Source organism: Chelonoidis abingdonii, chromosome 2 (assembly GCF_003597395.2).
Source record: "Chelonoidis abingdonii isolate Lonesome George chromosome 2, CheloAbing_2.0, whole genome shotgun sequence".
Lineage (NCBI taxonomy): Eukaryota > Metazoa > Chordata > Testudines > Testudinidae > Chelonoidis > Chelonoidis abingdonii.
Genome location: NC_133770.1, coordinates 151,956,459 through 152,084,809, shown reverse-complemented (window position 1 = coordinate 152,084,809; position 128,351 = coordinate 151,956,459). Strand labels below are relative to the sequence as shown.

General features: G+C 50.9%; 4 protein-coding genes across 5 annotated transcripts; 2 read left to right on the top strand and 2 right to left on the bottom strand.

Annotated features, from left to right (window-relative positions):
• Positions 1–2,067: 2,067 nt before the first annotated feature.
• ITPRIPL1 (ITPRIP like 1) lies at positions 2,068–3,678 on the top strand. Its single transcript, XM_032763493.1, has one exon. The coding sequence runs from the start codon at positions 2,068–2,070 to the stop codon at positions 3,676–3,678; it is 1,611 nt and encodes a 536-aa protein (XP_032619384.1).
• A 9,503-nt stretch (positions 3,679–13,181) lies between these two features.
• NCAPH (non-SMC condensin I complex subunit H) lies at positions 13,182–33,646 on the top strand. Of its 2 annotated transcripts, none has more exons than XM_032763393.2 (17): positions 13,182–13,500; positions 13,760–13,853; positions 16,491–16,583; positions 19,864–20,002; positions 21,729–21,850; positions 22,239–22,428; positions 23,017–23,108; positions 23,968–24,173; positions 26,663–26,811; positions 27,400–27,506; positions 28,315–28,437; positions 28,800–28,907; positions 29,721–29,882; positions 30,542–30,658; positions 31,219–31,304; positions 31,997–32,072; positions 33,040–33,646. In XM_032763393.2, the coding sequence occupies exons 1-17, from the start codon at positions 13,265–13,267 to the stop codon at positions 33,097–33,099; spliced, it is 2,160 nt and encodes a 719-aa protein (XP_032619284.1). In that variant the 5' UTR covers positions 13,182–13,264; the 3' UTR covers positions 33,100–33,646. The 2 variants fall into 2 exon arrangements, with proteins under 2 accessions (XP_032619284.1, XP_032619275.1); XM_032763384.2 differs by having other exon boundaries at positions 31,216–31,304; positions 33,040–33,161.
• A 3,039-nt stretch (positions 33,647–36,685) lies between these two features.
• Positions 36,686–84,579, bottom strand: LOC116815243 (uncharacterized). Its single transcript, XM_032763414.2, has 18 exons — positions 84,206–84,579; positions 72,988–73,152; positions 71,474–71,522; positions 68,128–68,277; positions 65,885–65,957; positions 63,561–63,755; positions 62,820–62,901; positions 62,419–62,535; positions 58,990–61,524; positions 53,958–54,088; positions 52,555–52,678; positions 51,006–51,185; positions 49,652–49,781; positions 42,039–42,163; positions 41,284–41,469; positions 39,544–39,669; positions 39,105–39,218; positions 36,686–38,470 (listed from the first exon to the last, which is right to left on the bottom strand). The coding sequence occupies exons 1-18, from the start codon at positions 84,350–84,352 to the stop codon at positions 38,363–38,365; spliced, it is 4,737 nt and encodes a 1,578-aa protein (XP_032619305.1). The 5' UTR covers positions 84,353–84,579; the 3' UTR covers positions 36,686–38,362.
• A 28,873-nt stretch (positions 84,580–113,452) lies between these two features.
• NEURL3 (neuralized E3 ubiquitin protein ligase 3) lies at positions 113,453–127,745 on the bottom strand. Its single transcript, XM_032763506.2, has 4 exons — positions 127,592–127,745; positions 116,076–116,576; positions 115,173–115,247; positions 113,453–114,562 (listed from the first exon to the last, which is right to left on the bottom strand). Exons 1-4 carry the CDS (start codon positions 127,617–127,619, stop codon positions 114,531–114,533), a joined length of 636 nt encoding a protein of 211 aa, XP_032619397.2. The 5' UTR covers positions 127,620–127,745; the 3' UTR covers positions 113,453–114,530.
• Between the last annotated feature and the right edge of the window lie 606 nt (positions 127,746–128,351).

Below are 128,351 nucleotides of genomic sequence, written 5' to 3'. Positions count from 1 at the left end.
CATTCCTGTGTTATTTGCCTATATTCATCCTTTGTAATCTGACCTAGTTTCCATTTCTTATATGACTCCTTTTTATTTTGTAGGTCATGCAAGATCTCGTGGTTAAGCCAAGATGGTCTTTTGCCACATTTTCTATCAGCAATTGCTACGGATGGACCAAAAAATCATGGGCTTCTGCCTGGGTTCCAGCTGGTACTATCATCCGATCCAGACTTGCTCAAAATCCAGCTCCTGCCACGACTCTGGTTGGCTTTGCTCAGAGCTGCTCAGACTGGGGTAAACATTGCACTTCAGGCTGGTCACAAGTCATCCCGCCAGTTTTACCCTGCTCCAGTTCCCATCAGTCACACCTCTCTGCTGGGATCGCCCAAAGCTGGACACGGGCAATGGCAGAGAGGCGGAGGGACAGGGCAGGGTCTGACATTGCAGGGCACACATGGGGCTTCGTGTGCAGCCCCTTTAAAGGGATTCTGGCCGGTGTGATGTCACAGAGAGTGGGTAATAATGGAAAGTGGTTGGTGTCAGCAAGCCGGGGGCTGGGGAAGGCAGGCCAGCCAGCGCAATGCGAGTGGAACATCCAGAAGAGTTGCTCTTGGCGGGGTTGTAGCATGGGCCAGCCCTGGCTTAAGCTGCACCCTCCCTTAGAGAGTGTGACGCCTCCACAGAGTGAGTATGGAGAGGCTGGGTGGAGGCAGATGGAGGGGGAGCCCCAAGGCAAAGCTTGGAGCAGCGAACACGGACTTGGACAAGCATCCTGACTGCTGGAGCACATGTTCCTTAAGAGAGTCTTTAGCATTTAAGAAGCATTGGACCAAATTGCCAAGAGCGGTCATTAATTTGAAGTGCCCAGCTTGAGACAACCAGGCCTGAGTTTCACATGTGCGGAGCGGCTGCAAACTGGAGTAGTGGGTGCTCCGCACTTCTGGACATCAGGCCACGCACTCAGAAATGAAGCCCCCCCAATCAGTGGCCTTAATGGCTAGTTAGTAACTAGCCTTTCCTAAGCTTGGGGGTAGGCAGAATTATTTAACTGCAAGTGACCCAGATGCTGCCTATCAGCAATTTGGATTTCTTTGGCTCCGCTATAAATTCCAGCGCTTCGACTAAGGGACCAATTGTCTTGGAAAGCAGTTGGCTTTGGAGCCTGGGTCACTGACCCACATTCTAAGGGAGAGATGGGACGATCTGAACCGTTTGTACCCAGCTGACGATGGCCCCGTGGTTTCAGAGAGAGGAAACTGACAGAACGCAGCTCCTCAAGGCAATGAGACAGCGCTCAGCTTCCAGCTCCTGTGGGGCTACATGAGACTCAGGGCTGTGGGGGTTGGGGTGGACTCCAAACCTCCCCCACATCAGGGAGTTGTTTAGATAGTGATCCCATTGACTCCAGTGGACTATTCCTACCTCCCTAATTCGCCAGCAATTAGCTTCCAAACGATATAGCACTAAGGTGTGTCTTGGCAGAGACCTGCAGTCAAACTCAGGCTGATATCAAACAAATTTGCAGATTCAGGACCAAACAGAACAGAAAATCCCACCCATGACTCACAGCCAGCATGCCTAATGCACCTGGAATTTGACCCCCACATTCTCCCATGACTGCAGCAGCACAAGCAACCTTCCCCCAAACCCCGGGTCTAGACTCCAGATACCCCACCCGGCCTCCATCCTTCTGACCCATCCGAGGGGCCCAAACCCCACCTACTTCATAGCTTCCTGCCCCCTAGACACCAAATCCCTCTCTCCTTCCTTCAGAGCCCCCAGGCTCACCCACTCCCCAAATCACCCATCGGAGAATGAACTCCCTGCTCCCACCCCCTTGCCTGGAGGGGAGATGACCTCTCCCAGTCCCAGCCTGGGCCAGGGTGTGTGAAACGCTGGCTCCAGGCCTGCAGTGCCTCATGGAGGAGGCTGTGTGCTCTCCCAGTACAGCTCCTGCAGCACCCAGCCAGACACCTGGGGGTGCTGCCCAAAGCTCTGGCAGAAGGGGGAAGGGGGGCAGGATACCCCTTCCCCAACCTTTCCCTCCTATGCCCCTGAGTGGTTTTCTCTCCCCTTCTCCAGGCCATGGCTGTGGGCAGCCTGCTTTTCTTGGCCGTGCTGGTCATTGTGCACCATCCCCTGATGGTCAGCGACAAGCAGGACCCGGCAACAGTGCAGCGGGCACAGCAGCAGGAGCAGCAGCTGGCCCTGGAGATGACGCGCCTGCAGTTGGAGTTTGAGCAGAGGAACCAAGAGGAGAGGCCGGGCCCACACCAGAGCCTGGGGCCAAACCAGAGCCAGGGGGAGGAGGGGACCACGGCGCTGAGGGTGGCAGCCAAGCAGGGGCCCAACGACGTGGTCTGGAATGGATGGTCCTGTGGGTTCCTGGTCATTATCCTGCTCTTTGAGCTCTGCAGGCCAAGCCTGGCGCCCGAGTCTGGCTACGACTCCAGCAGCGAGGATGCCAGCAGCGAGGAGGAGGAGGACGATGCTGAAGCAGCGCCCGGGGGCTCCTGCACCCAGCATCCCGACTTCCCCGACAGAGCGGCCCTGGAACACTTTTATGAACAGCACCTCCAGGGAGTGTCCGAGGACCTGGCCAGCACCTGCAAGTTTGTGGCAGGCCTGGTGAACAGCCTGCTGGAGGTCTGCCAAGTCCTCACCTACCAGACCTTCCTCCCACAGCTGCAGAACTGCTTTGGCGTGGCCAGTGCCTTCGAAGGCTGGTGCCCCCATAGGGACTCTGAGGCCTACCGGGTGCTCGTGCCCCTGCTGCCACCCAAGGGGCACTCCTTCCTCCTGGAGATGGAGAATGTGGAGGGCGCTCTGGAGAAGCACGGCCACATCCTGGTGGAGCTGGAGTGCGTGTGCAAAAGGGAGAGGCTGCTGGGGGACGTGGTCTGCCTCCTGCACCAAGCCGAGGAAGACCTGAGTGACAACATCCAGGGGCCCTTCCGCGTGCACCTCTTGTGCACTAGCTCCCACCTGGATGTGGAAAAAACCATCCTCTGGTTCCACAGCCTGGTAGGCAAGGCCTGGGCCCTCGTGGCTCACAACTACAGCTTCCAGCTCACACCCCAGCCCTCCGCCTCCTCCTGCAAGCTCAGCCTGGTTTGCGAGTCCAGGAGGGACCTCTCCATCGAGATCATACTCGGGGTGCAGCGGGGAGACTCTCTGGTCTTCCTGGCCAGCCACGGGGCTGAGACAGGCCCCCCGAGCAGCACAGTCTGGCTAGAGACCTTCGCTGTCCAGGAAATGCTGTTCTTCCAGTGGGTGAGCAGGTACACCCCAAAGGATAGCTGTCACCTGAAATGCCTCCAGATCCTCATCTACCTCAAGGAATGCAGGCTGCCCACTCTGGAGAACAGGATCCTTACCACCTACCACTTCAAAACCGCCCTGATGCACCTACTGCCCCTCCTGCCGCTGTTGGAATGGCGCCCAGAACAACTAGCTCAGAGGCTGCAGGACATCCTCTCGTACCTGCGCCATAGCCTGGAGGAGAAATGCCTCTACCACTTCCTGATTGGAAACAGCACCCTGGCCAGCCACATTCCTGTCCCCAAGGCCTTCCGGAACGCCGAGCCCCTCAACCTCTTCCAGCATCTGGCACTGGAGCCTGCTGCTCATGCCCAGGCAATGAGTGAGTTCCTGGAAGTGATGGAGCAAGTCAGGGCTCTACAGTCCAGCAAGTAGCAAGACAGTGTGCGTGTCTGCAGCACCAAGCAGCCGATTATGCTGTGAGTCTGATAGCCTAGCCCATCATCTGCAGCACAGAATCACTACTGGGAGTCAGACCATGCCACTGATATCAGAGCGGAGCCAGAACAGCTTCACTGAGGTGGGGCAGGGCCATCAGGGCTTGCCGGAGATGCCACCCTGTGTGCCCCAGGCGTGGAGAGACCTGGGGACAGAGGGCATGCAGAAGGCACTGTACATTTGAAGCCAAGCCAGACCAACTTCCTGGTCCCAAAAATGCTCCAGTATTTTTGCACAAGTGTACGTCTGTTCTCAAGGGCTCTGCTCTACTCGTTCAAATAAAAGCTTTGGCAAATCTCCATTGATAAACACCTGACCCCATCACTTCTCGGCCAAGGGACTGAATCTCTGCTGAAACGACCCCCTCCCTCCAAACGTATTCCACTGACTCCCCAAGCATGCGGAGTCTGTTGTAGGAATTTGGATGGACTATATGGGCCAAAAATGTTAACATAACCCAGTCACTGTCCAAATTCCAAGGTCCAAAAGGTTTTGTTTGCAGAGACCTCAGCCTGCTCCATACCAGACAAACTCACCTGGAAACATTTTAACCATTTACAAAAGATACAGAAAAGATGGAAAAAGCGACAGAGTCCTGTGGCACCTTATAGGCTAACAGATGTTTTGGAGCATGAGCTTTCGTGGGTGAATATTCACTTTGTCAGCGTTCACACCTCAACTGCTAGAAGATGGCCTCATCCTCCCTGATTGAACTGACCTCGTTATCTCTAGACTGATTCTTACCTGCATATTTATACCTGCCTCTGGAAACTTCCACTACATGCATCCTACGAAGTGGGTATTCACCCGTGAAAGCTTATGCACCAATACGTCTGTTAGTCTATAAGGTGCCACAGGACTCTTTGCTGCTTTTACAGATCCAGACTAACACGGCTACCCCTCTGATACTTGACACCAGAAAAGATGGAAAAATCAGTTAAAGCCTTTGAAATGCAAAGTGTTAAGTAAGGCAAGGCCTGGGTGCCCATGTCTCACAACTACAACTTCCAGCTCATGGCCAAGCCCTCTGCCTCCTTCTGCAAGCATCTGTTTGAACTGTATTCCTTGTTCCCTTTCCCTTGGGCTGGAGAGAGGTTTTAGAAGGAAAAAGCTCCATTTGACAGTCTCTTAGGCCTTGGCTACACTTGCCAGTTACAGTGCAATAAAGCCTCCCAGAGCGCTGTACCTCACTCCCCATCCACGCTGGCAAGGCACGTACAGTGCTGTGTCTCCTCGGCTACAGTGCTGCTGGTACTTCACCTCCCCGAGAGGAATAACTGCTGTTGCGTATTGGCTGAGATGCTGCTGCTCCAGTGTAAGCAGGGAGTAACGTTATTACACACTGATTGACCTCCGGAAACTCCCCATAATCCTTTTAACCGAAGCGTCCTCTCTTGTTTTGTTGTGAATTCAGGAGAAAGAAGTGCCCTTTCAAAGCTCTGTTTTGGGGGCTGCTTACCAAAAAAACAAACACAGCTACTATTTGGTTTGAATGAGTGAGAGGGAGGCAGGGGGGCTCTGTTTGGAGTGCCGACAGCTATAGTTTGCTTGAAGAAAGAGGCGGTGGAGCGGTGTCCGTTTCGGCAAGCGGCTGCTTATCTGGTCTATGAGAAAAAAAGAAACAGCTGCTGTTTGCTTTCAATGAGTGAGAGGGGTCTGAACTTACAAGATAGCGGGCTGACATATTCTCAGCACCCCAAAAACCCACTCTCTCTTCCCCCATGCTCCCTGTCACATCCACTCCATCTGTCCTTTTGAAAAGCATGTTGCAGCCACTTGAATGCTGGGATACCTGCCCATAATGCACCGCTCCCAATGCCGCTGCAAATGCTGCAAATGTGGCCACGCCAGTGCGCTGGCAGCTGGCAGTGTGGACAGACTGCAGTGCTTTCCCTGCTCAGCTGTACGAAGGCGGGTTTAACTCAAAGCGCTGTACAACCGCAAGTGTTGCCATGCCCTTAGACAGTAACAACGACAGGCAATCTTAGGTGCTGACTCCAGGGCTGGAGCACTCACAAAAAGAAACAGCAGGTGCTTAGCACCCACTGGCAGCCACCTCTCCCTCTCCCACACAGCTCCTCCCATCTGCCTCACTAATCAACTCTTTCCCCTCTCTCCCAGTGCCTCCCGCCTACCACAGATCAGCTGTTCCCTGGCGTGCAGGAGGCGCTCCGAGAGGCGGGGGGAGTGGGGATGGGGCACACTCAGGGGAGAACTGGGCAGGAAGAGGTTGGGCGGAGGTGGGGCCTTGGAGAAAGATGTGGAGTAAGGGCAGGGTCTGGGGCACAGTAGGAGCAGGAAGAGGTGGGGCAAGGGATGGAGAAGGAGTGGGACCTGGGGCGAAGCAGGAAGAGGTGGGATAAGGGGTGGAGTAGGGGCAGGGCCTGGGGCAGAGCAGGGGCAGGAAGAAGGGGGGCAAGGGGTGGAGTAGGGGCAGGGTCTGGAGCAGAGCAGGAAGAGGCAGGGCAAGGGATGGAGTGGAGGCAAGGCCTGGGGCTGAGAGGGGGTTGAGCTGATGCCTGTGACAGCAATAACTGTCCTTTTGGGGAAAAGAGGAGAAGCTAGTGGAGATGAGCTGGAGCTGTCCTTGCTGCTGTTCTTAAAGTCTGATCCCATTTCCTAAGACGACAAACCCACAAAAGGGGGGAGACAAAAACAGGGAAGGTAGAAAATGCAGCTTCTGTCTCTGATGTGACTCTCACTTGCAACCACTTCAAGCCTGGCAAACTTGTACCATCATCGGGCTGGATAGGCCGTTGCTTTTAGCTGCCTCTTTCTGGTCACAGGTTTACAGCAGTGCTACAAAATATCCTGGCTAAGCCAGACTCTTGTTAGGCAGAAGGGAAAAGGAGAAGACTAGCACAGAGAAAAACAAAGGGAGGGAAAGAAAAGGACACATGGGCTGGAGAGAGAGAGAGATAAAGTTTCACATCCCAGGTGGTGGTTGGGATTCAGCCGGAGCTGGGTCTGGGTCCCTGTCTCTGGCCTCGTCTGGTCAGGACATCACTCAAGATCAGGAAGGATGACGTCCCACTGTCCCAGATGGTGGAGATGGCAACCATGGTGGTGAAGCTCGCTCCAGTAGCCAATTTTTCTCCCCAAAGTCTCTAAAGCCCCACATTAGTTTGTCCACCAATTAGTTTCAACTCACCAGTTCTGGTTCACTGGTTTCCGATTCCACACTTTTCTTGTTACCAGGCATGATCGTAACACAGTCCTTGAGTTGGATCAGGAAGCCTCTTCGTTGGAACTAACTGAGTCTCCCGTTCGGACTTTCACTCAGCGACGTTTGTTCTTATAGGCTGTTGTCACATCTTATAAATTCACTCTCATTTTTTACAGCTGAACTCACACGCAGGGTAAATTTGTTGGCCTAATTATCACAACAGTCTTCATCAAAACCAAATCACCCCCCAGCACCTATGGAAACACTTGGTTCCCTCTTAACATTAGCTGCACACTCCATTTTACCCTTCCACGTATCCAAAGATGGAGCACAGCACATTGAATAGCCTCTGTGATAACCCAACATGTTATGCTTCATTTTGTGCTCTTCCAACGCCGCCCCCTCGCAATATCCCACCATCCCTGCTAGTGAGTCACTTCTCCCCACATATCCCCCTTTCCCACTGCCCTGCTGGCAAAGTCCCTGTCCCCCAAATGTCCCCACTGGCAAACACCCCTCCACGCTATCCCAACACCTCTGCCGATGACCCCCTCCACCTCAATAGTCTGATGTCCCTGCCAGAGAAACCTCCTCCCTCAGGTATCCCAATGCTTTCACTGCCACCAAACATCTCCTGGATGGGCACCTGAGGAAGCCTCACACCCCCCCAAAGGGACCTGCACCCCACCTCCACAGTGACTCTCAGCCAACGTGTAACAAAGGTTTATTAGTCTCCGGGAACACAATGTACAACAGAGCTTGTTAGCACTGAAATCAGGAAGATTTAGCAAAGTCCACTGGGGGCGGGTGGCCAGTATCCAGAGCCCAGGGCCCTCCCCGCTGAGTCCCAGACCAGTAGCCCAGCCTGAGACTCCCCTCTTGCCTCTCCTCCATCCTTTCTCTCTTTCACAGGCAAACAGGTCACCTGGTCTCTTTGTTCTCCAACACCTTGAGCTGGCTCCAGCTCTCAGTTGCCAGGGTACAGCGTGGCTGCCATTCTCTGTGCCCAGGCAGCCGGCAGTCACACCTGCCCACTAGGGGTCTCTGCAATCATCACACACCCTTATCCCACCACCTAGATACTTGAATGCCACACAGGGGAAACTGAGGCACATGCACAGTATTCAGAGAAAACATTATGAACATTCCCACTTTGTCACAGGTGGCACAGCCCCCCACTGGTCTGGGCTGTACCCTGGTACATCACAGAGAGCACCCGATATCTCAATGTCCCTGCTGTGCACCCTAGTGCTATCCCAATACCCCGATGGAACCCCAGCACATCCCAGAAGGTTTCCCACACATCACACTGCAACACGATTGAGTCGTCACACCAGGAAGAGTCTTTCCAGTGCTCTTTTCTCATACCCAAGCATATCCCCCAGCTCAGCAAAGCCCCGTTACACGCTCCCTTTGATAACTGATCAGATTCTCCTGGGCACCTTCACCAAGTCACCGGAGCGAGCAAGGGATGAAAACCAACATCCAGTAGACAGAGGGTCCCTTGTTTCCTGTTTGTTCCTCACTCCCCTTTCTCTGGCTCACCTACAGGAGCCCAGATAGGATGCAGGGGAGTGGTTCTCTGCCCACCTCTAGTGCCACCACATTACCAGCGCGAGGCATGGTCAGTGCCCCGGCAGCACTCCACTCCGAAGCAGACTGTGCAGATCTCCATGGGGTTGGCTCTCTCCTTTCCTACACGCTTTGGTCAGCTGGGAAACAGTTAACATTGACATTCAAATTACCAACTGGTTTATGACCCAGCTGCCTATGCCTGAGGACGGTCCTGGGCGCCCCCAACCACTTGCCGCCCCAGGCGGCTGCCTAGTTTGCCTAGGGGTTGCACCGACCCTGGTAACTGTTGACTTTGTGAGCCTGAAAGACTGGATCTTGGTGTGAAAATTTCTTCCTTTCCACCATTTCAAGTACATATAGAACAGATTGCTGGGAGCACGACAGAATGGGTTAGGGTAAGAGAAAGCTGATTAGCGGAAAGAGGCCTCCAAAATAATCTTGTCTTGAAAATAGCCACAGGATTGGTTTAGTTGTCAAGATTTTTGAGGTCGTGTAAGTGAGATACAGTCCCACTAAAATAATCACACAACATCCAAATTTTATACTACTTATAAGTTTGTTGTTTTTTACACATACTTGGGGCTCAAACTATGGCTTTGATCCTGATATTACTCTCTCGAGATCAGTCGTGGATAATTTTCATCACCCCCTTTCCTTCTGGGGAAGCAATAATTAAAAAGCTATTCAGGAACTGGGGCAGAATTTATGGTGCAAATGTAGGTCATTTGATCAAGAGGTTCTCAATACGTGTCCTCCCTCTGCATTATGAGCTGCTTTTAATTTTCAGTGTACTCTAAAATCCACATGCATAATGAGATTATCTAGGATATTGGTATGCCAGAACAGGGCCAATGGTGCAAGCTTGGAATAATTGGGCTCAGGTGTTCCTCGCATATTGTTCCCCGCAGTGAGAAGAAAATGTTAATATTCCAGTTGCTCTAAAACTGATATGTATCGTGTGATTACCTTGAACAATGGTATTCCACGACAGAGACTATTCATCTCTTTGGAGCATCCTAATTCATCTGAGCACACTCACCTGAATGGGCCATTCCACACATCAACATCACTCCTGTACTGCAGAGGGCTCAGCAGAGCCCCTTCCTTTGCGCTAGCTCCCTGAAGTAGATACAAAGTCTGGGGGTCTCTGTTATTCCTCTTGCTACCTCTAGCTGGTGGATGTGCTCCTCACAGCTCATCAGTTACCATCCTCCTTTCTTCCCATGGCCCTTCTAGCCCTACCAGGGGAATGGTGAGACAGAGGTGGTAGCTAAAGTGGCAGATCATTCCCCTCAAACCCCCATGCCCACCCCTAGAACTCCTGCTGGCTCACTGCTCGCCTCTTTGCCCACCTGCCACTTGCCCACCCGCTCGCCGCCGAAGGCAGCCTGCCTGCCGTGCTTGGGGCATCAAAAAAGCTAGACCCGCCACTGCATACAGAGAACATCAAAAAGGTGGAAGTTGCCATACCAACTCTAGGAGGCTAATTAAGATGAGCTATTATCAGCAGGAGAAAAAAAAACTTTTATGATGATAATCAAGATGGCCCATTTCAGACAGTTGACAAGAGGTGTGAGGATACTTAACATGGAGAAATAGATTCAATTTTTAGAATGACCCAGCCACTCCCAGTCTCTATTCAAGCCCAAGTTAATGGTGTCTAATTTGCATATTAATTCAAATTCAGCAGTTTCTCATTGGAGTCTGTTTTTGAAGCTTTTCTGTTGCAAAATTGCCACCTTTAAATCTGTTACTGAATGGCCAGAGAGGTTGAAGTGTTCTCCCACTGAGTTTTGAATGTTATGATTCCTGATGTCAGATTTGTGTCCATTTGTTCTTTTGCGTAGAGACTGTCCGGTTTGGTCAATGTACATGGCAAAGGGGCATTGCTGGCACGATGGCATATATCACATTGGTAGATGTGCAGGTGAACGAGCCCTGATGGCGTGGCTGATGTGGTTAGGTCCTATGATGGTGTCACTTGAATAGGTATGTGGACAGAGTTGGCATTGGGCTTTGTTGCAAGGATAGGTTCCTGGGTTGGCGTTTTTATTATGTGGTTGCTGGTGAGCATTTGCTTCAGGTTGGGGGGCTGTCTATAAGTGAGGACTGGCCTATCTCCCAAAATCTGTGAGAGTGAGGCATCATCTTTCAGGGTAGGTTGTAGATCTTTGATGATGCACTGGAGAGGTTTTAGTTGGGGGCTGAAGGTGACAGCTAGTGGTGTTCTGTTATTTTCTTTGTTGGGCCTGTCCTGTAGCAGGTGACTCTCACTGCTGCTGATCAGGCTGGGTTTGTGCAGAGCAGAGGGAGCATAGGTGGCCAGTGACCTGGCCAGTGACCCAGCTGCCCAGGGAGACTAACCCCCAGTCCCTCCCCTTCTGTCTCCCTACCCTCTCCATCTACCTCCCCCTCCCTTGCAGGAGCCCAAAGAATCCCCACTGCAGCCCCCAGGGGAGGCAGGGTGAGGCACTAGCCCTGGTGTGCCACAGCACCCCAGCCCCGGGTGTCTGGGCAGCATGGTCCCCGCACCCCAAGCCTTAGGCAGCCCCCAGCCCTGGTGCTCAGGAGGCCAGGCAGCGCAGTCACCGCGCCCCCAGTCCCGGTGCTCAGGTGGCCCCAGAGTGCCGGGCAGCAGCACCAGCCCCCACAGCACCAGCCCTGAGTCCCTGCTGGAGGCACGCTGGCCAGGGGGTAGGGGACGAGGCCTACTATACCCCCTGCCCATGAGAGGGAGCTCTGCGCTCCCCCCTCACCCACCCCTAACCCTGGCTGGAGCAGCTCCCTGAGGCAGCTGGAGCAGGGCCCCCCGCTCCCCAAAGAGGGCTGACACAGGGCTGGTTCAACCTCTACTGCGGCAAGCCCAGAGGCTACAAAAGTTGAACAGCTCATAGGCAATTAATGCAGCCATCTACCAGCTGATCAGTGGGGGGCAGGGCTGCCTAGGAGCTAGGAACTACTGAGCCCTGGCTGGGGCTGCAGCTAATTTTTTCCCCTGGGTGCTCCAGGGCTGTGGACACCTATCCAGCTTCTCTCCTCTCACTCCCACCTCTGGCATTCAGGCCGGCTTTTCAGAGGAGCCCAGAGTTCGCCGTCCATCTCCCAACACCCTGCATCTCCTTGGAAAATCCCACCCTTCCTTACCTCCCACTCAGTATAGGAAACTATAACACAGTGAGAGAGATATGAGAAGACAGCTAGAATAATTGGCTATTTGCCAACACCAAACAGTCCCAAACTGGGGCTGTGTTCCTCCCAGAACAAATGTAAAATTTTTATAAAAGCTAATATTAAAAAAACTCTAATGCATGTGTTGGGAAAAGAACATCTGTACAGCTAGGCATAGCGCTTAGATTATCCACAAATACAAAGTTTGTTTTTAAAGTCATATGCTACATAAAGTACACAGTCAGCAACAGCCCAAATGTAGGTGAATAGATTTAACTGTACAGCTTAGATTATGGGTCAGCAACCTTTCAAAAGCAGTGTGCCAAGTCTTCTTTTGTTCACTTTAACGTAAGGTTTTGCATGCTAGTAATACATTAACGCTTTTAGTCTCTTTCTATAAGGCTACAATATAGAACTAAACTATTGTTGTACGTAAACTAAATAAGGTTTTCAAAATGTTTAAGAAGCTTCATTTAAAATTAAATTAAAATGCAGAGCTCCCAGGACTGGTGGCCAGGACTCAGGCAGCGTGAGTGCCACTGAAAATCAGCCCATGTGCCGCCTTCGACACCTGTGCCATAGGTTGCCTACCCCTGATTTAGCTATTACAATCCAAGTGTTCAGCTACATCATTCATGAAAAGTTCACAGAGATTTGGTCGTGGAAAGCAAAATATATCGCTGAGCGGAGACGGTCCCTCGGTAATCGAGGATTAGGTTGGGTGTCTGTTTAAGAAAACACAATCCGCAAGAAAAGTGGTTGGAGAGTCTGTGTGCAGCCCTGGACAGGGGACCCGACCGGTGACACTGGCCGGCCTGAGCCAGCTGCTGTATAAACCTCCCACACCCAGAGCGCGGCACGTCCCGCAATCCTGACCCGCAGCCCCTGGGATCCCAACCGCCGGCTCCCACCTCAGCCCTGCGGTGCCCCTCGCGCCCGCCCGCCCGCAGCCCCCTGCTACCAGCCCAGCCCTGGGCTCCCCACCCAGCTCTGCCCCTGCCCCTGCTCCCCCGCGCTGCTGGCTGCCGGGGGCAGTGGCCAGGCCCGGGGCCGCCCCGGCTCAGACACTCGGGAGGGGGCCCCAGCCCCACGCCGCCTCTCGGCCCCCGTAGCCGCTCCCCCTCCCTCAGTGGCTTCTACGTCACCCGCCCGCGCCTGCGCAGTGTGCACGCGGGCCGATTCAAACCGGGAAGCGGAGGAAGTGGCCGAGCCGGTGAGTGACGGGCCGAGCGCGCGGCAGCGAACGGGGGGAGGCCCCGCCCCCAGCGAGCGCGGTTCGGAGCAGCGGGGTCCTGCGGGGGCGTGACGGGCCGGGCCGCCGGGGTCACTTCCGCTGGCCTGACGTGGGGGGGCTCCCAGGAGCTGTCCCGGGGTGGTTAGTGGGGCGCTGGCCGGGGGGCACTGGGGGGGGATCCCAGGAGTGGGGAGGGAGTAGCTGTCCTGGGGTGGTTAGTGGGGCCCTGGCTGGGGGGCACTGGGGGGGAATCCCAGGAGTGGGGAGGGAGTAGCTGTCCTGGGGTGGTTAGTGGGGCGCTGGCTGGGGGCTGAGGTTAACATCTCTTTAGCTCATCACCTGCCTTCTCTGTATTTCTCTGCTCTCCCCCTGCAGTGAAGATGAGCACGTCAGCGCCCCAGCCCTCTGGTCGCAGCCAGAGCGCCTTCTCCGACGGCGTGTTCGTGTCCCCCAGCACCAAGCGGCAACATGTCAGCACCTCGAACACCCCAGTGCTAGCCAGCTTCCCGGGGAACGACGACGAACAGGAACGGAAGCAGCGCCGACGCTCCAGGGTCATCGATCTGCAGCTCAGCAGCACTGACTCACCCCTCTCTGTGCAGTCCCCTTCCAGCAGGTCAGAGTGACTTATGAAGCAGCTCTATTCACGTTCGATTATTGCCTGTGGGAAGTGCCCTGGGCTGTGTTAGTACCAGACTCAGTGAGGGTGGGTAAGTATATGGGTGGAGCTGTGCGAAAGGCTAGGGACTCAGGGTGAGGAGGCGTTTCTAAGTTACAGCTGCTTTTTCCTGCATTGTTATCCAGGCAGGAGCTCTCTGCGGGAGCTCTCTACGGGCTGTGCTCTCTAAAGCAAAGGTTCTTGCTTGTTTCTTTAGGCCAGCAGAAACTTCTTTGCCTGTGATCCCGAAACTGACAAACACACAGATTTCAGATCACTATTCCACCTGCATCAAGCTGTCAACAGAGAACGTAAGTGAAAGTAGTTCTGCATGTAGCCCAATAAGCCGACTTTGAAGAAAGTCATTTCTTCAAGTGGGGCAATTCTGCACATGCAGATCACACCCAAACACAATGCAAAAAAGGACATTTGTGCAGCCTGCTGGGGATGATGACGTTTGGGACTCTTAGGCATATGCTCAAGGCTGTCATTTCTGGGCTGTTTAGCAACGGACTCAATAACTCCCAAGTTTAAGCCTGGAAGTACAGAATGCAGCCTTCAGTAGTAAGCCCAAAGCTGTAAGCTTCAAAGCAGGGACTGTCTTTTTGTGCATCTTCGAGCACGATGGAGCCCTGACCCATGGCTAGGACTCCTAGGTGCTATAACAATACAAATAAACTAGTGTAAAGCCCATGTGTTACCCGCACAAAATTCACTGTCACTTGCACATGTAGGGCACCCACATGTACTTAGTTCCTAGGGCTCAGGGCGTAACCCTCTTAATTTAGGCGCTCTAACTCTACTTCGCGGGCTCTGGGCTCTACTCCTCTGCTCTGGGCAAACACCCATTCCCTCTGGATGCAGGGCTTAATCTTTTGCGGGTTTGTGGGGTCTTCTTCCAGTGAAAGAGCCTTACATAGTAATATCCTACTTCTCTTTATTAACAATCGCCAAAACAGAAGGCAAAGGCTACATGTACAATGCTCACCATTCCCAATAAAACAGATGAACTTTTCTTGATGGCCAGTCGGGATCAGGTCATCTGGGGAACTCCAGTTTCTGCGCAGTGTCATTGGCAGAGTGGTGAGGTCTGGCAGCTCTGTTCTTGGGGCTGTGTCCTGGAGCTGATTCCCAAAGAACTTTCTTTTGGACCCCAGTTTATATAGTGAAACTTTAGTTCTGCTTGGCTGTACCGTAACTAATCATTTTTACTAAAATTTTACTAACCAATAACAAAATTCTCTAACCAATCATACCCCACCACCTTAATTAATTTATAACTAGCAAAATTAATTATGTAACAGATAGAAACAATCATAGAACCAGACAGAGACCATACACACAAATAATAGAGAAGTGGGGACCATAAAAAAAAAAACAATAAAGAAATGAGGATTTCACAACCACAACTACTGATGAGTGATAACTCCTCGCCTGAGGAGGTTGTGAAGGCTAGGACTATAACAAGGTTTGAAAGAGAACTAGATAAATTGATGGAGGTTAAGTCCATTAATGGCTATTAGCCAGGATGAGTAAGGAATGGTGTCCCTAGCCTCTGTTTGTCAGAGGGTGGAGATGGATGGCAGGAGAGAGATCACTTGATCATTACCTGTTAGGTTCGCTCCCTCTGGGGCACCTGGCATTGGCCACTGTCAGTAGACAGGATACTGGACTGGTTGGACCTTTGATCTGACCCACTATGGCTGTTCTTATGTGATTTCTTGCCAGACAGAATGCTGTCAAACAAAGTTTTCTATAAACATCTTAAGATCTAGATTATCACAAGCTGTTATGTTTCACCAAGTTCCCCCTATATTGAGGAAAATAACTTGGCTAAAGCATATATGACATTCATTACCTCCACCTCTGGTTGAGAGAGACCGCATGCTTGCTGCAGTTTCTGTGTCTGTCAGAGGGGCATCTCCACTTGCTGCTGATAACCCGCTCAATCCCTCCCATCTTCTCTAGCCAATATTCAATTCCCCTTCTCCACCATCTTCCTAGGTTCAGGTCTGGAAAGAGTAAATATTATCAGGCAATCCTCGGTTAATAGCGCCCCTCACTGTTCCCTTAAGGAGCCTTATCTCTCATTATTTTGTTTCCTCTTTGCTTCATCTCTAACAATCTCCTTTGATTTGATTCTGTGCAGTCAGGCAGGATCATATCAAACAGGTAAACGGAGGTACTTATGGGTGCTGACCTGCGGGGATGCTTGCTTTTATCATACCAAAACCAGCATCGAGTGGGGGTGTTTCTAATGAGGTTCTGCTGGGATTGGTTCTTGACCATACGCTATTTAACATATTTTATTAGTGTCCTAAAAGAAATAAAATCATTACTGATAGTTTGCATATAACCCAAAGATTGGGGGAGTGGTAAATAACGAACAGGACAGGTCACTGCAGAGTGATCTGGATTGCTGGGTAAAAGCAACCAAACACTTCAGTATGGCCAAATGGAAGGTCATATGTGGAAGGTCAACAAAAAATATAGACCATACTTGCAGGCTGGAGGTCAGGATTAGAATTCAAAATGACCTTGATGAACTGGACTGAAGTCAACAAGATGAAATTCAATAAAGACCAGCAAAGTAGGAAGGAACAATCAAATGCACAACTAGAAAATGGAGAATAACTGGCTGCTGGAAAGAATCTGCATTAAGACACAGTTTGTTTGAATAGGCCCAGCCTGCCAATGTATACAGTTCACTGTGACTGCCTTGTCATCCTCATTATTTACCTCTGCCAATCTTTGCCATCTATCGATTTTTATCAGCTGTGATTTTATATTTTTCTTATCATTGATGACAATGTTGAACAGTGTCGAGCCTAGAACGATTTCCAAAGACCCCATGTTGATGAGATTCCCCACCAAGAGTTGCTCGTGTCACTGTGGATTGAAAGACATGATTTTCCAATCATAGAAGCTGCCTATGTGCTGTGTTTCAGAGAATCACCACGAAGAATGCGTTTGGCCTGCATCTCATAGACTACATGGCAGAGATACTCAAACAGAAGGACTCAGAACTGACCAACTTCAAGGTGAGGTGGATGGCTATTGCCCACTTGGTGCAGCGCTCTGTCTCTTGCTCCCTCCGGGAGCAGAGAGGCCTCTTGTTAATTCCGGCCTCACCTCAAATGGACATAATGCAAACAGATGGGAATTAAGTTCCCTCTAAGCTACATGCCCATGCAACAGGCTTTCAAGGGCGGCGCAGGTTGGGAGAGGCACCTCTCCCCCAGCCCAGCCCCGCAGGAGCTGCCACAGCCGGGGAGAGGCGCCTCTCAGCCCGCCCAGAGCTGCTGTGTCAAGAGAGGGCTGGGGGGAGTCCTCTCTCCCTGCCGCAGCCCTGAGGGAGCCTGCACCCCAAACCCCTCATACCCAGCCCCATCCCAGAGCCCTTACCCCCCGGCCCCACCCCAGAGCCTGCATCCCCAGTCTGAACCCACATCCCTCCGCTCCCCAACACTCTGCCCCTCCTGTACCCCAACCCCATCATCCCTGCCCCCCCCAGCACTCCAACCCTCTGCCTGAGCCCCCTTTCAGACTCCAAACCCTTTGGACCCACCCCGCCACACATCACCTCCATATTGGTGCACATAGGAAAATTCATTCCGCACATGGACATAAAAAATTAGAGGGAACACTGGACAGGAACTCCTCCGCTGTTCCTGGTTAGGACAGCTAATGGAAATGACTGGACAGTAACTCCTAATAGAATTTGATGGGGCCAAATTCTCCTCTGTTACACCAGTGAAATCAGTGAGATTTCTGCACTGGTATAATTGACCAGAATTAAGCCTGCAGAAACCAGGGTTCATTTATCAAGGAAAGGCTTGCAAGGTTTCCTGAAGTCCTTATTTTGACATTAGAGGCCAGCAATAGAGCAAGGCCATACCGAAAGGAGTTTGGTCAGAGATTTGAAGGCGGAGTGAATTAGACTGGAGTAGATGGACAGCAGGGGGGGAACCAGCGATATGATGGGCGGAGACAAAAGGAGGAACAGTTTTCTTTAGAGGGAGCCCAGCAGAATATTCACTTGGGCTAAGTGGACAAGGTGTGGGTAGCGGATTCTCAGTCATGATTTAAATAGCAGGGGGTCTGGTGACCCTGAGAATAGTACTTTGTATCTTGAGTGCTTTCCTTCCTCTGATCTCCAAGTGCTTTGTAAAGATGGGCAGATGCGCTTAGCCTCACTCTGCAGGGCGAGCCTGAGGAACGGGGGGAGTGATTTGTCTAGAGGCAAGTCGCTGGCAGAACGGAGTCCAGATCTGGATGTAGGCATTGTGCTTTCCTGTGGGCATTCCTGCTTGCTGGTAACGGTAAGATACTTGCCTGCCAGGGCAGATGTCAGACTCCACAAGCCATGTTGCTGGGAGTCCGCACGAGTGTTCTGGAAGCAAAATGTAGATTACAAAGAAGGCTTCAGTAAAGGCCTCTCTGGTGATTTTCTCTGCACTGCTCTTTTTCTGAGGACTCTGCTAGGCTTGGGTGGTCAAAAAAGCTAACAGTGTTAGGAACTTCTAGGAAAGGGATAGATAGATAAGATAGTAAATATCCTCATGCCACTGTATAAACCCGGGGTACTCCCACACCTGTAATACTGTTTGCAGTTCTGGTTGCCGTATCTCAAAAAAGATATCTTAGAATTGGGAAAGGTACAGACAAGGGCAACAAAAATGATTAAGGGTATGGAACAGCTTCTGTATAAGGAGAGTTTAAAAAGACTGGGACTGCTCAGATTGGAAGGGACATGACTAAAGGGGATATGATAAAGGTCTATAAAATCATGAGTGATATGGAAAGATTGACAAACTTTTACATTAGGCAAGAACCAGGGGTTGCCAGATGAAATTAATAGGCAGCGGCTTTAAAACAAACGAAAGGAAGTATTTCTTCCCACAGCTCACAATCAACCTGTGAAACATGTTGCCAGGAGATGTTGTGAAGGCCAAGAGGATAACAGGGTTCAAAAAAGAACTAGATAAGTTCATAGAGGATAGGTTCATCAATGGCTATTTGCCAAGATGGTCAGAGACGCAACTCCATGCTCTTGGAGTGCCAGAAGCTGGGACTGGATGACAGGAGATGCCTCTGTTTGATACTTGCTATGTTTTGTTCATTTCCTCTGAAGCACCTGGCATTGTCCACTGTCAGAAGACAGGATACTGGGCTAGATGGACATTTGGTCTGACCCAGTATTTCTGCTCTTATGTTGCCAGATGCCGGTGGTGTTGAGGAACTGACTCATAGCAGGTACTGGCAAGGGTTCCTTGTGCCAAGGACGGGCGGCAGAGGTGCCCTGGGTACCCCTGGGAAGCATCAACCCCCCCACACCTCCCCAATCTTTTCAAAGCATCAGGTGGGTTTAGGGAGCTGGGCTTAGGATAAGAGCTGGTATTTGCTGAAGGGCACTACAGGGTAAAAAATCTGGGTAGAATTCAGTACAGCAGTGGAACTGTCTCTGGTAGCAGGGGGTGAAATTATAACAGGGCAGAAGAGGGACAAGGAGAAGCAGTTAATTAATGAAATTTTTGATGACAACATACAATAAAGTTGGACTCAGTTGCAGATAGACACTACGAAGATAGGTCGTCACTGAGAATCCTCAAAGCAAAGCTGAGCCGGACCCGCTGGCACTGGCAGGAGATGGAGCTCTAACTTTCCGTTTTGAAAGGGGGGGAATCAGAGTGATCATTTGGCTTCTGTAACTTTTAGCTAAAATGAGGTGTTCAAGACAGGTGAGCTCTGGGAGGTGGGAGAACAGCACCAAATGCAGAGTTCCAGCATGGCTGAGTCATAGGGTAATGGTGGTCTGACCGTAACTAAGTTTGACCTCCATGTATGAAGCTCATGCTGAAAGAGGTCTGTGGCATTCAGTTCCATAGAATGGGTCACAGCAGTAGCACGTAGGGTGGATGAGAAACAAATTCCATAGGCTCCACAGTGATATTACTGAAGAGCTGTGTTTTGTGGAAGGAAAAAGGATGGAAGAGCCCAGTGTGGCTGAGCAGAAATGCATTGCAGTGATTCATGCTCATAAAATATCCTTTTTACAAAAGGAATCCATCTCCGGTCTGTGCTGATGGAATGGAACATGAACTTTGTCCGGCAACATGGCCACTCTTGTACATTTCAGCTTGGCAAATTCTACTTTAGCTTTTTGCTGGTCTCCAGTCACATTGGGAATATAAAAATAAATATTCTCACTGAGATTTCAGTCCTGCAGCTCACATTTAGTGTCTGCTTCCTCTGAAAGCAACTTATTCCAGTGAGATTAGATCCTTTCTGATTGTGTGTTCTGTTTGGTTTGTTTCACAGATAGTGGCCGGCACCCTGGATGCCAGCACAAAGATCTATGCGGTGAGAGTGGATGCTGTCCATGCAGATGTATACAAGGTTCTTGGAGGGTTGGGCAAAGACTCAGCCACCACAAAGGATGTGGACAGCCAGGGTGCAGGTATGCTGCTTGCTGCTTTTACTTTGATGTACTAATCAAGGGAGTTGGAACAGTCATAACTCCCAATACTAGTGCAGGACCCCCATATAACAACCTTATGCTTACACAGCATCTGTAGATTTCCAGGCCCTTTTTTAGGGATGGGGAAATGGAGGGAAGTGACCGCATAAATTCACACAGTAAATCAATGACAGAGATGGGATTAGAACCCAGATCTCCTAACTCTGAAGTACTGTGCTCAGCCTGCTAGACCTTTCTCCCTTCTCTGAGCTGAGTGTGAGTACTTGGGTTACTTATTTTGGCAGAGTGGCCTGACTGAGAGATTCAAAATTGTAAGAGGAAGCACCCCCTTGTCTTCATCCTGTCTTGTGCTACAAAAACAGAATGTCCTGTTGAAAGACAGATTAGTCAACAAAAGGAAACAGCCTTTAGCTAATTTTATATAACTTCCCTTTGCTGGGAATCCAGACGTACCCAATATGGATAATTTTATGTCCAGTAACTTTTGTAGTCATACAAGCTAAAATCAAAATCTAATCCTTAGGATACATTCACTGCCCCAGATTTCCCACGCACTCTGTGATCATCAGCACCATATCATTGGTCAGGTGCATTGTGGGACAGTTTTGTGTGCAGGTATTGGCCACAGATGGAAGTAGCATATTGAGCCATATGGACTAATGGTCTGATCTATTTATGGTAAACCTATATTCCTAAGCAAACTGGATGAATCCAGATTGCACAAACATGCTAGAGCAATGTCTTTTTCAGCTTCCCATTACACGGGCAGTAAGGGATTGGCCGAATGACATGGGTTTCTCATTCCCTGTTAGTTTAGGCATCTAAATGCAGTTGAATGAGAGATAATTTAAAGGATTTCCCCAAATGTCTAGTGCTGATCCAGTCTGATTTGTGCTCCCTGCTTTCGTTTAGTGTACTGAAGGCTTTGCTATGAGTAGGTACTATATGGCTATTTTGAGGTTAAGTTGATCAGTTGAAGGGACCTTGGTTTCTCACTTGTCTAGGCCTGTGTTCCCTAGTCAGTAATGGCTAGTGAAGTCCAGAACTTGTCTTCTCCTTGTGTTGGTCTGGGTGAGCAAGGAAATCAGGAGCTACGTGTTGTACTATCAGTCCTCTGTTCACTGGCAGACAAAACGCTGGCTCTGTTACGCTGAAGCAGCTTCAGCTGAGCCCAGGGACTCATGTCACTTAGTTCCTACACTGTCAGCTGATGTGGGGCTGCACTGTGTGAAATCAGAGATGATATTCTCACCAGTGTGTGCAAGAAGAGCGTGTTAATTGTCACAAACTAATCTAAATGGGAAGAGATTTTATGGAGGATGGAGCTGGATTCTGTGCATCCAAGGAAATTTTCTTGTCTGCGTCTCTGCAGCGTCTGCCCAGTGGGTTTGACTGTCTTTTGCGATCAGATTTTCAAATAAACCTAGAATTATTTTTGTAATAATTCTGAGGAGATTTTTCAAAACTCTTGAACCTGCTCACTGATTTTTGTGGTAACTCCTGATGAGTGTGTAGGGTAAAAGCCAAACACATGCCCAAGGCTTGAGGGAATAGAAGAGGAGGCAGACATTTAGAAAGGAATGAGTGGGTCGGGTCTATGTTTGATGTACTCTCAACTCATCACTTTTCAAGAAGAGTCAAACCCCCACCATTGGTAGCTACTTGGCTCTAGAGACAGCCTCTGCAGTAATTCTCCTTTTTATAGATGGAGCTGCTGCCGGTACTGAAGCTGCCAAGAAGCTCCAGACAAAGAAGAAGCACTCATACAAAACAATCGAACAGAACCTGAATAACATAAACGTCTCTGAGGCAGATCGCAGAAGTGAGGTGGGGAATACTGCCCTGGAGTCTTCATGTAGCAATTGTTCTACTCAACCCTGTGCCAGATAGACACTTCTCCTTCCTCACCCCCATGTAACTCCTCTTCTCAACATGTCAATCTTGAGTCAGGCTGTAGCATTCATATGCTTTCTTCTTGCCTACCTCTGCACTCTGCTGTCATAGCAAGTCTCTCATCTGTCTCCACCTTGTCTCTCCCGTACTGGTGTGCTTCAAATTCTACAGCAAGACAACTCGGCACTAGTTAACCCAAGTGTGAGTGTGAAGCTCATGTCTCTATTTAGAGCTTCTCTGTGATGGGGTCTTGTGTCCATCCATCATCTGTTTTCTCTCCACCTTTATTCCTTGATTCTTCTCGCTTTGTGTCCATGTGCAGGTCGATCCCATGTTCCAGAAGACGGCAGCCTCCTTTGATGAGTGCAGCACAGTTGGCATCTTTCTCAGCACCCTGCACACCCACAGCTATCGCTGTGAGCTCCTGTTGGATTCCAAGGTCACACCTCTCCCATCTTCTGAGACATTGGAGTCCCCGAGCTCTACTCCTGTGAAGGTGGCAGACCTGCAGTGTAGGTGCAAGTAATAACTGTGAACTCTGGACTCCTACAGACTCCTGTTTCATCCCACCTAACTCCCTAATAAAGTTCTTATGTTCATTATCTCTTAATGAAACAGGCACTGTGTTCCCTTCGCTGGTTGGATCATCTTAACATTTTGGTCTCAGCTGACCTCATTCTTGCTTCAGTTATCTAATTCTGCCCCACCCCTCCCCCAGTTAACTCTTTGGTGCTGTCATGCATGTATTGGTTAGGGGGAGATGTTCCTATGTTTGATGCGTGGCATGTATTTTAGGGTAGGTTTCTTGGTTCCTGCTACTTTTTAGGTTTAAACTATAAAATCATGGCCAGTTTAGGGGGAAAGTAAACAGAGTGTGGCTTCAGGCATTTATTTCCTGGGTTAATCACTCAATGGTGGGGCAATAGCTTTCTTCTCCAACCTTCAGCTCCCGTGTGTGTTCTGAAATGCTCATCCATATTGGAGGTATGGTCATCTCAGCAGTAGTACAAATCCAGGTTGTTTGTTGGTGGTTGTTTAGGTTAACTGCTGTTCAATTAACCCTGTTCATAATATCTCCTTACTGCTTTCGTGGTCTCTAGCTATCCTACTGCAGTGCATTGAACAGCGCCCCATCTGCCCTACGTTGAGTGGCTTCCAGATTTCTCACTGGGACAGTGACTCCCATAATGAGGTAGGTCTGTTAGCAAGCTGCTCATATTAGGTCAGTGCAGCGCATGGTATGGGAGTTGTTCCCAGTGTGCTCAGCTGCCTCTGTCAAAGATCTCTCTGCAGGCTGGAAAGGAAAGGGAGACTTGCTCTGCAGGGTCGGTGCTATTCTGCCAGAACAGGACAGGGAAGTGGTGTGCAGTATTTCCCTGCGGTGCATCTTAGCAACTAGAATTCTGGGACTAACTCAAGCATCTGACCTACTTTTAAACAGAAAATAGGAGTTCAAAACTATTTGAAGGGACATCTCTGGAGAAATACATGCCATTCAGACATCTTATTAAGGCCCAGGCCTTTGCAAAAGGATTCCCTAGGATTATTGTAATCCGCACCCATTGGTGTGGAGCAGAGAGGTTGATTTCTCTTGCATCTTGAGGTACTGAGAAAACACATACTGAGTACAAGATGGGATCAATTCTTGTCCTTCTAGATTGGGAGGAGGGTGATGTACTCTGGGCTCAAATGGCCTGCATGTGCCTGAGGATATGCTCCATTCAGGAGTCATCACTTGACTTTAGTTCTTCAGTTTCTTAACAATTTCTTTTCCCTCTCTGTTCCCTGAGGTTGATGTCCTATAGCATTTAATCTACAGGACTAAGGCTCCAAGGATGAGCAGGTTACCTGGATGTGGGATTCTCTGGATAACCAGTCCCCTTCAGGTTTTTAGTTATTCCCTTCTTTCTGAGTACTAGGGCCAGAGTAGGGTTTATATTTTGGAGTAAATGTGTTAAGACCTGCACAGGTGTCTTATTTTGCCTTGGAGGCCCAGGGTTTGGTATTGAATCCTTTCTGTGAGTGAGTAACCTGCTCTTTCTGTTCTGCAGTCAGTGTCCGCTCTGCTGGATAGATTTAAGAAAAGCGATCAAGTCTTTGATATCAACGCAGAGGCGGATTGTGACCCTGCAGACTGTGCTGATGCCCTAGTGGAGGATGACTTTGATGCAGACATGCCAGATAGGACGGTAGCAGGGGATGTTGGGGAGTTCTCAGACAAGCTGGAGGCCTGCAGGATGGTGCGTGAGAGCATGAGGTACGTGGTAGTGCTTTGGTCTGCAGCTGGGGTTTGCCACCTAGCCACAGCCTCCAGCTCAGGATTGCCATGTCAGACAGCAGTGTTTTGATAGTAGGTTTCCTGAGGCAATGAAGTTTACAAGCAGAGCTTGCTTACTGTGCAGGTGGTATCTGTGAATCAAGCAGACTAATGGTCCAACTTCTTGTTATAGGATTCTAACTCTAATCTTTTCTTTCCCACGCCGAGAGACAGAAATGGGACTTTGGTGACCAGGGATCCTAGAAATCCGTTCTCCACAGAAAAACACGGAATTTGCGCTTTTACAGAGAATCTTTAAAATGAAAAAATAAAAACACAGTAGAACCTCGTTTATCCGCGTGTTCATTGACTGGCTCTCGGTATTAACCGAACCGACAGTAGTGGGGCTCAGGCAGCCAGTGGTTTGGTTAATACAGATAGATGGATAACGGGGTTCTAAAATATTGTGTTCAACTGATACCTCAGGGTAGCTAGGGAAACTAAAGTTCAGTGTTTCATTTTAATTGCAGAAAGACACGGTTTTGTATAGTTTTTGTTTCGGTTTTTTTATTGGAGTTTTTTTTATCATCATGGAAAACTAGGATCCCAGTTAATGATCCAATCAGGCCCGCATCCATCCAATATGTTCTCCAGGTTAAAAGTAAGTGGCGCAGCTATCTAAAGGGTCTCCCAACGCTGTTTAAATGTCAAATGCAATTAAAATGGTTTAAAATTCCTCCCAGTCCCCCACCCTAACCATCCCTGCTGTGAATCACCAGAACCATCAGTGCTGAAGATATTCAGGTGGTTGAGCTTTGTTAATGAAGGTTAGAACTGGGCTGTGTGTCACACCAGAGTATTTGTTACTTCAGTTCAAGCCACTTCAGTCTGTTGGCCACCAGTCCCTGAGCCTGTGCAAAGCACCTCTGAAGGGATGGGCATCCTTACCCTGCATCAACCATTTGACCACCGTGTCCAGAGATGTTTTTGTAGCTGGGAGTTGACAGCCCCAAACATCTGTGGCAGGGACTGCAACGTGCCCAAACCGTTCCCTTGGCTAGAGCCAAAAAATCTGCTCTTACCCCTGCAGACTTCAGAAGGAGGAATGTAAACCCCCCCTTCCACCATCTGTGGTGGGCATCTATTGGGGGGGGATGGAATGAGACAAAAGGGAACGAAGCTAGGGAAATCACCCTTATTCAGCTGCTTATTCTGTACCTCCTTAGGGAGCAACATGGCAAATCGCCATCTGCTCCCCAAATCCCAGACCCCTGTTGGCAAGTCAGCTAACTTGTATTATTTTTGTGTGTGCCTCTTTTCATAGTATACTTTCCTCAATCTGAACCTTAGAGTCCAAACATGAGGTACTAGCATGAAATCCTCTAAGCTTAATTACCAGCTTAGATCTGATATGCTGCCACCAATCAGAGCGTTGAGATGTCTGATAAACTCGGCCAAAACCTTCCTGGGGCCCAAGCCGATTCTCTAGTCTTGCAAACAGGGGAACAAACCATTCTTCCCCTTCCTCTCTTCCCCCCCCCTCCGATCTTCCTGCCCTGGTACTACCGGAGAGTAGAGGCAGATTCAAGCTCCGTGAAACTAAACAAAGGGATTCCTCTTCCCCTCACCCAGAGGCAATACAGATTCAAGCTCCGTGAATCTAACACAAAGAGGAAATTTACCTTTCCCTTCTTCCCTCCAATTCCCTGTTAAGTACAGACTCAATCCCCTTGAGCCTCAACTAGGGAAAAAATCAAACAGGTCTTAAAAAGCAAAACTTTTAATAACTTTTACTTTCTTTCTTTCTTTTTATCTCTGTAATCTAGATGGTAAATATTACAGGGTTTTTTAGCTTATAGACAATAGAGAAAAACTTCCTCCAGCAGAGATACAATTTAAAATACTTTTAGCCAAATACACATTAAAACTTCACCAGCCAGATACACAGTTGCAAATACTGAAAAACAATTAAAAAGACTAAACTGTCTTTCTACCTTTGTACTTACAAAATTGGAACAGAAGATTAGAGAGCCTGTAGGTATGTGTGGTCACTCTCAAAGCCTAGAGAGAACAATCCAAAAACCACAAACAAAGGCTTCCCTCCCTTGAGATTTGAAAGTATCTTGTTTCCTGATTGGTCCTCTGATCAGGTGGTGTTTGTTAACCCTTTCCAGGTGAAAGAGACATTAACCCTTAGCTATCTGTTTACGACACCTCTACAACCAACAGCAAGACAGTGAATAAGAGGTATAGGGATTAGAAGCCACGGCTCCCCACCTGCTTAAGCTCAAGAGTTGTCTGTGTTAAGGGTTTTATACTGTTTGCAGATTAGCCACCGGATGGGGAAAAGACCCACATCTGAACAGGACTGATGCCATCCAACAGTGATGCATGCACATACTGGCTAGCCCCTGGGCTACTGTAGTGTGTGGTGGTGGTGGTGGTTTTTTGCATGGATAATAACTGATTTGGGGGGGGTCCTCTTTCAGTAATGATGTGATTCCCCTTGCGGAGGGAGACATCGGGACCATGTGCCTCCATCTCTCTGTGAAACCTGGAGAGTATTCCTACTTCAGCCCCCGCACCATGTTGATGTGGGCCGGCCCAGAGCACTGGCGCTTTAAGCCTCACCATAAACGTATGTATTTGTAGGATGCAGTTCAGAAAGTGGATCCAATTATCATAAACTTCCGGTGTGCCTAGAGACAGGTGGCTTTCTAGCCACTGAGTAGTGACAATCCGGGCAGAGACGACTGTGCACTGCTCTCCAGTCGCTCCTCTAGCCAGTTTAGGAGGAGCGCTCTGTGCCTAGGGGAGGAGTCTATCTTGGTGTGGGGTGAGGGGTAATATATCGATCTAATAGAATACTAGCTAGGGCCTGTCTTAGTGCAGTCATAGGAGATGACAGTTTAGCCTGCAACCTCCCTCCAACACAACAAAGTTCAACTGGATTTTCTGCTTGTGCTTCTTTAGAAAGACAAACAGTCCTTTAAAATACTAAATCTAGAATGAAAACTCCAGTGCCTCTGGTAGTTCACAGAAAAGCTTCACTGACAAAGCGGAGCATATACCATCTTCCTTTCCTTTAGCTCAAGAATACCTGGGTGTGGGTGATTTGAGGACCTTTCCACGTAGGCTAGGAACAGTGTCTGAGAAGTAAGCCTAGCAGCACTTGATTCTTCTCCCCCAAAGTGCTGAGCATTGACCATATCCTCCCTTTCTGCAGTGGACACGGGTGCTGAGAATGGGGGCAGGAAGAGGAACATAAAGAAAGTCTTTGAACTCAACTTTGATGAGGATATTGACTTCATGACGCGTTTCCGTAAGACTAGGGTATGTACTGGGTTGCCATGGGGGCCTGGCTGTTTTCTGCTGTCTCCTCTGCGACATGGGGAGTGTCTTTAGTACAAGCCATTAACAGATTTTTTTAAAATGGGGTTCTGCGGTGAACTGGACTCTAAAATCAGCCCTGGGGGTTCCATCCGTGGGGGTATTCCTCCCTCCAGATCAAATGACAATAGAGACTTTCTCTGCTAGCCCTGTATTCTGGAAGTCATGCTGGATTCTTCCTGGCTTATGCCGCTTCAGGCAGGGAGCTGCCCAGGGGTCAACGAGGGCAGTATGCAGAGCTGCCAGTGGCACGCAGCTAACAGATCTGTACAGTGGGGGCGCTCACCTAGTTTCTGTCTTGCTATCCCAGAGCTGTTCATTTTTTGAAACTCCCAAGAATAATCTGGATTAGAAGCATATTGTAGTCACTAAAGTGAACAAGTCTGACTGAATAAACGGGGGGCAGATCTGTCGAGTGAAACGGTGCCTTTTCTCATAGTTACTTGTCAGATGAGACCCATAGCTTGAGCCTGTCGAGGCACTGTAGTGCCAGCCCCAGGCTCTCTGCTGCTGTTGATGCACTGAGTGTCCTCTTGAATACCCCCACTCTCTTCTCTGGAACATGGAGCTCTGAGGACCCACTTCCAAACTCTTTGTGTGCTTGCTCCAGTGCTGTGTGGAACTCGGAGCTCCCATGCCCTGGCAAGCAAGGGAGTCCTTTGAAACAGCTCCCTGGTGTATTAGGCTAGGATTGGCCCTCGGGGTGGCAGGAACTCTGGTATAATATGGTGTTGACTTGGACTTTGAATAGGCAGCGACAACTCTGGCCAAATCAACTCTTGACAACCAGAACAAGAAGAGCACCACTCTTCCTGAAGACTTCCACTATGACCCTGACAACATCATCCGGCTCTCCCTCAAACCAGCTATCAAGGTACAGTCCCTTCCTGACCCCGCTGGGTTCTTCCGCCCTGCCCGCTGTGCCGTGGGCTGCAGGATTCCCATGGTGCAGTCACCGAACACTCCTCTGGCAGGAGAGAGTCTGCTAAGGAGGCACTTGGCTCATCTGGTTAAACCTGATGCCTTGTTGATATCAGGCGTGCTGTGCTCCCCAACCTGTGCACGAGGAGGAGGGGGGGAGGGCAGAGGGATAAATGGAGGAGGGCTAGGATGGATCTGGGAAGGAAGAGGAGTGCCATAAGCCGAGGAGAGAGGGAATATGGCTGTCTGGGTGCTAGTCTGGGCAGTGCTCAGGATCTCTGTGTCCTTTTCTCCCCCTTGGCCTTGTCTCGGCAGCTGTGGAGGAAGGCTCTTCAGAGTAGTTCATCTGACCAAGAGGATGAGATTGGAGAGTATGATTATAACAACCCCAATGACACCTCCAACTTCTGTCCTGCACTGAAGGTAGGTGGGGTGGGGGTGTCACTTGGCTGTGTACTGTCTGGTGAAAAATACCATCTCTCTCTCCAGCTGGAAAGATCTGCCTGGGAGACCAGCCTCCAGCACCCCACAGGTCTGCCTGCTCTGACCAACCCAAATGTGGTCCCTGCAGTGCCACGAGTGGAACTGCCTGGGCAGGCTTTGGCAGCTGCTTGCTTGTGAGGGACTGAACCAGGAGCTAACAAAGCCCCGTGTTTACCGGATTTCACTAGTGAAACGGCAGCTGACTCTTGCTGGTGACACAGTTGTAACCTTTCTCTAGGCAGCAGGAGCCGCCTCATCCCTCCATGCTCGCTAACCTTGGAACCATGCTGACTCTGAACTAGCCAGCTCCTATGTCTGCAAATGTGCCTCTCTCCATCTGCTGAAACCCGGGGCCGAGCCCCCGCCGCCCCCGTGTGTGCGGACCCTCAGCTCACAGCACAATTGTCACATCCTCCAAGGCCTCCAGTGGCTTCCCAGCTGTTTCAGGCTCCTGTTCCAAGTGCTCTGCCATGGCTTTTTAAAAATGCCATGGATTTGCTTCAGTGCCCTTGCAGACCCTGTGCCACATATTCAGTCACGCCCCCTGTGGTGGGCGAGCTCAGGCATCCCTTTGCATTTCCCAGCTCTGGAAAACGTGCTGCTTTGGTGTAGATGGTTCACCAGGGGTGTGGGGGATATTTGAGCTGTGGGGTAGGGTGGAGAAACCTGCGTGTTCCTGTTGAGATTTGCAGGGAGGAGACGGACTACGGCATCTGCATGAGGTGTCTCCCTTTTCCCCCAATATCTGCTCAGGCTACTGATAGTGACGACGACCTTGACCCCATTGACTTCGTGGGCCAGGGTGGGCCCTTTGAACTGACCGTGAGGGGGACAGATCAGTTTGAGCTCAGCAGGGCCCTTGGGGTTGACATCACGACGTATGGCGAGTCCAATCTTGTTGCTGAGCCACAGAAGGTAAGAACTGGCCTGCTGCCTGTACGGCCCCGGCTGGTATTTGGCTGAGCATCTTCGGGGTTAGTCCTGAGCTTACAGGGTGGGCTGGAGCCCTGGAGAGCAATGAAGCTCCTTGTGTGCTCTTGTAGCAAGCTGCTGGCCAGGGGAGGAGCTAATCTGAAGCTCCAGCTGCAGGAGGCCCATGGACGGAAAGCTCTCTGTGGGATGGAGCAGGCTTCCTTCAGGCCTCACTGCCTAGGCCTGGGGGCCGTGTTCGGAACGGGCCGGCATGTTGAAGCACAGGGACTAACTGGTTGCTGTGCTCCATCCAGTAGCATCATGCCCTCCAAACCGCCCAGAGAAGGGATCCTGCTGGACTCAGCTCTCTGGTCAGTTTGACACACTTCTGCTTGTCTGGGGATGCTGCTGCTTTTTAATATGGAGGTATACCTATCTATCTCGTAGAGCTGGAAGGGACCTTGAAAGGTCATCGAGTCCAGTCCCCTGCCTTCACTAGCAGGGCCAATTACTGCCCCTGACAGATTTTTTGCCCCAGATCCCTAAATGGCCCCTCAAGGATTGAACTCACAACCCTGGGTTTAGCAGGCCAATGCTCAAACCACTGAGCTATTCCTTCCCCCTTTCTCACCACCCTTCTCACCCTGCATGTCTACCTTCAGGTGAATAAGATAGAAATTCATTATGCAAAAACGGCCAAAAAGATGGACATGAAGAGGCTAAAACGGACCATGTGGGACCTCCTGACTGATGTGCAGAAGGACCAGGTTGAGGCAGAGGTGAGTGCAAGGAGAACCCAAAGCAGCCGTCCCTGGCTGGCCACCCACCTGCGTACCAGCTTGACAGCCCCTTCTCAGGCCTCCCTCTGCACTCTAGTGACCTGGCTGGCTGATTCCACTGCATTCCCAGCCAAAGTGTCTCTGTGGTGCTACTAGCAGGCACCTTACCCAGCCCTGGGGGATCCGGAATGTTGGGTAAAGTAGCCCATTCAGCGCGACCCTGCCTGCACTGCCAGGATTGTCGTGTTCAGTGTAGGAGCTCCACAGCCAGGCTCTCAGCTTTGGTCCCTTTCTCTCATGCTGATGTGGCCCAGGGAGGGCTTCAGATCAATGCACGTGGCTCCTCAAGGGGCCAGACTGTCCCTGGCAGCCTTAGGAGAGAAGATGGCACCTTTCAGAAGAAGCTGTGTGAGACTCCTTTATGATGCATCTTTGGGTTGCTCATGTCTGGAAAAGCAAAGACCTGGACTCCTGGGGTGAGGCTTTCCTGGCGTAGTCCTGGTGAGCACCCTGACCTGCCTGTGTCTGACTACCTGCTTTTCCTCCCTTTGCTGAAGCAGAATGAAGTCGCAGAGAAGGAGACTGACTCTGTAACGCTAGTAGGCAAGAAGGTCTTCAGTGGCATCACAAAAGATCTGCTTCACAGGTACGTGGGGATAGAGGCCCCTCCTAGAGAGGGCCTGCTGCGCCATGGCTGCAAGCCACTGAATCAGATGTGCTGCTGCTGCAAGCCTCTGGATGAATCCTGGGTGTTCCCTACTAACTCTCCATCTGTCCCCTGGTGGGATAATGTTGCACTTGGCTTTTACACCGAGGGGTGTCAGTCTGAACAGGGAGTGGCCTCCGAGGTGGGTATATGTACACTGCAATGCAACACCTGCAGCTGCCCCATGTCTGCTGACAAAATCAGGCTGGAAGCTGGGTTCTGGGACCCTCCCTCCGCCCAGATCCCAAAGGTCCACACTGCCATTTTATAGCCCCTGAGGCTGAGCCATGGGCCAGCCGTGGGTGCTTCATGGCAGTGTAGCATACCCTGAATGTCTTGGCTGCAGTGTGAAGCTCTCCCATCTGCTGCAGCTGGGGATAGCTTGATCTCCAGTTCTGGTTGCTGAATGTCGATCAGAGAGTCTGCTCACCCCTCAGCCCAGGTGAGGCCCTCAAGGGGAGAGGTTTTGGTCTCCTTAGTGAGAAACAAGAAAAGGTGGAGAGTGGTGAAGGATCTGTCACTCACTTAACCAGCCTCCACTGGCTCACCAGTATGTCCCATCACTGGTGTCTAATATGTAGGCTCCCGCTGTCTATGTAACCACCTCCCTCCCTTTGGCTGTTTTTTTGCAGACTACCTTCCGTGATGGCTCAGAACCTCTCTGTGCCACTGGCCTTTGCCTGCCTCTTGCACTTGGCAAATGAAAAGGTGAGCACAGTGTCTGCGTGTAATGCTGGGCAACTCCGATGAATCCCACTGGGCCTGCAGGGAGCAGTCAGTGAAAGAGGTGGGGTGCTGGGTCCAAAAGTTCTATGTTGGTAAGGCCCACCAGCCAGACACCTGGGAAAGAATTCTCTGCAGTAGCTCAGAGCCCACTCCAGCTAGTGTCCCATCACTGGCCGCTGGGGATAGTTGCTGCTCGCAGTCACAGATTGGCTGCGTGCCATTGTAGGCAGCACCATCAGGCCACCTCCTCCATAAACTTATCAAGAACAGTCTTGAAGCCAGGTAGGTTTTTTGCTCCCACTGTTCCCCTTGGGAGGCTGTTCCAGAACTTCACTCCTCAGATGTTTCATAGCAACCCCTCCTTTCTTCTTGGTTTTTTTTTTTTTTGACCAAAGAACTTTTTTTTACTGCTGTAATTTCCTTTGCAAAGGCTAACTCAGCTTGAATTTTGCAATTCTCTTTTCATGCCTATGCTTTCTGACTTCCAAGCTGTAGCTTTCTTTGCTGATCAATCCTGTCTTCAAGTCCTTGTTGGAGGCTCTCTGCTTACTCCTGCGTCCTCTTTGAGGTGGTTATTAATCCAGAAATGAACACATTGGTCTTGATTTAAGGTTTGAATTTGGCCTTTCACCCTGTCTTCTGGTGGCTTAGCTCAGACCCTGCACTTTGTTTTGAACATCACTTCTGTGCTGTGGGGTTTTTAATTCAGTTTCCTATGTACTGATAAGAAATAAGCAAGTTGGCTTTTCGGCAGTGACTCTAAGATGGTTCCACCCTAGGGACGGTTCTAGGTACAAAGCTGGAAGTCAGAGCAGACTAGGCTCATGACTAGTTCGACTACCCGTGCCGTTGTAACCTGTCAGTAACAGCTTTCCTGTGGGCTGGCTATGGTGGTCTCTGGTGGGAAGAGTCTGGCTTGTAGAACTAACAGGTTTCCTCTCCTTTTCAGAATCTGATGCTGGAGGGGGTAGAGGACCTGTCTGATGTCCTTGTGAAGCAAGGAGATTGACGTGCCACATGGGCTAAGCAGGGCGCTCTGGCTGCTCTGATAGGACAGGAGCTCTTCGTCCCGCCACGAGACTAGCCATTTGTTTCAGTGAGTGGCATGACTGCGTCTCTCCCCTGCCAGCGACATCAATGGGATTTCTCAGAACACCTTGTATGAATCATGGACACCTGCCTCTCCAAACCTGGGCTCTTAGGGTCACTCAGGCAGATGGGGATTGCTACTCTTGTGCTTCCATGGGAACCAGAGCCTTCTCTGAACCATCAAACTGTCTCCCTTGTCTTTTTAGATGGGAACAATGACCCACAGATTCATGCTGCTTCATGCCATAGCCACTGCTAGAGCAAAGAACTCTCCAGTGTATCCCCACCTGTCTGTTATAACACAGCTCTCACTTTCTGTACATAGGACCGGTTGTAATTACTGGGTTTTTACCCCCTTAACTATATTGTCTCATTGCTTTACACATTATTAGGATCTCTCTGAAATTATTTTACCTATTTTGTACAGAGCTTTTTTTAAAAAAATAATAAACTGCAATATTGGTTCAGATTTTGGGGGCTCTGCTTTGTTGGGGGGAGACTGGATTTCCCAGGGGTAGAACAAACCCCACTGCATCTCCCTCATCGTTTCAGAATTCATGGTGCTGGGAGGTGGTGAAGCAGAGAAGAGTAAAACAATGCGATAGGTGCAGCATTGGACTGAATTCCTTCCTGAACCTCTGGAAACAGACATCCGGGTACCTGAAGAGGTTGCATTGGTAGACTTAGCATCAACTGCCTTTGTCCATTCTCCTAACTGGAGTAAACAAGAAGTGATGCCAACATACAGGTGTGCTGCAGAGTTCTCGAGTGCATAGTCCTGGCATATGTATAGCCGTGACCTGAGCTATAACCTCACAGTGCTCCACTGGACTCAGGCTTCGGCTCTCCCCACCAGGAAATGTAGTTGTGATGTATAGGTAGACCCAGTTCAATGTACCTCCTGGGCTGTGCATATCCAGTCCCATCTGTATACACGAGACCAGCTCCACTAAGCAGCAGAATTCGAGGCTGCTGGCCTGAGCCCCACATGCAATCCCAGGGGAACATGCATCTGTTCATGCTGCTGGTTGTGCAGTGAGAAACACCTTCACTTCTACTGAAGTAAATCAGGCAGAGAAGTCTGAGCAACCCTGTCCCCCACCAGGGGGTGCTGTTCTATTCTCAGTGGAGCTGGCAGTGCCTGGGGCTAGAGGAGCGGTGTCTGGCAGTAAGTAGTGCCTTGTCCATCACTAGTTGAACTCCGTGCAGACAGCGGATTGGGGCACTGCTGGGAGATCAGTGTACCCTTGTTGCCAAGAAGGCCAATGGCATATCGGGCTGCATTAGTAGAAGCATTGCGAACAGATGGAGAGAAGTGATTATTCCCCTCTATTCAGCACTGGTGAGGCCACATCTGGAGTATTGTGTCCAGTTTTGGTCCCCCCACTACAGAAAGGATGTGGACAAATTGGAAAGAGTCCAGCGGAGGGCAACAAAAATGGTTAGGGGACTGGAGCACATGGCTTACGAGGAGAGGCTGAGGGAACTGGGATTGTTTAGTCTGCAGAAGAGTGAGGGGGGATTTGACAGCTGCTTTCAACTACCTGAAGGGGATTCCAAAGAGGATGGATCTCAGTTGTTCTCAGTGGTGGCAGATGACAGAACAAGGAGCAATGGTCTCAAGTTGCAGTGTGGGAGGTTTAGGTTGGATATCAGGAAACACTATTTCACTAGGAGGGTGGTGAAGCACTGGAATGGGTTCCCTAGGGAGGTGGTGGAATCTCCTTCCTTAGAGGTCTGTACGGCCAGGCTTGACAAAGCCCTGGCTGGGATGATTTAGTTGGAGTTGGTCCTGCTTTGAGCAGGGGGTTGGACTAGATACCTCCTGAGGTCCCTTCCAACCCTGATGCTCTGTTTCACAACCTGGCAGCACTTACATTGTGCACTGCAGTGGCTGTGGTCAGCTAGGGTCTCAGGAGACTTGCTGCCATCTCTGGATTCAGCCACTGGCCTGGAGTGCATGAGGTAAGTGCCAGCAGTTACCCTTTTGCTGAGCCCTACTTGAGTGTCAATGTCCTAGCTCCCTTAACACTCCAGTGGTGGCCCCAGCCCAGAGCCCCATGGGAGCAATCAGCTAGGATTGCCAATTTTCTGATTGCACAAAACCAAATGCCCCACCCCTTCCCTGAGGCCCTGCCGCCTGCTCATTACATTTCCCCCTCCCTCAGGGGCTCACGCTCCCCCACCCTCACTCACTGAGCTGGGGCGAGGGGTGTGGGAGGGTGTGAGGGCTCTGGCTGGGGATGCAGGCTCTGGGGTGGGGCAGGGGATGAGCGGTTTGTGGTGCAGGAGGGAGCTCCAGGCTGGGGAGTGGGGCTGAGAAATTCAGAGTGCAGGAGGGGGCTATGGGTTGAGACAGGGAGTTGGGGGGAGGGTATGGGCTGGGGGTGTGGGCTTGGGTGCACTGGGGATGTGCGGTTCAGGGTGTGGGAAGGAGCTCGAGGTTGGGGTGTAGGCTTACTTTGGGCAGCTCCCAGGCAGCGGTGCAGTGGGGCTAAGGCAGGCTCCCTGCCTGTCGTGGCTCTGTGCTGTGCCCTGGAAGCATCCAGCAGGTCCGGTTCCTGTTGGGGGCAGGAGACTCCCTGTGCTGGTCTTTTTGGCAGGCACCGCCCTCCCAGCTCCCATTGGCTGCGGTTCCTGGCCAATGGGAATATGGAACTGGTGTTTTGAGCAGGGTCAGCTCACGGAGTCTTGTGACACCCCTAGGCACACACCTAGCAGCCGAACTTGCTGGCTGCTTCCAGGGCGCAGTGTGGTGCCAGGACAGGTTGGGACTAGCCTGCCCTAGCCCCGCCGGGTGGACTTTTAGCAGCCCGGTCGGTGGTGCTGACTGGAGCATCCAGGGTCCCTTTTCAGCTGGGCGGTCTGGTCAAAAACTGGACAGCTGGCAACCCTACAATCCTCTTTCCCAACATTGCAGTAGCTGCGGCTATGAGTAGCAACAGTCACTAGCCTTTAAGCAAGTGGAATTCAGCATGAGACCCCCCCCCACACACACACACACCAGCTCCAGCTGATGCAGAATGTCATGTGCTGTATGGACTGTAACAGGACTACTGCAGATTATGGGAGGAGCTGGGACTTGTTCATTGGGCCTTAAACTCTTTAGTTGCTTGTGTACTTTTGGAAATGTTACCCCTAGTTGTTGCGCTTGCGAAGGCAGCCGGGCGAGGTCATTAGGCAAACTTACCGGCCAAAGCACAAAAGAAGGAAAATTCTTACTCTCCCCATGCATGTACCTCTCAGCTGTTTTAATGTCACACTTTTCTTTGGCACATGTTGGGAGACAAGTTTGCCTGAGTAACCTGTGTACCTTCTGGCATCAGACAGCACTGGTGTGATACTCTGCTCTGTCCAATGTTGATAACCGTTGGCTGCATGTGTGTGTTCCCCCTGTGTGCTGCCCCAACTCTGCACAGATCGCTGGCACAGCAGACCCCGAGAGAACCCCCAACGACCACAGATGCCGATAAGGTACGAAGGCACCGGCCAGGTTTATTGCCACACAAAACACAGTCTCTAGCTCCCCAGATCAGATGTCTACAGTTGCGCTAGTACATAGCCCTGGCAACGGACCGGCTCAGTCAGTGGCAGGACTTACCCCTGCCCCCAGGCCAGATAAAGCCAACCCCTCAGAGGTCCATTTTTATACACAGGTACAAAAGTTACACCTCACTCCTGACACATTGAGGTACAACCCCTCTAGGTAGTAAGGTGCCACCTCTCATCTTGCACATGTTGGTTCGAACAAAACAACTCTAGCCCTCATATTATCCTTTTGACCCTCTCTTTAGGGTGGGTCAGCCTGTTCCTTGTTATCTGTGTGGAATGTGCTTGTGCTGGAGGGTTCTGGTACCAACCTGGCACGTGTTTACATTGCTTGGGCAGTGTACCTTTTAGGTATGTGTGGGTTTGCAGCATCAGCCCTCTTTTTGCCAGATTCTGTGAGCAGGGCCTGCCTCTGGCTCACAACTTAACTTTGTTTTATATCAGCAAAGTTTTGACCATTACTTTAGCTCAGGTCTTGGGCCTCGTACCACACCTCTGATACAAGGACTTGTGTTTCAGGACCTTCCTCACCAGCTGGAGGAAACACACCAGCCCTGCCTTGGAGAACCAGTGTCATTACAGCTGCTTTGTCAAAACCCATAGTCTCTCCCCTCAGACACAGGTTTCTCCTTAAATTAGGGACAAGCAAGGTTTGGAGTTGGGGGCTTGGTTTTGTTCCCAATAAAAAAACGTGTTGATGGTGTTTTGGTTAAGCTCAGTGTTGATGGTTCAGCACAAGCTCATTGTTAGCTCCTCGTGGGTGCTCCCTACAATTCTGGCTGTACACTCATGTGCCTAAGTGCCAGCGGCCAGAGTTCAGAGAACTAATAAACCCACGTGTGGTCAATGGACTGCACAGACACTCGGCACCTTGAATTAAAAACAGCGAGTGTAGTGCTCCTCCTGCCAGGCTGCTCCAAGGCCTGGCTTTGTCATCATGGGTTTCAGTAAGGCAGGGGTAGTCAACAGGCAGACCGTGGGCCAAATCCAGACCACCAGATGCTTTGGAACAGACCCTGAAATCTTATTTACTTATCATCATTGGACTTTTTAAATTATTTTTTTCTGGAGTCTGGACCTTGACTAATCCTTGACCAAGAAATGTAGACGTTGAGAACAAATAATGGCCTGCCCCTGCCGTAAGCTATAACAGCCCCACCCCCAGCCCGGAGGGCAGCAGGAGTTCAGTCTCACAACTTTGGGAGTGGAATGTACTCAGCTGGGTGAAGGCTTACGCAAGTGAATCTTCTCCTCCAGCTGATCGTATTAATGGATTGCCCCACATCCCTACAGGCTCCGTGTCCAACTGCCTGAGATGCACTTGTCTTCTCTTCTGCCCACCACTACATGCCACGTGTCTCTGCTTGTCTTGCCCTACTGACTGCAGAGCTCTAGGCCTGGGGTTCCCCTGGCAGTGTCACTGCAGAGAGCAGCCCCCCCAGAGCTCCTTGGCATTGTCACGTGGCCTTTCTGGTTGACAGGCACCTTGATCAAACCCACTGACTAGAGGTACAGGAGGGATTTTCTGCTGGCAGCTCTCAGGCACCGTCTCTGCTCTGGCCAAGCTGTTCTGCAGCTCACGGGGAGAAGGAGCTTAGGGCCCGTGCTGGCCGTCCCCACTCCTACGCAGGCTGTCAGGAAGGGAAGTGGAAGAACCGGGATATCCTGCTGCCTGATTCGCTGCCACGGTGCAGCTCCTTCTGCTGCAGCGGGTTCACATGAGCCAGCGCCTCCTCAAGCATCTAGAGCAGACACGGGAACAAAGCATTTCAGGTTATAGGCCGCGCAGTTTGGAGCCCCTGGGCAGGCCCAGGGAGTTGCACCATTGGGACCCCTGTGGCTGCTGACCAGTGAAGCCTGTTTGGCCAGTCTTACAGCGAAGGCCCTTTCCCTGCCCCAGCAGGGAGATTCTGGGTTCAAAGCAGCAGTGGGCAGATAAATGAGAGAGTCGCCACAGCTGGCAGCTAAGGCTAGGCTGGGTGCCTGAAGCCGGGAGAGGTGAACATGGCTCTAAGCAGGTTTCATTCAAAGATTCGATTGAGCCGAAGCTAGTGGGCATAAGTTGTGTGTGAAGGTAGGGAGCAGGCTCAAGAGCTCTGCTGAGCTACTTCCGTGGTCCCCCTCTCTCTGCAGCATCGAAGCTGCTCCCAAGCACCAGCCCCTTCCCAGCAGGTCAGGGTCTGTCCCCCCGCAGTGCAGCTGGAGACGCTGTGGCACAGCACGGCGAAGGACCTTGGGTGAGGTTCCCACAGGGTCTGTGGCACAGCTGGGCCTAGAACCCATCCCCCTTTGCAGGGATGCTCGGGGCTGCTGCGCACCCCCCGCCCCAGTGATGCGATCGCCCCGGCTCTGGCGGGAGGTGCTCAGGAGGCTCACTTCTTTGCGGGTAGCGAGCCGCTGTTTCCACTCGCTCAGCTCCAGGGTGTGTTCGTCGTCCAGCCCCTTCAGCTGCTTCTTCTCCTGTTCGACCAGCAGGCGGAGCTTCTCAGTCTGGGGGAGACATGAGGCAAGAGCAATTACACGCCACAAACTCGGGCAACAGGCAGTGACCGGAAATGGCCCTGCCAGGGTCTGGGATCGTGACGCAGATCAAATCCATGCCAGGCCCCGGGGCCCTTGGCACAGCCGCCAGGCCTGCAAACGCTGACACCTGCAAGGGCCAGTTGGATGGTCCCGCTTCAGAGGGACTCTGCCCCACACCAGCCGTCTGGGCTGGCGGGGCGGGGGGAAGAGCTCCACACACATGCACCCCCCGTGACCGGTGAAGGGGGACGGGAGCAGGATGGCGAGTTGCCCAGACGCTGCTCGAACTCACCTGCAACTGCTCCAGCTCACTCAGGTTCTCAGCCAGATGCTGCTGCAGGTCCTGGAGCTGCTCCTTGTGCTGCTGCTGCTGTAGCTGCACCTCTGCCCGCTGGCGCCCCTCCTCTTGCTGCAGGAACTGCGGGAAGCAGGTGGGCAACCTGCATTACACTCAGCTGCAGCAAAGGGGTCACAGTCCCGGCCAGTGCCCCAGGGCTTGGGGAACCACTGCCTGAGTCCTGGGGCGAGCGTGGGCCCTTCCTGGCAGCATCTGTACCCCTCGCCCTGCTCAGCACAGCCCTCAGTCCCCGGGAGCAATGGGGAGAGGTCAGCCTGATTGGCAGGATGCGTAGGCTAATGAAGCAGTCAGTAGGCTGGCAGGAGGAGGGGGATGTCCTACGTGTGAGGTGGCAGAATGGGCCCCAGCTAAGGCGAGAGCGGGGCCAAGCTGAACTGGGGAGCAGAGCTGTGCCAGCCAGAGCCAGAGAGAACCACAGCAGCAGCCCAGGGAGCAGACCTGTGCTGGGAGCAGAGCTGCAGCACCCAAAGGGGCCAGAAAAAGTAGCCCAGGGGGCTGGAGCAGTCCGGAGCCAGGTGCAGTGAGCAGCTGGGTAGAGCACAGAGGACCCTGGGCAGTGGGCCCAGCACAAGGAGACACCTCCCAGCCCAGAGGCCCTGCAGGCCGGACGTGGAGGGGGATCATAACCCCAACGGGGCAGGAGCGAAGCTGAGCAGAAGGGTCCTACCACCTAGAACCTGAGGGCGTGAGGCCACCACCAGAGCAAGAGTCCGACCCGCAGCATCCCTGCAGCACAGCCAGAGCCTGGGACGTGTGAGGAGCAGACTGAACTTTGACATCCCAGAGACGCTGGTTGTGATGTCTCCGGGCCACAGAGCGGGGTGACGGGTTTTCCTTTCACCTTTCCCATTTTTCTTTATTTTTAAATTGGTTGCTGTTTAATAAATCATATTTGCTTTGAACTGTCTGTAATGATCAGTGGGTCAGAGAAATGCCCAGTGCAGAGAGAGCACCCTGGAGTGGGGACACCCTAGCCCCTGCCCTAAGTGACCATGACAATGTTGGGGGTTGAGCCCCCCAGGAACCCTGGGCCCAGCCTTGTCAGGGTTACGAGGACTCTGCCACCCAGGAGATGGAAGGGGAGCCCTCAAGGTCAGGCAGGACCCTGGGTAAAGGGAGTGGGAGCGAGGACTCGGATCCTTTCGCCAGCCCACTTCACCTGGGTCGTGTGTGAGCCAGGAAAGTTCCCCCCAATAGCGGGCCCAATCCCCCACTTACACACCGCTGGGACGTGGATGCTGCTGGCCAGATGCTGCATCCCCTGCAGGATGCCCAAGGCCTGGCTGGCAGCCTCAGCAAGGCCATTCAGCGCAGAGCCGGGAGGGAAGTGGAGCTCCAGGAACCTGCAGCTCGGGGAGCCCATGTGCTGGGGGGTTCAGCAGAAGGCCAGCTGCTGGTGACTTCATCCCATGGACTCTCTTGTCCTTCCCTCCTAGCAGAGGGGACATTCTCCAGCCACAGGGCTCACTCAGCTCTGGGCCGCGAGCTGTGCAGTGGCTCTGTCCCTGGGCCCACAGCTGAGACGGCGTCGTCCTCTCCCTGGCTCCCAGGCATCTCCTCAGTGCCCTGGTTACGCAGGCTCTGCGCTGGCAGCAGCCTTTGGCCATGCTGGGGCCCTGCCGCCCTCTCTGGAGAAGGCACTTGGCGGGCGTGGGGACTGCTGGGGGTCAGTACCTGCTTGGTCCTGTTCTTCTGCTCAGCGCCCATCACCTCCTGGATCTTCAGACTCTCCTTGAACATGGCTAAGCGGAGCTTGGCATCCCCGCGCTGGGTTTTCAGCAGTTGAGCTTGCTGCTGCACCTGCTGGTTCCTCAGCTCGTCCAGCAGGAGGAGGTGGAAGCGGCTCATCCGCTCAGTTTCCTACCGGAGAGGCGTGCACAGGTATCAGGGGCCGGCCACCGGGATGGGACAGGCCTGAGTGCTTAGAAAGTGACCCACCGTTACCCCTTCCTCCTGCTTGCCACCTTCGCATGGCCCCAAGAAGGGGGCCCCAAGCAGGCGATAGCAGAATTGTCCCCTCCCAGGCTGGCTTCCCCTCTGCCAGGCCTGGATAGGGAGTGGTGGGCTGGAGCTGAGCTGAGAGGAGAGGAGAGCTTGGCTGCTGGGCTCCCTCCTGCCCCACTACAGGATCCTCTTTCATCCGTAGCCCAGAGCCCCAGACAGGAGCCCAGCCTGGGTTAGAACCGGAGCCCTGGAGGAGCGGGAAGGCAGGGGCAGGGGCAGGGCAGCCGAGGGAGGAGGCTGTGTGGGGAGGGAGAGCGCTGCTCTGGGGCTGAGCATGCTGCCCCCCAGGGCTCCTGTGTCCCACTGGCCCAGGTGGCTCTAGTCCGTCCCTGTTGACATCAACCACACTAGAATCCCACTGGTCCAGCCTCCATTGGTTCCATGGCTATGGGTGCCAACCACACGGCAGCCAGCCCTGCACTCACCTTCTCATGCCGCTTGCTGAGCTGCTGCCGCTGAAGTGAGTACTGCTCCTTCGCCTGCTGCTTGAAGAGATGATACTTCTCCTGCAGGTGACCTTGCTCCATGCTCCACACCACGGCCTCCCGGGCTGGGGAGGGCAGAGAAGTGCCCTCAGGTCCCTGGTCTCATCCCTTCTTTCGTCAGAGTCCCACCTAGCACCCCACCCCCTACCGAGCCCTCAGCAGTCCCCTGGCTCTCCCTCAGCAGCCAGCATGTCTGGTGGGTTTTGCCCTGGGCAGTGAATAGCCACATAACTCCTATGTGTAGCTGACTCCCCAGAGCTGTACAGCCCTGATGCACCTTCTCCCTCTACACCAGCGTGAAGACGAGGGTCTTTAAATACGCTAGGATGGGGTGGCAAACTTTTTGGCCCGAGGGCTACATTTGGGTGGGTATATTGTATACAGGGCCATGAATGTAGGGCTGGGACAGGAGGCTGGGTGCAGGAGGGAGTGCAGGGTATGGGGCAGTGTGCGGTCTGCAGGTGGGGGCTCAGGGCAGGGGGTTGGGGTGCAGGGTGCAGGAGCGGTTTGAGGTGCAGGCTCTGCTCGGCGCCTCTTACCTCGAGCAGCTCCGGGATGGCAACAGTGCGCAGCAGAGCTAAAGCAGGCTCCCTGCCTGCCCTGGCCCCGCGCTGCTCCTGGAAGTGGCCAGCGTATCTGGCAGTGGCTCCTGGGGGTGCGGGTGGGGAAGGTGGCTCCACTGTGTGCTACCCTCGCCTGCAGGTAACTAAGTGCAGGTACCACTCCCACTGGCCGCAGTTCCCTGTTCCCGGCCAATGGGAGCTGCGTGGGTGGGCGGTGCCTGCAGGCAAGGGCAGTGCATGGAGCCCTCTTCCCACCCCCCTGCTTTCCCAGGGGCTGCAGGGACATGGTGCCAGCTGCTTCCGGGAGCAGCACAGGGCCAGGGCAGGCAGGTTGCTTGCCTTAGCCCCACTGCACCACTGGGCTGGCAATCCCGCAGGCTGGATTGAAAACCCTGACGAGCCGGATCATAGAATCATAGAATCTCAGGGTTGGAAGGGACCTCAGAAGCTTAGGGATAATGGTAGGATGACAAATGGGAATGAGGATATGGAGGTAGATATTACCACATCCGAGGTAGAAGCCAAACTCGAACAGCTTAATGGGACAAAATCAGAGGGCCCAGATAATCTTATCCAAAAATATGACAGGAACTGCATATGAAATTACAAGCCCATTAGCAAGAGATTCTTAATGACATCAGTAAACTCAGGGGCGTGTACCATATGACTGAGAATTGCTAACATAGTTCTATTTTTAAGAAGGGAAAAAAAGTGATCCGAGTAACTATAGACCTGTTATTTGACATCTGTAGTACGCAAGGTCTTGGAAAAAATATTTTGAAGAGCGAAAATAGTTAAGGACATTTGACGTCAATGGTAATTTGGGACAAAATACAATATGGTTTTACAGAAGGTAGATCGTGCCAAACCAACCTGATCTCCTCCTTTGAGAAGGTAACAGATTTTTAGACAGAAAGAAATGCAGTGGGGTCTAATTTACCTCGCTTTCTGTTAGGCATTTGACATGGTTCCACATGGGGGAATTATTAGTTAAATTGGAAAAGATGAGGATCAATATGAAAATTGAAAGGTGGATAAGGAACTGTTAAAGGGAGACTACAACAGGTCATACTAAAGGTAACTGTCAGGTTGGAAGGAGGTTACTAGTGGAGTTCCTCAGTGATCGGTTTTAGGGACCATCTCTTATTATCTTTTAATTATATCTTGGCACAAAAGTGGAATGTGCTAATAAAGTTTGCGGATGACACAAAGCTGGGGGGTATTGCCAACACGGAGAAGGACCGGGATACAATACAGGAAGATCTGGACCACCTTGTAAATTGGAGTAATAGTAATAGGATGAAATTTAATAGTGAAAAGTGCAAGGTCATGCATTTAGGGATTAATAACAAGAATTTTGATGATAAATTGGGGACACATCAGTTGGAAGTAACAGAGGAGGAGAAGGACCTCGGAGTATTGTTTGATCACAGGATGACTATGAGCTGCCAATGTTATATGGCCGTTAAAAAAGCTAATGCGGTTTTAGGATGCATCAGGCGAGGTATTTCCAGTAGAGGTAAGGAGGTGTTAGTACTGTTATACAAGGCACTGGTGAGACCTCATCTGGAATACTGTGTGCAGTTCTGGTCTCTCATGTTTAAGAAGGATGAATGAGGGCATGGTGTGCTTGTTGCTTGATTGAAATATACCATGTGGTCTGTTTGTTTGGGGCAGGCTGAGCCTAGTGGCCTGCTAGGCAAGGCTGAGAGCTTCTTAAGGAGGCTGTGATCCCTCAGCCCTTTAGCACCCATCCACCCTTAACCAGGGGGCGGGGCTTCTCAGGAAGACCAGGGCTTTAAAAAACCCCTCCTAAGCGACCAGAGAAGCTAGTGGCCAGGAGTGGCTCACAGGGGAGTTTTGCGAGTTCTCCAGGTGAAGGAGGAGCGATTACGGGACCCTTGGGGTAAGTTTGTTGTCTGTAGTGTGTGTGTTTGTGTCTGTGGTGTGTTTGCTTTAGAGGGGGATTGTGTGTGGGGCTAGATACACTTAAAATTCTTTAAACTTAAAACCAAAAACACTCCCTGATAAAAACAAAACATTAACAAAGGAATGAGCTGCAGGAGTATAAAGAAAATGCAGGCAGACGTCCAGTGACAGAGTGGGGGCTACCCAGTTTATTGCACCCAATGCAGCATGTATGATTGTGGGCAGGTGGCGTTTGTGTGCATTCAGTGCAAGGAGCTCCTGGCCCTCACAGACCATGTATGGGCTTTGGAGACCAGAGTGGCTGAACTGGAGGAGCTAAGGGAGACAGAGAGGTACATAGATGAGACTTTCCGGGACTCAGTAGAACAGTCCCATCCCCGGTCTGACAGCCTCTGTGCTGTTGAAGAGGAGGAGAAAAGTGTCAGGGAAGGAGAATATCCAACTGGAGCAGAGGGAAATGATCCCATAGTTGGGACCCTCCTTCCAGACGATGTTGTGATATCCTCTCGCACCGAGGATACCTCTCCAGGGGAGAGAACTCCAATCATTAGAAAAAGGCAGGTGTTTGTAATGGGGGATTCGATCATTAGAAACGTAGATAGCTGGGTTTGCGATGACCAAGAGAACCGCATGGTGACTTGCCTGCTTGGTGTGAAGGTTGCGGATCTCTCGAGACATTTAGACAGACTTATGTGTAGTGCTGGGGAGGAGCCAGCGGTCGTGGTACAAGTAGGCACCAGTGACATAGGGAAAGGTAAGAGAGACGTTCTGGAGGCCCAATTTAGGCTGCTAGGTAAGAGACTGATGTCCAGGACCTCCATGGCTGCATTCTCCGACATACTCCCTGTTCCATACGAAGGGCCAGTGAGACAGGCAGAACTGCAGGGTCTCAATGTGTAGCTGAGATGATGGTGTAGGGAGGAGAGATTTAGATTGATTAGGAACTGGGGAAACTTTTGGGAAAGGGGGAGCCTATACAGGAAGGATGGGTTCCACCTAAACCAAAATGGAACCAGATTGCTGGCATTTAACATTAAAAAGGTTGTAGAGCAGTTTTTAAACTAAGGGCTGGGGGAAAGCCGACAGGTGCAGGGGAGCACGTGGTTTGGACAGAGACACCCCTTAGGGGAGGGTCTCTTAATGGAGATTCTCTATGTCCTAGTAAGGAGGAGAGGATGGAAAATGATGAAATACAGACAGGATCTGATGAGAAAGAGTCAAATGAAAAAAGTCCCATTCAATTAGATCATGTAATGGCAGACAGCTAAAAAGTGACAAGTTTTTAAAGTGCTTATATACAAATGCTAGAAGTCTAAATAATAAGATGGGTGAACTAGAGTGCCTCGTGTTAAATGAGGATATTAATGCAATAGGCATCACAGAAACTTGGTGGAATGAGGATATGCAATGGGACACAGTAATCCCAGGGTACAAAATATATCAGAAGGACAGAACAGGTTGTGCTGGTGGGGAAGGGGCACTATATGTGATAGAAAGTGTAGAATCAAATGAAGTAAAAAATCTTAAATGAACCAAACTTTACCATAGAATCTCGAGAATTATCCATGCTCGAATAAGCAAAAGATAGCAGTAGGGATATATTACTGACCAGGATGGTGATAGTGACTGTGAAATGCTTAGGGAGATTAGAGAGGCTATTAAAATAAAAAATTCAGTAACAATGGGGGATTTCAACTATCCTCATACTGACTGGGTACATGTTAGCTCAGGACGAGGTGCAGAGATAAAGTTTCTTGACACCTTAAATAACTGCTTCTTGGATTGGCTAGTCCTGGAACCCACAAGCAGAGAAGCAATTCTTGATTTAGTCCTAAGTGGTCACAGGATCTGGTCCAAGAGGCGAATATAGCTGAACTGCTTGGTAATAGTGGCCATAATATAATTAAATTTAACATCCCTGTGGTGGGGAAAACACCACAGCAGCCCCACACTGTAGCATTTAATTTCGGAAAGGGGGACTACACAAAAATGAGGAAGTTAGTGAAACAGAAATTAAAAGGTACAGCACCAAAAGTAAAATCTCTGCAAGCTACATGGAAACTTTTTAAAGACACCATAATAGAGGCTCAACTTAAATGTATGCCCCAAATTAAAAAACATAGTAAGAGAACCAAAAAAGTGCCACCATGGCTAAACAACAAAGTAAAAGAAGCAGTGAGAGGCAAAAAGGCATCCTTTAAAAAGTGAAAGTTAAATCCTAGTGAGGAAAATAGAAAGGAGCATAAACTCTGTCAAATTAAGTGTAAAAATATATTAGGAAGGCCAAAAAAGAATTTGAAGAACAGCTAGCCAAAGACTCAAAAAATAATAGCAAACATTTAAAATGTACATCAGAAGCTGGAAGTTTGCTAAACAACCAGTGGGGCCACTGAACGATCGAGACGCTAAAGGATCACTAAAGGACAAAAAGGCCGTTGCAGAGAAACTAAATGAATTCTTTGCATCGGTCTTTATGGTTGAGGATGAAAGGGTGGTTCCCAAACCTGAGCCATTCTTTTTAGTTGACAAATCTGAGGAACTGTCTCTGATTGAGGTATCATTAGAGGAGGTTTTGGAACAAATTGATAAACTAAACAGTAATAAGTCACCAGGACCAGATGGTATTCACTCAAGTTCTGAAGGAACTCAAATGGGAAATTGCAGAACTACTAACTGTAGTTTGTAACCTATCATTTAAATCAGATTTTGTACTAAATGACTGGAAAATAGATAATGTGATGCCAATTTTTAAAAAGGGCTCCAGAGGTGATCCCAGCAATTACAGGGCCAGTAAGCCTGACTTCAGTACTGGGCAAACTGGTTGAAACGATAGTGAAGAACAAAATGGTCAGACACATAGATGAACATACTTTGTTGGGGAAGAATCAACATGATTTTAGTAAAGGGAAATCATGCCTCACCAATCTGCTAGAATTCTTTGAGGAAATCAACAAGCATGTGGACAAGGGGGAATCCAGTGGATATAGTGTACTTAGATTTCCAGAAAGCCTTTGACAAGGTCCCTCACCAAAGGCTCTTACACAAAGTGAGCTGTCATGCATAAGAAAGAAGGTTCTCTCATGGATTGGTAACTGGTTAAAAGATAGGGAAAAAACGGTAGGTATAAATGGTCAGTTTTCAGAATGGAGAGAGGTAAATAGTGGTGTCCCCCAGGGGTCTGTACAGGGCCCAGTCCTATTCAACATACTCATAAATGATCTGGAAAAAGGGGTAAACAGTGAGATGGCAAAATTTGCAAATGATACAAAACTACTCAAGATAGTTGAATCCCAGGCAGACTGCAAACAGCTACAAAAGGATCTCGCAAAATTGGGTGACTAGGCAACAAAATGGCAGATGAAATTCAATGTAGATAAATGCAAAGTAATGCACATTGGAAAACATAAACCCAACTATACATATAAAATGATGGAGTCTAAATTAGCTGTTAAACTCAAGAAAGATTTTGGAGTCGTGGATAATTCTCTGAAAACATCCACTCAATGTGCAGCGACAGTCAAAAAAGCGAACAGAATGTTGGGAATCTTTAAGAAAGGGATAGATAATAAAACAGAAAATATTATATTGCCTCTATATAAATCCATGGTACACCCACATCTGGAATACTGTGTGCAGATGTGGTTTCCCCACCTCAAAAAAAGATGTATTGGAATTGGAAAAGGTTCAGAAAAGGGCAACAGAAATGATTAGGGGTATGGAATGGCATCCGTTTGAGGAGAGATTAATAATACCGAGACTTTTCATCTTGGAAAAGAGATGACTGGGGGGATATGACTGAGGCCTATAAAATCATAACTGATGTGGAGAAAGTAAATCAGGAAGTATTATTTACTCCTTCTCATAACACAAGAACTATGGGTCACCAAATGAAATTAATAGACAGCAGGTTTAAAACAAACAGAAGGAAGTATTTTTCCACACAACACAACCTGTGGAACTCTTTGCCAGAAGATGTTGTGAAGGCCAAGACAGAAACAAGTGCAAAGAACAGATAAGTTCTATGAGGGATCGGCCCATCAAATGGTGATCTAGGCAGATGGGCAGGGATGGTGCCTCAGCCTCGTTTGCCAAAGCTGGGAAGTGACACGAGATGGAATCATTGGTTATGCCGTTCTGTTCATTCCCACATCTGGGCAGCCTGGATGGCCACTGTCGAAGACAGATAACTGCCTAGCTGGACCTCGGTCGACGCATATGGCCAGTCTTAGGTTCTTATGATGCTAGTAGGGCCTGTAGGAGTCATCCTGGTCTGGCGCATTCAATATCTCATTAATGACTGGCTAATGGAAGAGAGTAGCTATAAAAAGTGCAGATGGATCAACCCAAGTGGAGGGGTTGCTGGCACGTTGGAGGACAGATTAGAATCAAAATGACCTTGACAATTGAAGAATGTCTGAAATCAACAAGATGAAATTCAATACAGTCAAGGGCAAAATACACGTACGAAGGAAAAATCAAATGCACAACTACAAAATGGGCACTAACTGGCTAGGCCGTCATAGTGCCGAAAAGGATCTTGCTGGGTTGTCCTGGATCACAAACCCAACAACAATGTGATGTAGCTGTGAAAAACGCTACTGTCATTCTGGGGTGTACTAACCAGAGCATCGTATGTAAGGCATAGGAGGTAATTGTCCCACTCTACTTGCCATTGGTGAGGCCTCAGCTGGAGGACTGTGTACAATTTTGGGTGCTGCACTTTAGGAATAACATGGGAAGAGGTGCGGGCTGCAGGGACATGCTGACCGCCTCTTCCCGCAGCTCCCATTGGCCGGGAATGGTGAACTTCAGTCACCGGGAGCTGCGGGCGGCCATGGACACAGACAGTCAACGTAAACAAAATGCCAGCGGATTACCCTGATGCGCCGCATGCCGAAGATTGCCGACCCCTCATCCAGGTTTACTTGGTCCTGCCCTGACACAAGTTCTGCCAAGTCATAACTCCTGCCTGGACTTGATGACTTCCCAAGGTCCCTTCCAGCCAGACATTTCTCTTATCTCTGCATCCCAGCCCTTATCCCTCCCAGAGCTCAGCTCTACCTCTCCTGAGGCTGTGGATCTTGCTGACGCACTCCCACTCGATAGAGGTCACTTTCTTCTTGTGCTCCTGGACGACTTTCTGCAAGGCCAGGTTTAGCTCCTCCTGCTGCTGCTGCAGAAATCTCTGCTCCTGCCAGAGGGAAACATATGGGTCAGGCCCCAGAGCATCCAAATTCTCAAAACCATTGCAGCCCATTAGCTCATCAACTGGCTAGTGCAGATTCCCCAGCTCAGTTGCTGTGGGGGGCTGCTGTCATGTGCCAACTCCATCAGCTGGGACCTGTTATGGTCAGTGGCCGTGCGTCTAGGCTGCCCTGCCCCCTTTATCAGCCTGCTTATCTCGTGTGCCTGTGGGTCAGTACCCACAGGGCTAGTGGGGCTGTTCCTGCTCATCTGCTCTGACTGCCTGCATCAGCACGGCAAGGAATTTCACACAGCAATTCCTGCAGCACAGATCGAGGCTGGGATCTTTGCCCTCTGGGCTCCGGTCATTATAAATCCTGCCTTTGTACTGAAACAGCAATACAAGGACCATCATGGGACCCAGAGTTACCCACAGCATGAAAATAACCCCAGCACTAGGCACAGGGAAAACTTGCCACCTGAGCTTAGATGTCATAGGCTCAGTGACCAGGATTCTTATACTCTGGGAAAAGGATCCTTGGATCCTATTAGCTAAGAGAGAGATTCTTAGATCCAGCTACATGGAAAGGGATGCAGAGATATGATTGGCTAAGTAAGAAGGATGCTTAGAATACGAGCAGCAGGATTCTTGAATGTCATCGCTTCAGAAAAAGGACCCGTAGTTCCCATTGGCTCAGGGGAGAGGGGAAGGGAAGGGGAGGGGAGAAAGATTTCTAGATCCCATTGGCTTGTTAGTATTTATTTAATTAAAAGTATTAAAGAGGTCTCTATCTGTCTCCAAATCAGATTCTGGGGGGTCTGTCACTTACCCCTAGATCCCCTTGGCTCAGCAGACAAGGATCCTGAGGTCCTATTGGCTTAGAGGATGGGGAGGATCCCCAGTTCCCATTGGCTCAAGGGAGGGGGAGGATCCCTAGTTCCCATTGGTGAGGGGGAGGATCCCCAGTTCCCATTGGCTCAAGGGCGGGGGAGGATCACTAGTTCCCATTGGCGAGGGGGAGGGGGAAGATCCCTAGATCCCATTGGCAAGGGGGAAGATCCCTACTTCCCATTGGCTCAGGGGAGGGAGAGGATCCCTAGTTCCCACTGGCTCGGGGAATGGGGGAGAGGATGATCCCTAGTTCCCATTGGCGAGGGGTGGAGGGAGATCAAGATCCCACTGGCACGGGGGCAGTAGGTTCTGTGGTCTGGGTCTCTGCGCATGGGGTACCTCTCTCCTGTTGCCCCTGAAGGCCGACAGCTTCTTGCCATAGTCCTTCTCCTGCAGGGCTTTCAGCCGCTTGGCCTCATCACGTAGCCTAGTGGTGAACTCATGCTCCTGGCGCTCCCGGGCCTGCCGATGGTGCCGCTCCAGGATCTCCACCTCATGGTCATAATACTGCTTCTTACTCTGTGCGTGTGCAGAGCAGGGAGCTTACATGCGTTTTCCTCCCACTCACCGAATCAAATAATATTGGGGGACATAAGAGCGGCTGAGCCCCAGGCAGCGTCAGCCTCTCTGAACTGCAGGGATTGCAGTTCCTAGGCAAGCACCTGGCTCCACACCTCTGGGCTCCTGCCACACTGGGTGTTCCTCGAGGCGCTGGGAAGTACAGCCACACAACGCTGGGGACACGAGCCGGTGCATGTCTCCAGCGGGATGGTGAACTCTGTGCAGAGCACAGGCCCCTGCGCCAGGAGCTCAGAAAGGGTGGATGTTGGCAGAGCCCACTGAAAATGATGATTTATTTGTCTCACCATAGTGTGCATAGGAGCCCCAGTCCTGGCTGCTTACAGCCACAGAACACAGGATGTGACCAAGGAAGTGTCTGGAGATGTTGACAGCATGTGAACAAACAGATTATCAGCTGTGGCTGGTGCTTTCTCAGACGTGACCACTGATTTGTGTGCCCAGCCTGGGACACTGCTGGGATCCTGATCTGCCGGTGGGATGAGAGCCTGCAGTGCCAAAGGACTTCAATGACCCTCAGCCCTTCTGGAAATCAGACTCAGGGCATCTCAAGCCAGACACTGAGAAATGAAGGCCCCTCCAACCTCAGGCGACTTTGAAAGTTGGGGCCCACGCCTCAGGCAGCTGTCACGGAGCATGTCTAGGGTGATCATATGTCCTGTTTTGGCCGGGACAGTCCCTTTTTTAAGCCCTGTGCTGGCCAGCCCGAAGTTTGTGGCAAAAGGGGGCATTTGTCTGGTTTGCTCTGGCCAACTAGATCAAACAAGATCAAACAGGAAAAATACCCACCTTTGTCAAAAAAGTGGGGTGTGGAGGAATGTGCGGGGCGGGAGAAGGGTGATGCCAGCTCCGCACAGGGAGGAGGCAGAGTTTGTGTGTGGAACAAGCAGGGCTTGAGCGAGCAGTGCGGGGAAGGAGGGCAGGGCTCAGGCCAGCCCCTCACATGGAAGGGGACTCAGGAGAGCAGTGACACCAGCCCCGCATGGGGAGGGAGGCTTGGGTGACGGCTCAGGCTAGCCCTGCACCGGGGAAGGGGACCTTTGGCTAGCCCCATGCACTGTCCTGTTTTCTCTTTGGGAAATATGATCACCTTAAGCATGTCCTATGTGGGATCCAGAGCAGTGCTGGATTGGGAACTGGGAATAGGAGAGATTGAGACCTATGATGATTTTCAGTTCCCCAAGCTCTGAATGTCATACGACTATGCCATGGAGATGAGAGCAGTCGCACGCTGCCCCAGGGGCTGTGGGCCTGCCCGGCCTGGCAGCGCCACTCGCAGGGCCCAGCTGACAGCCGCTAAGGTGGTTACCGTCATTTCCTGCTCAATGTGGCGGAACATCTGCTCCCGCTGCTGATGGAGCTTCTGCTCCAGCTGGCTCTGGGCTCGCTGCTCTTCCTTCTGCAGAAGGCGGAGTTCATGCAGCTCCTGGCGCCTGGTGACAGGGAGACAGACCCACAGACGGCAATGGTGGGGAGATGCATTGGCAAGCAATAAGCAACCTCCCGAAACTTCAGGCATTTTCAGAACCAAACTCGACCCTGAATGGGTTTTATTTGTCTCTTCGGATGAGACTGGCCCAGCTCTGACTCTAGCCACACTGACAATTTCACAGGAAAGCCTGCTCAAGTTTTACCACAAGTTTGCAAACTCCACTGACTTCAATGGAGTGGCGCCACTAGAGAATCTAGCCCTATGCAGATATAGAAGTCCCCTGTGTTTGGAGGGTTTCCTGCCTCTTCCCACTGGAGCCACAGATTGGCAGGGCGGCTGCCACCCTGAGTGTAAATGTGGCCATAGAAAAAGGTGTGAAACCTTTTAGGCCAAATTCATTCCTGGAGTAACACCAGTGTCCTCAGGAACTGGGATGCAATAACTTTTTTAATTATGATGAGTTACTGCCCACAACGATGTCCAACATTTGTACAGAGACGTCCCTCCCAGACTCCAGCGCATGCTGTCCGCATACATCCCTCCCAGACTCCAGCGCATGCTGTCCGCATACATCCCTCCTAGACTCCAGCGCATGCTGTCTGCAGATGTCCCTCCCAGACCCAATGCGCAGTCTGCAGACGTCCTTCCCAGACTCTAGGGCACACTGTCTGCAGACGTCCCTCCCAGACTCCAGCGCACACTGTCTGCAGACGTCCCTCCCAGACTCAATGCGCAGTCTGCGGACGTCCCTCCCAGACCCCAGCGCACACTGTCTGCAGACGTCCTTCCCAGACCCCAGCGCACACTGTCTGCAGACGTCCCTCCCAGACTCCAGCGCACACTGTCTGCAGATGTCCCTCCCAGACTCCAGCGCACACTGTCTGCAGACATCCTTCCCAGACCCCAGCGCACATGGTCTGTAGATGTCCCTCCCAGACTCCAGTGCACGCTGTCTGTAGATGTCCCTCCCAGATCCGACGCTCAGTCTGCAGACAGCCCTCCCACACCCCAGCGCACACTGTCATCAGATGGAGGCGTTTTAAAACAGAAGGTGACTCAGAGGCAGAGCTAGGAGCAGAATCTTACCCTCCTTTCTCATACTCTAACCCCCATGCTTCTCACCCTGCCCAGGTGATGTTCCCTTTTCTGCATCATGACTTGCCCTTCTCATCTCCTATTTAACAATATGGGAAGGGCAGCATGCTCTCAGCCCCCACCCTGAGAGCCCTTGCTGTCATCATTCAGCTATATCCCCTCCCAGTCAGCTAAGTGCCCCTTACCGAGCTGAGCGCATCTTCTCGCCCTTTGTATCCACCTCGCCGATGGTCTTTGAGGTTGTCACGCTGACCTCCTTCCCATCCACAACAAACTTCCTGGTTTTCTTCACTGTTCTTCTTAGGGAGACACGCTCCTGAGATCAGGAACAGAGGGTTATATTCACAACAAGCCTAGAATCAACTCATTCAAAGAGACAAACCCAACAAAACAGCTGATGTGGAGGCAGCATGAACCTCCACCACATAATTCCACTTGCTTATGTATCACTCAGACCAGGGAGATGCTCTGTTCTTACTCAGTGGAGCTCCCAGCGAAGCCAAATCACAGCCTGAGCAAGGACTGAGTAAAAACTCAGAGTCATAGACTTTAAGGCCAGAAGGGGCCATCGTGATCATATAGTCTAGTCTGACCTCCTGCACATCACAGGCCAAAGAACTTCGCCCGCCCACCCCTGTAATAGATCCCTCACCTCTGACTGAGTTACTGACGTCCACAAATCACACTTTACAGGCTTCAAGGTACAGAGAATCCACCATTTACACTAGTTTAAACCAGCATGTGACCCATGCTCCTCGCTGCAGAGGAAAGTGAAAAAACTCCAGGGTCTCTGCCAATCTGACTTGAAGGAATATTCCTTCCCGACTCTAAATATTGCCCTGAACATGTGGGCAAGATCAACCCAGCAGATACCTGGAAAATAATTCTCTGTAGTAACTCGGAGCCTCCTCACCTAGTGTCTCATCTCCGGCTTTTGGAGATATTTGCTACTAAAAGTTGCAGACTGGCTACATGCCATTGTAGGCAGTAACACCATCCCATCCCCTCCATACACTTATCAAGCCAGTTGGGTGTTTTTCCCCCACTGCTCCCCAGAACTGCTGTTCCAGAACTTCACTCCTCTGATGGTAAGTGTAGAGGACTGCAGAAGACTGTGTCACAGCCTAGCTAGGGTGTCTCTGCTTTCTCGGTGGCCTTGTGAAAAGCCCCTGCTTGCCAAGTGGCCGGTCACTGTAGGACACAGCATGCCAGTTATAACTTGCTTTTAACTGGTTGAAACCAGTTTGTATGGCCTTAGGCCAAAGGGCGGACATAGCCTGTGGGAAGTCCCTTTTTGCATAAGTATGAGTTGCTTTTGTATTGTGTATATATAGCTGTATGCTCCCGGTCCCGCCTTTGGACTCCGACCCAGGCCGAGCTGTGCTTCGGTGCTGGGTTCCCTGCCTAAGTGACAGCAACACCCAGGGTCCCCGTTGCGGATGTGTCACTTTACCTTCATTAAAGCCAAATAACTCACTGTGTGTGTGGGCCTCGTCCTTGCAGAGCACTCAGGCACATAACAGTAAGAAACCTTCATCTAATTTCAAGCCTAAACTTGTTGATGGCCAGTTTATAGCCATTTGTTCTTGTGCCAACATTGCCCTTAACTTAAATAATGCCTCTCCCACACTGGTATTTATTCCTCAGATGTATTTATGAAGAGCAATCATATCTCCCCTCAGCCTATGTTTGGTTAGGCTGATAAAGCCAAGTTTTTTCAGTCTCCTTTCATAAGACAGGTTTTCCTTTCCTCGGATCATCCTAGTAGCCCTTCTCTGGACCTGTTCCAGTTTGAATTCCTCCTTCTTAAACATGGGAGACCAGAACTGCACACAGTATTCCAGATGCTAGGTTCAGCTCTGCTTGGCTTTTGGCAGTTCTCACTCTATCTCTACACTTTCTGACCTCCGAGGGGTAGCTTTCCTTGCTGATCCATCCCTTCTTCCATTCCTTGTAGGCCCTCTGCTTTCTGTTAATTGCCAGTTTGAAATACTTGTTCAGCCAGCTTGGTCTGCAACCCTTCGCTTCAAATTGTTTCCCCTTGCTTGGGATGCAGGCTTCAGAGAACTTCTGAACTTAAAGTAATTCTGAGCCTCTTTCACGTTCAGATCCTTGAGTTCTTCATTCCAGCCCGCTTCTCTAACTAATTCCCTTCATATTTTCAAATTTTCCCTTTGGAAATCAAGGCCCCTCATTGCAGATCGATTTGTGTTTATCCTTCCATTTAGTTTAAACTGAATTAGCTCATAATCACTCTAACCAAGGTTGTCCCCTACAAACAACTCTTCAGTGAGGTCCTCACTACTCACCAATATCAAATTTAAAATGGAATCGCCTCCCGTAGGTTCGGTGATTATTGGGTGAAGAATCTGTCAGCTGTCACATCCAGGAAAACCTAGGCCCTACTGTTATTAGCAGCACTTCTCCTCCAATCTATATCTGGGAAGTTAAAGTCTCCCATAATCATACAATTTCCAGTAGTATGTATTTCATTAAAAATAAAAGAGATTTCTAGCCATATCTAGATCAGATCCTGGGGTTCTGTAGCACACCCCAAGCATTATCCCAGTGGAGCCTCTGGTACCTCTCTTCCCCAAAGTGTTTTTACCTAAACAGATTCTTTTTATCCATTTCATCACTTCTAATTTCTTTACAGTCTACCTTGTCATTAATATACAGTGCTACTCCATTGCCTCTACCTTTATTTCTGTCTTTCCTGAATAGCAGGTACCCTTCAATATCTGTGCTCCAGTCATGACTACTATCCCACCATGTTTCTGTTATCCCTCTCACTTCAGGTTTAATCTTCCTGCATCAGTAGCTCTATTTCCTCCATTTTGTTACCCAGCCTTCTTGCATTGGTGTACAGTTATCTTAGTTGTTTCTGCTCTGCTTTGTCCAAATTCATCACCAGATCATCGCCAATTTCACCTACCAGATTTAGTGCCATTGGTATCAGCACCATCTTTCCTCTTGATGTCCACGCTCTTGTCCTCTGTTGTTCCTTTCTCCATTGCTGTATCCTCTCTTCCTTGATTTTTCTCCTTCTCAATATTAGAATCAGGTGTTGAGATTACATGAGCATCTCCCAACCATCTCCCCCAAATTCCTAGTTTAAAGCTCTTTTAATCAGTTGTGTCAACCTCCATCCCAGAAGTCTATTTTCCTCCCCACTCAGGTGGAGTCCATCCAGGAGAACAGTCGTCTGTCAGTGAATGCTTCCCAGCTGTCAACCATCCCAAAGCCCTCCAGATGCCTGAGCATCTGTTGATCATCATCTTGTCTCACCTTCACTTTCCTCTTCTGGGGACAGATACAATCCCACTGAAGATCACCTAAGCCTCCGTTTCCTTAAATGTCTGTGTCATTTGTTCCCACATGAAGGAGAGTCAGTGGATTCTTTCCTGTTCACATTAGGATCCTCTTTGGCCTCAGGTCCACATCCCATATCTTAGCTCCAATCAGACAGTCACCCTTCTGTTCTCCGGATGAATTCTGGTGACAGGCCTGTCTGTTCTTCTTAGTGGGGAGTCCCCAACTGAATAAACCTTCCTCTTCCTGGTGTGGTGAGATTCTCCGGCCTTCTGTTCTTTCAGGTTGCCTTTTGTCCTTTGTTCTCGCTTGCAATCTTCTGTGAATCATCCTCTGTCCTAGTTGTTTCCTCGGCTTATTCTCATAGTTACATGCTTCCACTGGCCCTTTTACCTTCACAGTTCTCCAATCCAGCTTGCATCTCTAAGTCTTGAGTTTTCCTTTCAGCCTCCTTCCTCTTGCCTTCCCTTCTCCATCCATTCAAATCCCCTTTGAAATTCAACCATAGTTTCTACCTGCATATCGAAACCTTGGATCGTCTTTTCCATCACATCTATCAGCAGCACTTCACATAAACAAAGCTCTTTTCAGGTACCTGCTCCAGGATAATGTACATCCTGCAGCTTCCCCATCCAGTCATCCTCATTGTCTCTTCCATTTCTTGGGTCACTACTACTGCTGCATCTGTAGCTGTGATAGGCTCTGCTCCTACTACTGCTCTGTAAGGATGGCAGGGTTTGGCCTTCTGGAAGGTTTGCCTGTTCACTCTGAGCAGGACCAAGCATGAAAACAAGGAGCAACGAACTGTACCGGGGAGATTAGTTAAAGCGTCTGGTTGGCAAATAGAGCAACTGGCACATGTGTGGATGTTGCTGACTATTTTCGGAAGGGCCTAGAAAATGGGGATCAGGGCAGGACCTCTGCCCAGAAAGGGTGGAACTGACATCTCCTGGCACAGGAAAAGGGAACCTGGACCAAACCTTAGTGAGACTATCCTGCTCTGAGCGGGCCTTGTTCCTCACTGCCGGCATGCAGGGAGGAAGCTCTGTTGATTAATAGCTACAATGACAAACCACCAGTGCAGAGTCTGGCACCAGAGACCCCAACACACCAGTTCCCTGGATAATGCATTTGCATAATTGTCATTTTCTTATGGACCAAATCTGGAGGGCCTCACTCCAACTGAGTCACTGGGCTAATTCCCCAAGTCCATGCTGAGCCCTTGCTCAGGCAAAGCCCCCAGTGAAGTCAGCCACAGATGCTGGAACAGATCCTCAGCTAGCGTAAATTGTCCTTGGCCCTTCATCGTATGACAGCATCTGAGGATCTGTCCCACAGAGCACAGACAGAGAAAAAGGCTGCAGAATTCGGTGCTATCACTTTAATCTGTTTCTGGTTTCTCTGGTTTGTTACATCCTCCAGACAAAGTAGCAGTTAACCATGAATGTGAGACAAACTGTACAGCACTGTGCTCCTGGGCCATTCTGCACTGCCTGCCGGCATCAGCCGCGCAGCCCATCCATAAAGCATGGATTTTATACAGCCTCAGGGCTCAAAATGGAGTTGGCGCTGTTAAGAGTTGCCAGGAGGAGAGCCCAGAAAGATGAAGTCCTGTTTGTAGGCCTGGCAGCAAAAGTATCTTCCCCTTTCCCCATGGCTCTGCCTCAGCCCTGATCTAAAGGGACCTCCCTCCAGGATTCAGTCAGTTCAGTCCTTCTCCATTCCAGGGAGCCGGTCTGTGTGGGGCCAGGTGGGTAGGAGGGTTTTTTGGGTATGACTACAGGACTAAGAGCCTCCCAGCCAGGCCCTGAGACAGCCCTAGAGATGAAAGGCCCCACACCCCAGACCCTGGCATCCCACCCCCATGTACAAAGCATTCTAGTCTCACGTGTTGAGCCAGCCTACCTGTGACATGTCTTGTGCGCAGCGCAGGGTCTGCAGCCTTGCTGAAGGAAGGTGGCGGTGCGTGTCAAACTCTGTATTGCCTGGTGAAGTTGGCGTCTCTTCTTGGTTGTGTATTAAACCATCATTTAAGGTCGAATCGCCCTTACCACTGGGATCTTTTCCATTTCTCATTGCTCCTCCATTAGCTGCCTCTTTCAGGGAGGCAGGCCAGCCCAGGGGTGCCTCAGCAAAGCTAACATTCTTCCTTACCTTTGGATGCCCAATAGGTTCCCCCTGGGGCTCCAGTTCTGCTCCATTCTCCAGGGGGGCACTTCTCTCTTCTTTTCCAGCTCCATCCCCTGAGGCCCCCTCTGGACACAGAACAGCCACTGCCAGACCTTCTCCGGGTGGGTGTCTCTCTTCCTTTGCTGTTTCTCTACCATTTCCATCTCCCCTAGCTTCATGGTCTCTGTTCTCAACAACATTTAATGGGCCACCCCTAGGGTTGTCTGCAGTGTCTTCCACTTTCTCCCCTGTGTGTGCCTTAGCTGGCATTAGGTTCTCCTTGGGGGAGGTATCCACCACTGGGTTTTGATCCTCTAAATTTAAATGACCAAGTGTTATATTTTCTATGCTGCCTTCCTGGGCTTCCTCTCTTGCTGGTACCAGTATCTCCTGACTGGATGTGTCCATCACTGAATTTTGGTCTCCCTTTAAATGCTCTTCTACAACCTTGTTTACAATATCTCCTTCTGACTCCTCATGCGCTGACCCCATGATCAATGTGGGGGAGGTGTCTGCCCCTGAATGCTGATCTTCATTTAAATGATCCCTTATATTGTTGTCTATAGTTTCTTCCTCATTCTTCCCTGTTTCCTCATTGGCTGGAACCACTGTGTCCCTAGCAGAGCGAGCGACCACTGTATTGTTCTCTCCATTCTCAGTCACTGCAATCTCTCCCATACAACACGGTTCTTCTAAGGTTGCTGATCCCACCTTTGTGTTTTCATCCGCGTTCTCCATGTCTCCTGCTTCATTCTTTACTGAGAAGGTTTCTGCCTGCTGCCAATTCTCACCACTCTGCTCTAATTTCTTGGGGAGTGTTTCATTCTCAGTTTCACAGTGTGTCTGCTCTGCTAGCTCCCCAGAAGTCTCTGGGCTTCCACCTTCTTGTGCTTCTGCTCCATTTGAGCAATTTTCAGTCTGTAATCTAACCCCTCTCACTTCCTTATCTGTACACGCTCCAGCACCTTTGGGCTGGAGCTGTCTCAAGGATTCTTTGATGCTCAGAACTTTAGTACTAGTCTGACAAAGGTCAAGAGCGGCTAATAGTCGTGTACCCTCACTCACGTCCAGGTCTGCAATAGGGCTGCTCACAGATGCACAATCCAGGTAATGTTTCTTGCCTAGACGTCGTATTTCCTCTGTCCTTTCACCCTGACTCCTCCATTTCCAGGAACTGGGGGGAGGATTCTCATCCACGGTCTGCCCTTCTCCCATCCCAGCTGAGCCTTCAGACAAGTCCCACTTAGTTGCTCTTGTGCATTCCTGCAGAGCCAGTAAATTACTAGTAGAATCGCTATTTGATAGGTTTTCCATATTTCTCACTGACAGCAAAGTGGGGCATGTCTGGGTTCTGTCCTCCAGGCCTACAGCTGCCTGTTGACTTTCTGCTTCTGTGGAGGAAACTCTGTCTGTTATGTTTGAGTCAGGGAGTTCAAAACCTGCCTGAGTTTCTCCCAATACAGGCTTGGCCTGATCATCAGCAGTTTCTGCTTCTTCTGTTTCCACCTCTTGCCCTTCTATTGGATCTTTAGATGGTGCTAAATGATTTAGCCCAGTACAAAGTTCTCTTGCTTGGGCTGGGCTATCTAGAGGGCTGGGCCCCTTTTCATGGTTCCCTTTAAAGTCCTTTTCTGCTTCTGGTTTGAGTGGTGCTGCGCAGAAGGGATCTGGTGCTGTCTCCTTCAGCCCCACACATGGCTGAGGTTCAGGACATGAAGGCAACTGCTCCTCGCCCTGATCTTTCCCACTGACTGTATGCACCACTGGCTCTCCACTGATCCCACCTTGTTCCCTGGCATTTTCTTGTGACTTCAACCCACCAAAGAACGACCTGCGTCTCATCAGCTTCAGGATGTCGGCAGGCCTCCGGGAGGGGAGCCTCATGGAGCCGCGCAGCTCCCGGGAAGCTGCAAACATGGGTGCGGACTTTCGCCTCATTTGTTTCAGGAAGTCGGATGTTTTTTTTGCCCTCATCTGGGGACCATCGGGGATGGAGCCCCCCTGGACACTGGGGTTGACCCCAGGTCCTTGGAACTCAGGCTGTCCAGCAGGGAGAGGGCTCCCGGTCTGATTCTTTGGCAAGCCCATTTGCTCTTCCCGTTTGCTCTCCTCCGTTGGCAGAGCAGGCTGGCTGGCTGGCTGGGCCATCATGTCCATCTCCCTGCCAGCTCCTGCTCTGGGGAGGGATTGCATTTCCCTCCCGTCCAGGTTCTGACTGGGCTGGGGCGGCGTTTCCTGCTTGTAGAAGGAGTCTTTGTGGTCATGGTGTGGCTATTGGATCAAGAGGAGGAGAAAGGTTAGGAGATAGCTGCAGTCTCTTGTCGAACACCCAAATCTAAACGGCAACCTTATGAAATCCACCCTGTCTAACCCGGAGGATCCCTTGGGGCAGATCCTTAGCTGGTGCCACTGAAATCAATGGAGCTGTTCCAGCTGATACCACCAAGGACCTGGCTCAGAGCATCACCTGATCCAGAATGGCCGGCCAGGGAGGCAGGAAACACCCGAGCACCGTCCATGCAGCACAGCCTATGGAACGTCCCCCCTGCTGAGACAGGTGACAGCCAAGCACAGGGAGAGCTGAGGCCCAACCCCCTGCCTGCTATCACCTCCCACACACACCCAGTCCCACCCACTCTCCCCTGCAGCATGCCAGGTCCCGCCCACTTCCCCCCCCTTATACCCGGTCCCACCCACTCCCCCCCAGCATGCCTGGCCCACCCACCCACCATTCAAGCCCCAGCATGCCTGGTGCCACCCACACTATACCCCCCCAGCATGCCTGGGCCTCGCCCAGCATGCCCAGCCCCACCCACCATTCCCCCCCTAGCATGCCTGGCCCCACCTACCCACTCACCATCACCCCCCTCAGCATGCTCGGCCCTACCTCCGCTATTGCCCCCCACCCCCCAGCATGCCTGGCCCCACCCCCACTATGGCGCCTCCCAGCATGCCCGGCCCCACCGCTGCTATTGCCCCCCCACAGCATGCTTGGCCCCACCCCACTTCCATGTCACACCGGGCCCAGCAGGGGTTGTTTGAGGGGCAGGCAGCCTCATGCCACAGGCCACATGATCACTGATGTTCCCCTTCCTGCACAGCCCCCCCTTGGGGGGAGCCAGCCTGGCCTCTAGGAAATGACAATGAGCTTCAGTTGCTGCTTACTGATAAGACATGTCCTTCTTCCTCCTCCTCTTCCACCTCTTCCATCACCTCTGCCCTGGCCTCTGCAATCAGCTCCCGCAGGGGCCGCTTCTCCGACACCTCTGCCACGAAGGGGTGCTGAGGGGAAGCAAGGGATCATAAGGTGCAGATCTCCACAGAGACAGTCTCTGTGTGCCAGACTGGCCAGGGGGCAGAGCCCAGCTGTCCTACATGCACCTCTTGGTGGGAGCTCCGAACGTGCAGGTGGGAACCTGAGTTTCGCTGCTGAGGGAAGTGAGGGGTTCTTTGGGACACAAGAGGGCACAAGGTAACACAGGAAACTCCCCTCCCCTCCCACCCCAGTCCCTGCCCCTGCCCCTGCCCTTGTCCTGTGAGGATGTGGCCACGGGGGGATGTCTCACCTGCAGGAGCTGGCTGGCTGACCACCGGACCTCAGGATTCCTCTCCAGCGATTTTCTCAGAAAGTCTTTAAACTCCTCCGACCTGCAGGACACAGCGATGGATTGAAGAGGCGAAAACTCCTCCGTGCTGCTCGGCCCCTGAACTCTGCTTTTAGCTCTGTGCTCCCCCAGGCAGCCCAGCCCAGGACCCCTCTTTAAGCCTAGGCAGGTGGTGGGAAGAAGGCCCAGTTTATGGCTAAGAAGTGGCCCAGAAGCTGGAACTCCTAGAGTCTAATCCCAGCTCTGCCACTGATTCACTGCATGATCTTGGCCACATCCCTTGCACTTGTTTTGGCTCTGTGCCCAAGCAATGCTGTACCAAGCCCCAGGCTGTGGTTTGCCATAGCTCTGCTCCCTGGATCTATGGGTTCAAAGCTCCAGATGGGGGGTTCAGCCCTTCATCCTTCCCGGGAGGACAGCTGGATCCCTTGCTATTTAAGGGCCTTGTGAGCGGAGCCCTGACTGCTGTGTATGGACAGCAAAAGCCTCCAGGCATTTTTAGTAAGAGTCAAGGTTCACGCCAGTATTGGTGGCCAACCTTTTCCTTCCTCCCACTTGCATGCTGGTGCCCACCCAGAGGTGCTGCATGTCTATGCAGTTTGGGAATCACTGGAGGTGAGCACCCTTGTAAATCACGGTTGTGACCGTGGAGGTGGGTTCCCAGCACTACATGTGTCAGGGTTCCCTGGTCAATGGACTCACCATCGCTTGGGACAGCGCAAGGTGGGTGGCTGGGACTTGGAGATTTTCAGCAGCACCCTCATGGGGTTCAGCTCATGGTAGGGGGGCTCCATCTCAGCCATCTCGATCAGGGTGATCCCCAGGGACCAGATGTCAGCCTTGTAGTTATAGGGGTTCTCCTTTGAAGTCTCACACTGCACCACTTCTGGAGCCATCCTGCGCCCAGGGAGAGAGATGAGCTCACAATGACCTCTGCCCCGGTGCACACATGGGTTTCCCCATCAGCATCTCCCTGAGCATTTGCTGTCACCAGTCCCAGTACAGCAGCAAACAACGAGAATGTCAGACTGTCTTGGAAGTGGCACAAAAATCAGGATGTGTTCTGCATGGAGTCCTATCCAGCCCTGCCCAGCTGGGGGACAGTATCTGTGCCATGAGTGGGTGCCAGGGGTCTCCTAAAGTGAGGAGAGAAGGGACAGGGGCATCTGCCAAGGTGAGGTGGTTCCTTGTGGGATGCCCCATTTCCATGCTCAGGGCCACAAGCTATGCTCATTCTGCGCTCTCCCCAAGGCTGCAGATGCCATCCCAATCTCTTCGGGCAGCTGAAATTCACCACATCCTGCACCTCCCAGAGCTGGTCAAAAGGCCATGAATTTATTATGGGGAAAAAATTGTTGTTTCTGTTTGGTCAAAATTGCCTGTGAAACGTTTCACATTTTTCAAGGAAAAGCCAGACTCAGAAACAGACAAAAATTGTTTTCTGAAAACCATTTTCAGTTTTTAAAAAAAGCGTTTTTCAAAATTAACAAGCAAGTTTTTACCAAAAGCCAACAATTTTTACCAAAATGTTTTCAGCTGCTGATTTTTCATCCAGAACCCTTTTTTCTGCTACATTATCCTTTTAAACAAAAAGCCACTTTTTGCTGAAATTATGTACCATACAGAGCATTTCTGATCTGCCACCATGTCTCATAGACTCATAGGTCAGAAGGGACCAATATGATCATCTAGTCTGACCTCCTGCACAAGGCAGGCCACAAAACCCTACCCATACACATTTATAACAACCCCGAACCCATGACTGAGTTATTGAAATCAAATCGTCAAAATTGAGATTTGAAGACCTCAGCTGCAGGGAATCACCAGCAAGCACCATGCCCTGCTGCAGAGGAAGGCGAAAACTCAGGGCCTCTGCCAATCCGCCCTGGAGGAAATCCTTCCTGACCCCAAATATGGCGATCAGCTAAACCCTGAGCATGTGGGCAGACTCACCACCAGCACCCAAGAAAGATCTCTGCGTAACTCAGTTTCCATCCCATCCAATATCCCTCACAGACCATCGAGCAGACTTATCTGCCGAAAATCCAAAATCAATTGCCCAAATTAAACTATCCCATCATAACATCCCCTCCATATACTATCAAGCTTAGTCTTAAAGCCCGATAAGTCTTTGCCCCACTACGTTCCATCGGAAGGCCGTCCAGAACTTCACTCCTAATGGTTAGAAACCTTCGTCTAATTTCAAGTCTAAACTTCCTAATATCCATTTGTACCATTCGTCCTCGTGCCTACATTAGTACTAAACTTAAATAATTCCTCTCCCTCCCTAACGTTAATCCCCGATATATTTTATAGAGCAAGCATATCCCCCCGAGCTTCTTTTGGCCACGCTGAACAAGCCAAGCTCTTTGAGTCTCCTTTCATAAGGCAGATTTTCCATTCCTCGGTCATCCTAGTAGCCCGTCTCTGAACCTGTTCCAGTTGCGATTCATCCTTCTTAAACATGGGACACCAGAAACTGCACACATATTCCAGGTGGAGTCTCACCAGCGCCGTATATAAAGGCACTAACACCTCCTTCTCCTTGCTGGAAATACCTCGCCGGATGCATCCTAACACCGGCATTTGCTTTTTTTAACAGCCATATCACATTGGCGGCTCATAGTCATCCTGCTATCACCATACCCCAAGGTCCTTCTCCTCCTCCGTCGTTTCCAACTGATGCATCCCAACGGTATATCTAAAATTCTTATTATTAATCCCTAAGTGCATGACCTTGCACTTTTCACTATTATTATTTCTCATCTCCTCTCTTGAATCAGCTCATGATCACTCGAACCAAGGTTGTGCCCTACCACCATTTCTTCTACGAGGTCCTCACTACTCACCAAAACCAAATCTAAAATGGCATCCCCTCTCGTAGGTACTTCAACTACTTGATGAAGAAATCCATCTGCTACACATCCAGAAAACTCTGTCCACAGGCTCCAAAGGCCAGTACAAAAGAACTGTGTTCCCACATTACCCACAATGCCCTGCTGTTCTCAGGCAGTGTTTGCACATACCAGTATGGTGTCCCAAGGAAGGATGTCCGTCGCTGCAGGGTTTGGGAGTTTTTGGCAGAGACTCCAAAATCAGCTACATCATAAAGAGAAGAGAAGACAATCAGTGACTATGCGTGGGTGGTTTTACTGTCTCCAGGGCCGAACTCTCTGTGGGCGTAACTCCATAACACAGGGGCATGGCACAACTCTGCTGACTTCAGTCACTTCACTGCTGCTGGTGGAGCTATGTCAGCTGAGCATGCAGCCCAGCAAGAGTCAGGGCCTCCGGGTGGGGGCAAGTGGGGCAATTTGCCCCAGGCCCCCACGAGAGTTTTTTGGGGCCCCTAGAGCAGGGTCCTTCACTCACTCTGGGGTCCCGGAAAAGTCTCGCGGGGCCCGGGCCCCTAGAGCTTCTTCCGCTCCCGGTCTTTGCCGGCGGGGGGTCCTTCCGCTCCGGGACAGAAGGACCCCCCGCCACCGAATTACTGCCAAAGCTGGACCTGCCGCCGAAGTGCAGCTGGGTCTTCAGCAGTAATTCGGCGGCAGGGGCCCTTCCATTCTGGGACCCGCCACCGAAGTGACCCAAAGACCTGCGGCGGGGGCCCCCTGCTGCCGAATCACTGCCAAAGACCCGGCTGCACTTTGGTGGTGGGTCCTGTTTTGGTGGTAATTCGGCGGCGGGGGGTTCCCGCCGCAGGTCTTCGGGGCATTTTGGTGGCAGGTCCGAGAATGGAAAGGCCCCCCACCGCTGAATTACCACCAAAATGAGGGCCCCTGCCGCTGAACACCCCAGGCCCCCGGAATCCTCTAGGCGGCCCTGGCAAGAGTGTGACCCCAGGTTTGCACAGCCCCCTGCTACAGCCGCTCTGGGAATATGGTGCACCTGGCTGGCTGTGCCCTATATCACCTGCCGATAATTCAATGGAATGCGTCATACAGTAGAACCCGAAGGCTCTTAACTTCTTCTAGTTACAGTAAGACCTGTCTACCCTAGAGAGGAACCTCTACCAGGAAAGCTACGCTGGCAACAAGAGTCCTTTTGCTGGTATAGTTTATACCAGTTCCCCAAAGGAAATAGGCTATGCCAGCTGGCAAAAGAACAGTTTTGCCAGCATAACTGTGTCTACATTGGGGCTTTTGCTGGCACAGCTATGTTGGTTGGGAGAGGATTTTTTCACACTCCTAACCATGGGTGGCAGCTTTTTAGAAATTTTGGTGGTGGCCAGAACCTGCCTCCCCCCAAACTCCACCCCCAACTCCGCCCCCGACCTGCCTAAGGCTCTGGGAGGGAGTTTGGGTGGGGGAGGAGGTCTGGGGTGCAGGGTCTGGTCTGGGGGTGAGGGAGCAGGAGGGGTGCAGAGTGCAGGCTCTGGGATGGAGTTTGGATGGGGGAGGGGGTCTGGGGTGCAGTCTCTGGGATGGAGTTTGAGTGCAGGCTCCGGGCTGGGGCAGAGGATGGCGGTGCAGGGGGGCTGAGGGGTGCAGGCTCTGGGATGGAGTTTGGGTGCAGGAGGGTGTGTGTGTGAAGGAGGAGGGGGTGAATGCTCTGGGAGAGAGTTTGGGGATAGAAGGGGGTACAGGGGTGAGGGCTGAGGGGTTTTGGGTATGGGAGGGGGCTCAGGGCTAGGGAAGAGGGTTGGGGTGTCGTGTGAGGGCTGTTGGGTGGGGCTGAGGATGAGGGGTTCGTAATGCAAGAGGGGGCTCAGGGCTGGGACAGAGGATTAGGGTGCAGGGGGATGAGGGCTATGAAGATCTCCTCCCTCCTGAATATTTGGGCTGTGCTATTAAACCAGCCTCGCAAACCTCCTTACAAAGGACACAGAATCCACTCCCCTCTTTCCCCCTCCCCATGGACTGCTGCTAATAATGACCAGGTTAATAGCTGAAACACCAACAGCTAATGAGGGAGGAGGAAGGAGGAACCATTGTACTGGGGCCCTGAGCTCAGGGGGCTCCCCAAAACATATGTAATGTCTGTGTAAATGAAGTGAAATGGGCAAGGCTGAGGCCCCAGCAAACGTAATGAGCCAGGATACCCCAATGGGTCTACACCAAACCCAAGTTAAGGCTGACCAACCTCATCCACTTACTGTGAGGAGAACAGGACTGAACCTATTGCCTGTATATTTCACAAGCACTGGGGAAAGATGGCACAGGCAGCTCCCTGTACTCCAGCCAGAGCAGGATACTGGGGTGTTGACTGCTACTGAACACATGACAGACCCCACGCTCAGCCCACCCACGTCTCTTCCCCACAGTCTCACCCAGCTTAACATCTCCTTCCAAGGTCAGCAAAACATTCCCAGCCTTCAGATCCCTGTGGATGATCTTGCAGCTGTGGAGATATTGCAGAGCCAGCAGGATCTGCTTACAGGCCACTTGGATCTGCTCCTCCGTCAGACCCTTCTCCAGCTCTGCAATCAGAGACACCTCTGGGGAGTTAGTGTAGTAGCTAAAGCCCCACAGTGCCATGGGCATGGGGCACAGCGGGAGACACAGAGACAGGTTCAGGTCTGGGGTTACGGTTGGCCCAATTAGTACGGGCACTAAGCTAGTACCTCACCAGGGATGGGGACTTCATCTGGGATCAGGGTCCCATTCTCCAGGCACTGCAGAGCCACAGAGCCAAAGCCAGGCCCTGCCGCAAAAAGCCTGCGCTCTCAATAGACAGCCAGACATGGGGGGAAACTGAGGCACAGCACAACTTGCCCAAGGTCACAGGGAGCCTGCAGCGAGACAGGAATTTCAGCCATAGAGCCCACATCCCTGTCCCAGCCTTAACCACAAGCCATTCTTGTCTCTGTGCCTTAGTTTAGCCATCTGTCAAATGGGGAGGGTGCTCCAGGGCTGTTGTGAGATGTTGTAAGGAGCAGGAAGCTTGGGGCTGAAAAGGGCTCTAATTAGTGCAAAGCACACTTGCATTTTCGCCCTGTCTGGGATTTGGTGACACAAATCCTAGCTGTCAATGGCTGGGGGATGTGGCTGGGGATGAATATCACACTGGAGGGGGAAAGGGGAATTCAGGGGCTTGTGTATACAAACATTGAGTTGGCGGCAAGCTGGGGTGTAAATCTGCGCTCTGCTGGCCTGCTGTGTACTAAAGGTCTGCGTGAACCCTGCTGCCATGCACTAGAACATCCCTACAGCACCTTGAGAGGGCCTGGAGCACTGGGCCTGGGACAAGATCTGAGGCCGGAACCAGAGGCTGTGAACCAAAGTCAGGCCATGGATTAAACCAGCTGCTCTCAAGTTCACTGTCAGGAGATGAACTTGGCACAGTTGTTGCTAGCGATTTACGTCACTATAGCCCAGCCAGTGCAGATACAGGCCAATCTAGTACAAGCTTAGATGGTTTGACGAAACAACGGATAGGGCTGTTTTGTCCAAGATACCAGGAACAATGGGAAGTAACAGGCAGATGTCATGAAACATCTTCGGCGGTGTGTAAATTGTGTATTCCAGTTGTTTGTCTCAGCCTATAAATATCAGGTACTTCGCCTTAATTCTTTGTCCAGCCAAGGGGGCAGTGGAAAGTCCCACCACTGACTGAGCCAAGTCCATTATAACAAGCAGACATGTGTTAGTGTAACTGTAGACACTGACCCTGTGCTTCGTTGACAATAAACCTGTCCGAGCACCTTCGCCACCAGACCATGCTTGTGCTCTTTCTTTAGGAGTAACATCGAGGCCTGTTGAACTAACACGCTGCACTATCTGCTCATGACATCGGAGCTCCAAGGACAGAAGCACTGGGCAGCCTAAACACCGTTACCAAGGCAATGACATTCCAGCATCTAGCACTTAACCACCCTGGAAGTACTGCTGCAGTCTGCTGAGCCAGTTGTCTGCGCAGAGCTGGCTGGCACATGGAAAGAACACACACATGCAAGCCAACTGACAACACTTGCATGTACTATGTGGTTGTGTAGACAGGCCCCAGGACAGATGCCAGGAGAATATTTACTTACCTGGGGACCCTTTTAAAGGGACAATCCTGTATTTAAGCCCTTATGCTGGTGTCTCAACTTTTTCTTAAAAACAGGCAAATTGTCCTGTATATTCTATCTCCCCCTATCAGTACTGGTGGCTCCTGCTTCTGTCCAGATTCCTGCTCACCAGTCGCCCATCCACCAGCAGGGGTCCAGTGGCCAATGATGAGTGTGGGTGTGTAAGGCGGGTGGCAGGGTGGAGATGCTGGTCTGTGGGCACAGCCCTGCTGCGTGCTGGCTCTTGGCCAGCAGGGCCCCACGCCACATCCCATTTCCGGCTGGCGATGGCTGATGAGTGTGGGAAAGTGCCACACAGCAGCCAGTTACGTGTCACCTCTGCTGCCCATCCATCCACCCTTTACTTGCTCCCCCTCTCACTGTCCTTTCCCTCCTTTGCCCCTTTGCCCCCCTAGCCATGCTGCTCCTCCATATCCCCCACGGCGGGGAGCATCCTGCTCCCAGTGCTGTGCAGAGAACCAGCCCCTGCTCAGAGCGCTCAGCTCACCAGCAGCCTGGCCAGCTGGCTCCTCCCTTCCCCCACTGCCTCTGGCTGGGCCGGCGCCCTGGGAAAGCCCATGACCCTCTGGCCTGGGGTGCTGGCCAGGAAAAGCCAAGCCTGTACGTGCCAAAGCCCCACACAGTGCTGGCACGGGGAAGCCTCCTTGCCCCTCAGCCAAGCTGTAGAGTGCTGGGGGTGTGTGTGGAGAGAGAGAAGTTTTCTCCAGCCTGTTCATGCCCTGTACCTGCAGGCTCCACAGCAGCCCCCAGGGCAGGGGCTTAGCACCCTCTTCCCCTCCACCCTGGGTCCTGCTTCCAGGGATCACGGGGCAGCTGCATCCCCCAGGAAACCTCCCCTGCTGAGCCACCTCTTGGGCTGGGTTCCCTGAAGCCCCTGCAGTCCGGTTCCCTGGGCCTTAGTGCACAATGCAGCCTTAGGGGGACAGGCAGCGGCTGGGTTATGTCGGTGGCCAGCAGCAGCCTGGAGGTGTTAGCTGCCTTTCGACACTGTGTGGACAGGAAGGGACAAGCAGCTACCAGACACAGGGGAGCTGGGGGTGGGGGATGGAGGAAGAGATGAGCTCTGCAAAGGCACAGGCCAGGTCATGCCTCCTCACCTCCTCCCCAGTGGCTGGAAGCACCTCCCACACAGTGCCAAAAGACTGCTCCTGGCCACGTTCTGGTGTGAACTCTGGCATAAATCGGGAGGGGAGTGTGTGTGATCCTGCATGCCCCCCCAGGTACCAGGAGAGGTTAGTCCATTCCGGGGGCCAAGCCAGGCATGGAGGGTGGAGAGCGCCGGGCAGGGAAAGTCGAGTCGGTCAGTCACCCCCCTTGTGTGAGAGAGGCGTACGGGTGTGTGTGTCTGTCATCTCTCCCCATGTGTTTGTGGAGAGGGAATGGGGGGGCTGTCATCCCTCCCCTTGTGAACCCTAAAGCCTTAAAGATAAGAAAGTAAATAAAAAGACTCCAGCTACATAGTATTTCTTTTTAACAGGGGCTCAGTCAACTCGACGTTAATTTGAACGTTTGTCCTGCATAGTTCTGATCGACTGCCGTTGAACTCGCTTGAAGACGAGTAATTTTACCAGGTGTCCCGTATTCAGCATAGGAAAATACTTACCCAGGATTGCTGCATCCACTGCTCCTCCTGGGCAAAACTCAATCAGGATCTGAAGAGAGAGCAGAGTGTCAGAGCAGAGAGCCAGCTTCATGCCACAGCTTCCCGTCTCAGCGTGCCAGGGGTGGGGCGGGGCAGCGTCAGCAGAGGGCGCTGGCTTGTATACTCCACCCAGGTGGAGTCCCTGTTCTTCCCACCCAGAGAGCTTCACCTACCTGCTAGTCTCTCCTTCATCGTCATCACAGCCTCAACCTTTCCCCTTTGCTGCTCGGCTCTGATTGCATTGCAGTGCCAATGACACTAGTGCAAAGGCCAAGCTTTCCTAGACTCCCCTCCTACATCTCTGCTTTTAGTCACATCAAAAGACTGATCCCTACCACCCACCTACTCACTTATTCCTGCACCCACCCTTCTGAGAGGCTGGCTGGTAGAAATATCCATTGCTGCCTCTGGATTGCTACTAGAACCGGTGGCAAAACCGCCATTTTCCCCATGAGAAATGTTGAATGAAAAAAGTCTGTTTCTGAAACATTTCGGTTCAACGATGTTGGGTTCCTACAGGAAGTTTCCAGTCCAATCAGAATGATTGCAAATGCAGGGGCTAGGAGATTGGGTCCAGCCGGCGTGCATGTGGGAGGAGTTCTGTAAGTGACCCTGAGAAGAAGCAGAGTGATGGAGCTTCTTGGGCACAGAGATTGTGGGATGGGGAGGCTGGGGAATTCCTGAGCGTGGAGCTGCATGCTGCTGTTCATTCCTACTGTATTCAGGGAACCAGGCTCCGTGAGTATGTTTTGTAAATAACCAAGTTCACACCAAAAATATCCCTGATTCATGGCATCAATTTCTCATGCTAATGGGAAGAACCCTGCGTGGCTCGGAATTGTAGCACCCAGCTCAGGCCCAAGGGGCAGCAGCCTGATTATTTACTAAACTAACCATTTTAAAAAAAAAAATCTATTCTGTGTTAAAGCTCCTGTTAAATCGCATGCCCTGGGGTTACCTTTGTGGGGTCTCTCTGCTCCCCTGTGGATGTTTAAATGGTCTTTTGAGCAGAGAACCACGCATGCTCTGCCCCACCCCTTTTCCCCTTCTCTGTCCACACCTACCCTGCTACCTCTTTAGCGACAGTTTCAGCTTTGCTGCTGCATCGCTGGGAACGCTCCCTGCGGAGGCCTGGGAAAGGGCATGCCCAAAGCAGCACATGAGAGAAAAGTTATGGAGGTAGGAAGTGTGCTTGGCCAGCAACAAGAGTGAGGCAGACACCACTTGTTCCTGGTAGTAGCTGTTCCTTTGTTACCTGCGAAGGAGCTGTGGGAACGCTTTCCTGATCAAACACGCAGCTGACTGGCCCCATTCACCTGCCTATGTGGGCAGGGCCAGTTAGCTCTTTCCAGGGCTTTGACTCCTCCCTCTAGCTTTCATCCTCAGGCTCACCAGGGAACGTGGCCTGGGGCATGCCTGGCTCTGAGTTTACCCACCCTGGGAGGTTAGGCCAGCCCGCCTGCCCCACAGCTTACCCACAGCCTGCTGTCCCAGTACAGTGCATCCAGCAGCTTGACAATGTTTGGGTGATCGCAGCAGGCAAGGATGTCTATCTCCACCACGTAATCTTCTAGCTCCTCCTCACTCTGAGTGTCAATCACCTTCGCAGCAGCCAGAACCCCTGTCACCTTGTTCTGTGCCTGTTGAGACAGATTTAACACGTACAAAGCAAAATAGTTATGAATCAACCGAAAGCCCTGCCCAGCCACCTTGGCAACAGCCAGAAGCTGAGGGTCAGCAGTAGAAAGTCTCCCCAGCACTCTCAGTTCACATTACTTAGCACTTTTCATATGAGGATCTCAAAGCACTTCCCAAATGTTACACTCTCAGTGTCACTGAAATGCAGCCACTTCTGGAGTGGAGGCTGGCAGCCAGGTAGTGCACAGCACAGCTATAGGGAGAGGGGAAATCTAGCAAACAGGCAACAGGGCAAACCCAAACTCTCACACAGAGCAATCTGATTGATAAGGCAACTCTCTCAAAAGCGCACGCATGGCATGCAAAGTATCTATCAAGCTGTAAAAACTCAAAGGTCAATTTCTTCCCCACTGAGCTGTGAACTCTTGATTCCCAGCTCCTACAATGAATTTGGGTCCGTCCTCCAGGGAGCTGAGTGACAGTGTAAGCAGCCACACAACTTGTCACTGGAGGAGGAGGAGGCAATTGTTGAAGGCTCAAAGAGGAACCACAGAAGGGTTCACATATACGGTGTCTCCAGATCAAATCTGCTCATCCTACAAGTAAAAAGCCATTTTCCCTAACAGCAGCCCCTGCAAATGCTGTCCGGGATCTGAGAGTCAAACTGGGTTCTTCCTTCTTGTGCACCCTCACCAATAAGAAAGCTCCTGCAGGTCACATCCTACGCTCAGCCCCATTGGTGCCACCCCCTCATGTCACTGCTGCTTAGCGAACAATTCTCTTGCTGTGGCTCAGTGATGGCATAGATAGCTTCCCAGCAGGGGCTGTTACAGCATGAGGACATGCTCACATCTAGAGAAATATCTAGGGATGTTCAGGAAGTGCTTAATCACACATCTCAAGGAGCTGGTGACCAGCTCTCCCATCCTGAAACGTGAAGAGGCCGCCATGCAATGTAAGGCCAGTGAGACACGTTTAGTACATCAATCCTACCAATGGGACTGCTCATCGTTTTTGCATACAGGTGACTATCACCAATGGACCAAAGATACTTCCACACTGAAAAGACATGTCTTGCAATACCGTTCCCATGTGTGTTCAAGGATGGAAAATCTTTTGAGCAGACAATGACTCTACACCACCAGAGAGCATTTTTTAAAAGCCACTGCTAGCGGCCCCAAAACGCCTTCAGCACAGGCTACTGAAACTGCAACTATAGCTTAGCTGTACACTACAAGGAACGGGCTGAGATGGACGCAGCTGGCTGTTTATCCAGAACAGCCCTGCAACAGGAAACTACAGCCACTGAACCAGAATGTGAGACAGAGAGACACAGTTATCTGCCAGTTTCAAGACAGGAGCTGGAAAGAATCTGAGAACAAACTATACAGATTTACCAGGGCTCATGTCCGCCATTCTGTCAGGATGGCCAGATGCTAGGCGAGAAGCTGCACCTACCTCTCAAGTATATTCAAACTACTGAGATGATATGAGTGTACAAGACAGCATCATATATAAACGGAGTTGAATCATAACACGGAGAACATAAAAGAACAGGAGTACTTGTGGCACCTTAGAGACTAACAAATTTATTTGGGCATAAGATTTCTTGGGCTAAAACCCACTTCATCGCATTCATGCTGTGGAAAATACAATAGGAAGATATATATACACAGAGAACATGAAAAAAATGGGTGTTGCCATACCAACTATAACGAGACTAATCAATTAAGGTGGGCTATTATCAGCAGGAGGAAAAAAAACTTTTGGAGTGATAATCAGGATGGTCCATTTCCAACAGTTGACAAGAAGGTGTCTGAAGAATACATCAGAGTCATTCTATAATCGAAGCCTGTCTTGGAAAAGCCAGAGATGCTGTATCCTGGACAAATATGACCAAGAATATCAGAGACCTGGTGAGCAGTTGTGACAGGTAGAGAAATGCAACAAAAATACACAGTGAAAATGCACAACTTCCCCATAGAGCTTGGAGCAAAGTAGAGATGGATCTTTTCACGGCAAATCACACACACGACCTCATTGTTGTAGACTGCTGCTCAGACTCCTGGGAATGAGATGAACTGTCAGAAACTATCACAGGGACCATCACAGACACAACAATGAAGCACTTCAGTGAGCATGGGACCCCAAACTGGGCCATTTCAGACAATGGACCCAATTTACTTACAGTGAGTTTGTGCAATTTTCGCAGCAATGGGAATTCAGTCCTGTGACCAAGTGGGACTGTTCTTAATGTTTCCTCTGAATACTGTGTGGGTGCCTCAGTTTCTGGCCAACACTCCGTCTCCTGGCAACTAATGGCCCGGCCCTTCCCCCTGCAAGGGGATGCTAAAGGTGTGGGAGAACAAAGAGGTCAGGTGACCTTCTGGCCCAGGAAAGGAACTGAGCAGAGAAAGAGGGGCTGGATGGGGTTTCAGTTGGAAGCTGGCTGGGGATGGGAAGTGAGGGCAGATGGGGTTGTCTGCCTCTCTGGGCCCCAGAATGGACCCAGCTGAGGGGTCCTGTTCTCTGTAGCTACAAGCTCTAGTTTAGACTGTATTCCTGTCATATAATAAACCTTCTGTTTTACTGGCTGGCTAAGAGTCACGTCTGACTGCGAAGTGGGGGTGCATGCAGGACCCTCTGGTTTCTCTAGGACCCCACCCGGGTGGAATCGCTGGGGGAAGCGCACGGAGGGGCATATGCTGAATGCTCCAAGGTCAGACCCAGGAAGGTGAAGCTTCTTGCCCTGAAGACAGTCTGCTCCAAGGGAGAGGAGTCCTGACTGGCTTTGTGGGGAGCAGCTCCAGACTCCATGACAAGTCCTATCACAGCATCACCCACAGATAAGCACATGGCAAAGCTGAACTGACAGTGAAACTTGCTAAAACTCTTTTAAAGAAAGCGGTACCAAACAAAGGAAGCATACAGCAAATCGTTCCTTGGCGGAAGAACACGCGAACAGAAGGAATCAGCAGCAGCCTGGCACAAGGCTTGATGTCAAGAGGCATGTGTACCTTGGTGCCCATAGCCCCAGCATTACTATAGCTGGCAGGGTTAGAAGGAGTAACAGACATAAGGAGAAAGACATGCAAAGGCCAAAGTTGACTATGACTAACAAGCTAAAGACCTCCCCGTACTACAAGTGGCAGATCCTGTCAGGATCAGACCATTTCCTCAGGACAAACATGCACTTGGAAGCAAGCTCCATGCGTTGAACAGATGACTCCTCGTTTCAGCACTGGCTGAGGATATATTGCACTGCACACGCACAACGAACACAAGAGATAAACAGATGTGAAGGATGGTGCAACACACTCTCTGCTGAGATCTGATCAGCAGGACAGGGAAGGAACACAAGCCAATGACCTGACTGTTGAGATCAAAATAGACCCTCAAAAGACTATGCCCAACAACAGCCACATGCAAGGCTTCTCCTGTCATCACAAGAAGGATTTGCACTTGCTCCAACATCAAACTGCCTGCAAGTTATACACAAGACTTGGTGCAACATGAAGGCATGAAAGACCAGCCCTCCTAGACCCAGATGGAAAATACCCGAGTTGCCGAGCAAGTTGGTATATATACATAAAAAGTTGGTAGGAAGTTGTGTTACATTACATATACGATGAGACAGATTGGTAGCTTTTTTGACTGCCACTGCACATTGAGCAGATGTTTTTAGAGACCTCTCCACAATGACTCCAAGATTTCTTTTTTGAGTGATAACAGCTAATTTAGATCCTGTAGTAGGAAGAGAGCCTGAGACACAAGCCCTTGTATCAGAGGCCTGGTAAGAGGCAGGACCTGCTCACAGAATCTGACAAGAACAGGCTGATATTGCAGAAATACACATTCCTAAGAAGCGCTAGGCACAGAGCTCTCACGCAAACACATCCCAATATCATGTGGCACCAGACCATCCTGATATGAAGGATGGTACAAAAACATTCCCTGAGGATAACAAGAACACGCTGACCCCTGCTAAAGATAAGGTCAGGATGACAGTACGTAATACAGATGTTTTAATCAAACCAACATGTACAAGGAGATGGGTGATAACTTGCTATGTCTGGGGGCAGTAACTAACTACGTCAGAGGGGTAGTACTAGCTTGTTTGTACTGGGGTATAAAGATGTATCTCAGAGAAAGTATCTTTGTCTAGCCTAGTGAGGAATGGAAAGTCCTGCTGTTCACTGAGCTGGTCCATCGTTACGGGCATACATGTATTAGTGGTCCAGCAGAGTCTGTGGGATACTAGTAATGTGCTTTGTCAACAATAAACCCAGCGGAGTGCCTTTGTCCCTTAACAGATCTTGTGGTCATTTGGGGGTTCACATGAGGTCTGCTGCGTGAGCTGTCTGTGCAGGGCTGGGGAAGCGCACATGCAGCTAAACATCTATCAACATCTAAGCATACTGGTGACCCTGACCACTGATCTGGTAAGTGAGCTTTTTGCATTTTAGATTAGTAAGGGATTTGAACTGACAATGAGCAAGCAACACACAGGTTTAACAGTTAGAATAGTCCCCCTTGAGCTATTCAAGGCCTGTAAGGCAGAGCTCACATTCCCTTAATATCTCTCTCTGCACACTGTCCACATTCTCCAATTGGCATATGAGCCAGAACTGCCTGGTGCACACGTCTGTGGAGACCCAAACTTTTTTTTGTAATAACACTAACTTGGTTTCCCCCACAGAGCCAGTGAGTGGCATGTTCTCTGCTGGGGTAGCCCTCAAGCATCTGGGACACTGGTACGACCATCTCAGGCCCAGCCCTGGTTTGATCTCTATCCGTGCACAGAAAAACTTGCCAAAACGTCAACTTTAAGAACAGCTGTTTTGGGGGGGGCACTGTAGCTCAGAAATCACTTGGGCAAGTGCCCCAAATTAGGATCACTGACCAAAACTTGGGGCTCCATGAGGCACCCCAAATTTCAAAGCGACCTGAGTAGCCATGTAAACTTGAGAGCACTCAGAAGGGTCAAGCTTTACACAGTGAGTTGGTCTCAACCTTAACTCTAGCATCTGGGAATGGGGAGAATTCTCCTTTCAGGATGTGCTTGAGGGGAGAGACCCAGAGGTGTAGAGGAAGGAATCAAGCCTGGATTTTGCCCAGCCTTGGCTCCCTCTCCCAGAGCAGGGCTGACCCGGCAGGGCTGGGAGGAGTGAAAGGCAGCAAAGAATTATTTTTGGCACTAGAGTCAGCAATTGTGACTGACACATGCAGAGGGTGGAGAGCTGCTGACCGGAACGTCAGACTCACTCTTGAACTCTTCCGGGCACCTGGGCTCTTGCCAGCAGGTCCCTGCTGTGCAGCTGCAGTTTGCTGGATTTGCCAGTTGGCGTTCTCCTTGCTGGAGTTCATGCGTCTGCGAGAGATCAGTGCTCCAAGAAGGCTGGGTGTAGCCGGCAGCGGCACCAGCGTTAAACCTCACAGCTGGGCTGTGTAGGAGAGCGTGGAGCTATTGGAACTGCCTGTGGAGGCCACAGTTTTGGGGCAGCCCTGTTCCTTCCCCTCCCCGAGGCTTGGCTCTCTCAGCACAGAGCACGGCAGAGTAGCTGAGACATGTGCACTCTGGTGCGTGTTCATGGCCCAGCGGAAGTCATTGTGGTTTCTTAATTACCAGCGATTCTTGCTCTTCTAGACGCCTGGCTAGCTGCTGGCAAGCGGCACTGCTATGGTAACAGTTCTCTGCACACACTGGGGCTGATGAAACCCTCCACACTAGGAAGTGATTCCAGAGAGTCCCTGCTTCCACCGGCCCATCACTGGTGCCTCCTGAGCAGCTTCCTGCAGGGAAGTGACTGCACAGCGCCTGGTTTGCACTGTCAGAGGTGGCAGGTCCCCAAGTCTTGGCTTCCATCAATACGCTGCTAAGCGGGGCTGGCCCAGGTTGGGTCCTCCCAGCGCTTTGTCCAGCCTAACAGCAGGTCTCAAAGCATGTCACACAGGAAAGCTGTATCCCTGTTTGCCACAGAGTGGGGAGGGTGACCTACCAAAGCTTAGCCGGCAAGGCCCAGAACCCTGGGATCCTACTCCCGCACCATTACATACCTACTAGAACACACTGTCTCTGTGTGACCTGACCAGATCTGCGGAGGCTGTTCCACAATCTAGTCATCGGGCCAGAGCCCCAGCTGGTGGAAGCGGCCTAGCTGCAGGTCACGCCCACTGAGGACCCGCCCCCTTGATTTAAGGCCAAAAGGGTCCATTTTGACCATCCAGGCTGACCTCCTGGGTCGCACGACCAGCGCCTTGCAGCCAGCCAGTACCTGTCACTGAACTAGCCTTGACGTACCATGTGCGAAGGAACCATTGCCTGGGATCTAAGCCTCTTCTGCTCCCAGACAGCTCATCCCTCCTAGCGTGGACACCCTTGACCATTTCCTCTCCCCTGCCCCATAGCTGTGATACACCTCTCCCCGGGGGCTGGGCCAGCCTTGTCGTCTCCCCACACAGCCACCGCCCTCCAGGTCCTGGTTCAGTTTTGTTCAATGGCCAAACGAGGCACCAGAGGACCCTAGGGCAAGATTCAGTTAGGGACTCCCTTCTGGAGTCTGAAATCCACCTGCCTAGCCTCCCTAGCTCCACTCCAGCTGCCCCACAGCCCCAACGCAGCCCTCCCATCCCCAGGTCCCCCGACAACCCTCCCTCCCCTCCAGTAAAGAGATCCCAGCTCTCCCTCAACCCCCGTCCAGCTTCCTTCAGGCCAGACCTCAGCTCCCCCAGCCCTGACCCAATCATCCCTCCAGATTTTTTTAGCTTTCTGATCTACTCCCCCCAACCCCACTTCGGGCCTTCCACCAGCTCCCCACCAGCTCTGATCTGGCCCTCAACTTTCCCCTTCTTTTCCCCCATTTACATCCTCCCCCTCCCCTTCCCATGCAAAGCGGCTAATGCTTTTACCTTGCGCTCCATCTTTAGCAGGGCCATGTCTCTGCCCCCTCCATACATCCCCGGGTGCTGCGAACCCCTCCCCCCACACACCTTTTCCACACAGTCTCTCTGGCTGCTTACACCTGGGGCCCAGGATTGGCCTCGCCAAAGGGGCCACCATCCCAGCCACCCCCTTTTTCTGGGGGACTAGTGGGCCCTGCTTTCCCCAGGGGACCCTCTGGGTGGATGCCCATTACCTCATGGGCCCTGGCACAGCTTGCACCTTTGTAGCTACACCCCTGGTTTTGTTGCTCTGCTTAGAAGTCCCTCTGATCTGGCAACATCCTCGTGGGAGTGAGGTGCCCAGAACTGCAGTTGGTGTTCGAAGGGCTGGGTGGGGGTCCAACCAGACAAATCAGACAGGGATAATACACCTCTCCCTAGAATGTTCACCAAGATGCCTGCGACTTGGTGTCTAAGTGCAGAACACATTTAGGAAGGAGTCTCAGAGTTCAACAACATAGACTCATAGACTTTAAGGTCAGAAGGGACCATTATGATCTTCTAGTCTGACCTCCAGCACAACGCAGGCCACAGAATCTCACCCACCCACTCCTGTAACAAACTCCTAACCTATGTCTCAGTTACTGAAGTCCTCAAATCGTGGTTTAAAGAGAATCCTCCAGCAAGTGACCCGTGCCCCACGCTGCACAGGAAGGCGGAAAACCCCCAGGGCCTCTGCCAATCTGCCCTGGGGGAAAATTCCTTCCCGACCCTGAGCATGTGGGCAAGACTCACCAGCCAAACATCTCCACCCTCCTCTGTGCAACTGGGAGAGGATGGATGGATTTCACTTGTTCATGGGCCTCATTCCTAGAGACCGCCTTTGTGCCTTCCATTAGCTTATGATGCCAGTGGCCTGACCACCCCAGTGCCACCATCACTACTCACAGAGCCATGCTTATGGTAGAGCAATGGTCAGAGACTGGCTGAGAAACCACAGTGCCCACCAAGCCCAGAGACAGTCAGCGCGGTCCCAGGAGCCACATCCTCAGCTGGTACAGACTGCCAGAGAAGGCATGAAGTCAATGAAGCAGCATCAGCTGGGGGTGCAGTCCCTTGGCTCTGCAAGGTGTTTTCAAGAAGGCACTCAGCAAGTCTGGCAGGAAAGCATGGCTGCTTTGCCATGACAGAGCATAGCTTAGTTCTCTTTTCCTCAAGATCTTGAGGTCCTACTGTTCCCACAGTGTGTAATGTCCTGCCTACAGCATGTTAGCTTCAAGGCAATGTGGAATTTCCCATATGGCTCTTAATGCTTCCGTTTGTGCTCTCTTGGCCCTGGTTCCTCAGTGCAGCATTCTGATCCTAGGCCAGACCAGTTCACTCCAACCCAATGGCAGCTACTGCCAGGAACCTGCTGCAGCCCAGTGCGGAAACAAGCGTGTTGTTTTGATACATAGCCCTGCACTGAGAATTGGACAGATATTTACTGGCCATCCCCCATCCCCATTACCCTTGGCGCACTCACTACTATCTAGCAACCTGGAGGAGGCCGAGGCTCTGGCTCGGACACCACTCCCCAGGGGCAAGAGGACACATCCAAGGACATGTGCCCACACTGATGGCCTCCATGCCAGCTGCTGTTCCTGCTGCACCTGGCTCTGTTGCATTTGAACCTATAGATGCGGGTGTTCTGCCTTCTCTCTCGTGTTGCATGAGGCAGGGGGAGGGAGGCTGAAGTCAGGCATGGGGCATGCCAGCAAGGCTAAAGCCAGGGGAGTCCCTGGGACAGCAGCTAGTCAATTAAAACCTTCCAAAGGCCTCTGTGCTGCTAGCTGGGAACCACCCGCAGCCGCACTCTGCTTAGTATCTTAGGCTAACTTCTGGGAGTGGGTGCCCAAGTCTAGAAACACTCCAAGGCTGCATTTCAGAGGGGCGGAGCAGGGGCAGCGGGAGGAGATGGAGCCCTTGCAATGGAAATATTGGGGGGGAGGTGAAATCTTTGTCCCCACCACATTTTCCACCCCCAACACTCTCACGTAGGCAGGAGCAGGACCAGGACCGGCGCCAGGGTTTCTGGCAACCTAGGCGCCGGGCCATTTCGCCGCCCCGCGCGCGGGTCTTGCGGCAGGTCCACCGGAGCCGCGGGACTAGTAGACCCTCCGCAGGTACGACTGTGGCAGCTCCACCAGAGCCTCCTGCCACCCCCCTGGCAAAATGCCCCCCCTCCATAATGCTGGTGCCCTAGGCGACTGCCTAAGTCGCTAAATGAAAGCGCCGGCCCTGAGCAGGATCTGGCAGAGGGGCTGGAGTGGCCGTCACAGCGCAGATCAGACTGGCCACCAGGGAGCAAGTAGGATTCCCCTGCCCAACCTGGTCCCACCTTCCAACCATTGCGGTTGCTAGCCAAGAAATCCAACCCTGGAGAGGGGAAGATGCATTTGCACCAGTTGTCAGGGTCGGATACAGGCCAGGGCACTGGGCCCTGGGCAGAGGTGGGGAGGGTGAGTATCTCAAAATCAGAAGCCACTTCTGACAGCATAGGTGCAAACCTCTCCCAGCAGAGCCATTTCCTTTTCCAGACACATGCTCGAGGGCTCCAAACACCACCCTGACTCAGGCTCCAGCACCCCACCCTTGGGGCTCTTTCCTCTAACATGTGCTGTCCTGGGGATCCTGCCCCCGGGGAAACCCAGTTTCGTGCCGAGCTCCCATAGCCACCGGCCCGGTAGCCTCGCTGAGCTCTTTGCTGACGCATATGCCAGGCCTGTGTGCTGCAAGGGCACGGAACAGCAGCACTACCAGCAGTTTCCTGTTCAGAGCTCATGCTTTGCACTGTGGTTTCACTGCACATAGACCCCCCCACCACTAAGCTCTGTAGCACAGCCAAGAGCTTATAAAGGGGCCAAGGTCAGGCCCTCACTTAGTTCTTTCCAAAACACAGCAGGGCCTAGTCCTGCACCGAGGAGCCAGACAAGCTGCTCCCTTCCCACTACATGATGATCATTACCCACCGATGTATATTTCACCTGCCTGCCAGCCTCCACCTCCACACTTTGCCCACAGCCATGCCTCCAATGGAAATATTTCTCCCCGCTGCGTGGACAAGGGGAGGCAGGCACCTGCGCTCGCAGCCTGACCCTATGTGGACCAACATGTTCAAACCTGGAGGGCGGAAGGCATAGCGAGACTCGTAAACAAGTGCTCTGAACCCCGCAGCTCCCTCGGGTCTGCGAGCAATCCGGGCAACTAATTACATCCAGCTCCCAGCTTTATGCTCCCAAGTTTGGAAATGTTGGCCCTGGTCTCCAGAAGCAACGAGTTCCCGGGATTACAACTGACAGCACCGGGGAGTTTGCACCTCTGAGAGTCAGGCTCTGGGACTCGAACCTCCATGCCTCAGTTTCCCTATCTGTGCAAAGGCGTTAATATGCCGCTACTTAACAGGGCTTCATGCAGATTAGTGAAGGATTATGGAGAGTCATGGAGGAGCTCAATTATGAGGCTTTTTTATGAATATCAGCTCAATAAAGAGAATTTGGGAAATGGCTCATTGCACATTATTTAGGTAGGAGTACAAGATATGAGCACAGTAAGAAGGAAATATCAGAGCCCAGATTTCCAAAAGTGACGAGTGATTGTGGGTGCTGCCCCTGAGCCTCCTTCAAGGGGCCTGATTTTTGCAGGAGAGGGGGGGTATGATGGGGGGTTGCAGCACTCTGAAAATCAGGGCCCTTTAAGGTGTCTTAGCTGGGCACCCACAGTCAGGACTCCCTACTTAAAACCATGGCCCAGAGGTTCAGTGTTACGCTCAGGGATCCATCCTGTCACCCATTTGTATCCTCCTCCTCCAAATGTGGGGGTGACAGTCTATAGCCCACCCACCAAAGGCCACGAGAGTCCGGGAAGTGATATAGGACATTTCTCCTCAAGTGTCTCTTCCTTCCTGGGCCACCCTAACCAGAGACAATGGAATAAACCCCTTCACCGCATCTCTGGCCTCAGCAATGGACAATGCACCTGGGACAGTTCTAAACACATGGCCCCCGTGCTACGGGACTAGCTCTGTGCCCAGCTGGGCTGATCGCTCACTTCACAGCAGTGCTGAGGTGGGCTTCCTTCCGCGCAGCTCGGCCTAGCAATTGGGTCTACCCCAGTCCTTCCCCCTCAACTTACCTTGAAGACTTTCCCAAAGGCACCATCCCCCAGCTCCCCCAGCACTGTCCATATGTCCTCTGGGTTGACATCTCGCTTCACGTTCTCGTAGTGTTTTGCCTTCTTCTTCTCCGTGCCGAAACGGAAGAACTTGAGGAGGAAGGCCATGGCCCTGGGCCTGGTGGGACAGGTCTCCCTGGGCTCAGCCTGGGGAGGAAAGGTGAGGACCAGAGGAGACCCCCATTCAGAGCCCTTGGGGAGAAAGGAGTAACCAGCAGAGATGTCGTCACTTCATAACCTGTGTGTGTTTGGTGGATCCCTAGACAGAAACCTCTGGAGCATAGGGGTGCCAGAGCGCTGGGGAGGATGACAGCAGATGTGGGAGGGAGCAGGAGGCTGAAGGAAGAAATACCGACATTGTTTTTCCTCTCAAACTTCTGCTCCTCTGAAGCGCCGAGAATCTCGTCCAGCCGTGGGGCCACCAAGATACCAAACTAGACACCCCCGCTCCATGGGCCTGTGGCTCCAGTAACCTCTCCCTCTCAAGAATCAATGCTGAGGGACAGAGCTGGGAGGGAGATGTCTGGAGCTCCCTCACGCTTCCTCCTGCGTTTGCTGGCAGAAATGCTAGTGCAGGAAACAGGTTGAACCGAGAGCGAAAGAGCATACTGCACAGAGCCTAACGGTTCTCACAGGATGTGCAGAGCCTGTGGGTAAATATACTCTGCAGCGTAAGAGTGTGCTGTGGATTGGCCTAAAGGACGTCTATGTCACCAGGGAGCTGGCTACAAAATGGCAGTTCATTAAACTCATGCATCAGCCCCAGCAGGTTGGGATACAGATGACCCTGTACTTATGGACCAGATGCTTCTACCCATCCCTTCTGACCCTGGTGTCTATGACTAACGTCTTGGGATCTCCTTTCCCCCACTCCAGCACGGAAACTGCTTCCAGCTCACAAGCCTCCTTCATTATTCCCTCCAACTGGCTGGATGTGGCTTTGGAGAATCCTTGCCCTAGGTCCCCACAGAACAGCATGGTCATTCGGGGAGGTTGAAACCAGCACCGTCATAGTTAAAACCATGAGTGTCTAGTATAGAATCATAGAAGATTAGGTTTGGAAGAGACCTCAGGAGGTCATCTAGTCCAATCCTCTGCTCAAAGCAGGACCAACACCAACTAAACCATCCCAGTTAAGGCTTTGCAATCCAAAGTGCCTTTTCAGGAACCAATGTTATGTTTGTCATTTGAGTTTTCTGTCAATTGTATTCTTCTTTCTTTAGCTGAAAAAAGTCTCTGGATTTATTTTTATGCTCTAGGTGCCTTGTTGGGAGGAGTCATTCCAGCTTTGCAGGTTTCATTGCTTAATTTGATTGGATTTGTAAACATACAACGCATTGCAGTCATCCATCCCTAAATTCCATAAAACCAAAATCAATATAATTTTTGTCAAACTTTCTGTTCGTCATGTGTTTCTTACTACTTGACTCTGCATTGTCCAGGGCTTCAGCACAACTAGCAGTACTATTATGTGGACGTTTTCTCCATTGTTAATGTAAATTGCTCCCACACCGTACAGATATATTCCATTTCCACCCGCCAGACGTCTCAGTCACCCAAAAAATGGACATCACTTCTGATTTGCTGTTGCAAAGTAGGGAGGTTTTTTACGTTGACGCTTATGCCATGTGAGTCATAGGTGCCAACTTTTCCTGGCACCAGTGGGTGCTCAACCCACCCTCGCCCCAACTCCACCCCTGCCTCCAGCCCCGCCCCCATTCTAACCCCTTCCTCAAAGTCCCTGCCCCAACCTTGCCCCCTCCCTGTCCCATTGGATCCCTTCCCTAAATCCCCACCCCAGCCCTGCTTTTTCCCCCAGTGCACCGCATTCCCTCTCCTCCCAGCGCTTGCCACCGTGAAACAGCTGTTTCACGTGGCACACTTATCTCAGAAGTATTTGGCAGCTACAACTTTTTCACCTGCTCTGCATGTGTTGGTACATGTGTGTGTGTGTTTGTGGTAGGTGACTATATTTTCTTAAAGGGAAAACGGGACACTGCATGGGGCCGGCACGTGCCCCTCCCCGAGCCCTCCCTACCTCTTGCCTGCATGGGGCCAGCCTGAAGCCCCCTTCTACCTCCTGCATACAGGGCTGGCCCAAGACCCCCTGCTGCCCGCCTGCGAAAAGCTGGCCCAAGCTGCTCTCCCTAGCCCTCCCTCTCGCACAGTCAGGGCTGGCATTTCTGCTTGTCCCCTTCCCCCCACACGTTCCTCCACACCTCTCCAGGGGTCGCAACCCACTTTTTGGGACAACTGCGTTTGTCCAGTTTGCTCTTGCCAGCTGATGATCAGTCAGCAGGAGGAAATGGGACAAAGGTCCACTTTTGCCAAAAAATATCATGACATCCAGGACAAGGCTTAAAAAAGGCACTGTAGGATCACCTTAGTGTGTGTCCATAGGGGGCGTTTTGCACTGGTCTATAATATGTGTGCATGTGTGAGTATACGTTTGTATGCACGGATGCCTACATGTGCATGTGAAGGGGCACATGTGCAGGTGTGATCTCACTCTCTGGTGGATGAGCCCACCAAGAGTCTATGGGGCTCATCACTGCTATAGGTTAAAGGAGCTGCTCTCTTTTAGCTCTGAAGGGAGAGCCCTGTGCATTTGGGTGCATGTTCCTGGGAAGCGAGTGATCTCTGTGTGCAGGGCGCAAAGGGCACTGGGACCTTTCTGGATAGAAAGTGCTAGGTCAAGATACAGTTATTGCCTCTGCGAGTCTGGTTCTCATTCACACACACCGGGGGAACTGCACCCTGTGCCAAGGGCCTGCACAGGCCGGTGCACCAATAGAGCCCTCAAAATGGGAACTGAGTGGCACAAGTCAGTACATCGGCCCTGTGCTGGGCTGTGCCACTGCTCTGCATGGGGTGAATTTCTCTCCTGGCACCTGTTCCGGTCCTTCTGGGGCCACACTGGCCTATGTATTTTTCTCAGTTGTTGGACCAGTGCTTGGGATTTACTTTCCACCGGGGCTGGACTTCTTGTATATTTGACTCTTTACTATTCTGTTCCGAATAGTCCTGTTTCCTCTGCAGAAGTAAAAACATCCACCGAAGATACAGATGCTAATGGAGTTTGCCTAACAGAACAATACCCGATTATATTGAATACGACACACCTCGAGTCACACGGGGAAGCAATTCATGTTGCCAGGCAGCAGGTTCCAATTCCCAGAGGGAGCTGGAAACACAGAATCATAGAAATGCTGGGCTGGAAGGGACCGTGAGAAGCCATCTACTCCAGGCCCCTGTGCTGTGGCAAGACCAAGTAAACTTAGACAATCCCGGCAGGTGTTTGTCCAACCTGTTCTTCAGAACTTCCCAGGGATTCCACCACCTTGCCTGGAAGCCAGTTCCAGAGCTTCGCTACCCTTACAGTAGAAAGTTTTTCCTAATATCTACCTTAAATCTCCCTCCCTAAGCTGGTCACTTCTTGTCCTACCCTCAGTGGACAACCAAGCACTATTCTCTTTATAACAGCTCTTGAGACTTTTTCCAGGTTGGAGTTCCCCTACCGTCTCTTTTCTCAAGACTTAAACATGCCCAGTTTTTTGAACCTTTCCTCACGCATCAGATTTTCTAAACCTTTTATCATTTTTGTTGCACTCCTCTGCACTCTCTCCAATTTGTCACATCTTTCCTAAAGTGTGGTGCATAGAATTGGACACAGTACTCCAGCTGAGGTGTCATCAGTGCCGAGTAGAGCAGGACCATTGCTTCCTGTGTCTTACAGGCTACACACCTGTTTACACACCCCAGAATGATATTAGCCTTTTTTGCAACTTCATCACATTGTTGGCTCATAATCAGTTGGTGATCCACTACACCCCCCAGATCCTTTACCACAGTATGACCATCTAACCAGTTAGTTCCCATTATCATCTAGCTGTGCATTTGTTTTTTCCTTCCTTTGTACCATTGTCTGTACTGAATTTCATCTTGTTGATTTCAGTCCAATTCCTAGATATATGACCTTCCATTTGGCCATACTGAAAGAGGAGGTTGCTTTCCTGTAACTGGAGGTTCTTCAAGATGTGTGATCCCTATCTATATTCCAATTGTGGGTGCGTACGTGCACTATGCGCTTGAGCTGGATGGTATTCATAGCAGCGTCCATTGACCCACACCTGTGTCATGTATCTTCTTGGTCTTCCAGCTGAGGTTATAATAGGCCATGCAGGTCAATGCCTCTCCAGTGACCGTATCACCGCTGAGCATGCTAGTCCACAGCAGAGGAGATGGAGGGCAGGTTTTGAAATATAAATGGGGACCACACATCTCACCTACCAGTTCTGAGTTTGTCACAGGCTGCTTTTTTGAAGTCCATTGTCTTTATTCTGGTGCTCTCATACCTTCCTTTTCTTACAGTAATGAAATCTATCTTTCCATGGTCACTTTCACCCAAATTGTTTTCCCACCTTCAGATTTGCTACCAATTCCTTCCTGTTAGTCCCAATTAAGCCTAAAATGGTTGCCTCTTTGGTAACATACTCCACCCTCTGAAACAAAAAGTTATCCCTAATGGATTCCAAGAGCTTATTGGACATATTGTGTTTTACTGTATTACGATTGCAACAGCTGTCTAGGCAGTTATGGTCCTGCATTCCTCCAGGTCTTATGTTTGGATATTGCTGTTATTTGTTCTAGACAAACCTCATCTACTGCCTTCTCCTGAGTGGGTGGTCTACAGTAGCCCCTTATGACATCCATCCCCGCTCTTTTTTTTCTCCCCACTTTTATCCTCACCCACAGACTTTCAGCTGGTCTGCCTCTCACCTCCTTCTGTATATATTCTAGATGTATGCAACACCTTCTCCCTTTATTCCAGGCCTGACCTTCCTGAGCAAGCAAACCCCCTTTCTACCAATATCCCAGTCATTGAGATTTATCCCACCAAATCTCTGTGGTGCCAATTAATTTAGCTTATGTACTAATGATTCCAGGTCTCCCTGTTTATTCCCCACACTCCTTGCATTTACGTATAAACATCTCAGCTATTGAGCAGGTTCTTCTACTGTTACGCTTCTTGTTGCTTCTATGATCCTATTGTAATTTTCTGTTTCCTCCACCTAACATTTAGCACTCTGTAAAGGTCACTTTTTTTATATACCTAGTGTTATGCTTATAAGAAGCACATGGGATTTTTTTCAGGGGAAAAGGCAATATGCCACTTTTATTGAAGATACAACAATTAGCCCATTCATTCAAACACACACACACACACACACACACAGTCATGCCACTCGATTTTATAGTTACCAGTTTAGATTCCAGATCAATTTAGTGGCCAGCTAGGTTGATCACAGGTAGGGAGGAGCTGGGTTCTGTCAGTTGCAACATGATGCTCCAGGGAAGTCTTGGTAGGACGAACTCAAGGTTTTATGGCAAGGCACCTTGTTTATGGCAAGGAACCTTGCCTTAAAAACTTCTAAGGATGGAGATTCCACCACCTCCCTAGGGAACCCATTCCAGTGCTTCACCGCCAGCCTGGTGAAATAGTGTTTCCTAATATCCAACTTAGACCTCTCCCACTGCAATTTGAGACCATTGCTTCTTGTTCTGTCATCTGGTACCACTGAGAACAGCCGAGCTCCATCCTCTTTGGAACCTCCCTTCAGATAGTTGAAGGCTGCTATCAAATCCCCCCTCCCTCTTCTCCAGACTAAATACCCCAGTTCACTCAGCCTCTCCTCATAAGTCATGTGCCCCAGCCCCCTGATTATTTTCATTGCCCTCTGCTGGACTCTTTCCAATTTGTTCACATCCCTTCTGTAGTAGGACCAAAACTGGATGCAATACTCCAGGTGCAGCCTCACCAGTGCCGAATAGAGGAAAATGATCACTTTTTTCCATCTGCTGGCAATGCTCCTTCTAATACAGCCCAATATGCCGTTGGCTTTCTTGGCAACAAGGGCACACTCACGATTCATATCCAGCTTCTCATCCACTGTAATCCCCAGGTCCTTTTATGCAGAACTGCCGCTTAGGCACTTGGTCCCCATCCTGCAGCAGTGCATGGGATCCTCCGTCCTAAGTGCAGGACTCTGCACTGGTCCTTGTTGAACCTCATTAGATTTCTTTTGGCCCAATCCTCCAATCTGTGTTTAATATTACATTTATTAAAAGTATTTTCTTATATCATGCCTTTTATTTAGGCGATTTGTTTGAGGCCAGTGCATTTAATGTATTTTTGAATAGGCTTTTTAATTTAATTATATTTTGAGGGGTTTGGTTAATTAAAAGGTAGGGGTGTTATGCATATAAGCAAACCCCTTTTGTATTGTAGATTTTAGCATTGTGCATACACACACAAAAGTATATATTTTTTTTAACTTTGGGTTAACCTTTTCTTATTTTTAGGTTTTATTTTTATTTTTTGGAGGATTATAATTTGAGTTTTTGGGGTTTAGGTAGTTTGTTTGCTGATTAGGTACTTTTTTTTTTATATTCAGCTTTTTTGTGCTGCCATTTATGGGCAGGTTTTTGTTTTTTTTATTAGTTAGGTAATCTGCATTGATACAGATGCTTTTTGGCTTGCTTTTGGATTTAAAACCATTAGCAGAGCTCACTTTGGTTTTGACTGTCCTGCTGTAGCCACGACTTTGGTCTTTAAAAAAATATTGAATGTTATAAAGCATTAAGGGTTAAACACTAAATACCAAAGCCAGATAGGGTGACCAGACAGCAAATGTGAAAAATTGGGATGGGGGAGGGGGGGTAATAGGAGCCTATGTAAGAAAAAGACTCAAAAAAAATCGAGACTGTCCCTATAAAATCGGGACATCTGGTCACCCTAAAGCCAGACAACACTGTGTCTGGCAAACTGTGTTTATTAGTTTTGCAACTTTGAATGAAAGAGTCAAAAGGATTTTTGTGGTATTATTTAAAAACAAAACCAAACCAATTTATTTTAAACCTACAAATCAGGAATGTTGATTTAGGTCAGTGGTCTCCAAACTTTTTTGATCACGCACTCCTATCAGTAAAAATTTTTTCAGCACACACCCCCTTCCGCGTCAAAGCAAAAAAGCCTGCTCCTTCTGCCGCACCCCCCCCAAGGATCCTCTTGTGCACCCGCTGGGGTGCACACACCCCACTTTGGAGAGCACTGATTTAGGTTCTCAAAACTGCACATATTTACATAATATATTTACACATACATTTTTTAAAAATATTTTATATTGCCTTAATTTTTACACAGCTGTACAGAGATTACATTTGTATACGTTTGGGGGAAGTTAAACTAAATTGTTTATAGTCAAATGATTTAAATTTTAGATTGTTTTTTTCTTGGCTTATTTACAGACATTCCTTTGGAAAAGGGCCCATTTTTCCTTCAGAATGGCTGCAAAGAAACCAAGAATTTTCTTTTTATAAAACTTTTTAAAAATATTTTTACAAAGTTTAACTGCTTGATTTTCTTTAGCCTTTGCAGAGTTAACATTTTTAAAAAAAGTAAAATTACTTGCTTTTGCTTTTTTTTTTTTTTTTAAATGACACCGTTATTAGCCCAGATATTACTATTCCAAGTATTGTCCCAGGGATCTGAAATCCCCATGCCTGTACTTACTCCTTTTCTTACTTTTGCCACTCTGCCCCTCAGGGCTTTTAACTAGTTTTTTGATTTGTTTGTTTGTTGCCTGCCTGCTTGTCTGGGCCGGATGCTGCTTTCCTTGCTGAACTGTTCCTTCCCATGGGGACAAGCTTTGTTCCACTAACCATTTAGTAAGGAGGATGGGCTCCTTAACTAGCCCGCACACCTCCTGGTTCCTTTTCTTAAAGATTTTTTTTTTAACTGTGAAATCACAATATTCCACACTCCTACATTCTTCAGAGTGAGGTCTTCAAGAAATCCATTTTTTATTTGCCCATGATTGTGCTGGGACTTACAAAACACAAGAAGTCTATACCCACTAAAAACTCTGCCTGACAGAATTTGGGGCAGGGGGGGAAATCGCTAAGCCCCTGACCTTTTGGGCTTGGTCCTGCTACAATCAAGGGTTGGGCAGGGGAGGGATAGCTCAGTGATTTGAGCATTGGCCTGCTAAACCCAGGGTTGTGAGTTCAATCCTTGAGCAGAGGTTTGGACTAGATGACTCCCCCTGAGGTCCCTTCCAACCCTGATATTCTATGAAGGGTATATTTACCTATGCAATTTTTCCCAGACAGGTAGGAGCAAGGACTCTAATACTCCCAATGACAGGTCAGGTCAGAGAGACCTGCTTGGGACTGCCACCTGATTTGCTGAGACTACTTCTGACTTTGTTTTCTCTGCCAGCTTGGGACTTCAGAACCTTGTCTTGTTAAGCGAGACACGCTAGCCTGCTGCAAACACAGACCCAGGTCTGAACCACATCTCCCCAAAACTGAAGACTTAACTGAAAACAGTTTAAGTGCTCCTGCCTCTAGCACCCGGATACCCAGTTCCTAAATAAAACCATTTTACTCTGTATAAAGCTTATACAAGGTAAACTCAAACTGTCCTCCCTCTATAACACTGATAGAGAGATATGCACAGATGTTTTCTCCCCCAGGAATTGCTTACTTACTCTGGGTTAATTTATAAGCCAAGTGATTTTATTAAATGTAAAAAGTAGGATTTAAGTGGTTCCAAATAATAACAGACAGAACAAAGTAAATTACAAAGTAAAATAAATAAAAACACGCAAGTCTAATCCTAATACACTAAGAAACTGATTACAGATGAAACCTCATCCTCAGAGATGTTCCAATAAGCTTTTTTCACAGACTAGACTCCTTCCTAGTCTGGGCTGAAGCCTTTCCCCTGGTACAGTCCTTGTTCCAGCTCAGGTGGTAGGTAGGGGATTTCTCATGACTGCGGCCTCCTTTGTTCTGTTCCATCCCCTTATATACCTTTGGCACAAGGCAGGAATCTTTTGTCCCTTAGGGTCCCCATCCCTGCTTCTAAATGGAAAAGCATCAGGTTTAAGATGGATTCTAGTACCAGGTGACATGATCACATGTCCTGTGAGACCCCAGCCTTCATTCTTCCCAGCTGGACTCACAGGAAGGCTTGCAAGTAAAGAGAACCATCTACAGTCGATTGTCGTAGCTGATGGGAGCCATCAAGATTCTAAACCAGTATTAATAGACTCCACTTTGCGTAGCTACAATAGGAAGTCAGAGTTATTTTATATTCTGAGTTTCAGATACAAGAATGATACATTCATACAGATAGGATGAACACACTCAGTAGATAAGCTCTGTAATTATAATATACAAGAGACCTTTTATATGAAGCATATTCCAGTTACATTATATTCACACCTATTAGCATATTTTCATAAAATCATATGGAGTACAACGTCACACTCCCCCTTATGGCCCAGCACTTCTATGACCAAGGGGGGGGGTGTATATACCTATACAGGTTTCAGAGTAGCAGCTGTGTTAGCCTGTATCCGCAAAAAGAACAGGAGTACTTGTGGCACCTGAGACTAATGCTCAAATATATTTGTTAGTCTCTAAGGTGCCACAAGTACTCCTGTTCTTTATACCTAGACAGTTTGTACAAACAGTTTATATATATTTGTATAGTTTTTTGTGACAGACAGATCGTAGCGACGACTTTAATCCTTCCCCTATTGTTCAGCATCTCTATGACTGGGGGTGTGCACATCTGAACGATTGATCACTATATATGTATGGGAAACCTTTTAGCAGTATTTTCAACGATCAGTGCATGTCTTCCCCTTTTCGCAATTCTCCACCTAAAATGTTATGCTTGTAAAAAGCACATGGGATTTTTTTTTTTTAAAGGGGAAAAGGCAATATGCCACATTTATTGAAGATCCAACAATTCAATCAATCTCTCTCTCTCTCACACACACTCACTCACACACACACACACACACACACAGTCCTGCCAGTCGATGTTATAGTTACCAGTTTAGAGTCTGGATCAACCAAGTGGCCAGCTAGGTTGATTACGGGTAGGTAGGAACTGGGTTCTGTCGGTTGCATCACGATGCTCCGGGGAAGTCTTGGCAGGACAAACCCAAAGTTTCATGGCAAGTCCCCCTGTTTATATAGTGATTTTCCTTCATTGGGACCAATGAGTTTTGCACCATCATGCTGTAATTAATTGTTGTTTGACAGGTGCTTGTTTTTTATTTCATTTTTTTAGGGAGTTTTAGCTGGTTTTGATTACAGCTATTTTGTTCCCATTGATACGTTTCGGTTTTATTTTTAGTTGTTAATTTGCCCTGTTTTGACATTTCAATAGGGGCGTGTTGCAACCTTCTGGCACCCTTGTGTGTGTTTTTGGTTCCTTTCTAGAACATTTGATTTTGTAATGGCCTTTACACTTGTTTCTTCACACACACACACACCACAGAATTAATTTACACAGAGCATTTGAACAGGAACATCAGATTGCAATGCAAGAGAAAACAATCATTGCATTCTTTTACTTATTTTAAAATACTAAACCTACAACAAAGGGGTGACCCTAAAAGGTCTATTACTGCCTTGAAATCCGCTCAAATACAAAATTATACAAAATACAAACATAAAATTCTACTACACTAGCTGTAGATTTTTGTCACCTGCCCCCTTTGAACCTGGTTTAGGGCCCATTGTGATTGTTGACCCTAAACATTTATATCTGAGATTAAATCATAGGGTATTGTGACATTTTATAAACTTTTACATACTTTAATTTTTTTACTTGCTTGGGAATTAACTGTGGAAAATAGGTCAAGGTGTTTTCAATAATGAATGTTATGAACAAGTGCAAGAAAACCAGACAGAGACTAAATTAATCCAAACAAAAAAATCAGTCCCTGTCTATGCTGTATTCTGTTAATTCAGAGATCAAAAGAACATCTTAATATTTAAATGAACTGTAAACTTAGGATATCGCTGTATTCACCTCTCTTGGAAATGCAAAGCAAATCATCTGTGAATTGTGGAAAGACAGGCAATTTTCTTATGTTGATCTGTGTGAATAATTACCAGTGACATTTAGGAAATGAATGTCTATTGTTCACTAGGGACTCCGAGCTGTCACAAGAGGTCCTCAAACTATATAAAAACTGGCTTGGGTCCTGATCCTGTCATCTTAGATCTGCTTGAGGTTTCATGCAGGGGAAGCTTATGCCACAGGGACTGAGATCCCAGTTCTGACTGGACCACCCTGAATGCAAACATTGGACTATAACCCATGAACCATTTCTGAAAGAACTCTGTGCATCTGCAAAGCTCTCCATCTGTGTTATAACTCTGAACCTCAAGAATTATACTCATGTCTGTATGTAAATTGATCTTTTAACCAACACTCGTTCTCTTTTTTAATAAATTTTAGTTTAGATCATAAGAATTGGCTGTAAGCGTGGATTTGGGTAAGACCTGGAATATTCATTCACCTGGGAGGTAATGTGTCCGATCTTTTGGGATTGGTAGAACTTTTTTACATCTCTTCCCAACATATGTTAACTCAATGAATCCCAACTCCAATCATCTTGTCCCAGCTCCTGTCACCCCACCTCACCTTTCCTGATCCCAAGACAGAAAGAGCAGACCAGGCCGAAGGAATTTCTTTCCAAGAGGAAGGCCATTAGGCCTTACTCTTGTTTAAGGAACTTTTGTTTTTCCCCTTGAGTCCTGGATGCCGTTGTACCATCATGACATCCAGTCCTCAGTCATCTGTGGGGCTACCTAATTCCCAGCACTGCAGAGGCACCCGAAAGATCATGTTCTGTTTCCTTCTTTGTGTTATTTTCAGCCCTTCATCTTTCCTTCTATCGCTCACTCTGAAATCAGCTGCACTGCACCAGCACAGTGAGATGAGATGTCCACAACCCTGCCCTGCCTAAGGAGAAAAGACACAACAAAATGATGTCCCTAAACAGAATGTGAGCCACAGTCCAAGCAACAGATGTTTATGGTTGACCTACCAGCCAAAGCAACCAATCATGACCAATCATCTAGTGCTCTAAAGATATCAACTACTCCTGCAGGAATTCTGCACCACTGCACACACGCAGAATTCGTAGAATCATAGAATATCAGGGTTGGAAGAGACCTCAGGAGGTCATCTAGTCCAGCCCCCTGCTCAAAGCGCCCTCCCCCCCCAATTTTTTTTTCTCCACAGAAAATTCTTTCTGCCTGAGAGGCACTGCATTTATGCCTTTTGCCCACCAGGGGAAGCTGTAGTGCCAGAACAGAGGGCAGCCAGCTCACTGTAGCAGCCAGCAGTTGACAGGCAGAGAGCAGAGGTTGCTTTTCTCACAGTGCGTGTCTGCGGGGCCAGGTGGGGTGTGATGGGATATGGGTGGTGGACAAACAGAGGGGGGGCACATGGGGTTGTTGGGGGGTTACATACACTGGGATTCAGAAGGGCTAGTGAGGACAGAATAGGACTGGGGCTGAATGGAGTGGGGGTCCAGGGCCACATAGGGATGGGGGCAGGGGATGGCTGAGTGGCAGTGCAGGGACACATGGGCAGATGTGCCTGACTGAATGGGAGAGGCTGGGGTCATCTGGGGTCTGCATGAGGGAAGTGCCCAACTCCCTAACAATCCCTTCCCGCAAAAACCCTATTCCCTACTTCTCCCACTTACTTCCTTCTCCCCCAGCTCCTCCATTACCCTGATACACTCAAGCCTTTGCACTGCTTCTGAGGGGTGCAGGAAATACATTTCTATATTGTAGTTTAAATTAATTATTAAAAGTTCTGTATGAATATGCCTAATAAGGAATCTATTTGTCCTGAATTTTTGTTGTTATCTGTATTGTTACAGACACTTGTCGATAGATATTTTGAAATAAATTACCAAAATAGTTGAAACTGGTGTGATTATATTGTGTTATTTTGACAAATAATATATGCAGAGTTTTGATGAATTTTAAAATATTGTGCGCAGAACAACAAAAGCCATATTTCCCCCGCTTGTTGCTGTGTATTTGTTCACAGAGAAGTGAATACCCTTCAGACACCAGGGCTGAGAGTAAATTAACTCTTTTCATCAAAGAAAGATTGTTAATGAAAATAGCAGACTCCAAAAGGAGAGAGAGACTTTAACAGGCTTTCACTGTTTGTTTTGCATAATCCCTCCATTCCAGTTTCTATGGGAATGCATGTTTTTGTTTCTGGATGTTGCGCATTGAATTTTCCGCTTTAGAATGAATGCTCCTGGGTGTTTGCCTGTGTAGCCCAAGGTCTTTGTAGAATTGAATGTGGGACAGTCACAGAGTTTATAAACACTTAATTTTTTTTGACCCTGGAGATTGATACAACAGACCCTTTTCACCAGGTTGGCAAGTCGGTATTTGAAGATGCTCTTCCCCTTCATGGTCAAAGGGACCCCATCTCTTGACTTTCTTCATCCTGAAACCCCATCTTGTGGTAAAGGAGAACTTGAACCAGTAACAGCCTGAGCTGCAGTCAAATGCTCTTTCATTATGTTACCCTCCATTTGGTAGGCTAGTGCTATGTTATCTTGTTTGCCCACCCCTGTTCTAGGGCTACCATTTTGGCCTGAGGGCCACATCAGCTTTCAGAAATTGTACGGAGGGTCAGTTGGGGAGGCTGTGCCTGGCCCTGCCCCCTATCTGACACCCCCTGCTTCTCACCCCGTGATGGCCCCCCTGGACTCCTGTTCCCATCCAATACCCCCATTCCCTGTCCCTTGACAGTGCCCAGAACTCCCATCCCTGAGTTCTCCCCACAACCCCATCCAACCCCTCCTCTCATTCCTGACTGCCCCCGCCCTCCAGGACCCCTGCCACATCCAACCACGCCTTCTCCCTGTCCCTGACTGCCCCCCCCAGCCCATCCAACCCCCCCTTCCTGACTACGCCCCAGGATCCCTGCCCCCATTCAACCCCTATTCCTTATCCTCTGACCCCTCCAACCCCCATCTACACCCCTACTCCCTGACGACTACCCCAGACTCCCCTGCCCTCTATCCAACCCCCACTGCTCCCTGCCCCCTTACCGTGCTGCCTGGAGCACTGGTGGCTGGCAGCATTACAGCTGTACCACCTGGCTGGAGCCAGCCTTGCCACCACTCAGCACAGAAACTGGCTCAGGCTGGGCTCTGCAGCTGCGCTCCCCAGGAGTTCTCAGCCCCACTGTCTAGAGCATTGTGCCAGTGGTAGGGCAAGCTGAGGCTGCGGGGGAGAGGGAACAGTAGGGGAGAGGGAACAGCAGGGGGCTAGCCTCCCAAGCCAGGAGTTCAGGGGCCAGGCAGGAGGGTCCCGTGGCCCGGATGTGGCCCAAGGGCCATAGTTCACCCACCTCTGCCCTAAAGCGCATCTGTGTGACACTGTATGCATGAGATTCCTAGGGTTTGACAGGTGTTCTGGAACAAGGATGGTTAGTCTCACAGTTCTGTTGCTCAGTTCCACGTACAGTATATTATGCCATCTTGCAGAACAGTAATGCTCTAACAGTCAAAAGCCTTGTTGCTGATGTACCCCATACATTATCCAGTATTGCCAGATTTCCTTACAAGTCTCACACTAGTTGCTGTTTTTCTGAAAACCCCCAGCTCCTGGATCACTGCGATTCTAGGATCTCGGCTTTCATTAAAAAACATTTCTCGCCCTCATAATTGTGGCAAAATGCTTGAAGACATGACCCCCTAAAGGCAGATACCAGAAGGCAAAGAAACAGCCTGACATTTAGGATTTTGAAACCAAATCTCACAATTTGGGGGGGAACTTGCCTCCTGATTTCTGAACACTGAGGGTTGGGCAGTGCTGATCTTCACTACCACCATCTTCAACCCCTCTCGCAAGCACAGTACTTTAATCACTTTCTGAACGAGGCTATCACAATAACTTTTCTTATCGAATGGCCCTTCCCAGGAGGAAATGTTTTCCTTTAGCTCCACACTAGTCTTTTATTAGTTTAAAGCCATTACTTCACCTGACACACCTTGGACAATCTAGGCACTGGGCACTGCTACACTATAAACAACTTTCTTGTAAACTATTTGAGAGGTCTTTGGACCATCCAGGATTTTAATTCAGTTAGGGGAGCCTGGTCATATCGCTTCCACACTGCAGACTTTAACTGGGTCAGGGGCTGTTGGAATGAAGACCCCCAGCTTATGGAAGAGTTCACAGTAAACGATCTGTGGTTCCTTTGAACCATTTTACAAAATGTAATTGTAGCACATCGAGCACTCACCACCACGGTGCCTTCTGCTGGTCAGTCTCAGGAATTAGCTCCTCAGCCTCAGAGCGCCCCCAGCTGGCCAGTGTCTCACCTGCCACAGACCCCAAGTCCCTCCCAGACCCCTGTGCCCTCTCAGCCTGGAGTGCTGCCCCATGGCAGTGCCCCCACACTCTGGGTCTTTCCTCCCATGGGAACCCCAACCCCTTATACCCACCTTGCCTCAGTGGCTACTGCCAGTCCTCATCTAGCCCCCTCTCCCTGGGGCAGATTGCAGTTTGTCATGGCCACTTATCACTGGCAAGGGGATTGGACCAGCTGCCTCTGCCTATCCCCAGGCTGCTCCTATGCAGCCCCTGTGCCACCTTCTGCAAGGCCTTAGCCTGGGGAGTTGCCAGGTTGGAGCTCCCCAGCCCTGCTCTGCTCCAGGTACCCTGTGCTCCCAGGCAACTAGACCCTTCCCACTCCAAGGCTAGAGTGAGACCCACCCCTGCCTCGCTCCCAGCCCTCTTATCAGGGCCAGCTGTGCCCTGACTGAGCTGGCCACACCAGCTCCCCAGCCAGCCTCCCTCAGCTGCTCTCACTGCTTTATCCCAGGAGTGGGGTAACTGCCCTGCTACAGTCATAAATATCCCTGCTGTAGAATTCTTTAGAGCCACTCAAAGAGGCCTATGATTATTGACTATTCAATTCTACAGGATTTTGGAATCACGGCCAAATGACCCAGTTACCTCTCTACAGACCTCTGTGCAGTTCATCTCTTTTCCATAAGGGCTACAGTACAATAGCTGTTGGTCAGAGTTTTCAAACACAGGTACCTAAATCCTTATTTAGATACCTTAAATAAGCAGCCTGATCTTCACAGCTACTGATCACCTGCAGTAGCTTGCCTTCTGTGGAGTTACTCCAGATGTACACTACCAAGAGAGGAGAATCAGGTTCTTGCTGCAGTAGGTAAGGGTACTGTCATGTACTCCTGTACCAAATATGGACTGACTAGGGAGCTGGCTTGTGCACCCCAGACTCGTTACCTGGGTCTTAAAACCCAAAGCAGTGGTAACAACTGTTTCACTCCAGCCAATGTCAGGAATAAATCAATGGGAACACAGCACTTCCGGCTGATAAATGCACGCTTATTTGTATCAATTCTCTACCTAAAACTACTGTTTATTAGATTTAAGCACATACAGACATAAGCAATAGGGTTAGGACATCCCAAATAATTAACTAAAAACTGAGATGGTATCAAGTAATTAATAGCAGGTCATGATGGCCGGTCGCTTCCCCGCCAGGGAGTAGGGTGCCAGAGAAAAATCTCTCAGGATGGGCACAATTCTCTGAAGCTAAGTAGACTCTATTATCTCTTTTTATAAGCAGCTTTTACAAAACACACAGCTCAGAGACCCTTACTGGGTCACCAGCTCTCCTGACTTCAATCAACAAAACATTCCTAACAATCTGAGACATAAGCTTCTATATCAAAGACGTCCAAACTCAGGGTCTCCACCCACTTATTTTCTTTCAGTCTCATCGGTTGTTGACTCTTTTCTCCCCTCCTCTCATTCTGATTAGCAAAAACTGCAAACCTGCGGCTAGCATTTGACCTTGCCTCAAGAAACCCTGCTTGTCCAAACTAACTCTTAACTACAGAATCATAGAATCATCAGAGAATCCCACGACTGGAAGGGACCTCAAGAGGTCATCTGGTCCAGTTCACCACACTCAAGGCAGGGCTAAGTATTATCTAGACCATCCCTGACAGGTATTTGTCTAACCTGCTCTTAAAAATCTTCAATGATGGAGATTCCACAACCTCCCTGGGCAATTTATTCTAGTGCTTAACCACCCTGACAGTTAGGAAGTTTTTCCTAATGTCCAACCTAAACCTCCCTTGCTGCAGTTTAAGCCCATTGCTTCTTGTCCTGTCCTCACAGGTTAAGAACAATTTTTCTCCCTCCTCCCTGTAAGAACCTCTTATTTTATTAATTCATGGCTGCTGAATGCATGCAATATGGCTGTGACTAGCTTGATCAAATTCTGGGGTAACACTCCCCTCAATTCTGGGGTAACAAGATGTGTTCATCATAAGAGCCTTTAATGTCCTGCCCCATATGGCTGAGGTTAGCTTAAATGGGGTATTTTACACAAAGTGCCACCTAGTGGCAGAACAGTATAATACAGCTTAGCATTCCATCACAGATAGCCCAGAATGCATTGTCCCACCTGCTGCTGGATGGTACTGCTCTGCATGCACCTCCCCCTGGAACTGGGCCTCCTGCTGCGGCACTGTGGGATAGCTGTCCAGAATGTCCCACAATGCATAATACACACATGGCGAGGCAAGTGAGTTAGTACGGCTGCACAAATGGGTTGTGAAGCAACCACTTTGCAGCCCCTGCTCCACTGTGTTTGTCACACCCTGGTAGAATTACTGCTGAAATGCTTGGAGCCCGCTCTTCGGCGGGTGTAAATTGGCGACTTCAGTCAGCGATGCCCATTTGCCTCAGCTGCAGCACTGTCTCAGGTAGGAATCGTGCCCTGATTAGTAAAAGATGCTTTATTTTTTAATGAATTGCTGGAAACAACTGCATAAAAAGTTTGGAGCATAACAGGAGACCTTCCTTGGAATAACCTCCATGTAAACACAGGCAGCAGTGCCTCAGCCACCCTCAGTTTCCTTTGTGTCTTGTGAAAGGAAAGGCCCAGCAGGGCATTCAAGATGAAACTCAGTTCATAGACTATCTAGTCCAACCTGCTGCTCAAAGCAGGACCAATCCCCAACTAACTTTTAAGGTTGTTTTTTTTTTTTTTTTTTTTTGCCCCAGATGCCTAAATGGACCCCTCAATGCTTGAACTCACTCACAGGCCTTGCGCTTGGTAGGCCAATGTTCAAACCACTGAGCTATCCCTCCAGTGGTTTAGCTATAGTTTGTCTGTGTTTGTCCATGATTCAAAGAGAACAAAAAAATGTTTCCATCCTACATAATTATAGGACTCCAGACTTCCTGAGCATAGGGCCCCTCTGCCAGTGCATGTCACTGGTCCCCTGCATCTTCAGCATGATGCTCCTCCCAGCGCCTGCCAACAGCCTTCAGTACACCTGATATTTCTCTCCAGCCCCCTCCACTTGACTCCTAGAAAGCCACAGAAACAGCTTGCTTAGGTTGGTCTGGGGTGACCAGATGCCCAGATTTTATAGGGACAGTCCCGATTTTTGGGTCTTTTTCTTATATAGGTTCCTATTACCTCCCTACCCCCATCCTGATTTTTCACACTGGCTGTCTGGTCACCCTAGGTTGGTCTGACTGCATGGGAATTTCCAGCGACTCAGCTGGATTAGACCAGGGGTTGGCAACCTTTCAGAAGTGCTGTGCCGAGTCTTTATTTATTCACTCTAATTTAAGGTTTCGCATGCCAATCAAACATTTTAAGGTTTTTAGAAGGCCTCTTTCTATAAGTCTATAATATAGAACTAAATCCTTGTTGTATGTAAAGTAAATAAAGCTTTTAAAATGTTTAAGACGCTTCATTTAAAATTAAATTAAAATGCAGAGCCGCCCCAGGCTGGTGGCCAGGACCCAGGCAGTGTGAGTGCTACTGATAATCAGCTTGCATGCCACCTTCGGCACACGTGCCATAGGTTGCCTACCCCTGGGTTAGATTCAGCAGTGGTCCTGTCCAGATGAGGATGAAAGATGAGATTAGCATGGGCAGAGTTTGGAGTGGGGCTGGGGGACACTGAACTTCCAAACAGCAAGTCTCGAGTGTGAATATAATGAGCTCTGCAGAGGAAACAGGAGAATTCTCCCAGCTTGGGCTCCTGAGGCAGGAAGTCAGAATTTTGTTTATAAACAGAGTGATTAACAGGAGATTGAGATAAGAAAGGGCCATTAAGATGTTTGTTAAAGTTCAATGATCTGTTCCAAGCTTGGTGAACTGCAAAAAGTGAGTAGCCGAAATGAGAGAAAGTAATTGTAGGTTTTTCTACAGTTGTTTCAATTGTTGGATTCAAGAGGTGGTAACAGGTAGTACTACTCTCTTTCTTTGAGAAGAGAACTGATTTTTTAGACAAAGGAAATGCAGTAGATCTAATCTCCCTGGATGTCCATAAGGCATTTGATACAGTTCCACCCCAGAGATTATTAGTTAAATTGGAGAAGATGGGGATTAATAATCCTCGTCGACGTGACGATCCCGTTCGAGAACAGGACCCCGGCCTTCCGCGAAGCCCAAGCCCGCAAACTCGAAAAATACACCCCCTTGACTGACATCCTGCGGGCAAAGGGCTACGAAGTTTACACCGACACCCTGATTGTCGGGGCGCTAGGTGCCTGGGACCCCTGTAACGAATGTGTACTTAGGGCCTGTGGGGTGGGCCGTCGCTATGTGCAGCTCATGAGACGTTTAATGGTCTCAGACACTATTCGGTGGTCTAGGGACATTTACACTGAGCACATCACCGGCCACTGCCAATACCAGGAGTGAGCCGGTGTGGCTTCGTGCGCCCGCGGGGGGAGGAGACCTTTGAACCCCCACTACTGGACTATATCCGCTGAGCCTTGAACCCACCGAACTGGATTCCACCATGTGAGGGTCATCTTGTCCCCATTACCTGGCCCGCTTACTCATACTCATGACTGCGTGTAACCCATTGTATGAGCGATGTACCCTCACTGCCTCCCTACTATATCTTGACCCCACCCACCGTACACCCCGCATTGGGGACATTGCAGACTGTATGTATTATATGCTAACCAATACCCAAATACCAGCGCCCCCCTATACTCTGTATGTTACCCCCGATGACCAATAACTGACGCATCAAACTCTTTGTATAATCTTTATTTAAATATTTTCTAATAAATGTTTAAATCTGAAAAGTGGATAAGGAACTGGTTGAAGGGAAGACCACAATGGGTTGTACTGAAAGGTGAATTGTCAGGCTGGAGGGAGGTTACTAGTCGAGTTCCTCAGAGACTGGTCTTGGGCTCAATCTTATTTAACATTTTTATTACTGACCTTGGTACAAAAAATGGGAGTGTGCTAATAAAATTAGCAGATGACAAAGTTGGGAGGGATTGCCAATACCAAGGAGGCCAGAATATCATACAAGAAGATCTGGATGACCTTGTAAACTGGAGTAATAGAAATGGGATGAAATTTAATAGTGCAAAGTGCAAAGTCACGCATTTAGGGACTAACAACAAGATTTTTTGCTATAAGCTGGGGATGTATCAGTTGGAAGTGACAGAGTAGGAGAAAGACCTGGGTATATTTGCTGATCACAGGATGACTATGAGCCATCAATGTAATGCAGCCGTGAAAAAGGCTAACATGATCCTGGTGTGCATCTGGTGAGGTACTTCCAGTAGAGACAGGGAAGTGTTAGTACCATTATACAAGGCACCGGTGAGACCTCATCTGGAATGCTGTGTGCAATTCTGATCTCTCATGTTTAAGAAAGATTAATTCAAACTGGAACACGTGCAGAGAAGGGCTACTAGGATGATCTGAGGAACAGAAAACCTGTCTTATAAGAGGAGACTCAAAGAGCTTGGTTTGTTCAGCCTAAGCAAAAGAGGGCTGAGGGGAGATGTGATCGCTCTCCATAAATACATCAGAGGGATAAATACCAGGGAGAGAGAGGAGTTATTTAAGTTAAGCACCAATGTAGACCCCAGAAAAAAAATGGCTATAAACTGGCCATCAACAAGTTTAGGCTTGAAATTAGACGAAGGTTTCTAACCATCTGAGGAGTGAAGTTCTGGAGCAGCCTCCTAAGGGGAGCAGTGGGGGCAAAAATCCTACCTGGCTTCAAGACTGAGCTTGGTAAGTTTATGGAGGGGATGGTATGATGGGACAGCCAACAATGCTGTGTGGCCCATTTGCAACTGGCTGTAGCAAAAATCCCCAATGGCCAGAGGTGGGACACTAGATGGGGGGCTCTGAGATACTACAGAGAATTCTTCCCCAAGGGTCTGGCTGGTGCGTCCTGCCCACATGCTCAGAGTGGAACTGATCCTCAGATTTGGGGTCAGGAAGGAATTTTCCCCTCAGTCAGATTGGCAGAGACCCTGGTGGTTTTTCGGGGAACGGGTCACTTGTTGGTTTGAACAAGAGTAAATAGTGAATTCTCTGTAACTTTACGTCTTTAAACCACGATTTGAGGACATGAGTGACTCAGTCAGAGGTTCAGGGTCTGTTCCAGTAGTGAGCAGGTGAGGTTCTGTGGCCTGCAACATGCAGGTGGTCAGACTAGAGGATCGTGATGGTCTCTTCTAACTTTATTAAGAGTATCTGAGTAAGAATGTACATTACAATTTTAAACCTAGCCTGTGTCCCTTATGTGACTTCCCACAAGATGTCAGAACATGTTAGTATTGGAGCTGAGTGAGTCTAATATTTAATTTTCTTTCTTGCTATAGGAATTAGATACAGTGCTCCTTTCAGATATTTCTAAGTTATTATCCGCAAAAAAAATTTGAGTTTTCAGTTGCCAAAGTAGCCCCTGGAACATGGTTAAATTTGTCCATACTCCCCAAAAAATCTGAAATGGTGCCCCTGCTGGCCAGCACAGAATGTGCCCCCTTTCCCCCATGCACAGCCCCCACTGGCTTGACTGGAGCTTCCCCCCCGCCCAAATATAGAAGTCAAACTACATCTCTGGCTATTAGCATGTCTAACCAATACGCTCTAACACACTTGAAAAGTCTAGCGTAGACAAGGCGAAGCATGGGCAGAGCTGGACAAGTTCAGCTGAAGCGCCTGACTGATGCTGCTGCAAGTGTTAAAGGCCGCAGGTGAGAGCCTCAGCTGGGATGTTTTTCTAAGAGCTGCTCTAGGCAAACAGGGATTATTTCAGGGCTGGTCTTTGGCCTGTGTTCTACTGCAGTGGTTTTCAAGCTGCGGGTCGCGATCCAGTACTGGGTCGCAGCGGCTCTGGTCAGCACCACCGACCAGGCCGTTAAAAGTCCTGTCAGTGGTTCTGCCCGGCTAAGGCAGGCTAGTCCCTACCTGTTCTGACACCGCGCTATGCCCCAGAAGTGACCAGCAGCAGGTCCAGCTCCTAGGCAGGGGAGCCACGGGGCTCTACGCATTGCCTCTGCCGCAAGCACCATTCCTGGCCAATGGGAGCTGGGGGAGGTAGTGCCTGCGGGCAAGAGCCACGCAGAGCTGCTTGTGTGCCTCTGCCTAGGAGCCAGACCTGCTGCTGGCCACTTGTGGGGCAGCGCGGTCTGTGGGGCCAGGACAGGCAGGAAGCCTGCCTTAGCCCTGCTGCATTGCTGACCAGGAGCCAGCCGAGCTAAGGCCATGACCCAACCCTACCCCAGCTGTGAGCCCCCCCGGAACCCAGAGCCCCCCTCCTACACCCCAAATCCCTCATCCCTGACCCCAGCCCAGAGCCTACAATCCCAGCCCCGAGCCCTGACGCCATCCTGCACCCCAACTCCCTGCCCCAGTCTGGAGCCCCCTCCCATACCATGAACCCCTCATTCCCAGCCCCACCCCGCAGCCCTCACCCCAAACCCCTCTGCCCCAGCCCCATTGGGTCATGGCCATCAACAATTTTCTTCAGCTGGGTCACCAGACTAGATCAGTGGGCCCCAAACTTCTGAGGGTTGTGCCTCCCTTACTCTTGTCTTTGCCCCCCCAGAACTCCACGAGCCAGGGCCGGGAGCGGGGCCACAACTCGGGGGGGGGCAGACAAAGGTGAGGGGGCTGAGGCTGGGGACACAGCCAGGGGCCAAAGCTGGGGGTGGGAGTGAAGTTGCAGCCAGACTGCAGTGGCGCCAACATCTGGACTTGCAGCTACGTGTGGCTCTGCTCCCAGCCTCACTCCCAACCATGGCCCCAGGCTGGGGTGGGAGCCATGGCCAGCTGCTGAGGCTGGGGTGGGGCCGGAGTGAAGCCACACTGAGGCCTGGGCCAGAGCCAGGCATGGGGCTGGGGATGCTTCTGGGGGTGGGGAGAGGCTGGGTGATGCTCCCTCCCTGCCCCCATGGGGGCTGGCCTGGGCCCTGCATCCCCCCCGACATGTTCCTCCATGCCCCCCTACGGGAAGCACGCCCCACACTTTGGGGACCTCTGGACTAGATTATCACAGTGGACTTTCTGGCATTGGCATCTATAACTTTTCATGGCTCCATTGAAGTCAACATCCCAGGTGCTACTGCAAGACACACAGTATATCAATGTGTGTGGTGGAGCCTCGCTGAGTGCTTGTGGAAATTAGCACACGCACTCAGAGGAACTTGTCTGTGTTGCACTTTTCCAACATACCCAGTATGGCCATGCCCAGGTGTTCAAACCCTGCCTCAGGCCTCGCACCATCACAAGGTTTTAAGGGATTCGCTGGGTTTCTGCAGCTCTGGGGCACACACAAGTCACGTTGTGGAGCCTCCTGCTGGTTGTCCAGAGAATTAGCTCTTCCAGCCCAGAGCACCCTCTGCAAGCCAGTGTCTCACCTGCCACTGGCCCCCCATGTCCCTCCCAGACCCCAGTGCCCCTGTAGGTCAGGATTCTGCCCCCAGAAGTAACCCACAATCTGGGTCTTCCCACCCTCTAGCCCCACCTTGCCTCAGTGGCTACTACCAGTCACCATTTAGCCCCCGCTTCCTGGGGCAGACTGCAGCCTATAAAATCATCGGCAAGGGGGGTTGAACCAGCTGCTTCTGCCTGTCTCTGGGCTGCCCCTCTGCAGCCCTTAACTTAGCCTGCAGCTTTTCTAGGCTGGCATTCCCCAGCTCCCTCTGCCCTTCCCCAGCACTGCTCCACCCTAGGTATCCTCCTCAGCTTCCCAGGCAGCTAAGTCCTTCTCTCTCTAGGGAACTGGAGAGAATGTCTGAGTCCTTCTGCCCCACCACCTTCTTATAAGGGCCAGCTGGGCCCTAATGGCATTGACTACAGCTGTGGCTGCTTTCCCAATCAGCCCAGCTTTTGCCCTGCCACAGCCCTCTCCCAGGGCTGCTTTAAGCCCTTCAGGGCAGGAGTGGGGTGATCACCCCGCTACACACGTGTTCAAACTTTTTGCCACAACCAGAAGGGTTAAAAACATACTTTAAAATAGGTGAGCTGAGATTCTCTTGTGATCACATGACTCCAGGAGCTGGGGTTTGAAGAAAACCAAATAACATGAGACTTAGTCACTCTTTAAATTCTAGTCTAGTTGTGGTTTGAGAGGGTCAGTGGGCCCCAAACCAATGATAGATGTCACGTGAGGAAGAAAAGAACATGGTTAGGATCCTCCCCTGCCCCTTATGCCGTTTGGTCAGGTTGCCTCTGAAGCTCTTCTTGGGCCAGATCCCCTGCAAGTGCAAACGGGCAGCCCTATTGGCTTCAGTCCTGATTTACAGCAGCCAAGGTTCTGCCTCAAAGCCTTCTGCAGTTAGGATCCTGGTAATAGGAAATCAATTCACAGAGTGATCAATGTGGTGTGTTTCCTTTAGGCCAGAGTCCACTGAGGACAGTCCTGTGTGCAGGTGATTGTGGGACTGATTTATGGGGAATTGGTTACTCACAGCCTGCCAGAGGGCATGAGTAACAAAAAATCCCCTGCACAGGCCTCCTGCAGTGACCATGCATGCCCCAGGGATGAGGCACCCAAGGCAATGAGTGCAGCTATTGTTTAAGCCCTGAGGAAGCAATCAGGGCTCCCCTCTTGGGGACAGGAGGGTTTGCCAGAGATCCGAAGGAAGGAAGGAAGGAAGGACACTGCTTCCCCAGCTCAGAGCAGGTCCTCGGACTCTACTGCAATACAAAAAACAAACCAGCATAATCAGCGGGACCCTGGAATTGCAGCCCAGTCAGTACATTCCCACTCTGTCTCACGTGAACGCAGCTTTGTCCATTGCAAGGACACACTTAGGCTTTGTCTGTGCTGTTTGCAGCTGCACCCATGCAAATCTCTATTGCAAGGTACAAAGAAAGCCCTTTGGAGACAAGCCTCTCGCTCTTGGGTTGTGTGGGGGGGGGGGGGGCCGCAGAAGGGGCGGTGGAATGTGCTCCAGAGCATGAAACAAGTGTTTTGGAGGCAGGCGGCCGGATGCAATGGATATTTTGCGCCCTAGAGGCCGAAACTTCGATCTATTGCGCCCCTCACCCCCAATCACTCCTTTATACACAACACGGGTCATCAGCAGAACATGTTATAATTTAGAAATTTTATGTTTCCACGCTTTAAGTTTAGCCAAAATTTAGAAACCAATCTCCTCAACGTCAATGCTGTTGGAGCAATGTCATAGTTCTAGCTGCACACAGCGTAGATAGCCCAAACCAATCTTTTGTTGAACATATGATGTTCGCATCGTATGATTATTATCAAACTTGAGGCTTCAAGAAGCTCGCTCATCACTGGCCACAGAAAACTGGGAGTCAGAGGATGCGAGAGCCAAATACTGTGCTTAGGACACTATCTAGTCAGCTTTAGGAGGCTCAGGGCTGTGGGAGGATGGGTGTCAGGGGGTTTCAGCTCAAGAGGGACTGGGCTCCGGGAGAGTTTGGGTGGTCAGGGCTGATGGGGGGCGGATGGGGTCTAGGGGCGCTTTCCACTCACGAGAGCACTGGGCTCGGCTGAGCTGGGATGGGTCAGGGCTGTGGGGAGGATGCGGTCACGGGTTTTCCAGCTCAAGGGACTGGGCTCGGACTGTGGGGTCAGGGCTGTGGGGGGGATGGTGAGGGGGGTTTACAGCTCAGAGGGACTCGGGCTTCGAGCTGAGGGTCAGGCCTGTGGAGGGATGGGGGGTCCCCCGAGGGGGTTCCCAGTCTCAGAGGGATGGGCCCGGAGTTGGGGGTCAGGGCTCGTCGGGGGCCATCGGGCGTCAGGCGGCTTTCCAGCTCAGAGGAGACTGGACGCGGGAGCTGCGGGTCAGGGGCTGTGGGAGGGGATGGTGAGGGCGTTCCACTCGAGGGAACAGGGCTCGGAGCTTGGGGTCAGGGCTGTGGGGGGCGGATGGGCGGCTGAGGGGCGTTTCCAGCTCAGAGGAACTGGCTCGGATTCTGGGGGTCTGGCTAGGGCGGGGACTGGGTCAGGGGGTTCTAGCTCGTGGGGACCAGGGCTCGGACGCTGGGGTCAGGGCTTGTGGGTGGGAGATGGGGATCAGGGGGTTTTCCAGTACAGAGCGGACAGGGCTCGGAAGCCTGGGGGTCAGGGCTTGGGAGGGATGGGGTCACAGGGTTTCCAGCTCAGAGGGACTGGGCTCGGAGCTCTGCGGGTCAGCCGGCTGGGGGAGGATGAGGGCATCAGGGTTTCACCACAGCTCCAGAGGGATGGGGCCTCGAGCTGGGGTCAAGGCCTGTGGGGGATGAGAGGTCACGGGGTCTTCCAGCTAGATGGGAACTGGGCTCGGAGCTGGGGGTCAGCGGCCTGTAGGAGGCGGATGGGGTCAGGGGGTCGCCTGCGGGGCACTGGGGAATCTACAGCTCTGCAGGCTGCTGCTCTCCTTCCAGCCATCCAGCGGCACAGGGGAGCACGGAGCAAGGGACCACCAAGGACCGAGAGGGGACAGAGCACAGGCACCCTGAAGGCCAACGCTGGGAGCACCATTGCTTTACCTTGCTCACGCAATGAGATCGCGGGTCCTCTATTCCTTCCTACCAACTCACACCAGAACCGCTCGAGGCTCTTTTCTTCTCCATGCCCCTCGCTGGGGCTGACGTGGAGGCTGAGCCAGGGGGCAGCCCCCGCTTTCCTCCAGAAGCCCTGGTGTTGCGCCGCCCTTGCAGGGCTCCTGCCACGTGCCCTAAGAAGAGCTGCAGCAGCTCTGCCCAGCCGCCGGCAACAAGAAAAATTGCATAGGCTGGAGCCCCTGCTCTGGGAGGGAGAGGGATTCTGAGCCTCTGCCTGCAGCTCAGGGATTCCCCTGGGTCAGCGCGCCACGGGCAGCCCGAACCTCTGGGCTGCCGCGGCGGCGCCCTGACCCGGGGGGGCCCTGGGCTGTCGGCTGCCGCTGGCAGCTCAGACTCCCTCTCTGTCCCAGCAGCAGCGGCTGCTCAACCATTTAAAAAAAAATTGGGGGGCGCTGCTTTTTGGCGCCCCCAAATCTTGGCGCCCTAGGCAACCGCCTAGTCCGCCTAAATGGTTGCACCGGCCCTGTTTGGAGGCCAGGGTTCCAGTCCCAGCTCCGGTGCTGACCCACTGCATGACTTTGGGCCAGTTGTTTCACCTCACTGTGTGTTTTCCCCACCGGAGGAGGAGTCTGGGATCCAGCCCTCCCCTTGCAGTGTGGTGCCGTGTCTGCACCAGAGCAGCCCAGCTACGCCGCTGGAGTGTAGACTGCAGTCCCACCCCCGTTCTGCCCCTTCTTTCTGCAGCTCCACCCCATTCTGTCCCTTTCCCCTGTGGCCCTGTGCCCATTTCACCCACAGGTCCCTCCCCATTGCCCCCTCCCCATAGCAACCCTGCCGTTCCCCACACACACTTCTGCTGGGGCCCGGGGTCAGGGCACTGGGGTCTCCCCTGACTGCCTCGTGCCTTCCACCAAGTCTCCAGGCTTCCAATTTCTGCTGGGGCGCCCATTTCCCATGGTCCTTCAATTGGGTGGGGCCCCTGGGCATGGGCCCCATGAGCCCATTGGATAATCTGCCACTGTGCCTATGCCAAGGCGTACATCTCTCGGGGGGTGGGGTGGGAAGGTTCATGCATATGTTGACCTAATTTGTAGGGTGTAGACCAAGTCTGAGATGACAAGTGCTCCAGCAGCAGCCAGGCTCCTTGATGCTGTTCACGAGTCTGATGGTGCAGGGCCAGCCTGTTTCGTTGTTGTAGGGTCACTCCGCAACACTGGCTGCTCCCATTTGCCTTATTGGTATAAAAATGGTCTCAAAACATCTAAGAACCTTGGAAGGAAGGACCCAAACTCAGGAAAGAGGCAGAAGGAGAAGGAAACTGGACCCCTCTGGCCTCAGACCCCAAGGATCTGATGTGGCCGATAGCCCCTCCTCTTTCTCATACAACAAAACCTCTATTCACAATACCAAACCTGGCAACCATTCCACACCTCCCATAACCTGGGAGCTTCTGGGTCCTTAGCCTCGCCGTGGGTGGAATGATCATTGAAGACAAACAGAAATCCCCAGAGAGAGCTGGCCATAAGAAATACAGTTCATTAACAGTAACAGACAAGCCTTTGGCACCATGTCCATATGGACGCGAATGGCACACCCCTCTCCCCATTGGCATGCGGCTGGTTTTAAAGATTAAGGTGTGAGATTTTCAAAGGAGTCACCGAAACACCCCGCCCAGCTCATGATGGTAAGGCATAGTGGTCGGGACATGCTGCGCATGGGGCGTTGTCTTCACCCTGGATCTACCCTGAGGTAACTGGGGACAGAATCTGGCCCAGGGGCTTTACGTACTGTCTTACATTTGATCCCAAATGCTGGTGCCTGATCCAAAGCCAACAGTAAACAATACCCAGCACTCAGATAGCACTTCTCAAGCATAAATCTCAAAGCACTTTACAAAAGGAGTTAGTGCCATTACTTTACAGATGGGGAAACTGAGGCACAACAAGAGACAGGGACTTGCTCGAAGTCACCCAGCAGGCCAATGGCAGGGGCTGGCATAGGACCCAGGATCAGGCCCTACCGAGTGACATTTGTGTGACAGTTTATCACCAAGGTGACTGTAAAGCAAAGGTCCACATCTCCCTCCCGTGCATCCCTGGGTGTGGGTCACATGAGTGCCTAGTGTGGGGAGGGACAGCTCCATGGAATTCCCCTCCCCAAAGCAGCAGGAAAGTCCAGGTATTTTCCACTCCCCCAGGGTGCTCAGGCCCCTGTGGGCTGGCATCCCTCCCCCTCACTGCAGGATGTAGGAGGAATTCCCTTGCAGTAAGAAAAGCTGCTGTCCCAGTTCATCCCAGCTTCCTGGGACCTGAGGCCCCCGGCTGACCCTGGATCCATCTGCCCCGACGAGGCCCATCTCTGTCACTCAGGGCTTCATCAAAAGCCCCTCAGCACAAATGGAAAGGCTCCCACTGACTCCCATGGCATCTGGCCTGGCCCCAAATTCCTGAGTAAGTGAAAGCCGCCCACTTGGCTGTGACGCTCCCGCAGCTGAGTGCACGTGTGTGTGAGACACACCAAGCTGCACAACGGAGCTAGTTACCCGCTGCCAGGAGGGACTGAGACCCCGTTACATTTACACACATTTCAGCATATATACATAGATACAGTGTTAGCCAGAGCTCCTCTCTCCAGACATGGGCCGATGCTGCTGGGGCGGATGTTACTACAGGCAGTAGTGCTATTTACACGGGCAGGAGATGAACTGGGAAGACTATTTCTGGCTCCCATGCAAATTTCCCTGCCTCCCCACTCCATTCTCCCTTCTGGCTGGCATGTCCCTGCTCTCTCCAGGGAACAGTGTCCACCCCACTCCAGGGGTGACAGGGGCCAGAGGAAAGGCTTGGTGGGGCCAGGAAGGCCTGTCCCCAGAGACAGGCCGGAGCAGTGGAGTTCAGACCTAAATCTGAGTCCTACACAGTGCTGCTGGGGTCTGGAGCTGGGCTGTGGTTTGGGCTCCCTGCGTCTGAACTCCCGTTCCTGGCATGGACAGAAGGCTAGAGATTTCTCAGGGGCTATTCCCCAGAATACATGAGAAACAACAGGAAATGGGAGCCTCCTGATTTTGGCTCATCACCTTCCTTGTTTCTGCTGGGCTGAGTCCCTCATCATGGGGGCTGCCCCCCGGCTCCCCTGCTCTGTGCGAATTGCTTGTGTTATGAACAGCCCAGCCAGGGAGAGTATAGGAGAGTCATCACCTGTGCAAGGTGCAGAGAGTGAGGGAGGAGAAGACATGGCCAAGACCCCCATAGCAAGGGGAGCCAGCAGCAGAGTTGTGCTGGTGGGAGGAGCTCTAGCCTTCACTGTGGCAGGTTTCAGAAACCCCCCAACCCCCGCTTCCATCCATCCGCCTGGCCATGGTTGGTTCCCAACAGGCGGAAGTGTTCCAGGAGCTGGAGCTCCTGGGATGACCTGGACGATGTCCTGTATCTTCTCCCGACAGAAGGGGCAAGGCTGGTTGTTGTGGAACACCTCCTGGGCACAACAGTGGCAGAGAGTGGCGTGGCCGCAGGGCTGCAGCAGAGCATTGGCCTCATGTGAGCAGCAAATGATGCACTCCTTCGCATCACCTCCCTAGAGAGAGCTGTAATCTCTGCATGCCGGCGCTGCGGAGACAAGAGCATGGCGTTAAAGGGTCAGGCGAGGCATCTTCCCCTGCTGGGCTAATGTTCTGCCCTATCCCACCCCTCCCAACCCTGGAGAGCTCCTGGGCACTAGTAAGCTAGGACCAGAGAGATTTCCCCTCCATCTTGGAATGACCCCACACACACACAACCGCTGCAACAGTGGTCTGGTAACCAGTTTGTAGACACACCCTCAGCTGACCCAGTGACACAGCCTGTCCAAGGGCTGTCCCCTTCGCTTCCGACCCTGCGCCTGGGGCTGTGGTTAACAGTCCCTGGCTGCTCAGGTGACCCTCAGCGGTTAGTGGAGGTGAGGGAGCCTGTCTCTGCTGGGACTTCCAGAACGGACAGATGGGCAGCGCTTCCACACCGCCAGAGCTCCTAGGGCTACAAGGCCTTCTGTCCAGGAAGGCTGACCACAGGCCAGGCACAGCACCCAGTGATGAGATCCTGGGCTGACTGGACCATTGGGCTGAGCCAGTCTGGCCGTTCTCATGTATGTTGGGACATGGCCCATGCCGGGTTGGCTCCATGCCCCAAGAGGAAATGGAGCAGAAGGAGCCGGTGGTCAGAGCCACCTTCAGCCACTGACCATGAGGCCTGGCAGGATACGATGGCCTGGGGGCTGGGGCGGGATCACAGATGCCTCCACTGGGCCTTGTGGGATCTAGAAGAGGAAAACACAGAGTCCAGGATTAGCCTCAACAAATATAAACCCTTCTCAACGGACCCCAGAGGGAACGAGTCCCTAGCTGCTCACTCCAGGGGGCCAGAGTCCACCCTGCAACAGCCCCCTGAGCTGCCAGGCCAGGCCCTCCAAGGCAGGCGTCTGTGCCGAGCCCCAGAGGGTCAGGAAATCGGATTGCATCTCCCAGGGAGATTGGCGTTCCTGCAATGTGGGAATCCCCACCCTTTCCTCACACCCACCCTCTCCCTGCCCTCCTAGATCCCCATCATGGGCAGAGACAGGAAATGGGCTGGGATTAGCCAAGGGCACAAGGGAGGGCAGGGGCTCAGGGGCAGCTGGTCACATAGATCCTTCAGCCTCCTCTGAAATCCCCCCCAGCCAGGGTGTGGGGCAGTGTGGGCAGCCCCCGCAGTTAGTGGGGTGTGAGGTGGGACAGCCCCTGCAGTCAGGGGGGTGTGAGGTGTGGCAGGCCCCACAGTCAGTGGGGTGTGAGGTGCGGCAGTCGGGGCATCCTCTGCAGTCAGGGAGGTGTGAGGTGGGGCAGTCAGGGCAGGGCATTCTGCCTCTCTATGCCCACACTCCAAAGGGTACCTGTGCCTTGCAGAGCTCCCCCTGTCTGAGCCAAGCAGGGCAGCCAGTCATCGCCATGTCTGTCATCCCCTGGCTTCCCTCCCTGTGCTGCCGTCAATCCCACCCCATGTGGGGTGGCCCCTGCAGCTCAGGCAGGAGGGAATAAAAGATCTCCCCAGATGTGCTGTGTGGACCATGACCCCAAGGCATCAGTCCCCAGCGCTGCTGCATGCTCACCCAGAATCTGAACCGCCTTGGTCTGTCCATAGACATCAATGATGGCCCAGAGACGGCCATTCACGGGGATGCCCTTCAGCAGGGGCAAATTCCGGGCCTCTTGCTGGCTGCGGAAGAAAACTCTGCCTCTGTGGTCCACCCAGAACTTGAGGATGGTGCCTTCCTCTATGCACTGGTCCGGCAGGACTGCAGCCCAGGTTTTCCCCTGCATGACCAGGTTGGGGCATGCAAATGGAGGGAGGTGACCAGGGTCCATCTTGGAGGGGTCCATGGAGGTGAAGCCCACCCTCAGCCCCCCATGCCAACGGGGCTCCTTCTTCAAGATCTTCAGTGTCACCTTCTCATGGAGCTGGATGGGCCGGTTGGTGAAGATGATGCCATCATGGAAGCTGCTGGCCCGCTCAGCCACATGGTGGAACTCATCCATGAGGACCTGGGAGCCATAGGTGAAGGGGTGGAAGAAGAGGGCCTGGGAAGCGTCCCCGTCACTATTCTCCACGCCTGTGTGAGACACAGGAGGAAGGAATGAGCTAGTGATGCTCCGTGCAGCTGCTAGAGGGTCTGTGCCCAGTCCTGCCAGGCCAAGCATCTGCAGCCCCATCTAACCAATGCACTCTACCCCCTGCCACAGGCCCTCCAGGATTGCAGGGCAGAGTGCTGGAGACTAGGCTCCAGTGTGACACCATGGCCCCCCACTGACTGCCGTGGGGTTACTCCACAGCTACGCCCATGCAGTGTTTGCAATGTAGGGGTCACAGCCACCTTGCCCTTCCCATAGTGTTAAATGGAAGGAGGTTCTGGCGAGATGGGGGAAGCGTCTTTGTCTGGGAGAGGCTGAGAACCCCTGAGAGCAGACCCCCACTTATCTGTAGAGACCAGCCTCCTCCCTGCGCTGTTCTGGCTCTGAACCACAGGGCATGTATCTTGCTCCCACCATCAAGTTCAGGGTGTACTTGGGCCCATCTTCCTGTAGGGTTTCAAGAGCCTGATCCCAGCGCTGTCTTCCCCAAGGCACCAAGCAGAAGGGACCATGCCAAGAACTGTCTGATCTGTCCGTTTCAAAACCCCACCCACCAATGCCAGCCGGGTCCTCTGCCCTCAGGGACTACATCCCTCTTGAACCCACTCCCCATGTTCCTCCCCTCGCAGCCTTCTCCGCATTATGCACCAGGGATCCCTCAGCATACCATGAAAGCAATACCATCTCCCGAGCACATCAGTTCAGTCCTTCCTACCTTGTCTCCCTTAGCCCTATCCTGGAAGGGCCCGGTCTCCTGGGCTGAGAGGAGAATTCAATCTCCTAGGCTGGAATTCCCCTTCCCTAGGGAATTCCCTATGTTGATCTGATCCTTTTCCCAGGCTGTTTATCCCAAGGAAGGAAAGCCCATCTCCCTGCTGTGCACTATCTCTCTAGGCCAGCTGCAGCTGCGATCCTTGTTCCTCCTTGGCCAGGAGTCCTCTCTCTTCAGTCATAGATACTAATCATGTTGAGAAGAAAAACAACTGTGGGTCTTATCTGAATTCACTGTGGATTTTACTTCAAGTCAGAAAGAAAGTGAAAGGTTCTGACCGGGCAATGAGAGATCTAGGTAACTAGGAGCACTGGGGCACTGTCAGGGTCATTCACCGGGAGAGGTTTGACTGCCTCACTGGGGAAGGATATTAGGGGCTTGGTCTTCTATAGGCAACTATGACCTCTCCTCTCCTGTTTCCAGATTATCACCCTTGCTGTCTGGCCAATCATGGGGAGCAGCAGCTAATCACAACTCTAGAATATATCTGCAGCCTGGTCTTGTGACTCCACTGGCTCCTGAACAGCCAGCTGGCACACAAGCTATGTAAACAAATGCGGCTTCCTCCCCAGGTACTACGCTGCCGGGAAGAGGCATTTGAGCAGCTAGAAAGCTTTATGGCTACACCTACACTACAGCCCATGGTGGCAGAACTTACATCACCCAGGGGTTTGAATAAACCACCCCCCCTGAGCGACTTCTGTTACACCGACCCAAGCGCTTGTGTGCACAGCGCTATGTCGGTAGGGGAGCGTCTCCTCCCGCCAAATAGGTCCTGCCACTCGCTGGGGCTGGAGGGGTTAAGCTGATGGGAGAGCTCTCTCCCGTTGACCTGGGTCCAGCTGTGCCACTGTAAACTCTAGGGTAGTCAAAGCCTTAGGCTGGGGTTTTCAAAGGCCTAAGGGAGTCAGGCACCAAAACCCCATTGGCTGTCAGTGGGAGCTGGGCCTTCTGAAGATCCCAGCCTTAGACACAATGGTGACGGGCGCCAAAGCGAACTCTAGCCAGATAGGCAGCCAAACGGTCTGCGATTTTGCCTGCTTCCCCACCCCCTAAAGATTCTGGCCTGTGCCCGAGTGAAAGATCCCTCTAGCCCTGTGGCTCTCAACTGGAGGCTCAGGGGGCCATGAGCAGGTTTTGGGGTTTGTCACAGAGTCCCCGGGCGGTGCTCTGGAACTGCTCCCCACCAAGCCAGTCAGGACTTTGGGGAGCCTCCTCTCCCTTGGAGCAGACTGTCTCCAGGGCAAGAAGCTCACACGGCTTCACCTCCTGGGTCTCTCCTTGGAGCATTCAGTATCCTCTGCCCCTCCATGTGCTTCCCACAGCGAGTCCGCCCTGGTGGGGTCCTGGGGAAGCCAGAGGATCCTGCACCCCCACTTCGCAGTCAGACGTGACTCTCAGCCAGCCAGTAAAACAGAGGTTTATTAGATGATAGGAACATGGTCTAAAGCAGAGCTTGTAGGTACAGAGAACGGGACCCCTCGGCCAGGTCCATTTTGGGGCCCAGTGAGGTAGACCCCACGTCTGCCCTCACTCCTCATTCCCAGCCAGCTCCCAAACTGAAACCCCCTCCAACCCTTCCTTCTCTGCTCAGTTCCTTTCCCGGGCCAGGAGGTCACCTGACCTCTTTTTCTCCCACACCTTTAGCATCTCCTTCCAGGGGGGAAGGACCTGGGCCATTAGTTGCCAGGCGACAGAGGGTCGGCCAGAAACTGAGGCACCCATACAGTATTCTGAGGAAACATTAAGAACAGTCCCACTTCCTCACAGGATTCCCCCAAAATAAGTGTGTTCATTTTCCTGAATGGTACACTGGAACCTATCGGCTACAGCAGGGCTGGCATTAGGGGTCAGCAACCAGGTAATTGGCCAGGTCCCCATGCCACAGGGGCCCTGCATGGCAGGGCTCGGGCTTCAGCCCTGGGCAGCCGAGCTCAGGCATATTAATATTTAAACATAATATTCAGTTTTTTTTATTTTTGTATCTATATTATCTTTTTCTTTTGTATATTATCCAGGAAGTTTTTGGTAGGGTGTTGGGGACAACTTTCTGGTACAAATGCTGGAGGAACCAACTAGAGGCCGTGTTCCTCTTGACCTGCTGCTCACAAACAGGGAAGTATTGGTAGGGGAAGCAAAAGTGGATGGGAACCTGGGAGGCAGTGACCATGAGATGGTCGAGTTCAGGATCCTGACAAAAGAAAGAAAGGAGAGCAGCAGAATACAGACCCTGGACTTGAGAAAAGCAGCCTTTGACTCCCTCAGGGAAGTGATGGGCAGGATCCTCTGGGAGGCTAATATGAGGGGTAAAGGAGTCCAGGAGAGCTGGCTGAATTTTAAAGAATCCTTATTGAGGTTGCAGGAACAAACCATCCTGATGTGCAGAAAGAATAGCCAATATGGCAGGTGACCAGCTTAGCTTAACAGTGAAATCTTTGGTGAGATTAAACACAAAAAGGAAGATTACAAGAAGTGGGAACTTGGACAGATGACTAGGGAGGAATATAAAAATATTGTTCCAGCATACAGGGGTGTAATCAGGAAGGCCAAAGCACAATTGGAGTTGCAGCTAGCAAGGGATGTGAAGGGTAACAAGAAGGGTTTATACAGCTTTGTTAGCAACAAGAAGGTGGTAAGGGAAAGTGTGGGACCCTTACTGAATGGAGGAGGCAACCTAATGACAGAGCATGTGGAAAAATCTGAAGTACTCAATGCTTTTTTGCTTCGGTCTTCACAGACAAGGTCAGCTCCCAGACTGCTGCACTGGGCAGCACAGTATGGGGAGCAGGTGAGCAGCCCTCAGTGGTGAAAGAACAGGTTAAGGACTATTTAGAAAAGCTGGACATGCACAAGCCCATGGGGCCGGATGCAATGCATCTGAGGATGCTGAGGGAGTTGGCTGATATGATTGCAGAGCCATTGGCCATTATCTTTGAAAGTCATGGAGATCGGGAGAGGTCCCGGATGATTGGAAAAAGGCAAATGTAGTGACCATCTTTTAATAAAGGGAAGAAGGAGAATCTGGGGAACTACAGCCTCACCTCAGTCCCCAGAAAAATCATGGAGCACGTCCTCCAGGAATCCATTTTGAAGCACTTGGAGAAGAGGAAGGTGATCAGGAACAGTCAACAAGGATTCACCCAGGGCAAGTCATGCCTGACCAACCTGACTGCTTTCTATGATGAGAAAGCTGGCTTTGGGGATATGCAGAACTCGGTGGATGTGATATACCTTGACTTTAGCAAAGCTTTTGATATGGTCTCCCACAGTATTCTTGCCAGCAAGTTAAAGAAGTATGGATTGGATGAATGGACTATAAGGTGGATAGAAAGCTGGCTAGATTGTCATGCTCAATGATAGTGATCAACAGTTCGAAGTCGAGTTGACAGCCGGTATCAAGTGGAGTGCCCCAGGGGTCAGTCCTGGGGCCGGTTTTGTTCAACATCTTTATTAATGATTTGGATGATGGGATGGATTGCACCCTCAGCAAGTTTGTGGATAACACAAAACTGGGGGGATAGGTACATACGCTGGAGGGTAGGGATAGGGTCCAGAGTGACCTAGACAAATTGGAGGCTTGGGCTAAAAGAAATCTCATAAGGTTCAACAAGGACAAGTGCAGAGTCCTGCATTAGGATGGAAGAATCCCATGCACTGCTACAGGCTGGTGACCGACTGGCTAAGTAGGTTGTCATGGAGTGTGGCGGAGTCAGGGCCCTGTCCCCCCCACTTTCTGGGATTCACCAAGACTCTCAGCCAGCCAGTAAAACAGAAGGTGTATTAGACGACAGGAACAAAGTCTAAAACAGAGCTTGTAGGTACAGAAAATAGGACCCCTCAGTCAGGTCCATCTTGTGGGCAGGGAGCCCAGATCCCAGTTCTGGGCCTCCCTCTGTTTCCCCAGCCAGCTCCAAACTGAAACCCTCTCCAGCTCCTCCTCTGGCCTTTGTCTCTTTCCCGGGCAAGGAGGCCACCTGATCTCTTTGTTCTCCAACACCTTCAGTTGGCACCTTTCAGGGGAGGGGCACAGGCCATCAATTGCCAGAAGACAGGGTGTTGGCCATTCTCTGTGCAGACAGCATCACATTGGCCCTCTAGGGCTCTACAACAATCACACATCCTTATCCCACCACCTAGATACTTAAGAAATGCATAGGGAAACTGAGCACCACATAGTGTTCGGAGAAAACATTAAGAACGTTCCCACTTTCGTCATAGCAGCTTTGCAGAAAAGGACCTGGGAATTACAGTGGATGAGAAGCTGGATATGAGTCAAGGTGTGCCCTCATTGCCAAGAAGGCTAACGGCATACTGGGCTGCATTAGTAGGAGCATTGCCAGTAGATCGAGGGAAGTGATTATTCCCCTCTATTCGGCACTGATGAGGCCACATCTGGAGTACTGTGTCCAGTTTTGGGCCCTCCACTGCAGAAAGGATGTGGACAAATTGGAGACAGTCCAGCAGAGGGCAATGAAAATGATTAGGGGGCTGGGACACATGATTTATAGGGAACTGGGGTTATTTAGTCTGCAGAAGAAAAGAGTGAGGGGGGATTTGAAAGCTACTTTCAACTACCTGAAGGGGGGTTCCAAAGAGGATGGAGCTCAGCTGTTCTCAGTGGTGGCAGATAAAAGAACAAGGAGCAATGGTCTCAAGTTGCAGTGGGGGAGGTCTTGGTTGGATATTAGGAAAAACTATTTCACTAGGAGGGTGGTGAAGCACTGGAATGGGTTACCAAGGGCAGTGGTGGAATCTCCTTCCTTAGAAGTTTGTAAGGTCAGGCTTGACAAAGCCCTGGCTGGGATGATTTAGTTGGGGATTGGTCCTGCTTTGAGCAGGGGGTTGGACTACATATCTCCTGAGGGCCCTTCCAACCCTGCTATTCTATGATTCTATTATTATAGATGTGTGTGTGTGTGTAGCTGTATAACTATCCATTTAATACAGCTGTTAAACCACTGGCTATGCAGTAAAACAGTTGTTGTAGCATGGCTGGGGGGAGGCATGGAGTTTTTATGGCATGTTGCGGGGGAGGGGGACCTCCAAACCCCTGTTCTAGAGGGAACACATCTCCTAGCCCCACCTTGCTCCAGCACCGGAGCATGGCCTGGACTAGGCTGTGCTGGCAGGGTTGAGAGGGGAATGTAGTCTGTCTAGTGATTCCTTCTGGGGAGGAGGGAAGAGGAGAATGCAGAAGAGTGAAACAGAGTGAGGGAAAGAGAGATAGCCAGGGCTTTATGTTATGGCCTGACATTCTCCTCCCAACCCAGGGCACAAGTGAAATTAGTTTGGTACCTAAATGAACCCCCTTAAACAAGCACTGAAGACCCTATTTGTGTCATAAAAGCACCACCCAGTGTGGCCATCCTTCTGGTCTTGGATTGGTCAGCACACAGGGGCATGAGCAGAAGGGGCTGCAGATCAGGAGAGGGGGAATCACTCTATCATCAGCGCAAGTTCTCTGCAGTAGGGAAAGGCTCATTCCTCAACATGCCAGATCCTCAGCTGGTGTAAATCGGTGCCACTCCATCCATGTTGCATTGTGCAAAAAGGACCTAGTGATTTAGGAGCCATTTTCAGAAGCAACTTGGACAGTTATGCCCCTAAGTCCCATTGACTTTAAATGAAATTTAGGCTCCTAAGGGCCAAATTTGTAACCATGTTTAGGCGTCTAATATGCAAATAGGTGACTCATGAGATTTTCAGAAACTCCTGGGTTCCCATCCCATGTGAATTTCAATGGGAGCCAGGTGCTTTGCAAATCCCTGAAGGCGCCAAACTGCATCTATAGGGGCCTAAACCCCTTTGAAAATCTGACCGCAATTGACTCCATTGCTTTTGAAAATGGGACCTACTCCCCTGCATCATTTAAAAATGTTACTCATAGACCACAGCAACTGAAGCTACAATTTACCCCAGGGGCAGATCTGGCCCATGTCATGTCTGTACAGCACACAGCATAATGGGACCCCTTTGATTAGGGCCACGAGGCGCTGCCGTAACATAGCTACTGATGCTAGAGTAGCTCTCAGCGGTCTGGCTAGAACTCCCAGCTCCCACCTGATCAATGTGAAATCTGTCAAATCAAAAGGCTTCCATGCCATTTCTGCCAATTCTCTCTGCACGTAGCAAGGCCAAGGCCCTGAGGCCTTTCCAAGGAAAAGCTGCCTTTGCTCACATGCAGAGAATGCCTGTTCAGCCAGATTCCAGGGCTCCTTCTGGCTTCACCCGCTCAGGCGACGGTGTGTTCCTAACAGTTTGTTCAGGGTGCCTGGACAGCTGGTTGCTCTTCTCCTTCCCCCAGTCTGGGCCCAGACTCCCTGCTTCACTGCACAGTGAATCCGCCCCCTGCATCAATGACTCCTGACTTACACCTTAGAACAGGATCAGGCCCTTGGCTTCACACCTGCAACCTCCTAGGTTTGCCCCAGGCTCCTTGGGCACACCTGCCTGGCAGCCCCCTCCTCCCTTCCCATCAGATTCCTCCTTCACCAACCCACTTCCCTCGGCTGGTCTCCACACCACTGATCACTGCGCTCCCTCCCCGAGCTGTTGCCTGTGTTCATACCGGGTGTGAGTAACTGTAAACTCCTCGGGGCAGCGGCCTGCCCTCCCTGATTGTTTGCTTAGGCCTATGCACTGCTACTCGCACTGCCTGCACGGCGGGAAAGCCTGGCCCGAGGCCCCGTTGTGCCAGGCGCTGCGCAGGTGCAGAACAGAGACAGCCCCGCCGGAAGGCAGTTACAGGCTCTGCAGACCTACAGTATGCTCCCTGGGGGCTCTCTCTCTCTCTTTCCTCACCAGATCCTGTCCTGGCACCAGTTGAGGGGAGCTCCCATTGAACTCAATGGCCGTGGGCACCTGGCATTGGCCACTGTCGGAAGACAGGATACTGGGTAGATGGACATTTGGTCTGACCCAGTATGGCTGTTCTTATGTTCTTATGCCCAAGACCCTGGCTAACAGGACCCAGTGCCTGTTACCTTTCAGACTGGCTCTCTCCAGGCCCTGTGATACAATTGGCATTGCCCCACGGCTGGGCACTGAGTGCAGCTTGCTGTGCCCTGTCCATGCTGGCCAGCCGTGCTGTGAATGGGAGACAAAACTCGGAGCAGAATGTGGCCTGGATTATACCCACTATTCCTGCCACTCCCTCGCTACAGCTCCTCACAAAGCCATATCTGAGATTGCTACATCAACAACAGATACAGTATGTAGTGCTGGGAAAGTCCGCAATAACATGATTTATGGCACTGCTACTGTTCCAGGTAGATTAGCTATTGCTGGAGATAAGTAACGTGCGCTCAAGCTGAGGATAAACACAGTGGGTCTATTCTTACATGAGTCCCACCAACAGCCCGCAGCTGGAAAGTTGTGGAGACTGGGCAGGTCTTGGAATGTATTGGAGACAATTTTTTATTTCAGAAGGTGGAGAAAGCCACGATGGGAGAGGGTGGTCCAGATTTGATTTTGACAAATAGGGAGGAACTGGTAGAGAATTTGAAAATGGAAGGCAGCTTGGGTGAAAGTGATCATGAAATGGTAGAGTTCATAATTCTAGGGTTATGTCTACACTACCAGCCGCATTGGCGGGTAGTGATCGATCTATCAGGGATCGATTTATCACGTGTAGTGTAGACGTGATAAATTGATCCCCGATCGCTCTCCCGTTGACTGCTGAAGTCCAGCAGTGTGAGAGGCAGAAGCAAAGTCGACGGGGGAGCCGCGGCTGTAGATCTCGCACCAAGAGGACACAAAGTAAGTAATTTTAATTCGATCTAAGATACGTCGACTTCAGTTACGCTATTCAAGTCAAGAGGGTCTGATTAAATACACCCTAGAATATTCAAGGCAGAGGCAGAATATGAATTTGTGGGGCCCTGGACCAGAGCAAGTGGGGGCGCCTCCTGACCCCTTCCACCTGCAGCACCTCTAGCCTCCCCCGCCACTCCTGCCAGGGAGCAAGGTCAGGGCGAAGGGGCATGTCCTGCTCCACCTGCCCAGCACTCTTGCTGGGGAGCAGGGCAAGTCCCAGTGCTCTGACTCTGCTCCCCGGCAGGAGTGCCAGGTAAGCAGGCAGAGCAGGTTGGGATGCAGGGGGTGCCCATTTTTCTGGGGTCACCCAATTGGCCAGGTCCCTGGGCATGTGCCCCATTGGCCCAGTGGCTAATCCACCACTGACTCAAGGAGCTGACAGAGGAGATATCAGCCATTAGTGATTATCTTTGAAAAGTCATGGAAGTCGGGAGAGATTCCAGAGGGCTGGAAAATGGCAAATGTAGCGCCCATCTATAAAAAGGGGAATAAGGACAACCCAGGGAATTACAGATCAGTCAACTTAATTTCAGATAATGCAGCAAATAATTAAGCAATCAATTTGCAAACACCTAGAAGATAATAAGGTGATAAGTAACAGTCAGCACAGATTTATCAAAAACAAATTGTTTCAAACCAACTTGATTGCTTTCTTTGACAGGGTACCAAGCCTTGTGGATGTGGGGGAAGTGGTAGATGTGATACATCTTGACTTTAGTAAGGCTTTTGATATCACCTTGCATGACCTTCTCATAAACAAACTAGGGAAATGCAATCTAGATGGAGCTACTGTAAGGTGGGTGCAAAACTGGTTGGAAAACAGTTCCCGGAGAGCAGTTATCAGTGGTTCACAGACAAGCTGGAAGGGCATAACGAGTGGGGTCCCACAGGGATCAGTTCTGGGTCCGTTTCTGTTCAATATCTTCATCAGTGATTTAGATAATGGCATAGAGAGCATGCTTCTAAAGTTTTCAGACAATACCAAGCTGGGAGGGGTTGCAAGTGCTTTGGAGAATAGGATTATAATGAAAAATGATCTGGACAAACTGGAGAAATGGGCTGAAGTAAATAGGATGAAATTCAACAAGGACAAATGCAAAGTACTCCGCTTGGGAAGGGAGATGGAGAAAAATTGTTTTTCTTAACCTCTTAGGCTAGGACAAGAAGCAATGGGCTTAAATTGCAGCAAGGGAGGTTTAGGTTGGACATTAGGAAAAACTTCCTAACTCTCAGGGTGGTTAAGCACTGGAATAAATTGCCCAGGGAAGTTTTGGAATCTCCATCTCTGGAGATTTTTAGGAGCAGGTTAGACAAACACCTGTCAAGGATGGTCTAGATAATATTTAGTTCTGCCACAAGTGTAGGGGACTGGCCTAGATGACCTCTCAAGATCCCTGCCAGCCCCATGATTCTAGGATTCTGTTCAAACCAGCTTACAGTGCTTTGGGAAGGTGAGTCATGGCTTCCCAGCATTACTCTCCACTCCCATCCTTACGCTGAGCTACCTGTCTTGGGTATCGCTGTGCCCCCATCACAACATGCGCTCAGCACCGCACAGTCTGTGACACAGTCTTACACATGCCTGGGTGGCAGGGCAATGAGCCACAGCAACTCCTACGTAATCTTCAGCACCAGCCCCTGCTCCTGGAGCTAAAGCAGTGGTTCCGCAAGCTGGAAAGAATGGCAGCTGAGGGATGCTTTGCTGGTTCTAGCATGGCCCTTAGAGCAGCTTCTGCTCTGCCACAGACTCCGAGGGCTTGACTACCCAGTACGCTGGTCCACCCCAGAGGGGGTCAATTCTGGCTGGTGCCAGCTCGCTGCTTGCTAACTGGCTTGTGTGGCCCTTGCTGCACACCCTGAAAGTTCTCTAGTATGTGTCACTCCAGCCCTGCAAATAGTGCTCTGTTAGCCTGCACAAGGGCACCAGCAATGTCCACACAGGCCAGTCACACACACACTCGAATCTACAGCCCTTGGTGCGAAATAATGCAGCATGCAGGCAAACCTTTTGTCTCCCTGTGCTTAGTCCCTACTCCAGCAATAGGGCTAACCCCACAAGAGAGGATACCTGGGAGGTGCCCAGTTCCTATGGTACAGGGGAGCAGATAAAGCCCATCTACAAGTAGCACCTGGCAGGCTGGGGCAGCCCCGGTATTTGACATGATCAGGGTATATCACACGGCCATGCTCCACAGCTCTGTCCTTCCATTGAGACTGGGCTGAACTCAGATCCCAAATGTTGGCATTTAGCTCAAGAGCCAGGTTGCAAACTACACCTTCGGCATTTCACCCATCGCTTTCCATCCCCCACCTGCCTGTGCAGGTGCTGCTTTTCTGTACCACAGGCAACTGCATCTCTCTCCCCCGGGTGACAGGACCACGCAGTGTGTCAGGATTGTTCCCTCTTACCTGGCTGCTGGCTTGAACTGATCCCCATTGCAGGCTGGGTGAGGCTTCTCTTCACAACCTCAGGCAGCCCTGAAAGTCGGATTCTGTCCTCTCGCCTCAAGAGGGATCAGGAGCTCCAGCTGTGCAGTGCCAGCCCCCATGCCAGCCAGACTCATTTTTATAGCAGCTCTGTGTGGTGATCAGGTTACACCCCCAGCCAGTAAACAACTGACACTCCCATTGTCACATGATATGACTGTTTGTGCTTTGAGGATTACCAATATTCATTTTAAACTGACCAGCTGGCTTCGTGCCCGGAGGAATAGTAGGGATTTTCCTGCCTCCAGCAGTGCTCCCACAGCTGGGAGCTGATCTCATGGTTGAACAAAATCCTGCTCCAGGTACTTTTCCCTAGAAATGCAGGCAGCCTCAGAGATCAGGCTCTGAACTAGGGTGGTGCTCTGGAGCTTCTGGTGTCCATGTGCTGCAGGCAGGGGCAACATTGAGCACTTCTAGAGCCAACAGGAAAGCCCCATAGCCTCCAGTCCATGGAATAATCCCTTTGATGGGTGAGGGGGAGTCTGCTCCTGCCTCTTTCCAGACAGACAAACTATTCAGAGACCACCCAGCATTTCTTTACGGAGTCTGTTCCCATCCCCTGTACCCACTGTGCAGCAGCTTTAACAGTAGCCTGGGGCTCTAGGACCCTGAGAGGCAGAAGAGTGCCAGACCTGAGTCCCATGAGCCCAATCAGCTGGCACAGACCAGCCACAGCTGACTA

Excerpts from the sequence above, each read along its gene's own strand:
- NCAPH (XM_032763384.2), top strand. The coding sequence starts at position 13,265 with ATGAGCACGTCAGCGCCCCAGCCCTCTGGTCGCAGCCAGAGCGCCTTC. Across the intron at positions 20,003-21,728 it reads TGTGGACAGCCAGGGTGCAG|ATGGAGCTGCTGCCGGTACT; the intron begins GTATGCTGCTTG and ends TCCTTTTTATAG. Across the intron at positions 31,305-31,996 it reads ACAAAAGATCTGCTTCACAG|ACTACCTTCCGTGATGGCTC; the intron begins GTACGTGGGGAT and ends GTTTTTTTGCAG.
- LOC116815243 (XM_032763414.2), bottom strand. The coding sequence starts at position 84,352 with ATGGCCTTCCTCCTCAAGTTCTTCCGTTTCGGCACGGAGAAGAAGAAG. Across the intron at positions 68,278-71,473 it reads AGTGGATGCAGCAATCCTGG|AGCTGGAGAAGGGTCTGACG; the intron begins GTAAGTATTTTC and ends CTCTGATTGCAG. Across the intron at positions 42,164-49,651 it reads GATCCACAGCCTCAGGAGAG|CCCGGGAGGCCGTGGTGTGG; the intron begins GTAGAGCTGAGC and ends TGCCCTCCCCAG.
- ITPRIPL1 (XM_032763493.1), top strand. The coding sequence starts at position 2,068 with ATGGCTGTGGGCAGCCTGCTTTTCTTGGCCGTGCTGGTCATTGTGCAC.
- NEURL3 (XM_032763506.2), bottom strand. The coding sequence starts at position 127,619 with ATGGGGATCAGTTCAAGCCAGCAGCCAG. Across the intron at positions 115,248-116,075 it reads CAAGGCGGTTCAGATTCTGG|ATCCCACAAGGCCCAGTGGA; the intron begins GTGAGCATGCAG and ends TTCCTCTTCTAG. Across the intron at positions 114,563-115,172 it reads GTATCCTGCCAGGCCTCATG|CGCCGGCATGCAGAGATTAC; the intron begins GTCAGTGGCTGA and ends TTGTCTCCGCAG.